The sequence below is a fragment of the Podarcis tiliguerta genome (assembly GCF_965153285.1).
Source record: "Podarcis tiliguerta genome assembly, chromosome: 5".
NCBI lineage: Eukaryota > Metazoa > Chordata > Lepidosauria > Squamata > Lacertidae > Podarcis > Podarcis tiliguerta.
In genome coordinates this window covers 36,863,713-37,007,891 of record NC_139538.1, presented here as the reverse complement: position 1 = coordinate 37,007,891, position 144,179 = coordinate 36,863,713, and the positions used below count along the sequence as shown (strand labels likewise).

Below are 144,179 nucleotides of genomic sequence, written 5' to 3'. Positions count from 1 at the left end.
TAACAGCACTCTAATACCGCCTGGCTGGAACAAGTTTTGGAAGATAACAGCATAACAAATAGCCTTAAGCAAGTTAGAAAACCAAGCAGTAGTATTGCACCTTGCCATAGTGACTAGCTTTTCTGGTAACAGTTCTTTGATTAAGGTGCTCAGGAAAAAAGGAAAACACTTTTAACAGTGTAATGGTTCTAGGGGTTGCTCGTGCGTAAGCTTGTCCCAACCTCTGGCTGGGTTACCTTAGTGAACCTTTCCTGTCCGGGCAGCCACTTGCCCGTGACTGTCTCAATCGCTGGCAGAATCCGTCAGCGGGCGTTTCTTAAACCTTCCAGCAAAGAAGCTCTTTGACGCCAAGTCTCCACCTACTCTCCCTGCGCGGAAGCCTTCTGCGCAAGGAGGGCGTAGGCAGCGGAGGACCCTTCCTCTCCCCACTGGTCCCCAGCAAGGAATCATGGGACCGCCTTGCCGATTCCCCCATCTGCCCCCCTTCTCCACTGGAGCTACATTGATTCTCTTCCCCAGAAGAGTCTACCACTCCTGGGACGCTCTCTGGGAACCCTTTGGAGCTTGCTCTCTCCCTCGGACACTGATGGCAGTTCCCTGACAAACAGTTATGTACAAGAGGAGATGTAGTTGGTCATGCATGACCAACTACAGCAGGTGTAGTTGGTCATGCAAGCTACATCTACTGAAATCCCCTTTTCTACACAACTATTTAGGTGCAGGAGGCAGTGGAAGACAGAAGTGCCTGGCGTGCTCTGGTCGATGGGGTCACGAAGAGTCGGACACGACTAAACAACAACAACATTTAGGTGCAGAAACCATGTCCTTCTTTCTTCATCTGGCCAGTAGCCACCCTACAATCTTGATTGGTCCAACCTCCAGGCTGAAAACTGTGGAATGATTATGGCACCTGGCTGAAAACACAGTAGTAAGGAATCCATCGCTGCTCTTCTTCTGAAACGTGATAACTTGGCAAGGCTATTTCATTTACAAATTTGTTTAAAACCCTTTTTTAAAAGTTGGGAGGATAAACTTAAACTGGGTTGTTTAGCCAATTGCAAATCAGGGCAATGGATCTGAAAGGAGAGAGAGAGAGAGAGAGAGAGAGAGAGAGAGAGAGAGACCTCCCTGCCATCTCACTGCCTCCCAAACTGGTGAGAACTCTGAACATTAAAAGTGATGCAAAGCTCTGTTTAATGGACACTCCCAGTGCTCTCCCCCCTTGCACCACAATTGATTGCAGTGAGATTACGATGCCATTAAAATTCACTTGGCCCATAAACTAATGCTGTGGAAAATGCTGACGTTTATAGCCGCTCCTATAAGAGACATATTTCAGCATGAAAGTGAGCTCTAATGCATGAACTTTATTTAAGTAAAACAACATCTAAGGAAGGGGGGGAGCAGAGGAGGAGAAGTGGGAGCAATTGCTGAGAATTTTATTTCTTTCAACTAATGGGTATATGGATGCTAAATTTAAAAGACATTTTTTAATAAATCTATTGGTCTTTGACAAAATCAATCCAAACCCCATAAACCAAGAAGTCACCCACTTGATATTAATGAGGCTGAATTTGCATTTATTTGTCCCTTACAGTAGACAAACCATTAATTTCATGTTTATGCTTTCTTTGAAGCCTGAATGCTTATAGATAGATGGCCACATCAACTCTCCTGCTGCTACATTAATATTTTGCTATAAATGATAAATTTGACCATTTTCTGCAACACCCCTTCTTTCTTAAGAAAGCTGAGAAAATGGAAGCAATAAGTCTTAAGCCCTTGGATTTTTTTTAATGCTCTGCAGCCATTGATTATTAAAACCATCATAGTTTTAACTGCCAGAGACATTTGATAACATCTAGGAGTTTGTCAATGAAAATTGCAAAATTATCATGAAATGAACAAAATTGCATGAACTCCCCACCCCCGGTGGGTAGGACACTTCAACCCATCAAAGTGGAAATTAGCAAGTAGCTAGACTAGGGTTGGTGTACTGGGATGTTCTCATGCCGTTCTCCATTATGGTGTTTGCATACAGACTCAATTGCTTTAACGTTATGATCTCAATAACCTCACCACCTCTAACTAGGGTTGCCATATAGTATTTCAAAAAATTGAAAATCCTGAAACCCACAAAGTTGTTGAGCTTTTTTTTAGGAAGACCCCAAAATTGTTGAGCTTTTGGAGCTGTTTCCACTGCTTTTTCCATCACGTTGCCTGACATTTACTGATTCCCCCCACCCTGACACCGGTTTTGCACCCGAAAACGAGAACATGTCAAAAATTTTCTGATGTATGGCAAACCTACCTCTAACTTCAGCTGTACCCCAGCATTCTGGCTCTTAACAATGCCTTCCAAAAGCCCCAAGGTCATATGCAAGAGGCTAGCTCCTTGATACACCTACTTACAGCCTCCAGAATATAAGCTACTCTTTCCTTGACCGCCTTTCAAAATACCATACGGGACAAAAACCCAGAATCTTTCTTCTTATGCACCTTTGTCTTATAACAGCAATCATTTCAAACAACAATAAAGTACTGTACTTCTGTGTTCGGTCTTCATTTCTAACCCAGCGGGGAAGAAAACTGAATTGGCAGTACAGAGATAATGCAAAAGTGAAGTACTTTACTGCTGACATTACTGAAGGAATAAACAATTACTGTTTCACAGGATAGATACGAATGAAAAAACAATTGGGGTTTTGAGAGTGGGAAGGAAGGGCCGTAGCCCAGTGGTAGAGGACATGGTTTGGATGTTCATCCTAGAAGTCACTGGAGCTTAATCTGAATACGTGTTCATAGAGAGAACATAGTGAACATACAGCGGTGGCACCAGAAAAAGAAATTTAGGGGAAGAAGCACAGAAAGAACAAATTGATTTGGGGGGAAAGAACCAGAAGGGGGACAGTGGAGATTATGGGGAAGAGCCCCCATCCGCCTCTCACATTTTGTGCTGCTCATTTCACTATGTCATAGTTGAGGCACCTCCTAGGCTGCACACAGTGCAGAGGAACTGGTTGTGCTGCCCTAAATCTGCCTCTGGCTGACTGGCCAAAGACGGACAACATGCCAGCTTCGATTTCTCAGTTTTCCAGTGTTAAATTCGGTTTTCCACATCAGTTTGTGATTTTTTAAAAAGAAAAGTCATTGTGAAAATTAATCAGCATTTTAGCATGCATCTCTCCTAAAATGTACTCTTTAAAAGCAATCTAATGTTCCCAGGAAGACAGGAGTGCCTGGCATGCTCTGGTCCATGGGGTCACAAAGAGTCGGACACGACTAAACGGCTAAACAACAACAACATTCCCAGGTTTAGAACCAAGTTTCCTAAAGAGGTGTATTTTTGTACTTTCCCCCAGAAGTGGGGGACTGGAGGTAGTGGGGGGAAAGGGGCATCACACTAAGTTGCATGCAAACAGGCAGTTGCCAATTGTTTAGAAGCCTCCAGTGTGGGCTGCTGATGTCATAGACTTGTAGACTTTGTAGACTTAAAATGAATGACAGGGATCAAAAGCCTTGATTACCAGCACCTCAAATTCCTCTCCAGGAAACTGAGCAACTGAGAACTCTGGAATCCCATCCCAGGACTTCAGTAAAATACCTTGCCAATTTTGTGGGGCGAAAGAGCAGCGTGTTTTATTGTTAGCAAAGGCATGTGAACAGTACACAGGACACTGCCCTGAACAACAGCTGTGGAAGTGCCTCACTTTGTACCTCACCTTACACTGCTTACCTTTGTGAGCGGCCTAGAGCTGACTTTGACCCCCTGCCTCCACAACCTCTCCTGACAACAGCCCACGGAGCAGTCCATTTCCCTTCACCCTTCGCACATGTCTTCTGTGTCTCCTGTGCCACCAGCGATGGTGTGTCAGAACAGCTAAAAGAGGAGCCAACACGGTAGCAATCAAGGCTGCAGGTTTGTTTGAATCTATTCATTCATATAAAGCTTCTGCCTTTAAAAAAGAGAGAGAGTAGGAACAAAAGTAACTAAAAAGAGAGAAATGTTAACTTGCATGGCTCGGTATGTATACAGCAGACAATGCACAGCTTGTTCTTCAACAATGGTTCTGAAAAGCAGGTGTCATAGCAGCTGTGCAAGGTTAAATCATAGGGACCATTATGTGCAAAATGGGTATTTATCCTGAGTCTGCTTCAGCTCTTAAGGATGTGCTTTCTTTTGTGCCGGTGTTTGCTGGTAGGCCTCCAACTGTACAATAGAGAAATCGCTCATTCACACTTTTCTCCCAACCTCCGTTCCACCATCCAAATCTATCGTTATGGATATAATACAGACCTCTGACATACAAGGTTCTTGTTGCCCTATACTTCTGAAACAAAAGCTATTGTGCGGCATGTTGAAAACCTTCCTGCTGCAGAATAAAGCAGCCCGGCAGCATGAATCCAGAGGAGGTATTTGTGAGCCTCTCTCTAAAGTTAAAAACCTAGGAGAATAATAATAATAATGGTGGGGGGAAACCCTCACCACAACAAAATGCTTCTAATTAAAAATGTCCCTTTGTGTTTTTGTCTTTTGTCCATGCGCGTGTGTGTACCAGAACATTTCTTCCAAATGCATGTTTAAAAAGGCAAGTGACCTGTCCTTGCTTTCAGTCTTAGAAAGGAGTGTGTGGAGGGGAGAGAAAGAAGAGACATAGAGAGAGAGGGGTGGAGGCAGGCGGGTGAGAGAAAGCCTAGGAAGGTTTAGAGAACTGGAGAAAGCAAAATCTCCCTTGTAATAAAAAGCAAGCAAGGGACAATAGTACTTTTTTCTTTTTGGGGGGCGGAATGGGACAAATTACTAGAAGCTCTGGACTGAAAAAAATGGCTGATAGAGAGCATAACCCTTAGTGAGAAGGATTCATGTTTCCGGAACTGTTTTTACCACCAATATTTCAGGTGATTGGTGCAATAGCTTTGGGAAGACTTGTTCTTTTTAAAAAATGCATCCCATCCTCTAAAGAAATGAGGGGCAGGGAATGATCTTGCACTTTGTACACAAGGATGAGGGGCAACTAAATTATTCAGGACTGCATAAAACTGACAAAACCCCCCACAATCCATCTTTTCTGCAATAATTGGAAGGTGCAGCATCTGCATGACCATGTTTCCTGACCGAAAACATCCCCATGAATCAACTGGTAAATGAACATCCAAAATTAATTGGAGAGACATTGTGCTGTAGTAGTTGGAACAAGGGTGGGAAATCATTGGCCCCACTGATGTTGCTCAATTGCGTTCCCCCTCATTTTCAGCCACTGCCCATGCTGGCTGGGACTGATGGGAGTTGTAGTCCAACCGCACCCGGAGGGTCACAGAGCTGGGGAGAACCAGGTTGAAATCCCCACTTGGTGTTTGAAGCTCATTGGATGACCCTCGGACCTGTTACAATCGCTCCACCTAAACTGCAGTAGCACAATATTGTTGTGAGAATAACAAGGTAATTCTGAGGGGGAAACAGCAGCTGTTGATAGGAGGACAGGGCACACTTTGTTTCTTGCGCTGCTTTTACCTACCTTGGGAAGCAGAAAAGCTTGCCCTTGTTACTACTCTCCACCATTATTGTCCATGCCTTGAAAAAGTTTCCAAATAGTAGGTTGTTGATCTTGAACAACTCCAATACAGCAACACAGAGCTCTGGAAACAATGCAGTGAGTGGCTGACAAGGCTTTGAGGGTAGCCTTATAGGACAGAACAGGAAGATATTTCTTTTTCATCTCCCCTTGTACGCAAGAGCAGCAAGCGCATTATGGGACCTGCCCTGGACTCAAAAACAACAATTGTAATAATATTTTATCACAGCTTATCCTACCAGCTGTAAAAGGACTTCGATCTAATTAAGCTTGTGGTGGGAAGGGATTCTTAAATGCCAGATTTCATCACAGATGTCCTCATCAGCCAAAAACGTCTGAAGAATACCTGAGGAAAACTCATAACCCACCTACTCTCAGCAGCCAGAAGCATCATAGCCAGACACTGGAGAGACCTGTCAGGAGTAAGTATGGACCAATGGTACCAAATAGTATGGGAAACAGCCCTACTAATAAACTGAAACTGACACGGGGACAAACAGAAGAAGATGCCTTCACCCCGGTATGGCTCCCCTTTATCACATACACACGAAAACAAAGATCACCACAGCCAATCACAAGCAAAGAATCACACCCTAGGCCAACCCCAACCTCTCTCACCACCAAAGGAACACAAGTGAACAACACAAACAACGCTGACCCCAAATTCTACATACATTAAACATAATAGAAACACCGCCACCTGACCCAACCCCCTTCCATCCTCCATCTTCCCTCTCACCACCCCCCCTTTCTTTTTTCTTTTCTTCTCCCCCTAATGCCTCAACAAATGAAATGGATTTGTAAAAATGTTACATGGAAAAACAACAATGAGGCATTACACTTACTTCTGTAAAACAAGAAAATCCTTAATAAAATATCAAGACAAAAAAAAAAAAGAATACCTGAGGAAGCCAAAAGGGGTTCAAAGACCCTACGTTTTAAAAAATGGGATTGGATTTGTGTAGTTCTGGGGTGGGGGACCTCACAGCAGTGATGTCTGATAACATTTTGGGTCTGCAATTTGGATCTACAATTTAAACCTTGCCCTTTTCATCACAATAGGACAGGAATGTCCAGTCCGTTTCAGGGGCCTAATCCGGCCTGTCAGTCTTTTTAATCTGGCTCCTGTGGCAGTTCATTTCCTGGGGTAAAATCCTAGAAAAACTTCAACAACTTCAATCCAAAAAAATCCCAAGAACCTTGGGGTAAAATCATAAAAAAGCTCAACAACTTACAACTTCTACAATCTTAAAAAAAAGGTTAACAACTTTGGTCGGCCCTCACGGCCCTTCACTTCATTAAATCTGGCCCTCTCTGAAAAAAGTTTGGACACCACTGCAATAGGACTTGTACAGCACTTCTTTAGGAAAGTCTGCCATTACAGATGTGCAGAGTGCCATTGATTGCTCACTACAAACCCAATTATTCTCTGCATATCTATGAACAGGGGGAGAACTTCATTCATTCAGTCATTCATTCATTCATTCAATTTGTATGCCACTTTTCCACACACAAAAATCATGCTCAAAGTCGCTTACACTAGGAAACAAGAAGGCATTTCAAACAAACACGACAAAAACAATTCCATAATAACACAACAGAGCAATAGCATTATAACAATTTCATAATAACACAGCAAAACTATAATATCATAACAATTTCATTATAACACAGCAAAACAATAGCAAACATATTAACATACAAAAAACCACATTTTGGTACTCTAAATATAACAAGATTACTGTACATAAACAACATGGAGCATCCCACTTTGTTCCTAGAAATACCTGTTCCATGATATTGTTCACAGTCCCTCTCCTGTAGCGGATGAGATTAACTCCATACCTGCTACTTAGAAATTAAGTCATATCACATGACTTAAGTTTTTTAATTCACGCATTGATTAGACTTACACATCCATTGCCAAATAAACTAAACAAATACACAACTTTTAAAATGTGAGAAACGCTTGCTTCCTGTTGTATGCAGCTCTCTCAAAAAATCAGTTTAACTTTTCATTATTCAAAACACCTTTTCTCTAAATTGAAAGAACAAAGTATTCTAACCAACAGACAAAAATGATTGCTTAATTTGAGCCAGGGCACATCAGAGCGCAGCAGAACACATTTGCAATGCATGGCTCAGTCCTGAAAAATCTGAACGAATGATTTCTGCTCATGTGCAGAGTGCATCACACCAGTGAGTAATCATAATCAGCCTGTTATGTCTGAGATTAGGAAGAGTATCTTTCAAGTTTGGGGAAGGATGCCGTGTCAGTCAGTGTGACATCCAGACAGGCACAGAGCCCAGACTTATCATTTTAGAAATTCAATGACAAACTCACAAAAAAGCAAGGAAGAAACAATAGCAGCAACATCTCCCTCTTTTCAGCGTTCAAGATATTCTGATTGGAAGCTAGAGGAGGGGTTGGCTGGAAGCAGATCCACACATCTTTTCTGGAGAATACTCTGCTGCACTGGGGCCCTTTGGGAGCAAGAGTGGGGTATAAAAATTAAATAAATAACATAAAGTACAGTACTGCAGAATGGCACATGGCTCAAATCGACCTGCCCTGCCCTACACAGCAGGTATTGCAGCTTTTAATGAGTGACTGCAGGGGCAATGTTAATACAAAATTTATTGCAACACATACACAAGCCACTGTTCACTATATACCCCAATCCACTAAGCAAACCAAAATGGTTACTTTTTTTTTTTTTAAAGATACCTTTATTGCAGAAAGAGGATCACACTTTGTGCATTATTGTGTGCTCTCTCTCTGTCTGTCTGTCTGTCTGTCAGGAAACATATACTAAGCAAACAAAAAATGGCGAAGCTACTCAAAAACTTCCTAGAATAACCTAAAAGTTGTGAGGAGATGTGGGCTTCAAGGAGACAGCTCTGAGCATGCTCAAAACAGTTCATGAGCCTGACTGGCTATCTATCAGAAGTCTGGGGGGCTGCCGCAGGTTGAAGGAATGGGAACTTGCTCAACTGGAGCTAAGTAGCTGGCAGTCCTAGTAACATTCTCAGGTGTTTTTTTTTTCTGTCCAGAGAAATGTAAGTGGGAACACTTTGCCATAGCAATATTTTTGGGTTGGGATTGGCTAGTGGTGCATACAGTAAGGTTACCAGATTTTTTTCAAAGAATCCGGCGACTCTTCTTCTTCTTCTTCTTCTTCTTCTTCTTCTTCTGAAAAAAGGTATTAAAAATCTTTTTTTCAAAAATTAAGAAGTAATATCTTCTCTTCTGTAGTCTCCTCTGTTGCATGGCCTTCCTCTGGGCCCCAGCCTGCTGTCTTGGAGGGCTAGCCACTGTGGAGCAGGCTCGGGTCGGGCCTGGGCTTGGCCATGTGTCCTTGCCCTCCTGGTGCTCTCCTACCTCAGGTCTCTCCTCTTTTTTTCTCCTTCCTCTTTCCCTCTTTCCCTTCTCCTTCTCCTGTCCTCCTTCTCCCTGCGTCAGCTCCAGGGTTTTTCCTGGCCCGAGAGTGCCGCTGGGCAGTCAGCTGGGTGGCGGGGCGCTCTTGCTCCCAGCTCAGTTTGGGTCGCAAGGTGTATGTGTCAGCAGTTCCTCCAGTTGACACGGCAGGCATCCCCAGTTCCCCTTTGGTAGTGGAGGTGGCAGCAGCAGTCTCAGCAGCCCGAAGCCAGTCTGGTAGCTTCAGGATCTGCTCGCTGCTGTGGTGTCCCACATGTTGCCTCCCCGGAAGTCTCCATATGATGTGTCTTATGCTGTTGAACCAATCACACAACATTCATTCCCTACTAATAAATCTACAACACTTAAAATATAAACCCAGGGACATTAAACGAAATCCGGGGACATTCCGGGGACGTATTTTGTCCGGGGACTGTCCCTGGGAAACGGGGACATCTGGTAACCATAGCATACAGATGATTGGCCAGAATACAGGAGATTAATGGAAATGTCTCCAGGAGCATCTCTAAGTTGAAATGGAAGTAGAAAATGTGTGTGAGACAAGAAATACTGTGGGCTTTGGTTTTTTTTTTTTTGGGGGGGGGGACATGTTTTTAAAAATTGCTTGACCTTTTCCTTGGCAGGTCTTTGCCCCAGTAGCCCTAGTACAAGAGCCTCCAATGCTTCACTGGTATGGATAAAAGTGTTTAAAAGAAGGGGGAAATAGTTAATAGTAATCCAAGTAAATCTAAATGAAAGAGTTCAGGCACAACTAAGATCAGGAGAGCCCAGGGCAAAGCATGTGGTGTCGTGTTTTGAATAAAATGAGTCATTTTTTTGCATGAAAGTGCCACTCTCAGCACAAACTGTGCGAATACAAAAGCAAAATAGGCCATCCTTGTAGTGACACAACAGACAAGGCTGTTGTTGCTGCTGCTGGTGAGGCTGATGCATAAATAAGGGCTCTTTGTTGAGTTGCTTAATATCTTTACACAGTAATATTGCTACTACAACACTTTTGTTTACATTACTGTGGAAGCAAATTTCAAAACAGACAAAAGAGCGAGTCAGAAAGGGGAGAGTGTTATCAGTCAAAGATGCTCTGAGATAAACTTCTCAATGCTGAGACAGAAACCTAAGCTTGTTCGTATGGATGCCACAAAGGACCCCTTTTTGTCAAGCTAAAGTGGCATGATGAATATGAGAGATACCTGCATACGGGGACTCAAATGGAAGAAAACACAATTCTGCACGAGGTCGCTTGAACAGCAATTCAATAGATGCACATAGGGTTGGACATTATTTTGGGCTCTTACATTGCAGTTGAGCATTGACCAAGCAAGAGAGGAGGTAGAGAAAAGACGTATGAGAAACTGAAAGATACACCAAAACATTTTGGGGGATGGGGCAAAAACCACTCAAATTTGAATTTATAACTCATAAAATCCTGAAATTCTAAATGTCAAAATTCAAGGCCGCAAATTGAATCTATATCATCAAACTGTGAAGTGTATTTACTCTGATTCAAGTGTTTAATACGACTTATGCTCAGGTATGTGGGGTTTATGCTTTAGAACATACCACAGGGTGTTCTGGCATAGAAACATGTACCGTATTTTTCGCCCTATAGGACGCACCGTCCCATAAGGCGCACCTAGTTTTTTGGGGGGGAAATAAAGGAAAAAAATTATTTCCCCCCCAGGCGCGGAGTTGGGGAAGCCCGAGCTTCCCCCGACCCCAGCCCCCAAACAGGCAGCTCTCTGCAAGCCGTGGGAGCCCAGGGCTGGCTCCCGCTGCTAGCGGAGAGGTCCGCGAAGCCTGGGCGCGCGGAGCTCAGCGCGCGCAGGCTTCCGCATGCAGGCACCTCTCCGCCAGCAGCGGGAGCGTTCCCGCTGCTAGCGGAGAGGTCCGCGAAGCCTGGGCGCGCTGAGCTCAGCGCGCGCAGGCTTCGGCATGCAGGCACCTCTCCGCCAGCAGCGGGAGCGTTCCCGCTGCTAGCGGAGAGGTCCGCGAAGCCTGGGCGCGCTGAGCTCAGCGCGCGCAGGCTTCGGCATGCAGGCACCTCTCCGCCAGCAGCGGGAGCGCTCCCGCTGCTAGCGGAGAGGTCCGCGAAGCCTGGGCGCGCTGAGCTCAGCGCGCGCAGGCTTCGGCATGCAGGCACCTCTCCGCCAGCAGCGGGAGCGCTCCCGCTGCTAGCGGAGAGGTCCGCGAAGCCTGGGCGCGCTGAGCTCAGCGCGCGCAGGCTTCGGCATGCAGGCACCTCTCCGCCAGCAGCGGGAGCGCTCCCGCTGCTAGCGGAGAGGTCCGCGAAGCCTGGGCGCGCTGAGCTCAGCGCGCGCAGGCTTCCGCATGCAGGCACCTCTCCGCCAGCAGCGGGAGCGTTCCCGCTGCTAGCGGAGAGGTCCGCGAAGCCTGGGCACGCTGAGCTCAGCGCGCGCAGGCTTCAGCATGCAGGCACCTCTCCGCCAGCAGCGGGAGCGCTCCCGCTGCTAGCGGAGAGGTCCGCGAAGCCTGCATTCGCCCCATAGGACGCACCCAGATTTCCCCTTCATTTTTGGAGGGGAAAAAGTGCGTCCTATAGGGCGAAAAATACGGTATGCATCGCAGAGCATTATAAGGACCTAGTCTGGAGATTATATTCTGGCCTACAGAAGTAAATCTTGAAACCAACCCATACAGGCATCTCCCCACATGCAGGGGTTATGCTCTTGGATACCATGCGTATACATGAAATCACATGTAGTGGGGAACACCATCTAAGAAGCCTGTAAGCACCCTCTAAACCACTGGGAACCCTCAAAAGTTTTTAGGGAAGTTTTTAATGTTTGATGCTGTATTGTTTTTAATATTTGGTTGGAAGCCGCCCAGAGTGGCTGGGGAAACCCAGCCAGATGGGCGGGGGTATAAATAAATTATTATTATTATTATTATTATTATTATTATTATTATTATATTGAAAATCCCTTTAGAAAACCAGCAGCACTTGCCAGACTCGCATGAATGGTGGCAATAGTGGCTCTCAGTCTTCCTCACTGGAAGATGATGCGGAAACAACAACGAAGGGGGGTAGACTGGTACTTCAAAGTGCTTGGGTTTGCTAGCTGTTTTCCTGCTCTTTTTGTGCCATTTTTGCAGTTTTCCTGCTGTTTTGGGGTCATTTTATTGGCCCCTTTTTGCAGTTTAAAATGATTTAATTATTTCCCAGCACTTTGCATGTACAAGGTTACGCATAAGCCGCATGTCCATAAATGGGGAGACACCTGTATCTTTTCAAGACAAGAGAAAGAGCCTCTTCTTGCCAGACAGTGTAAATATTTCAAATATGTTCCGAAGAATTAGACTCCCAAGCTCATCTTCTCTCAATGAGTCTAAGGCTGGGTTCAAGCCTGCAGTGAGCATAGGTGTGATCTGGCTTCAGACAGAAGCATTAATGAGCCTGGATTGATCTGAGGTGATACAACATTGTCCAAGGTGTGTAATATGTGAAGGCTATGACCTAACCGCCAAATCATCAGCTGTTGCCGTGACTGAATGATGAACATGCTTTTGTGAATTCACACTCATTTATCCTGTGGAAATATGGGAGGGAGCTTGCACTTTTTACATAAAAATTATCAAAGCTAGTTCTTGTCATGCATTAAGAAGGTATTTACAGGTGACTAGCATGACAAAGTGAAAGGGGAAATGCATTTGAATGCGTTGAATGAAATGCACTGTAGACAGAAGGCATCCATGTTTGGGTGTGCGCTTGCCTTTTGAAGGAAGGGCAGGATAGAAATTCAATAATAATGTGCATTTTGTTGCTCATTGATTTAGACCCACTGTGCGTCATCCAGCAAGGGGTATGTGTATGGAAGCTTGCTTCTATATGCGTATCTCATTTGCTGAATTATGTAAAATGTGCCTTCCCATGCTGCCCACGGTCCCACCTGATATGGGTTACTGGCATACCTTTTCCTAAGTACCCAGTTTAAGAGATGTCTTAATTCAGTAATCTGCATTCCTTATTAAGTAACTAGAATTTGCCAGTGTATTACTGGAACATAAGCTAGTAAAATGGAAGCAGTGTTATGCCAAAAGTGAAATGAGGTGATAAGAAGCTTACGAAATAGTTCAATGCTTAGAAGTTAGAACATGTTATGTTAATTTTCTCCCAGTTAAAAAGTGTATGAATAAAGAAACACATTGAAACCATGAAAATCATAGATGCCGTTAGATGTGCAAAGAAGCATGTGACAAAATTGCTTGATATATTGTATTTATTAATTGCAGTGAGCTGCTTTGTGAAGAGTTTATCTTAACAAGGTGGACTATAAATACATTTGTTCATTCATTCAGTCAATCAATCAATCAATCAATCAAAATTAGGTTTTGAGGCTCCTCCCATCACTTTCCCCTCAAGTGACAGAAAAAGCAGAGTGTCCAATGGATTGCAGAAGGTGTGACTTGTTATTTCGGTTGGATCATTATTTTCACTCTGGGGCTACAACCATATTGCCTAGCAGCCTCTGTCTGATTTGAACTGGAAAGCCCTCTGGTGTGCGTTTGCAGACCTGAGCATCTCTGTTCAAATAGCCATGCCATATCTGATTTGGCTCTTAATGGATTTCTTTTCCTACTTCCCTGAGAATCAGACACAAGGGTCAGAAATCAAGGGTCAGGACAACCAAGTCTTTATACTGAAACATTTGCTACTGCCAACCTATCTATTAATTATTGGGCTGTTTGGATTTGGATGGGCATTTGTCAAAGATTCTCACCTCCATCTGCTTCTTTGGCTGGACCCACAGACATGTATATTTACATGACGGAGCAGCTTGGGTGAAATGATGATGTGCTGCAAAATAGTAGTATCCATTTTGGAATTTCAGTTGTGGATAAGATAAACAAAGAAACTCTTCAGGGAAAAGTAGGCATGTAGTTTTCATTCTTTGTGCAAAGAATTCAAAATTTATGTTAATTCCAAAGGCACCATTTACCTTTCATACTAGCCGGAGTATAGCTCATTTATTACTATTTTCTACTTATTTTCTTTCTCTGTACGGACTGCATTGCAATTCTTATCACAGCTACCCTCATCACAATCCAGTTAAGTAAGTGTATACACCCACACACCCACACACCAAGTCCAGGCCACTATCCACTGCAGCGCATTGGCTCGGAGGGAAAGTGATGGAGTATGCCACAAGCTTGGAGCAGAAAATTACATTAACAACATCTACCTAGAATACAGTGCAATGGAGAACATCCACCAAGTGATAAATTCAAATCTCACAGTCTTTAAGAGTCTCACTGGCGTCCTTTGTAGATAAGCTCGGCAGGTAGCTCGTTGATCTTATTTAATCCACAGAACACCAAGTTCATGACACAATGCTCTCCAAAAGGAACAATTTTCTGGGCTTTCTTTGTACAAACTGCAGCAAACAATTAAAATACTTAAAACCTGACTCAAAATACTTAACTTTAAAATGGTTAGTTTAACTGACCCCTTTTTCTTTCTCCAAGTATAGCAATGATCCTTCCACCCACTGAGCCCAATGAAGTGTACACAGATTCTGTTCTTTTGTGCTTGTGCATTTGTCAATTTGCCTGCTTGGTTGATTGGCTTTAGGGTTGGAACTAACGAAAGTTGCTCGGTCCTGCAGAATGCCTTGGAATTCCTTTATGTACAAGCATGTCCGATAGGTAGCAGTCTTCTTAAGAAACTAATATCCTTCCTCAGCCTGGAAGGTAAAAGATTTATTTGGGTTCTAATTCAACACTCCCTTTGTGTGAGTAGAACAGACTCCCATTTCTGCAAGGGGATTTTACCTTTCCCTCATCCTTCTTGCAGTTTCCCTCACACTCTCAAAAACTTCCCCAGATGGTTAGGAGACCCTCTGGGAGAAATTACAGCTCTGGATTCTGGCCTTAAATTCTTCAGTGCCCCTTCAGTTTTTAAATTCTACTTAGTTTGAATTACAGGGAGAAAAGATATGGAAAGAAACAAATCTTGAAACTAATATAATAATAATAAATTTTATTTATATCCCGCCCTCCCCAGCCGAAGCTGGGCTCAGGGCGGCTAACAACAATCAAAATAATCCATAATTCTAAAAACATTTCATTATAAAAATTAATTAAAATCAAATTGGTGGCAACCATTAAGCAAAATTCTGTGCAGATTGCCAGAGGAGGGAGTCAGGCTGCACCCTGACCAAAGGCCTGGTGGAACAGCTCTGTCTTGCAGGCCCTGCGGAAAGATGTCAGGTCCCGCAGGGCCCTAGTCTCTTGTGACAGGGCGTTCCACCAGATTGGAGCTGCGGCCAAGAAAGCCCTGGCTCTAGTTGAGGCCAGCCTAACCTCTCTGTGGCCTGGGATCTTCAGGATGTTTTTATTTGCAGACCGTAAGTTCCTCTGTGGGACATACCAGGAGAGGTGGTCCCGTAGGTACGAGGGTCCTAGGCCATATAGGGCTTTAAAGGTTAAAACCAGCACCTTAAACCTGATCCTGTACTCCATCGGGAGCCAGTGCAGTTGGTATAGTACTGGATGAATGTGATCACGCAGCAAAAACCCCATAAGGAGTCTTGCCGCGGCATTCTGCACCCGCTGGAGTTTCTGGGTCAGTCTCAAGGGCAGCCCCACGTAGAGCGAGTTACAATAATCCAGTCTGGAGGTGACCGTCGTGTGGATCACAGTGGCTAGGTCAGGGCAAGAGAGATAAGGAGCCAACTGCTTAGCTTGGCGGAGATGAAAAAATGCCGCCTTTGTTATAGTTGTAATCTGCTCCTCCATAGAGAGGGAGGTATCGAAGATTACACCCAAACTCTTAACGGACGATGCTGGCACTAATTGCACCCCCGCAAGAGATGGGAGCTGCCCCCTCAATCCCATATCGTCCCATCCCAGCCAGAGGACCTCTGTCTTCGAAGGATTTAACTTCAACTGGCTCCCATCCAGCCACAGCTTCCAGACATCTGGTCAGTGTGTCTGGGGCCGAGTCAGGATGGCCATCCATCAACAGATAGAGTTGGGTGTCATCGGCATACTGATGGCAACCCAGCCCAAAACTCCAGACAAGCTGGGCGAGGGGGCGCATAAAAATGTTAAAAAGCATCGGGGAGAGAATCGCACCCTGAGGCATTCCACACACCAAGGAGTGGCGCGATGACAATTCCCCCCCAAGCGCCACTCTCTGTCCCCGACCAGAGAGAAACGAGCGCAGCCATTGAAGGGCTGTGCCCTGGATCCCCATGTCGGCAAGGCAGTGGTCCAGGAGTTCGTGATCGACCATGTCGAAGGCTGCTGACAGGTCTAGAAGAATCAGCAGCCCCGACCCGCCTTGATCCAGCTGCCTGTGGAGATCATCTGTTAGGGCGACCAGAGCTGTCTCGGTCCCATGACCAGCGCGGAAGCCGGACTGGAATGGATCCAGAGCCGATGTTTCATCCAGAAACCTACCAAGCTGTTCAGCAACCTCTCTCAATCACCATATCCGGTCAAAGTGGTCCAATACTGGACCCGAGGACAGTCGAGGGGCTTCCAGTTCCTTTATTGTATCCAAATTGGCAGGGAGGTCATGGCGGAGCAACAGGACCATCTCCGCAAAAAAGCTTGCAAATGCCTCACATTTGCCGTTAAAGACCTAATTATACTAAATAATTGCGCCGGGCGAGAGCTAGCAGAGGCAATGGAGGCCGAGAAGTAGGACTTCTTAGCAGCTTTCACTGCCATCTCATAGGTTTTCATAAAAACCCTATAAGATATTCTTGAGGCTCCATCATGGGCACCCTGCCATACTCGCTCTAGCCGTCTGAGGTCCCGCTTCATTTTCCGAAGCTCCTTGGTAAACCAGGGAGCCCGGTTTCTGCAGGGTCGCAGAGGGCGCCTAGGTGCGATCTCATCGATGGCTGCTAGGAGCTGGGTATTCCAGCCCTCAACAAGCTCAGACAATGAGTCGCCAGGGGGAGCAAGGTCCCGAAAGGCCTGACGGAATCTATCAGGGTCCATCAGCCTCTGCGGGCGAGCCCAAATTGGCTCACCACCTAAGCAGGGTGGGGGTGGAAAATCAATCCTGGCTTTCAGAGCGAAGTGATCAGACCATGGCACCTTCATCGAAGGAGACATGATCACATCTATACCGATGCCAAAGATCAGATCCAGCGTGTGGCCTGCTTGATGTGTGGGACCCAGAACAAACTGGGAGAGCCCTAGTGTTGCCATGGAAGACACCAGGTCCAGAGCCTGTGAGGAGGGAGTGGCATCAGCATGGACGTTGAAGTCCCCCATAACCAATAGGTTAGGGAACTCCAAGGCCCAGCCGGCCACCGCCTCCAGCAGGCCTGACAGGGTGGCTGCTGGTGCGCTAGGTGGCTGGTACACCAGCCAGACAACCACGCTCACCTCGGAGCCCCACACTAGGCCAACACATTCAATGCCGGGGATCGATGGCGATGGTAGAGCCCTGAAAGAACAATCTTCCCAGATTAATAATGCCACCCCTCCCCCCCGGCCCACAGTCCGCGACTGGTGGAGGACGGAGAAACCCGGGGGCGCCATCTCTCGTAAGGTAACAGTTTCCCCTTCGCGCACCCAGGTCTCCGTCACACAAGCCAGGTCAACCCCCTGTGAGGTGAAGAAATCTCGCAGGGTGGCGGTTTTGTTGCCTATAGACCTGGCATTGCACAACACCAGTGACGGAGGTGAGTAATCCTTGCTCACCCTACCCTCGTCCCTCGGGATGGGGCGCAGATTGGAAGGGGTACGAGCATATCTTTATTTCGATCCCCTTCGCCTATAACATCTGCCCCCACCGCCATACCTCCCTCGCCCCACCACGGTAGCAATCCCAAGCCTCATACCAACCTCCATTTACAAAATAGAAAAATAAACCAAACCAAAAACAATTATACCAAACAAAACCAATCCCCACCCCACTCAATATCCAACCCCAAACCAAAATAAAACGGAACAAAATAAAAATACATCAATAAAAACCACCGTTCACAGTGGTACAACAATGTAAAAAGTAAAAACCCCTTTAAAACACTTTAAAATATATAAAAACATTTATAACAATATAATATAATATAATAATATTTTTTTTATTCTTAACAGTATATAACTTGTTCCAATAAATAATAAATGGCTGCCTTTGTTCCAAACGTGGCAGGTATCAATTTCTTACATTTTTCAATAATATATATATTAAATATGTAGTTTTAGGCATTATTATTAGCTTCTCTTTATCTATTCTTCTTCAGACAGAAGCTTTGTCTTTTTCAAGTATTTTGTAGCGGATATCCATGCAGCTGCTAATGCATTTCTAACTAGCTTTTGATGCCCCCCCCCTTTGCTGTGTTATTAATGTCTTCAGGCCAAAGAAAAGTTTGCTATCTAAAAGAGAGGCCATCACCACATCTTATACCAAATAATTCCAAAAGTTTCCAGGAGCTACACATTCAGTATTGTGGATCCAATTTTATGGAATGCCCTGTTGAGGTCAGCCTCCTCACCTACTGAATACCATTATTATTATTATTATTATTATTATTATTATTATTATTATTATTATTCTAGTAGGCATTTGAACTGAATTTTGCTTTTATTATTTTAACTGGGTTAAAAAAATCATTCCATTGAATTTTTTGTATGCTGTTTAGAGACGATTGCAATTAAGCAGTACATTAATTTACAAAACAAAAAACAAATACGTTAATTGTTTGAAGAAGCTCTTTCTTTTATTTGTCTTCCCTAATCAATTTAATTTGATGTTCCTCAGTTCTAACGTTCAGAGAGAAAGAGAGAGAGAGAGATAGGACTTCTCTTTATTTTCATTCTTTACATCATGCACATTTTTATAAATTCTTTCTTATATCCCTTTAGCTATCTATTTTTTTCCAAACTAAAATGTCCTAATGTTACCATTTCCTGACAGGGAAGGTGCTCCAATTTCCTAATCATTTTGGGTGCCATTTTCTGCATGTGGTCTAGCTTTATGACAGTCTTTTTGAGATGCAGTTACCGGAACTGTACCCAGTAGTCCACATATCGATCACCATAAATTAAATTCATTTCACATTTAAAGTGACTATACCTACTTCACACTTTCTGAAACCATGTGTGAATTGAAGCATAGCCGCCCTCTGAAATTTGAGCTTCCTCTTTTTGCATTGCAAAAGGTGCATTTTAGGCAGAATTACATACAAAGATGTTTATATTAGAAGAAATCTGCACTAAAGTGCTGCTGAATTTTCACCAAGACTTTTGTGTGTGTGTGTGTGTGTGTTTTAAACCGCAAACTGATATAGAAATGTGGAGAACTGAATTTAAGATTGGAAAAAGGAGAAACTGCATAGGGGAAAAAAAGACAGATCTCTAGTTCTTTACAGATTTATATAAAGGACTTGCAATTGCTGTACTGGTTGTCTTATTCCTAATCCCTTTCCTAATAAAATCTAGCATGGAATTTGCCTTTTCTCTGCCACCGCAAACTGCATTGCTGTTTGTATTGATCTATCAACCATACTCTCAAGATCACTTTACTAGTTAATCACCGCCAGTTCAGTATACCTGGAATTTTTGCTCCAATATTCATTTCAATTGCTGTTAGTTCTTATTTGCCATTTTATTACTTATTCATAGTTTGGAGAGATCCTTCTGGAACTCTTAATAGTTCACTTGGGTTTTCATAATCTTAAATAATTTGGTGTCATCTACAAATATCGTGACCTCACTACTCAACCTAGCCTGCCTCTTTGGAAAGCCCCACTTTTGATTTGCCTCCATTGTGAGAACTGTCCACACACTCAATCCCCTTTGCTTTTTGTTGTTTAACTGGTTTCTCATCAGAGGCTTGACAACCATATGTCAGGAGTGCTCTGATGGTGTTTCCTGCTTGGCAGGGGGTTGGACTCGATGGCCCTTGTGGTCTATTCCAACTCTATGATTCTATGATTCATCAATAACATAACCTGCTCCCTTATCCTGATAAGTTTATTCAGGAGCATTTGGCGAAGGTCTCTGGTGTGAGCTTTTATGAAGTCCAAACATATAACATCTACTGGATCCATTTCTGCCTATATGCTTCTTCACAGAAGAGACCATGTGGATCCTCTCTCAGCAATGCTTTTCTTCTATGTGTGAAATGATTCTGCCTTCAATAATGATTTCTACCAAACTACCCAGAGCAATTATTACAGATCAGGTAATCTAACACATATCTGGGGTAAGTTAATGTGAAGCATTACAAAAAATAGAGTGATAAGAGTCCTGGTTCTCCCTTCGATCCCTTAAAAATGGTATTATGTTAACTACTTCCCAGTCTATAGTTGCAGACCTAGTTTGGATCACGTGGTAGGGAATCAGCAATTTTGCATACGAGTTCTTTCACAACTCTGGGTAGATGTCCCCTGGATCCAGTGACATGTTGATTTGTAACTTTGTCATTTAGCTTTAGAACTTGGTTACCTTTATTTGACTCTGTTCTTCAGTTTCCATGCCTAGAAAAAATGGTTTAGGTGTGTGTACCTGTTCTGCTAAGGATACTAATGCAAATAATTAATTCATTCCCCCCCACCCCTGAAATCTTCATATTCTCTTTTAATAATCCATTTGCTTGTTTGACATCTTACCATCCCAGGGCCATTCCAAAACATTCTGCTGCCTGAGGCAGAAAATGAGTAGTTTAGAAAATTCCAGAAGCACTTATGCCTCTGCTATGATAATAAAAGTGTTAATGTTGTTGTTGTTGTTGTTGTTGTTGTTGTTGTTGTTGTTGTTGTTATAGCAATTAACAATGTCTGATCTTTCAAGAAAATCTGTTGCCTGTACAGGCTGCCTAATAGTAGGGCCAGGCCAGCAAACCATCTCTGTGATTGGTTTCCTGCCTCTGATGAGTTTCTAGTAATTTTGTTTATATCCGTCAGTTTCTTTAAAAATGATTTCAGTATGTTTGCATGGTGACCAAAATGCTTTTAAAAATCTGCTTCTGCTTGGTTATACCTCTAACACCCACCTTTTCAGGTTCCTGGGCACATCTGAAAATGAGAGAAACTGTAATGGGCACCACACACTACAACCAAACACACACAACAGAATACCGGTACCTGTTTCAAACCTAATTTCAGTGTGGGGAGGGGCTGAGGAGTGAACCCTCTCTGCAGGTACATGCAGTGTGTGTGTGTGTGTAAACCTGCACAATAGATTATAAACATTATCCTTTGAATTAAAAAATGAAATAATTCTTATAGCACATAGATATACAAGAGACTATTTTTCCTTTGAAAATAAAAATCTATTTCTCATTATTCTTTGTGTTGTTATTTGTAGACTATGACTCTTATGCATCATCTTCTGATAAATAGGAGATATTTGTAGGGTTTTGTATCCCACTCCCCATCACAAAAAGATGTGCCAGTGAGCAGAAGAAATTAGAGAGTTCCGCATCTCTTTGTAACCGGTTCCTAACTCAAGGATAGTGGGGGTGGGGAAATTGCTTTACACTTTTTTTTTTTATCATGCTTGCCTTTGAAAGTAGCAAAACCCTGTGCGGAAGGTCACTTCTATTCTACAAATAGAAAGCAGAGAGGCTTACTCAAGGCCACACAATGAAAAAGCTCAAGAGGATTATTGTAGGGTTCCAATTCAAAACCCATTGGGCGACCTGGATATAAGGATTGGTAGGAATATTTGTAGATTCATAGTCTTTAAGGGCGTGGGGGGAAAGCCCATTGAGACCATCTCATGAAGCACCTGAAAAATCTGTTTGACAAAAGCTAAGATAAATCTCATGGTTGTTGACTTGAGCTATTGTTGCTTCTCTTTTTGTTCACCTGCAACCATCCAGGTGTCAATGTTCTAACTATCGGTCATTCTATCTTTTAAGCGGCAGGGGGGAATGTATTTTTCTTCAAATATACTGTACTGTAGGAATAGTTATAGAATTATGGTTCCATTTGTGAGCCTCACAAAAAGATACTTAGAATGGGTTGATATTTGTAAGGTGTGTAGTGTGTGTGCATTGTTGTGTTTGACGTCGTCTCAGGATCATATCTAGGCTCTGGTGCAGAAAAGAATCCTCTCATTTATTCAGCTGCCTATACAAGTTATAGCTACAGTGTCTCTTTTACATTAATACACAATTCTTCTTCAGTCACATCAACCCAGTGAGGTACCGTATTTTTCGCCCTATAGGACGCACTTTTTCCCCTCCAAAAATGAAGGGGAAATGTGTGTGCGTCCTATGGGGCGAATGCAGGCTTTGCACACCTCTCCGCAAGCAGCGGGAGCGCTCCCGCTGCTGGTGGAGAGTTGCCTGCATGCTGAAGTCTGCGCGCGCTGAGCTCAGCGTGTCCAGGCTTCGCGGACCTCTCCGCAAGCAGCGGGAGTGCTCCCGCTGCTTGCGGAGAGCCGCCTGCATGCTGAAGCCTGTGCGCGCTGAGCTCAGCGCGTCCAGGCTTCGTGGACCTCTCCGCAAGCAGCGGGAGCGCTCCCACTGCTTGCGGAGAGCCGTCTGCATGCTGAAGCCTGCGCGCGCTGAGCTCAGCGCGTCCAGGCTTCGCGGACCTCTCCGCAAGCAGCGGGGGCGCTCCCACTGCTCGCGGAGAGCCGTCTGCATGCTGAAGCCTGCGTGCGCTGAGCTCAGCGCGTCCAGGCTTCGCGGACCTCTCCGCAAGCAGCGGGAGCCAGCACTGGGCTCCCACGGCTTGCAGAGAGCTGCCTGTTTGGGGGCTGGGGTCGAGGGAAGCCCGAGCTTCCCCAACCCCGCGCCTGGGGGGGAAAATAATTTTTTTCCTTTATTTCCCCCCCAAAAAACTAGGTGCGCCTTATGGGACGGTGCGTCCTATAGGGCGAAAAATACGGTACATTGTGGGGGGTGCATCTGTTCCATTGGTGAGCCAAATAACAAGGTCAATTGGGGTTCCCCAGTGGCCTCCCCTCCCCCAATTCAAAATGCAATGTCAATACATGCCGTCCATCAGATCAAGGCCCCCATAAAACCTCATGCCACTCTGCTTCTGGATTTTTCCATACCGATAACACGATATTTCCTATATTATATCTATGTTTATCTAGCTCTGCAAAAAGTGAAATTGTCCATAATGCTACCTGTGGAGCACTGAAGAGCTCTGGATTATTTTTCGTTAAAGCACAGCAGTGAAAGATTTCATTTTTTAAACACTTTATTTAAGTTTTTTTATTTAAAGCCATCTGTTTTAACAAAACAAAAAGCAGAAAACAAAATACAGAGGTCTTCGGCTGTGTTCCAGTCAGCCTCACACTGCAAATCCTGTTAGACACAATTATAACCTGTTTTGATTTGGAGACCTGCAAAATATATCAAAGGACACAAACAGCCACTAGAAACAAAGGCTGGTGTGAAGCTACAATGTTTTTAAAAACAACAACAAAAGTACAAGCAAGAATGCACACCCCTCAGCCATCTCTTAATTATTTTAAGTAAGAAAGAGACAAACCCTCACTATTCCCCTCCAGGGATTAGGGGATCCTTTCTATTTATCCCACAAAAAGCCTCTGGACCCATTTGCTTGCAATTTGGCAGACTTTATCCATTCTGTAGGGACTCCTGTAAATTTCATCTGCTTTAGCCAAAAGAGGATAAAGTTACAGTTGCTTTTTAGAATCTACATTATAGTGTGTGTGTTGGGAAGGGGCAGAGCAGCCCAGAACCTGAATTACAGATTGAAGCCGAGAGTGCAAAAAGCGACTCAGAAACAGTGCAGAAAAATTAAAACACACAGATATAATTCAAGGAAAATCTTGAGGCCTATGCACACCCCTAGAATGTTATGTTCAAAGACAGTGACTGGCTGAAGAACTTCTGGTGCTTCATAGCTGAGTGGGGATCTGAACTTGGGTCCACACACTGCTAACCCAACACTGTAACATAGATGATATGTTGACTCTTAACTGCTGGATTAAACATGAGAAATGGTTAAAGCAGTCAAGATGCAGACCAGGACACTGACAAGTTAAGCCTTGCCATCTGCTGGTGGCAGGCAGCTGATCCATGGGATGTATTCTGCTTGGCCATTATCAACGGGCAGCATCCACTATGTCAATAAATGGGAGGGAATTCAAGGGAGAGCAACAAAACCTATGAAATGGGCTGGAAAGCTTGAATGCCTTAAGTATGTACAGCTTGACTAACCAGAAGCTAAACCAAGCTACATGTTGATGACTCAGCTATATAGATCCAGATGTTAGTTGCTTGCTGCATTAAATGGATGAAATACAACATGGGTGTCTGCCTAGGCCCTTCTAATGTCTCCTCAAGCAGAAATTACAGACAGATTTGGGGGCTGGCTTTCTTTTCCTAAGAAAACTACAGTATATAGCCCTAAAATTGATTCACAGGAAATTGCTAAATCAGCAGTTGGTTCACAGAGTTAATTCTGTGTCATAGGTGGTAGAGCAAGGGCAGGTGTTTCTGGATTGAACTGATTATCTAGATCCTTTATAATCTGGGTTCAAAACAGGCTTCAGCCCTGAACCAGCATGGTTTCAAATCAGGCTTGAGCACTTTTACAAAAGTGGATGAAATTATTAGGTACAGCAGTCCTTCCGGAATAAAGGTAAAGGTAAAGGACCCCTAGACGGTTAAGTCCAGTCAAAGGCGACTATGGTGTATGCCACTCATCTTGCTTTTCAGGCCAAGGGAGCTGGCATTTGTCCACAGACATCTTTCCAGGTCATGTGGCCAGCAGGACTCAACCGCTTCTAGCACAACCGTGACGGAAGCCAGAGTGCACGGAAATGCTGGAGTGGTACCTATTTATATACTTGCACTGGTATGCTTCCATACAGCAGCACCCACAGTAGCCCTTCCAGAATAGATTAAGTCTGCAAAACTGTAGGCAGATACATCTGGGGTGGGGTGTCATGTAGGTACCTTTAAAGTTTTATTTTTATAAACAAAGAAAAAAGTCTACAACTTTTTCATTTTCTCCCAGTAGTGGATGAAATCCTCAGGCATGGTCCTTTCTGTAAGGGGGGAAGGCCTGCCTAATTTCAAAATGATTGCTGCAGTGGTTCTTCCATAAGCACATGCATTGTTGTTTGGGGATGGGTACAATCGGAATCATGGAGTGGGCAATGGTGAACCCCCAGGAAAGATTAGGGTGAGGAAAATGTCACCTGCTCAAGGGTTGTTTACAGAGGTGAGCTACTGCCCTTCACAGTATATTTGGTGATACAATGGAGGTTTTTCCAGTAACTTGCATAGGAGAAGGCATATATTCTCTTTCATTGTTTTAATGGTTTTTTATCTCTTTTGCAAATTTTGTTGTACGCTGCCCTGATATTTTGTATGAGGGGCAGTTCATTTTAAAGAAATAAAAAAATGTGAAAAATTAATCCTTCCTTAAGGTCACTGTGTCTGGAGGGAAAATAATTTACCGTGATTGAAAACTAGACCTGCTCATCTTAATTGTAATTTTCACACCATAACCAATACAGCTGTTCCACATTCTCTGGGTGGCTTCTGGGTCAGCTAGGTTTTGTTTTCTTAGGAAAAAACAAATGGCTATCTGAGATTTTGGACAGCTGAGGTCATAGAGTGACTCAGAAGTTTATGGAGTTCCTCAACCAACTCAAGAAAGAGGTCAAAACCCTGTTCTGACTCGGAAATGTGAGAACTTTCCTCGAATCACCCTGATTCACCTCATTTGGCATACTCACACAGCATACTCCTAGCAGTTAGGCAATTTTAGACCTTGGTTTTAGTAGCCTTTGGATGATAATGTGTAACACCTGCTATTGGCAGGGTTGGATTAGATGGATGACCATTCGAGGTCCCTTCCAACTCTGTGAATGTGGCCTGCTGCATTTGAACCCCCCCCCCACTCATTTTGCTAAGTGGGACCCTGGACTTCTGCCCCCAAAGTCCTGCCCTGATGGCACCACTGGCAAAACACAATTCATCCTTTGTGAGAGGAACTGTAGGCTAGCGGAGCCACAATGGTCTCCTGCCTTGTGCTGCTGTGAACAATCCTGAATAGAGCAAGCTAGATTCATATAATATGCAGCAACCCAATGAACAAGGTGACCCAGCAGTTCTGCCTTTGCCTTCTGTTTCAGTGCTGCTGCTGGGACATTTCAGTCTCAGCTGAGGGTATTCAACACCTTCCATCAATTAACCCTCCGCCCTTTCACACAGAATCCCAGCGCATACTGCTTCCAAATGATAGGAGAGCGGCACACCACTGGGCACAGGGCAGGATGCTACTATTACACTCCTTTATCTGGGCTTTCTCTCCTTGAAATGTAAGAGATGACTGTTATCGTAAGGCCTCTGCACAGAGAGCTGCAGAAAATACTTCCAGACAATGAAATAGCTCAATTTGATGACTATAATAGAGAAAGTCCTCCCTAGCAGAAGCTGCTGGAAAAAAGGAGAAAGGAAGGATGGAGGCAAACATGGTGATATACTTAAGTTGTTGGTGCCATCTAGTGGGTTCAGTATAAGTTACAGTTCTTTAATCAAGCAAAAGATGCGGCGGGGGGGGGGGATCCCTTCACAACACACACACACACACACAAATTTAGTTTAAAGTAAAACAATAAGTACTAACATTTCCATAGAACCTTGATGGTAATGTTAATATGCACATTAAATTCCTTTGTTGCCACTTACCTGCACTATACCCCACCTCAGTGCTTAATCTGTGCCCAGAACTTGTTTTCATGGCCAGGTCACAGCCCTGCAACATATCTTGTGAAGGCACTTCTGACCATGTGCTTCTCATCACCACCACTTATCGTATTGACCGGGGATGGAGAACCTGTGGTCCTCTAGTTGTTGTTGAACTTCAGCTCCCAACAGCTCCAGCTAGTATCGCTAGTATGGTCAGGGATGATGGTCATTGTACTCTTACAAACCACATGCCCAGTCACTGAGCAATGGTACCTTGCTCAGTCATGTTGTTGTTTAATCATTTAGTTGTGTCCGACTCTTCGTGACCCCATGGACCAGAGCACGCCAGGCACTCCTGTCTTCCACTGCCTCCCACAGCTTGGTCAAACTCATGTTCGTAGCTTCGAGAACACTGTCCAGCCATCTCGTCCTCTGTCGTCCCCTTCTCCTTGTGCCCTCAATCTTTCCCAACATCAGGGTCTTTTCCAGGGAGTTTTCTCTTCCCATGAGGTGGCCACAGTATTGGAGCCTCAGCTTCAGGATCTGTCCTTCCAGTGAGCAGTCAGGGCTGATTTCCTTCAGAATGGAGAGGTTTGATCTTCTTGCAGTCCATGGGACTCTCAAGAGTCTCCTCCAGCTCCATGATTCAAAAGCATCAATTCTTTGGCGATCAGCCTTCTTTATGGTCCCGCTCTCACTTCCATACATCACTACTGGGAAAACCATAGCTTTAACTATACAGACCTTTGTTGGCAAGGTTTGCTCAGTCATAGAATAGTATAATTTTATCTCCTCAACTCAATGCATTTCTGCACAGTCAAGCTTTTTTTCTTTTCAAAATGGAAGTCAATAGCTAGGGAGGCTTGTGGCGTTCCTGCCCGGCTTGTGAGCATCTCGAAAGGGTTTGGGTGGCCACAGTGGGAAGCAGAATGTAGGCTAGATGGTTTGGGCTTTTTTTCTTTCAAAAGTAGCAGCTCAAAAAATGTCCCTTTACTTGTTCAACCTGCAGTCTTTCAACCACAATTCTCCAAAGTTTGAATCATTGGCAGGAACTGATGGATTGCTTTGATCAGGTGTTTCTGATACGCCTTGCAAATAACTGATATCAATATCAAAAGGGAATTTTAAGAGATAAGGGAGTGCTGGACAGTTGATGGCCACCAGTGCAAAGGCAATACCAAGACACACTTTCTTTTTCAGAACAGCAGAGGGACCAAAGTAATTGTTCAGTACAAAGGCAACTATTGTAAGATCTCAGGAAAGCTTTGTTATTTGCAAACCCAGTTCCTTGGTGCCAAAGCAATGAGTGGAAAAAAAGTTTGGTGGGGGTTGAGAGTCTTAAGTAAAATTATGTTTGTGGCAACTGCCTTGACATTTTAGACAAGTTTTTGAGAAATCCTTAAATAGACAATGTCCTTTCTGGTTAAACAGTGGAAATGAAAAATAATCCAAGTTAACACTAACCAGAGCGGCACTGCTGTCTTACGGTGGCAATGAATGTGCTTTGACTGAAGCAGTTATGGGAGTGGGAGAAGCTATGGGAAAGGGCCGCAGCTTAGTGGCAGAACATGTGCCTCACATGCAGAAGATCCCAGTTTCAATCCCCAGCATCTCAAGGCAGGGCTGGGAATTCTCCCTGTCTGAAACCTTGGACAACTGCTGTCAGGTCCAAGATGGACCAATGATCTGTCTCTGCACATGACAGTATCCTATGCTCATATGCCCCACCAGCAGCCTCAGGACACAATCTCTGGAAGCTCTCCAGGCTTGGATCTGGAATGGATACAAGCTTTCCAAATGCTTGCCTCCAATTAAGAGGCAAGCATTACAAGGCCCGTTGATTCTTCTTTGGTTCAGTTTAAAAACTGAGCTGGAGAAGAACTTCTGGCTTAACCACTCACTTGCACCCCTAACCCCAAATGACCACTGTCTGCCAAGACTTCCCTTGATTGTAGACAGCATTTGCATGGAGTTTTCAAAGCCCTCACTGTGCTCAGGTATAAATGGTAGCTTCACGTGGATAGGAGACGCTCCTGTGACCACTGCTAGCCTCACAAATCTGTCAAAAACTGGCAGGGAACAAAGGAAGACTGCAGGTTTATGTGATCCCTGGCTACTTCTGATAGGCCTCCTTCTGTATTTTGAGCACTGGGCTACACCTCTCAAACTACCGAAGTCCCAGAACTCAGCTTTGCTCCTTTATTTAGCCCAACATAATGGAAACTCTCTCAAGAGTATGGAGAAGACACAGAGAGGCGAGGTTCTAACACACAGTCCTATGAACATGGAGGGTGGCACAGGTCACAGGACAGAACACATACTCCAATTTCAGTGAAAGCAAAATGATAAGCCTGTATTGCTTAGAAAACTGGCTCAACTGTGTTTCAACATGATGTTTCTCAACAAGGCAAGCCTTAAGCTCCAATTGGGCAGTGAGCCCTAACATCAATTTCCTGGATTTTGAGTCATGGGAAGTGTTCCTCTGCAATGCTTTATTAGCATATTGCTTGCATCTAATTATTTATTTAAGACATGGGAGGGAATCCAACGAAAGGCAACAAATAAGATAAAGGGATTAGGGGGCATGACTCAGAAAGAGAGATTAAGAGATCTTGTCGCATCCAGCCTCAGAGAATAGATAATAAAAGAGTCATATAGAATATTATCCTGTATGGAAACCTTTGAAAGGAAATAGTCCCAAAGTTATCAAGGAATTATATAAAGTGGTACAAGAAAAAATAATGACCTGATAATGGAAAAGGGGAAAGCGAACAGTGGGAGATTAAACATGATGTTCTTACAGGTGGATTAGTTGGAGAGCAGTGAATCACAAGGCCAAATCCATTCTGTGAGGCTGTGGCTCATTGAATGAATCCATGGAGTGATGGGATGACAAGACAAACCTTGGGCTAGTGATGGGACCCAACTCCAAGCCAAGCACAGTGGATTTTTTCCTTTCCTATATGGCTCTGTTGTACCATGCACTGTGCACTGGGGATGGGGTGAAGAAAATGGAACAAGCCTAGCAGGCACTCTTTGTCAAGCCGTCCATGTCTGTCTTGGTCATGATCTCCAGCTGGTACAACAGAACCTCTGGTTTCTTATGATCTTGGGAATAGATGTAGTTCAGTGCTAGGGGAACTGTGGCCTTTCAAACCTTGCTGGGCTCCAGCTTCCATCACTTGCAACCAGCATGGCCAATGGTGATGGGGGATGGGAGTTGCCATCCAGGAACATCTGGAGGTCTACAGGTTTCCCACCCTTGATGTAGTTATCGACTCAGAATGGGGCTCAAGCTCCTCCTCCTATCCCATTCTTTCATGATGCCCTGCCATTTACTCTCCAAGTCTGCCTCTCTTCTTTATTGTCAGTAATGCAATCTAGAGCAACCAGTTTCACCCCCATTGGAGGGAAATATATTATTGCTTTGTCCATTTTACCCATTCTGTATAGGTATCAGATAATTAAGGGGCTCCAATGTCCAAGAAGTGCTTCCGATCTACTTTAGAACCCTCATATTTAATAATTACTATAGAGATGGGACCAGTGGCAGAGCACATGCTCTTCCTGTTGTAGGTCCCATATTCAGTCCTTGACAATCTCCAGTTAAAAGGGCTAAATGGTAGCAGATGATGGGAAAGAGATCCCAGAAAATGGGTCTCTCCCAGAGTTGTGGTTGGCATTCGTCTGTCTCTGACAACAATGGAAGAGTGTGCCTAGAGTTGTAGATAATACTGGGCTAGATGGACAAATACCCCTGTGATGTCACTACTTGTTCTGCGCACTGATGCAGTGAATGGATGCACCGTTGTCCACAACTCATACTTTTTTGAAAATTAGTACAGTGGTGCCTCGCAAGACGAAATTAATTCGTTCTGCGAGTTTTTTCGTTCTGCGAGTTTTTTCGTCTTGCGAAGCACTGCTGTGTATTGACGGTTTCCCATAGGAATGCATTGGCGGTTTTTTAAAAAAAGGCGCAAGACGTTTCGTCTTGCAAAGCAAGCCCATAGGGAAATCTGTCTTGCGAAGCAACTCAGAAAACGGAAAACTCTTTCGTCTTGCAAGTTTTTCGTCTTGCGAGGTACCACTGTATCTCAGTCTACATATGGTTGCTTGATTTATTTGTTCTGCTTCAAAGCAGGTGGTGAACGAGCCATCGCAGAGCAACATGCAGAAGGGAATTGTGGAGCTATGTGGAACTGCTGTCAGGTCGTTCAATTGACATCTCTGATATTTGTATCTCTGAAGTTCTGCTGCACTGCAAGTAATGGAGCCGCTAGTTAATTCCTATCACTGCCTACCATTTCAAGTGAAGCTGAGGAATATAAACAGAAGTACTATTAGCATCCTATTTGGCTCTTAATGGTTAGAGGGGAATCCAGGACTCTTTTGGCAGAGTGGCCCTTTTTTAAAAAGGAGAAAGAAAGAAAAAGAAAGAAGTTTAATTGAAGCCTGCGATGTTGCAAAATAGAATATCTAAGTTTTAATTGAAAAATAATTATAACCACTTAATCATTTTAAATGAGGGCTGTAATTGCAGTCAGTTCATAATAGCCAAATACAGACACTTAGATTCCCGCAATAAAGCAGGGATGGTACAGCTTGATTTGCTAATAGCACTTCCACTTCTCTTTCCTTTTGTCTCAAAGATTAATTCAGGCAAGGGCTATTAGTGCCGTTAATTGGTTCTGCAATTTAGACCTTGTGTCTGTGAATGAGTGACTGATGCAGCCCTATCAGCCAATAATGTGAACACTCTGTCAAAGTGTTCTCCATTGTCCAGTTGGATATTACTCCTCCAGAAGCTCCCCTGTGCCACCCAGCCACACTTGATCCCAGGAGGGATCAGGAAGAAGGCAGTTTCTCTAGGCTAAGCAATTTGCCCAGCTTTAGATAGGTCACCAAGATGTCTTTGAAGTTACAGTTGGTTTGTGAATAATATTGTTACAAAAGCCTGGCGCCTGCCCCTTCTCTCTGCCAAGCAGTGGCCAGAACGCATGGGGTCACAGGCACACATAAAGGGTCTGTGTCCCTTCAGAGAACAGAAGGTACGGCAGAGGCTGCCGTGCTTTAAGAAATAGGGTTTATTCGTCTATTTATACCTTCCATCTGCACGTAGGTAGTCCAAATCTTATAGCATGGCCCAGAGCATTGCAGGCAGTCCTTCCTTCACCCTCACCAAGATGGATATCCCCTTTCTTCCCCTTTCTTCTTCCCAGAATCCACTTGCCCTCCCCCATAGCAGTTACCCTGGCAACCTTCCAAATCTCTAGGCTCTGGTCACACCTGGGACAAGGAGTTGTTGAGGACCCTGAAGGAGCTCTATTGTAATGCTAACAGCCCTGCTCTTCCCTCAGCCAGCCAGGCTGGTTTGCATAAGGCAGCCTAGGAATCCCCTTGCAGCTTATATTCTCCCTTCCTATCACAAATAACCCCAAATCCTAGCATTTATTAATTTCTAGGGTTTAGCGGGATCCCCCCTATTTCTATAACAATACTGTATAGCAAATCATTGAAAGGTATCGTTGGCAACAGAGACAAACCCTCAACACAGGAGATTCCCCCTGCCCCCATTGTCAGGGAAGAAGAAGGAGAGGTCATGAAAACTGTGATGAAGAAAGAAAAGCAAGATCAAGTAGCGCAACAAAACGAAACAAAAATATGGCTATTGAACAGGATCCAGATTCAATTAATTCAGCTTTCCCCACTTGAAATCAATGGGCCTTGCATTATGGCTAACTTTTCCTTTTGATTCCTTTTGATTGTCTGGATCAAACCCAAACCTAGTTCCAACAAAGTTCCAACAAAGTATAACATTTGTGTCATTTGCTTTAGCAAAGTGGAACACAAAGTTTGTGCCTTAATGTTCGAATACAGTGAATTAGATCTAGACTTGCAGCACAATCTTAACCATCTACTCAGTCCTACTGACTTCAGTGAGGTTTCCAGGTAAATGGAGTTAGGGTTGCAGCCTAAATCATGCTTAGGAGTTGGCCTATTGAAGTCAATGGAACTTATGTTAGTCATGACTCAACCCAAGCATCAAACCCAAGGTGCAGTTATCACAGACTGAAAAGGGATGCCTTCAAGAGTTGTGTGTTCTCAGAACCAATCGGCAGAGTCATGTTTGTAGCTATGATTAAGGCAATACCAGAAAACTATTCAGAAAGAACTTTGTCCTGTGTTGACCGATACCAAGAGTGACTTCATCTAGAATACACACGATGCTACAGCTGCTGACTTTAGGCTGAGTTGCACCATGTGATGTAGTTCTGATTTCAGACCTAGCCAAGTCAACATTGAGCTGCCTATTAACATTACTGATTTTTTCCGCCAGCAATTTCCTGTTATCCCCCCCCCCCCAAATCCCTAAGATTCCAGCCAGCCCGACTGATATGTAAGTAAATTCAGAGGCAATTAAAACAAATGTGCACATTTATATTTATATTATCAATACATAAATATGACACTTGGATGACAAGGCCTCTTGTAAGAATACACAACAGAAACACACAATATTGTATTACCTGAAAATCCTCAAATTTTCAACACTAATTGCTCTTTTTATGTTAGTAATAATACAGAAAAGCTTTCTTGCCACTACTGTCTGGCAGATTTCCGTCCATATATACCAGGGGTGGGGAAGGTCAGGCTCTGTTGTCAAATGCAAGTCTCTCTAGGACTTTGCCACACACACATATCATTGGTCCTGCTCTGCACCCTCCTCTAGTGATTTTACCCAGCTGGGATGGGTCAATGAACTGTGGTAAGGCCTCTTGCTTGCAGGGATGAAAGATGGAGAGTAGTGTGGAGAGCTGTAGAGACACACTTCTTTCATATTCCTACAAGCAGTGGCACAAGAAGGTAGGACAACCTCCCCTCCTCCACCAATGAACTGCCTTCCAGATGTTTTGGATAATAATAATAATAATAATAATAATAATAATAATACATTATTATTTATAGCTCACCCATCTCTGGGTGGCTCCCAACTGAATATAAGACATAATAAAACTTCAAACATTAAAAACTTCCCTAAACAGGACTGCCTTCAGACGTCTTCTAAAAGTCAGGTAGTTGTTTATTTGACATTTGATGGGAGGGCATTCCACAGGGTGGGTGCCTCCACTGAGAAGGCCCTCTGCGTGTGTCAGGGAACTGCCATCGGCAGGACAGGAGGTGCCAAGGCTCTCTGAGGTAGAGAGAGACTTGACACCTGAAGAGGGAACCAGTAGGGGGCGAACAGGAACGTCAAGGGAAGGGGAGTCGGAGGAATGGCTCAGAGATGCTTCCAGTGAAAACAGTGGGGAAGTCTCAGGGCCCCCTATAGGAACACCCGTTCCTCGGCGGAAACTGTCACGCAGAGAGTCCAGAAGACGTGTTTCCGTTAAGGAGCTTTTATGTTGGAAACGTTTCCGAAAGCAGCCACTTTCGGATTCTGCTAGCGACTGACGCAGCCATGCTGGAGGGGCTCCGTCACAGGCAGAGGTTTGAGAAGCGGTTCAAACTCTGAGGGATTGCAATTTACACACAAGCAGCTCTTCATCCCATCACAGCAATCCGAAAGTCCTCGACAGCTAGCTTGTGCCAGGGAGAGGCATCATGAGCGAACCAGCAGGAACCGGAGGGGCAGCTGGAGGTCCAAGCCTGGAGGAAAGGTATAGGACGTTGGAAATCCAGCTTGCCTTGCAGACGGCGAGGCTGGAAGAAAGGAGGGCTCAGGATGCAGAGAGGGGGAGGGAGAAAGCCACCCCACTCAACAGAAAGATGCCAGGATTGGTGCAGAAATTTGGGGGGGACCCCAGGAACTACCATGCCTTTAGGACAGAGATGCAATATGCTCTCAATCTGCAATTTGATGACTTCCCTGATGAGGAATCACGAGTGGCTTTTGTAATTAGCCACCTCGAATCAGGGGCGAAGGACTGGGTTAGACCCTTGATGGCAGCAAATAATGAGATCCTAAAGGACGCGATGAAGTTTTTTCGTGCCATGGACCTGATGTTTTCCAGTGACATTGAGCAGGGAGGAGTGCGAAGGCAGTTAATGGCTTGCAAACAGGGAAACCGGACTGTCCGTGAGTACTGGACTGAGTTCACTATGTTGATTCATCGATTGGGGTGGGACTTGGCTTCTGAGCCCATTCAAATGCTTTTTGAAGAGGGTCTGTCTTCGTCCTTGAAAGATGAACTTTCCCGGAACCCCAGAGCAGAGTCTATGGACCAGCTGACTAAAGCCGCGCTAGCCATTGGAGCGCGCCAGGAGGCGAGGGCTTTGGAGAAGCGGGAGGGGAAAGGAGAACGTTGGAGGGAGCTCCGCATTCCAGACATTCCAGAGCAGCCTTTCCCGCCGGCAGAGCCGATGGAAGTGGGAACAGCGCGTGCGCGCACAGTTTCAAACATCGGTGAAGGGCGGAAGAAAGAGGGAAAGGGCGGGAAAAAATGCTATCTCTGCCAACAGCCAGGACACTTTGCCAGAGTCTGTCCACGGAGAAAGGAATGGCAAGGCATGGCAGGAGCTGTTGGGGGAGAGGAGGAGGAAAGCACAGAGCAGGTAAAAGCCAATGCCTGGCTGCCGTCGGGGCACAGCAGCCAGGCTCAAAAGCAGTGAAAGTGCCCGCACCAGAACCTCCCAGGCCTGCTCTAGTGATAGAGGTGTTGCTAGAGCTGCCAAATGGACACCCCCTACAGATCAAAGCCCTGCTGGATTCAGGCAGCTCCTGTAATTTCATGAGTAAGGAGTTCGCAGCTGAGCACCAGATACAAACCCTCCCCTTAAGTAAACCCCTGCAGGTAACCACGATTGACGGCAGAGAGCTGTTGGGAGGAGAAGTGAACCAACAGACTGTTCCCATGATAATGAGGGTGGCAAGACACACCGAGAGGATAGCGTTCAATGTGGCCACATTGGGAGGAGCTCCCATTATTTTGGGGATGAGCTGGCTGGCACTTCACGATCCTCTAGTGGGATGGCACCAGAGGGTGGTCTCCTTTGGGTCGGCGCATTGCCTGGAACACTGCAAGCAGGGGAAGGATCCAGGGGGAGCCAAGATCACCTTAGCTGGGATGGAGGTAATGAAGCAAGGGGAGGTGCCTCCGCAATATGCAGATCTGAGCAACGTATTCAGCGAAAGAGAAGCGGACAAACTGCCGCCGCATAGACCCTTTGACTGTCAAATCAACCTACTCCCGGGGGCTCAACTCCCAGTGGGCAAGCTGTACGCCATGTCAGACAGGGAGATGCAGGAGCTGAGGGAGTTCATTGACAAAAACCTGAAGAGGGGTTTCATCAGAGAGTCCCGAGCGGTGGGGGGCAGCCCAGTGTTTTTTGTGGACAAAAAAAACACAGATAAGCCGAGACTTGTAGTGGATTTCAGGGCCCTGAACGCCGTGTCGGAACCCCTGGCCTTTCCTATGCCCCGAATTGATGACATTCTGACCAGGGTGAGGAAGGGGAAGATTTTTACAAAACTGGACCTGCGGGGGGCGTATAATCTGATACGAATAAGGAAGGGGGATGAATGGAAGACCACCATGTTCACCCCTTTGGGAGCATTTGAATACCTCGTAATGCCCTTCGGTCTCCAAGCCGGCTCCGCATGTTTTCAAGCTTTCATCAACCACGTCCTGGGGCCGTTGCTCTACAAGAATTGTGTGGCCTTTTTGGATGACGTGTTGGTGTATTCGGAAAATGAAGAGCAGCATGTGAGGGACGTGAGAGAAGTGTTGGGCCGGCTGCAAGCCAATCAGCTGTGGGTGAAACTGGAGAAGTGCCAGTTTCATGCCAAGGAGGTGGAATTCCTGGGGTACCGCCTGTCAGACCAAGGATTGGCCATGGATCCAGGCAAGGTCCAGGCGGTGCTGGAATGGAAGACACCGAAAACCAAGAAGGATGTGCAAAGATTCCTGGGGTTTGGGAACTTTTATCGGAAGTTCATCAAGAATTTTGCACACTTGACGGCGCCCATCACCGACTGCCTCAGTAGCAAGAAGAAATTTGTTTGGACGGCGGAGGCGGAGAGAGCTTTTGAAGAACTGAAAAGGGCTTTCGCTTCGGAAGAACAACTTCTGCATGTGGACCTACAGAAGCCCATGAGGGTGGAGACAGACGCGTCAGACAGAGCGGTGGGGGCGGTGCTCCTTCAGCCGGGAAGAAATACGTCAGGGTGGAGACCGTGTGCCTTTTTCTCAAGGAAGCTGAATAAGTCCGAGCGGAACTACACGGTGTATGACAGGGAACTACTTGCCATTCACGAAGCGTTCCGGAGGTGGAGACATTTATTGATTGGGGCACAACACAAGGTGCAAGTGTGCACCGACCACAAGAATTTGGAGTATTGGAGAACAGCTCGAGTACTCAACCAACGGCAAGTGAGATGGGCACAGGAATTTTCCAAATTCCACTTTGAGATTTGTTATGTACCAGGCCCAGAGAACGTCAGGGCGGACGCTCTCTCACGCAAACCAGAGTACTTGGAAGGGGAGGGGGCAAGCGAAGAAAGACATGTCATTCCTGAGGACCGCTGGGTGTGTGGGGCGGCGCTGGTGGGGAGACGAGAGCTGGTAGAAGAAACGGAAACTGACGAATATGCCCAAAATAAGCTCAGAGGCCTCAGGGGAGAGGGTGAGAGCCCGGAGGGTTTTGAAGAAAGAAATGGGGCATTGTATTACAAAGGGGCACTGTATATACCAGAAGGTGAATTGAGAGGGAGGGTACTCAAGCAGTTGCATGATAGTCCCACGGCGGGACATTTTGGACAACACAAGACCATGTGGATGGTCACCAGGGAGTTTTGGTGGCCCAAGGTGAGGGAAGATGTAAAGGAGTATGTAAGAGGGTGTGACCAATGCCAGAGGGCCAAGGGGGAAAGAAGGGCGCCGGCAGGGTTATTGGAACCACTACCCACGCCAGAACGGCCTTGGGAGGCGGTATCAATAGATTTTATGACGGATCTGCCCAAATCCAAAGGGAAGACGGCCATCATGGTAGTAGTGGACCTGTTAACTAAGATGTGCCACTTTGTAGCATGTTCACATGCAGTCACAGCGGAAGAAACAGCGAAGTTGTTTGTAGAACACGTCTTCCGGCTGCATGGCGCCCCTTGAGGGTTGTCTCGGACCGCGGGAAACAATTTACTTCCAGGTTCTGGAGGAAGCTCATGAGCTTGCTGCACGTGGAAGTCAATTTTTCGACGGCCCGGCATCCTGAAACCAATGGGCAGGCGGAAAGAGCAAATGGCATCCTCCAACAATATCTGAGGTGCTATGTCAATGACAGAGGGAATGATTGGGTCGAAAAGCTGGCGCTGGCAGAATTTGCCTACAACAATGCGGAGCATGTGTCCACAGGGATGAGCCCCTTTTTGGCCAATTACGGGTGTCACCCCAGGGCATTCCCGGGGGAGGGGGGCGAGAGATGGAGCGTCCCAGCGGCCGAACAGTTTGTAGAAGAGATGGAAGCGATCCATCGTCAGCTTCAGCTCAACTTAGAAAGGGCCAAGGCTCAATATAAGAAGCAGGCAGACAAGAGCAGGAGGGAAGGTGAAACCATAAGGGTGGGGGATCAGGTGTGGTTGTCCACCCAAGGGTTGCCGTTCAAAGGGGGTTGTAAGAAATTAAGACCCAAGAGATTGGGACCCTTTGAGGTCATTCAGCAGGTCAACCCAGTGGCTTTCAAACTCCGGTTACCCAACCACATGAAATTGCATCCAGTGTTCCACAGGTCATTACTGTCACCGTACAAGGGGGGAGGTGAAGAGGAGCACACCAGGGGACCGGTCTTGGAGGAGAGGGAAAGCAGTAACCATGTAGCGGAAATCCTCGATTCCAGGTGGAAGGGCAATCAGGTGGAGTATTTAGTGGCGTGGGAAGGGGAACCGGAGTCAGAAAACACCTGGGTGACTGCAGAGGAGGTCAATGACGAGGTTTTAACAGAAACGTTCCACCAAAGATTCCCGCGGAAACCACAGCCGGTAGCAAGGTTTAGAAGGGAGTATTTCGGCACCACAGACGAGGAAGAGGAACTGGAAGGATTCGCGGAGTCGGAGTTGGAAGAAGGAACGGACTCAGATGACGAGGAGTACCGAGAGACTAGGAACCACAACGAGTGGAGAAAGGTGTTCGAAACTTCAGACGATGAGGAAGGTTCCTTCCGGGGTTTTACCTCCTCACAACCCGTAGGGGAGGAGACGGGAGGGGGTGAAGGGGGCCCTGGAGGGGAGGTGGATGTCAGGGAACTGCCATCGGCAGGACAGGAGGTGCCAAGGCTCTCTGAGGTAGAGAGAGACTTGACACCTGAAGAGGGAACCAGTAGGGGGCGAACAGGAACGTCAAGGGAAGGGGAGTCGGAGGAATGGCTCAGAGATGCTTCCAGTGAAAACAGTGGGGAAGTCTCAGGGCCCCCTATAGGAACACCCGTTCCTCGGCGGAAACTGTCACGCAGAGAGTCCAGAAGACGTGTTTCCGTTAAGGAGCTTTTATGTTGGAAACGTTTCCGAAAGCAGCCACTTTCGGATTCTGCTAGCGACTGACGCAGCCATGCTGGAGGGGCTCCGTCACAGGCAGAGGTTTGAGAAGCGGTTCAAACTCTGAGGGATTGCAATTTACACACAAGCAGCTCTTCATCCCATCACAGCGTGGTTCCCTGTAACCTCACCTCTCGCAGTGAGGGAACCGCCAGAAGGCCCTCTGCGCTGGATCTCAGAGTCCAGGTTGAACGATGGGGGTGGAAACGCTCCTTCAGGTACACTGGGCCAAGGCTGTTTAGGGCTTTAAAGGTTAGCACCAACACTTTGAATTGTGCTCGGAAATGTTCTGGGAGCCAATGTAGGTCTTTCAGGGCTGGTGTTACTAGCATGGCTGTTGGAGAAGGATAAAGCAGAACATTGAAGGACCAGGAGAAAGAGAAGCCCCAGGTTGTTTAAAAATCAAACAATGATAGAAACGGGTTGGAGGAACACCAAGCCCAAGATGAAAATTGTGATTTTAAACAATGGCAGAGCAGGGAGGGAGGGTCACTGAGGGTTTTAAAATTATTAAACAAATTTTAGCAAGGAGAAATAGTAAAAATGGGTTCAGCACAGAAGCTAACCTCAAAAAGCTAACGCAACAGAACCTTTCTTAACTCCCTCTTCACTGTTCTCAAACCTTATTTTAAATTGTAACTTTATCCTTTCAGTTTTATCTCCTGCTTGCTCTACTCAAACTTCTGCCATTGCTTAAAACTGCCTCTTTCTTCTCCACTCCAGCTTTACTGAAGCTTTTGCTGTTGTTTAAAACAGCTACTTTCCTTTCAGTGTTTCTCCCTTCTTGTTATACTCAAACTTCTCTTTCATTCCTCAGCTGCCTCGCTTGAGAGAGATAAAAGACATGGAGCTGTTGTTTAAGACCACTATTTCCCCTTCTGTCCCCTCCATCCCTACTTTCCCCAACCTTCTGCTGTTGTTTTAATTACCACTTTACCGCTCTCAGTGTCTCTCACTTCTTGCTCCCATGTCATGGCCACAGCTATTGTGCGACCTGCATCATCATCATCACCACCATCATCATCAATTATATTTCCCCAGCCACTCTGGGTGGCTCCCAACAGAATATTATTTTTTCATTTATTTGGTCTGCTTTAGTTTAAATTTTAGTGATGTTTAGGATTATTGTTTTGTTTTATAGTTCTGCAGTTGACTGCCTTGATAGGAATGTCTTAATAAAAGAAGGATATAAATAAATATGCTTTTAATAAATAAATGTACACCCAGAATCCACACGCAGATAGACAGATGCAACATTACTTGCAGAAGAAAGGAGGTAATTGCTGGAATAATGGGTCAAACCCCATATGTATTGGTACATTTCCCTGATTTTCAATAGGTAGTGAGTGTAGTAAATTATATTCGAAACCTAAAGGGGAGGGCATGTCAATGTTTTTATGCTAAATAACAACATTTTAATGACACGGCCAAATTCGCTCCTTGGTGTGTAAGCCCAACATTTCTGTAACAGAAAGGTGCCTGCAAGGCTTAACTAATGCCAACCCTTTTGAATTAGTCATGAAAACTATTCTCGAAAGGTAAATAGAGAGTGAGGCATTTGCAATATGGATAACAAATGGCTCCTGGTACCGACTGAGGCAAATAATCTAACTGAAACAGATAACAGGAGCAGGGCAAGTCTGTATGGCAGAGGCCAAATTTCCCTTCCTGTTAGTGACGTGTGCCGCCTCCTGTCAGTAAAAGCCCCATTTTGCTTGACAGGTACTCAGATGCGATCACAGAACCATCGGTACACCTTGCAGAGTCCTTTTCAAAGCAAGTCGCCATCATGTCTGTGACAATGTGCCAGTCCGTGGGCTTTGTGGTGTCAATGTTGGGGATCGGTGGAGTTATTGCCTCTACTGTCATGGACCAATGGAGCACCCAAGACCTTTACAACAATCCGGTGACGGCCGTCTTTAATTACCAGGGTCTATGGCGCACTTGTGTCAGGGAGAGCTCTGGTTTCACCGAGTGCCGCTCCTATTTCACCATCCTTGGACTACCAGGTAGGGAATATGCTGTACTCTCAATAGTGCGATTGAAAAGAGCTGGTGGGATGAAGCGACTCAAGACTGCTGTAGGCCTCTGAGAGAACTGGATCCTCTCATTTGCTCTTGCTCCCTTCCTCATAATATTATTCTCATTTCCATAGACTTTGAGAAAGGGACGGGGGAAGAAATTTGGTTTGGTGGGCCTTTTAATGCAAGCCTACTTAATTTGCGCTGCCCAAAGCAATATGAACTGGCACACACCTATCCTTCAAAATGTGCCCTTCTCTTAGTTTTGTGATGAAATAATGTTGACATGTATGTGTGTATTGAAATTCATATTTTAGTGAAAGTAATGTACAAAATCGTGTTGTATTGGGGATAATTGCTTGCGTATGTTGGAGGAAATGCATACAAAAATGTGCATATTAGGAGAAATTTGCATAAATACACTGACAAATTGCTGTGAGGACTTTTTTGCTTTAAAAAGTTGCAAACTGATGTGGAACTGTGGAGCACTGAACTTGGGAAAAATGAGAACCAGAGAGAAGCCAAAATTGACAGATCCGTCTATTCCCTACCTAGAGGACAGCATTTTATATAGTGAAATGTTCTGCTGGAGATAGTCATATTTCCCCCCTCACACTGATGCCCATATCATCACCAACATTTGCCAGGCTGGCTGATGTGGGGGCAGAAGTGCAGAAACATGGATGCAGAACTATCCAAAGGGATCAGGAGGTAGAAGGCAAATGACAAAAACCCCATATGACCTCAGTATTATTTCTAATGATGTGGGAAGAGGATGGTGGATTATATACATGTGTGTGTGTGTGTTTGACATTGAGAATTCAAAAGTATACTATTGCTTTTGTTCAAACTTTCCCCCACCATCCCAAGTCCACATGACCAATGTCATGTTGATTTTGGGAAGGAGGTATTGTCCTCCTATCTAAAGATACCTCTAAAGGGAGGATTTTAAAAGTTAAGAATAAAATATATAAGATAGAAGTCATATACAATCAATTAAATAAAAGCTACTTTCAGGAGACTAGATCTTTACCTCATGTTGTGCAAGGCCTTTAGGTTTTTCTTACCCCCACACTTTCTTATTAAATAGTGTAACGTTTAGTCTTCAGATGATTTAACATCAGATTAGAAATTTTTTTTCTTTTCTTTTTGGAAATATAATCTTTGCTTTCTATTTGTTCAGAGAAAAGGGGAAATCAAACCACATTGGGGTTGAAATAAAGTGCTTGACACCTGTCCCAAAGCGACATTATGAAAAGTCTTTTGTGTGTGTGTCTGTATATGAATTTTCTTTTCTTGACTGGAGCCATTGCAAAGGTATCCTCTTTGTTCTTGCTGCTCAGGCAATGCAGAAAACTCTCCACATTTATCATCCTCATGCCCTCCTTATCAACTGCTGAAGAGCAGCCTACAACTTAAGCCGTTGTTCTAAATCTTTAATGCCAGAAACAGATTTTTAATAATAATAGCATACACCTCCTGTAACATAAATATGGCGACTCTTCTAGTATTCTGCTAGAAGTACAAAACTGGTAAACAATTCCACCATTTTCATAATGGGTTTTTAGGATTTATCTGTACTTAATGACTTAGTTCTATTTGTTTTATATTGTGGTTTAGTTCCTCCAGGGGTAAAATGTTTAGTTAAGACTCTTCTGAACTTACCTATATAATGAGGGATGGGGTGTCCATACTGAATAGAAGCATCTGTCAAGTCAGTATACTCCTCTTTTGCTGCTCTTTGTAGATCTCTGGGCTTGGGTGACCACCTCATAGGAACATAGGAAGCAGCCTTATATTGAGACAGACCTATGGTCAGTCTAGCTCAATATTGTCTATAGTGATTGGCAGTGGATCTTCAGGGTTTCAGATCCTTTCCTAGCAGTGCCTAAAGATGGCAGGGATTGAACCTGCATGCTCTTCCACAGAGCTATGGCCTTGCCCTAAGAGTCTTCCTTCCTCTCAGATTCTAGCATGTAGGTATAGGAAAAAGAATGTTGGACAGAGCCTTTCTGGCATCTGCCTTCGATATTAGTGATGGGGAAGATCCAGAAGCGGAAGACTGGCATCTCTGCGTTTATGCTTTGCTGTTATTTTTATTACAATATTTGTAATTCCAACATATGTCTTTTTGCACAAGCAAGTAAACATATCGATATTCGATGGGGAGAGCCGAACAATAAAAAGTGACAAGCAAACCCGACATTCCAATTTCCCTGTATTGAGTTTAGGAAGGGATTCATTTATCAGTGTGTGCAAAGAGCAGTGGCAATGAGTTTTCTGCCAAAAGTGTGCTGTGTGGCGGCAACCTAATCTGTGTGCTTGGGGTGTCAAAGGCACCTATGATACACTTACACATCATGGTCAGCTCATGTTTTCCTCTACAGCAATTATATCCATGGAGGAAAACAGCAATGCCTGAAGTGGCCCAAACAATTTCTTTGAAAACAACTGCCGGCAGTGCCTCCTACAATTTGTTTTGCAGGTAGTGGTGTGCTCACATTGCTATTTTAAAACAGCAACACTACATTGTATTCATTGTACAATATAGTTAGATCTGGCTAAAGAGTAAAGTTTGCTCTTGCTTTCACCGTGTTAAAAACTGCATGTTTTCATCCTACGAGGCAAAGTAGGTAATGTGATGCATTGATAAAATAAATATCGGCAAAGTAAATGTAAGACTAGCTGTTAGCAATAGGAATGAGGGAGCTTCCAAACCTTATAAAGCTTGCTTCCTGTCTTGGCCAAAAACTTATCCAAGGTACCCTTTCCTTCAGTCTCTTTCTCTCTTTCTCAATACTGGGATCAACAAGGAAGAGGAATCCAGAGAATTAGCCCAGGAAAAATTAATCTCACAGGCTCCCAGGTTTTGAGACATATAGAAGTAAGAACCCCCCCCCCCCAATTGTACCTTAAAGCTTTTGGTTTATCATGGTCTCCACAGATCTTTCTGTGCCATGTGGTGCCCTATAGTTGAGGACTTTCTGAACAGAAAATGCCAACAAATGACTTATTTGATTTATTTTTTAATATATGTCTAGACAGCCCTTCACCGCTCAGAAAAAAACTCCACAGCAGATTACAAAGTGTTAAGTTAAAAACATTTACAATAAATCATAATTAGCCTGGAGCTAAACAAGCCAAAAGCAGATCAAAAATGCTAAGATTTGTTTTACACACATATTTTTAAAGCAATCATGAACTCAGTAACTTCATCTCTGGCCAACTCAAGGCATTGGAGCCAACTACTAGGACTGAGGGTTCTTTGTCACCCCAATAAAATATTTGAGCCCCCCCCATATGATGGACATTGCCATTCAAACGGTGTGTGTGTACCATGCTATATGATCAATTATGTGGGGTGGGGTTCTCCTGCCCCCCAAATATTTTATTTCAGTTGCCACCCCTTATAACAAGGATTAATGTTTGACAAAGCATGACTCCTGGTAGCATGACTCCGGTGTTCAAAAGGCAGGGGTGCATTGTGGTGGGTGATGCAAATGGGTGTGTAGTATTCTGCATGTGGTACCGCTAGAAACTACCCTTCATTGCTTAATAATGAAAAACATGGCTGGAAATGTAGGAAGTGAATTATATCTGATGGGGCAGAGTTGGGCAAGTCACACATCTCAGCCTCAGCCATTCCACTTTATAAGCAAAGAAAAACTATGGGTCGTTAAGATGGCAGCTTATGAGTCACCCCCCCCCCAAAGACATAGGTTCATATAAGCTTTGCATGTGCTAATATATAAGTATATATGGGAATTTAGAAATAAATGCTGAAATAGAAATAGAAATGTAATATAGTACATCTCACCTTAGGGGAGAAACTGTGGTCAAGTGACCCACATGTCTGCTCAGTCTGCCTCCCCACATGGTCAAGGGGCAACTGCAAGGCCCCTCCACTTCCTTCTTAGGGTTATTCATCTTTAAAGAAGGCTTGGCCAGGAACAGCCTTCAAACAGAGACCCGGTCCTCTGTAAGGTAAGACGCACATAGGATAAGTGCTGCTGTGAACAAAATGAAATAGCCTTGTACACCACCTTCCACAGCCATGAGCCATTGTCCTTGAATGTGTGTGGGGGGTTGTTTTGTTATTTTGGTAGCTGTTCAGTGGAGGTGGAGGTGGTGTGATTATTATGATTATTATTTTAATGGCTCTGGGCACAATTGATCACTTGTCACACGGCGAGAGAAGAAGTCCATTTTCACCTCATGTGAAAAACAAAGCCGGCTGCAAGGCAAAATATGAAATATTCTACCTCGCTTCCCCAGGCACTCGAAAGTAGAAAAAGAACCACTTGGGAATAGACCTTGTGCTGAGAGACAGAGGAGACAAAGCTATCGCAGCTCTGCTTGGCCAAAATAATATCAATCTGCAAGCGTGGAGTGGTTTTGTGTGTGATTCAGCACTGTGTACATGTTTTTAATTAACTTGTCATCCTAAAGTGCTAACAGACCAAATCAATTAGCATGTAAATTCCTCAGCCGCCGAGGAGGATTCTGACACCCCCCACCAGTATTTATTCTGTGAGTAAATGTAATATAAATGTACATACAAATATGTTTTACTCCAAAGTAGCTGGTAGTTGGTAATCATTATCAGCATAGTCTAATGAAGAAAGAAATGACATACACCCCCCCACCCCCCCAACATAAAACTAAAGCAGCATGTCTTTTGTTAAGAAGAATAAAAGTAGAAACACTTTTCTCACTTATTTTATGATTGTAATTGCTGGGGATATGCATACAAGAAGAGCCTTGCCAGTGAGGCAGGTCCATGTTTTACTGGGGCGTTCTGGGTGTGTGAAAGAGCTGTCTTTACACCATTTGCAATGAGTAATGGAGAACAATGTTTCGGGGAAAACAAGTAAATATAAATAATCAAATTGTAGCAATATGTCTTTCTCTAGGATGGAAAACTACGAGATTGAGGGATGAGTTTACTCTAAGCCCGCCCCACCCATTTTTACATTATAGCCACCTCACCCGCTTGGACATAGTTAATGGGGCTGCCAGTATTTCCATTATAAAGCCCTATTTATTATTCTGACAATAGCAATTTATATTATGAACAATAGTGTCATAGTGAATAAAAACAGTAAGATTGGTGTGGAGCAGCCAGGCTACCCAAATGTATCACTGACATTTTGGTTTCAGTGTTTCTCCCCAACCCCCAACCCCACCCTGCCTTAATGCTCTCAAGTGCACCAAAAACAAAGAGTCCTTGGGATTTATTTTAGTTAAAGTTATTCTGTCCTTAGAAGTTTACTAAAATGGGAGAGTCTAGTACAAGATATTGCAAAAGGGAAGGTGTAATGGCGATTAATTGTGTCAGTCTTCAAGCCATTGGTACTAGAGTAGGCAAAATGTCTTACCTAGCACTACTCCAGAGTAGCATCTGTGGCTGGAGAACTATATCCTCAATTTCTGTTCCAACTGATCTCTTACAAAACTGTAATCAAGGTTTGATATACCATCAACAATTATGCTGGCTAGGTCCTATTCTGTCTTCCATCACCTACCCCATTTTAACATCCTGGTCCAGATAGCATAATTTATCAAATTAGAGATGCCACAAAACCATCATATGACCATTTCCTTCCAGATTTGTGATATTTTCATGACTTCCACAATATTTTCCATGAATATATCTCGTATCCATGCTCATGACAGTCACAACTTTCAAAAGTTCTCTTCCGTAGTCTGATACTTCCCAGCGCTGGTGCTGCTTTGAAAGCTAGCTAAAAAATGGCATGGTAGCTGCTTTATTTGTAAACCAAATGAAATATCATTGTATCTTGAACTCCAGCCTAGTTCATGCCATTTGTATTGATTGTAAGAAGATGCCAACTGGGTGCTGGACAAGAAAGGTGAATCATTTCATTTTTTATGGAGTCAACAGATCACCAACACCTTGAGATCCTTTTCTGCAGTGTGTTGGCTGAATTTTTTTAATTGAATACACCAGTGAAGACAGATAGAGGACCAATGCAGACTGAAGTCCCTGCCTTTATAACTCTGAGGATCAGATGTATTACATGAACATATCTGATATGCAAATTAATCACTGGGTGGGCCCTGAAAAAGGTGGATTGGCACTTGACATGGTAAATGAACAAAGGCGGCCCCAAGGCCTTCAGACTAAGGGTCTTTGTGTTTGGAGAGAAAACTCTAATTCATCCTCCAAAGCCATTCAGAGACTCCGATTACTGAAGTTTCACATTCTGGGTTCAAGTCCACAGCATAAGAAGTATTGTACAGAAAAGGGTGGAGTTGCCTTAATTTCCCCCCAGTTTTTCCAACTGGATGTCATCCTGTGGGAGTATGCTATATTTACCGAAAAAGAAAGTCAACATGAGTTTCGGGTAGTTTTGTAGGAGCAGCAATGATAACATTGAAATGTTCCAGTGGGTGCAGTGATCAAATACACGTTTGTCTGAGGAAAGGGCAGATAAAAGGGGTGGGTGCTGCTGAAACTAGGAGTTAGGGTGTGACTCAGTGGCAAAGAACAAGTTGCATGAATCTGGTTGCCTGTACTATAACACAGAACGAGCCAAACAAGTGCAATACAATTCATGTCTGGGATGAGTAGTCCATAATGGGGACTCCTTGCCCCATCTTCCTGGAATAATCTCTTCACTGGATCATGGGATGAATAGGACCAATAGATTGATGCTCGCTGGACAATCAAGCAGATATTTTAATAGGCTAACCTTGTTATTAGCATGAGAGTAACCTGCAGCCCTCTTCATGTTGCTGGACTCCAGTTCCCCTCAGACACAGACAGAATGGTCAGTGGTCAGGGATGATGTGAGATGTAGTCCTCACATTGGACCTTGGGCCTGTCACACTTCTTTGAAGTCTTTCAGCCCCACTCACCTCACAGAGTGTTTGTTGTGGGGGAGGAAGGGAAAGGAGAATGTTAGCCGCTTTGAGACTCCTTAAAGGGAGTGAAAGGCTGGATATCAAATCAAACTCTTCTTCTTCTTCTTCTAGTCCAGCAGTGGTGGACCTTGGCGTTTCAGATTTCACTGGCACTCTGTGCAATGCCAAAATCCACCCCCCCCATGTCCAACATTTTCTGTCTGCTAGCTTGCACAACAATAACAAAAATCCAATGCTTGTTGTTTAGTCGTTTAGTCGTGTCCGACTCTTCATGACCCCATGGATCAGAGCACACCAGACACTCCTGTCTTCCACTGCCTCCCGCAGTTTGGTCAAGCTCATGCTGGTAGCTTCGAGAACACTGTCCAACCATCTCATCCTCTCTCGTCCCCTTCTCCTTGTGCCCTCCATCTTTCCCAACATCAGGGTCTTTTCTAGGGAGTCTTCTCTTCACATGAGGTGGCCAAACTTTCGCAGCCTCAGCTTCAGGATCTGTCCTTCCAGTGAGCACTCAGGGCTGATTTCCTTAAGAATGGATAGGTTTGATCGTCTTGCAATCCATGGGACTAGTGCACTAGTAGAAGCTAGTTCAGCAACAGCTGGTTCTTGTTGCACAACAGTAGATTCTTAGGCAATCTGCTGCACAACAATCTTTAGTAATGTACTTTGGTAATGTACGTGTGTTTTCACTTGTGAAATAACGTTCCCCAGCACAATAAGTACACTGGATGCAACCCAATGTTTATCTGCTCAGCTAGATGGTATGGTTCTTTATCATGCATATAGTTAAACATCCAGCCTCTTAATTTTTATATATTACCGGGATGCCCGGCCCACCTAGGCAGTTATTACCGACATGTTTATATAATAGCCTATACATACTAAGCTCCCTGTAAATTATCCCTCCTAATGATAGCTTTCATTCAATTTACAATGAGAATATTGTATTGATTGTGTCTGTCGAAAATAAGAGTAGCATGACTGGGTAAAAGCTGGATTTGTTTCTAGGTCAGAGTTGAAGTAAATCAGTTGCAAGAGTGTATTAGATCAGAATTGATGAGCCCGGAGTCCAGAAGGCCTCTGTAACTCACTGCTGTGCATCTGGCAGAGCAGCTTGGCAAATTTATATCGCTCCCCAGAGCCATTTACCACAGTGGAGAAACGAAATTAATTTCCTAATTCTTACAGCCATTCTGCCTTTCTCAACAACCACCTATAAAACGGCTGTTCTCCCTTAGCTTGTATGAGGGCATTTCTAACCGAAGCCACCATTGGTACGTTCATCCACAACTTGATAAACTATGATTCATAAAGCTCTAGACAAGAGCCATGGCCATTCACTCCTTCCTTGTTTCTTCTCTTTTCTTCACTCCTCCCTATACGCACAGACTTTGGCACAGAGATTCCAGCTTACATTATGCCAGTGTTCTTTGTGATGTCTGAACCAGAGAACTCTGGATTGATGTTGGTTAACAAAACAGGATAATAAACCAGGGGGAAGAGAGGGGAGGAGCAATGAAGAAACACATGGCCACAGGACTTATCCATGCTTTATCAGCTATGGCTTTTTGTTCTGTGAACTGCCCTGAAACTTCTGGGTATAGGGTGGTATAATAATAATTAATAATTAATAATAATAATAATAATAATAATAATAATAAAAAAACAACAACAATAATAATAATGGAGCCAAGGGCAAGTGTTCAAACACAGCCACAGTGCGCTTGATTAGGGCTGAGGTTCTGCTGTTACGGTTATCTGGGAAATAATGGAAGCAGAATTATGGATGGGTGACTTTTTGTGTAGGTCACTCTTCCACTTGAACCAATAATTAAGTTGTGCCATCAAGTGTCACTTTATGCTGATTTCTCAGTGAGCATAAGGATGCTAAAGTCTCCTCTTCTGTGTATTTATATGTTCCCTGCCTGTTAAGGTCATCCCTAGACATTTTTCAAACCCCAAACAGCTTTACCACATACTCTGAGAGCAGGTCCTGGGTTCTACTGAAATATTGCGAGGTATCCTGGGACATGCTTTTGGATTGCCATCTGCTTCACAATGGCTTCTAAAAATGTTGCTGTCCAAAACAGTCACTTGGGTTGTTTGTATAGTCAGGCCAGCCTTGTGTCTCCTGTGCACAGAGGTTTATTGTATGTTCAGTTGTAACTTGTAGTAGTACATTTATGGCAAAAGACTTCATGCCCATATTACTTATTTCAAGAAACTTTGTGGCTCTTTGGCAGCACTGTGATTCAGAAATAAACTCACTCAGGTCCAGTTCACATGTGACCCGTGGTTTAAAACAAACCATGGGTTACTGTTGGTGCATGCTGCTCAATCATATCTGCCCATCCCTTCATGGAAACAAACCAGAGCACTGGCATAACCAGAACAAACCTAAGATTCTGTTCATGGTTGTTTAGAGAGAAACAAACCTTGAGTGCTGGTTTGCATGTAACACTAAGCTAGTTTATTTCTTCTTGGCTTGGCACAGGGTAGGGAAGGGTGGTTGTAATCGAGAAGCATGCACTAGCACATTGCTTGTTTGCAGTAAAGCATAGTTTATGGCTTACTATCATGTGCAAATCAGGGCACACACTGAATGAGTCCCAAAATGAACTGGGATGAGAGATAAATGTTTTGTGATTAGATTGCACCAGTCTTAGTTTTACCCTGGATTTTCCAGACACTTTGTAACAATAAATTGTTCCTAGTTAAGTACTGTAGTATCTCAGATTGTTCTGCCATTCTGAAATACAATAGTTATTCCTGGGACTAGACAGGCATAGTGACTAAGCTATTCACCATTTGATACGGTTTAGACTGGAATGGAAATGGCACCAGCCAAACTATTTACTCCGTTTAGGCTATGGTTCAGAGACATTTATGTTCTATCCTTGCTATCGGCATGTTGGTGCTCACACACTGTACATTTGTTTAAATATTTCATATTTTGTTGGTATTCTTTCAGTCCTCCTCCCAACTCTTCTAAACCTGAAAGACTCAAAATCAAACATGGTGTCCAGACCTCTACTGCATTTCCTCTTGTGGCAACACAGTACTAGATAAATGTAACAGATAAAGGGGTTGCACATTGGTAAAGATTAGGTTAAGGAAGCAATTTATTATTCTAGGGGTGCAGCCCGAGACACCTTCCTCATTGTTAATTCAGTAGAATGATTCACGGTATCGGGTTGTGTAACAGCTTTTTGGAAATGTGCAGGGCTTACCACCCCACCCCCAATTAACTTTCAGCGTTAATCAGCACCAGTAGAACCTCATATCTACTAAAATAGAGCAAAAGAACTGTTTTACCTTAGTCCAGCGGCCCTCTCTTCATCCCTGTTTTGTAATGGATGAACTCAACAGCAAGAGTACAAGAACAACACATAAATAATCAAAGACATTTTATTCCAGCCCTACCATTAGGTAGCAGATGATGGGGGAAGAGATCAGAGACAAGGAATTAGAGGACAGATCTGTGTGAGCCATTGAGTTTGCCTTAAACCCTCTCCCCTAGCCTGCTATGTTCAAGCAAAGTAGACGGTCCTTTGAATAGCTTTCCCACAGGGGGAGCGTTATCGCTTCTCCTATTCTGAAAATAGAGCAGTTTTAGAGTGTTTGCAAGGAATGCGTTTTACACCTTTCCTGGTTCAAGAGAGAGATCTAATTCCAAGTAAGCAAGAAGCAAACAGTCACAAAATGCAATGTGATTTTTAAATATATTTTTTTTAAAGTTTTACTTCACATAACAATTGCTAAAAGTTTACAGTGGAGTACACTTTGATGCTGCTGATGAGAGCAGGTCATTTTGGAAAGCACTGAAAATATAGCTGGTGTTGCCCTCAGCTCCTTTCGTCTCATTGGAATCAGCAACATGTCAGGTACATGGAATAAGCAAAGCTGAATAACAGGGGTAAGAATGAGGGGGGCTGATCATGTGCATTATGAACAGATTGTTCAATGCAGCTTGCGGGTTGACCTCCATTAGTCCAACAATGACTCTTTGGCCAACAAGGGCTTCTAAGGGACAAAGGCACCAGTCTTCACTCCCGCCAACCCCAAAGCACACACCAACCAACAGAACTGAAACTGCGCTATCTTGCAAAAACACACTGAGTCAACAAAGCCTGTTAATGGAAACCATCTGATAAGGGCAGCCACTGTTGGCTGGTACAGTGAATGGGACTTCACTGCTTCCTTAAGCTTTGCCAGTGGTGTAGTGGCTTCTGATTGCAAAGGAGGTCTCATGTCCACTACAATTTGCCAAGTGCTGGGCTTTGTGGTCTCAACCCTGGGCGTCGCTGGCTGTATTGCGTCCACGGCGATGGATGCATGGAGTACGCAGGACTTATATGACAACCCGGTGACAGCTGTATTCCAGTACCAAGGCCTCTGGAGGAGCTGCATCAGTCAGAGTTCGGGTCTTACAGAGTGCCGGCCTTATTTCACAATCCTTGGGCTTCCAGGTACGGACCAGGGACTGGCCAAGCGAGGCTACCCCAGAGATGTGACAAAAGCCAATGATTTTTAATAGGCTAGCAAGAAACAACATTTTAAACAGCTTGCTAATGTAAATGGAGACTAATATTGACTGCAGTGATGTAGTTATAAATGTAGAATCAATTGCTGTGAATAAAACTGTCACGCAGAGGATATTAAAGTGCACACATCATTTTAAAAGATCATATTTTATTGTTATGGGGAAAGGTGCCAGAAATCCAGAGTGAAAACTAACTAAACTCCTTTTCGGAGGAGAAGCAGCAGTTTCTACCCGCCAGACCAAGACTAACTCAGTGTGTATTTGTGCACTGTGTATTTATTTGAATGAACTGATTTGATATCATATCTTGGATATCGGTGTGCACACCCACCAACGAAAGAAACAATTTCCCCACATGACAGTAAATAGGTTTAATCCCTCCTTCCACTGCCCGCTGGTAAGTAATATAGATACTTGGCCTGAACATGTTGGGAGGAGAAAATGTTGTTTCTTGTTTTTGTGAAGAACTGTGCAGAAATTCTGGTTTTAGTATGCTGTTCGGACACAATAATAATAAACATTCAGGTATCATTCTGGCCTTGTACTATTTCTGAAGTTTTAGTGGAACTTCCTGTAGTCAAAGCAATGAGTGTATTTGGCAGGGTGTGTGCCTGTTGGAAAGTAGATAGGGGCAAAGTTCTGTTATCAAGAAAGGACGTGATTTTAACATCTGGGTCAGTGCAAATAGGCTGCAAATACAGTAAGTGCAACCATAAAATGACTTTGGAATAGACAGACATTCAAAAATATTAAATGAAACATATCTGGTATGTCATGAATTATATGTATTTCACATTTTGAAAATCACATTTCTAACTTTAGAAATCAAGTTTTCAAGAGAGCAGGCTTTAGATGTCTAGGGTGAAACCATGGTAGTATGATTTTAAGTTGATGTAATTTTATATTTTTAAATTGCTGCAACCTGCCCTGGGGCCTTATGGTGAAGGTGGTCAAGCTATTTATTTAATTATTTATTTAACCACCTAATTATTCACATCACAAAGCAGTGTACATAAAACAAGGGCTAGGATTTCTTTCTATCATAAAGCCAAACACTACCTTTAAACACCTGCTGGAGCAAAAAAGTCTTAGCCATATACTTGAAGTTCCACAAAGAGTGTGCATGTCTAATCTCAGTTGCAAGGGAGTTCCATAGGCTTGGGCCCATGATACTGAATGCACAGCAGCTAATAGCTATGTGCTATACATCTGAGACACAGGGGACCACCAACAGGGACTCCCCCTAATATTGCAGTGATTGGGCTGGGAAATAAGGTGATTTAAGAATACAGAGTGGTCCTAGATATGCGTAGGTGTTTTTGGTTTTTTTTTTAAAAAAAGGAAAATTAAATGTAGTTACGGCCAAAATAATACATTAGAACATCAGTCATTTTATTTTAAAAATAGCATTCAAACTTTCTAAATATGCCAATCTATTCTCATTATGTTTTTGGTTTTCATCTATTGTTCAGATGTGTTTTTAAGTTTCTGATCTTGGTAAAACAGGAGCCACTGAAATGAATTTTGAGGAACTGAAAGTGGAACATAATACACAGCCAGATCATGCATTGCCTTTCTGTTTGCCTCCTTCTGTTCTGTACACAAAATATGCAGTGATAACCCTTTGGTACTGATAGCACTTGCCCAGGAACTCTTGTTTCCCTGTGTGAAGATCCCTAGTGTAGATCAGGCCTGAGCTGATGAATGGGAGTCTGAAAATGCCTGGATTGTTAATATTTGTGTTCATGCATTGACTAATTAGACCACACCTCATGACTCATTTACCAGCTGCAGCAGATAGTATGGCAGTCGGTAACCGTTTGCAAAATGGACTTCTCATAACACAGGGTAATAGGGTCTTTAGATGGTATGGCAAATATCTTGTTAATCGCTTCCTGTTCAGAAACCTTTCGCCATGGAATTACTAAAATAGATTAAACAAAAAAACAAAAACAAAACAAAACAAAAGTAAGTATCAGGTTTAAGGTGCTTGTTTTAATCTTTAAAGCCCTATATGGCCTAGGACCCTCATACCTATGGGACCGCCTCTCCTGGTATGTCCCATGGAGGACCTTATGGTCTTCAAATAAAATCATCTTGGAGATTGCGGGCCTCAGCGAGATTAGGCTGGCCTCAACCAGAGCCAGGGCTTTTTCGGCCGTGGCCTCGATCTGGTGGAACGCTCTGTCACAAGAGACTAGGGCCCTGCGGGACTTGACATCTTTCCGCAGGGCCTGCAAGACAGAGCTGTTCCACCAGGCCTTTGGCCAAGGCACAGCCTTCTGTAATCCTCATAGAACTCTAGCCCAATGATTGCCATTAATTTGACTCTGAATTGATTTTAGAATGAATTGATTTTAGAATGTATTTCAATTAGATGATTGTGATTTTATGTAAACTGTGTTATTTTTACTGTTGTTAGCCGCTCTGAGCCTGGCTTTGGCTGGGGAGGGCGGGATATAAATAAAATATTATTATTATTATTATTATTATCATCATCATCATCATCATCATTATCATTATTATTCTTCATATGCTGCCCATCTGACTGGGTTGCCTCAGCCACTAATGATTAAAACACAGTAAGACATCAAACATTAAAAGTGTCCCTAGATGTGTTCTAGAAGACAGATAGTTATTTATTTCCTTGACATCTGATGGGAGGTTGTTCCATAGGGCTGTCTCGACTACCGAGAAGGCCCTCTGCCTGGTTTCTTGTAACCTCCCTTCTTGCAGTATATATGTTTCTTGGAGGGAAAAGGGTTTGAAAGGTTGACTCGAGTCAGAATAGGCCAGCTTTCTACAAGGCAGGGGAAAAAAGACAAAACACATGAGAGAGTAGATGTCACAGGCACATTATCTAAATGTCAAGGGCCATATCCACAGGGAACAAACTGAAGTCCTGTTCTGCTCAAAAAGAACATGTGTGCTTCTTGATGTTTGCTCAACAGACATTAAGCATGGAGAACAGCTTTGGATGTGGATGTTTCTGAAAGGGACTTTCAATATTTACTTCACAAATCATCAGGCATTTCCCTTCTTACTTTTGAACAGCCTACATTAGCTTGAGCCCAAGAGGTTATGTTTAGTTCTGCATTTAGTAACATGTTTCCCCCCCTGACCTGAACATTTTGCCAATGGTTCCTTTGTACCACAGCCCTTTGATAAGAGTTGATTTTGGTTGCATTAAGAATAGTGAGTTTGCTACTCATTTAAATAATTCCTATTCTCCTTCCATGTGTTTTGCAGCGATGTTCCAGGCTGTGAGAGCTCTGATGATTGTGGGCATCGTGCTGGGTGCTTTTGGCCTCCTGGTGGCTATTTTTTCCTTGAAGTGTTTACGGATCGGAAATATGGAGGACTCTGCCAAAGCAAACATGACTCTGACTGCTGGAATCATGACCATTGTAGCTGGTGAGTGATGGTTCTTACTGGGGCTCCACAGTGCATTCTGTTCTGGAAGAGACAATTGAAATAAAGGGGTTGAAAGCATTTAACAAACTTACAACAAGGGACTAATAAAGTTTATAAGCAGGCATTGGAGTGCATTCAGATGGCACTTCATTCCATTTTCCAGACATTTCCTTACCTGTAATTTTTCACATTTTATGTAATATTTCACACAATGTAAAAGCCACTTCTGGAACTCTAGTGGAATCTAGTGGAAATTAAGCACTCATTTCTATGTTAATTGTTTCCAGAAAAAATATATATACCAATGTGCAAACCTATTAACACAGAAAACCACACAAGTTTTGCATTGTAATTTTCCACAGTTTTCACATGACAATATCTGGGGCTGTATCCCAGCATACAGCTCTTTCCTGCTGTTTAAAATTTAGTCTGATGTGGTATATTAATTAAAAAACCCATATTTCAATAATGAAATGGGAAGTTGGGGAGGGGTAGTACCTCTGGTGGGGGGGGGGCATATCATGTCCCCTTTGGGGTAGCTTGTCCACCTTTAGTCCCACCCTGCACTCAGCTCTATCTGTGGCTCCTAGAAGCTGTCAGGATGTGACAGCAGCCACACCCAAGGAATGGTTTTGACTGGCCAGCTAAACCAGATGAAGGTAGCCAATGGGTCCTAAACCTTCCGTGAGTTAGGGATTTCCCTTGCATGTGGAGACAGGCTCCTGCCAATTGAGCCAATGAGGCCAATAGTGGATCCAGGGAAGTCACTTCACTTCGGAACAGAAGCACTAGCATCACAACCAGAAAAACAAATGTTATGCCTTGGACTCTCGTGAACTATACTAGGGCAATAACCTGGGTGTTCTGTTGCTTAGGTGCAACACCAGCTTAATATTACCACTTTGATTCAAGGACACTGGCACCTGACCCTACTTTTTACATTTCCGGGTAACATAGTTTAAGATATCTAACTTGGTATAAATACACACCTGCAGTGAAAGGTAGCCGCATTCACACACCTGGGCATTGATGATATTATTTTATGGATTCCTGTTTCATAAGTAAAACTAAGTTTAAAAATCTGGCCTTGACCACCTTGAATTCCATTCTGACAGGTCTCTGTGCTATCTGTGGGGTATCTGTTTTTGCCAACATGCTTGTTACAAACTTTTGGATGTCAACAGCTAATATGTATCAACCAGGAATGATGCAGACACTCCAGACAAGGTAATTCTGGGTCATGCACAGCATTCACAGTTGGGTGTGTGTGTGTGTGTGTGTGTGTGTGCAGCCACTTGTGTACTTCGTTCATGACATGCCTAGCCATAATGATGAGACTTAAGGCATACCTACACAAGAGGAATGAACTCTTCACTCCTGGAAATTGTATTCTGTGGGAGGGGCTATTTTCAACACCTTCACCAAGCTGCAATTTTCAGGATTCTATGGTTCAACCCTATTAAACTGATACAAAACTGATGTGCTCTGTAGTCTAGACTGGCTTTATAAGTTAGTGTCATCTTCTTTGCCAAGCATTAACTAGATTCATTGGTAATACCATATATTCAATGTATGCATGCCAAGTCAAGTGTATAAAAGAATGTCATGGATCACACAGTAACAGAGGGAACTACTTTATCCTGGGTCTATAGCCCAGTTTTGTCCATATAGCCCAATATTATACATTCCGATTGGCCACAGTTTTATGAGGTGCTAGACAGAGGTGTTTTTCATCACCTGTTACCTTATCTTTTTTTAAATTTTTTAAATATAATCTGGAGATACCAAAAACCGAAGGCAGATCTGCACCATACATTCAAAGCATACTAAATCCACATTTAAAGCATATGACACACACCCCAATAATAATCATGAGAAGTGTAGTTTTCCCTTTACAGAGCTACAATCCACAGCTTCATCAACAAACAGCATTTCCCAGGATTCTCTGGAGGACATCATGAGCTTTAAATCAGAACTGGATGTGTTTAAAAAGTCTGGTGTGAATATGCACTGAATTAGGGACCTCCACCATGTGCTGTATCACAGAGCGATGGTTCCTCTTCCCAGTAATGTGGGCTAGCTAGGTCCACATCGTGTGGGTGGAAGGCACAGAATGAGTAGGTTGGGATTACAAAACATGGTGCAAAAGAAGTCAGTACATTGGTCGGTTAGATCAGGAAAACAAACAAGGGGGATAGAGGCAGGGTGATGACAGAGACATACTCTACTATAGGCCATGGCTGCAATAATATGCCCCTCCAACTCCTTTTGAACAAATGTCTTTGCCAACCCCCCCACAAAACCCTTGTTTCAATTTAAATACCAGAGGTGATGCATTCCTTAATTGGAGGGATACAGGTTTCCCATACCTGGCTTATCCCTTAACAAAACTTCATTTTAAATATCCTTTCTAAGAAGCAACGTATTGACTTGAGTAAGACATGTGGACTTGAGTAAGCTAAGTACCATCACTCACTTTGTTTTCCAGGTACACATTTGGTGCTGCCCTGTTTGTGGGATGGGTTGCTGGAGGCTTGGCCTTGGTTGGAGGCATTATGATGTGCATCGCCTGCAGAGGACTGGTACCCGAAGAGACCCAGTGAGTGCCTATACATATTCATGAATCTGTTGTAATGTGGAAGGGCAAGACAGATCCTTTTCTTCATTCTCCAACTTAAAAGGTGGCAGAGTGGCCACACTAAATCACAGGGATGGAGGAGAAAATTGAATCGGTTTGCTTTTGAAGTTGAACTTACCAAAATTGAACTTTCCAAAGCAATACATGAACTGGAACACAGTTCTCTAGCCAAGTAATGTATAGAAGAAACATGTGTATATTAGGAAAATGCACATAAATAACATAAAAATGCATTAATTTGGCAAAATTGCATTAAAAAATGTGTATACCAGGAGAACTTTGTACTAAAATGCTGGTAATTTTCCTTTTTTTATATAATAATATTTATTGAATTTTCCACAATACAAAGACAAATTTACAAAAACAAAAAACCAAATACCACAAAATAGAAAAGGGAAAAAGGGAAAAAAGCAAAACCCCAACAACATATAAAAACACCCTCCCTCCACCCCACCAGCACAAAAAACACACACAAACAAACAGAAAAAAGAGCAAAAACATTCAAAAAGAAAAAAATTCCATTTTTCAAATTCCGTCTTTCTATAACTTATATCCTCGGCCTCCTCCCACCTCCCTTTTTGTATTCCAGTTATTAATCAAATCAGCAAATTCTTTCCATCTTTCACTGTTTACTGCTTACTACTTATTCCCTTATATTCCTTAATCCATTTAAACTCTAATCTCCCATCAACATCTAGAAAAGGAAAAAACAAACAAACAAACAAACAAAAATTGTCCCAACTCCAATCTGCTAAATGCTGGTAATTTTTCATGATAACTTTTTATTTTTTCCCCCAAACGAATGTGGACAACTGAACATTAGACTGGAGAAATGAGAGAATAATAGAATAATAGAACTGTAGAATTGGAAGAGACCCCGAGGGTCATCTTGTCCAATCCCCAGCAATACAGGAATTTCAAGCATCCAAGACAGATGGCCATTCAACCTCTGCTTAAAAACTTCCAATGAAGGAGAGCAGACCACCTTCTGAGAGAGTCTGTTCCACAGTTGAACAGCTCTTACCATCATACTTCCTGAGAGAACCTGAGAGAAACCAAAATTGTCAGATTCACCCATCCCTACCTACATGCATGATGAGAAAACCACCAAGCATTTCATAAAATGGTTTCTTTCATAACGATTGAGTCTGTTCTACATGTTACTGTAGTGAAATAGAAAATGGATATTTATGGAGCTTACCTAATTGTATTATATTCTTCACTAAGCAACAAGGAATAGAACAGATGATTCTGAGTAGTCAGTTATCTTAGACAGTTCCACAAAGTGACACCACTTTGTGTTTTATTTGTGTTTCAGTTACAAGGCCGTGTCCTACAAGAGCGCTGGATATAAGTCTGGAACTGGGTATGAAGCCAAGAAGGTCCCAGTAGTTGAAACCAATACTATCAAAAGTGATGACGGGAGACGTTCCTATCCTTCAAAATATGACTATGTATAATCTCTTCCTAAACCTATGGTTTTAGACCAAAGCAACAGCAAATTCCTAACTTGAAGCCTTTCTCAAGTCTGTTTTCTTATTTTCTTTGGTTTGGCTTGCTGTTTATAAATGTTCTTTTAATATGACTGTGTATAGTTCCTGACATTATAAAGACTTCCATAAGAACTGTTCCCTTCCGCTACATTTGTTATAATAGCAGTTAAAGACAGCTGAAGAATTGGCTTACTAATGTACCTTTTGTTGTTTCTTTTAATAGATGTAAGTAGATGTTTAAGACCAGAACATTACTGCAACGTACAGTGTTGAGTTCATGTAAAGTTCATGCATTGAGACTTCATCCAGTGTTTGGTTGCCCTTGATGAAACAAAATGAAATACGAGGCTAAAACAACACCAATACACAGAGGCCAATTAAAAAAATAAAAATGTTAAAAACTTAATTTCATACAGTACGTAAAACTGATCTAATATAAATTTCTGAAATAACCACCACCTGCTTACTGAATTCCAGAGGAAACAAAGTTACAATTTGCTTTCTTCCCCTTTCATTAAATTCATCCTCTCTTGAACAGCCATATGAGCTTATACAGAAAATCCTCATATATAATAGAAATATGTCAAATATTTCTTAGAGCAAACACTTCTTTTATATATTTGAATACACTATCTGCCATAAGAAAACCAGTGATATCCTTCTGACTTTGTGGCAAAGCACAGAATTTACTGCCACTCTTACATTTCAGTCCTGATAATTTGTGCTGGCAAAACTGCCTTGTCACAATGGCACCATACCATATTTTTCATGAGATCACACTGCTACACAATGCCTTAAGATAGTAACCAACAACCAGAGGAATCTGGGCCACATGACCTCAGGCAGAATCATGTCATGTCAGGAGGCTCTTCTCACCCAGAGATGAGGAACCTCTTGCTGTTGTTGGACTCCCAACTCCCATCAGCCTCAGCCAGCATGACCAGTGATCAGGGATGATGGCCCACAGCACAGAGTCTTACTGACTCTGACACATTGCACCCTGCTGTCATTCATTACTGCCAGGGTTAAAGAAAAGAAAATTGGCCTAAGAAATTTTTGTTTTTGCATTCTAATACATATAATACTGTTGCCCAACTCTCATTCTGTCATTCTGTATTTCTAACAACATCCAAAGATGCAAATGACTTATTGGGGCAACTTTATAAGACGGAGACATTCACAGTGCAATCATACAAATGACTGTTCAGAAGGAAGATCCACAGTGTTCCCAGGTAATTCTGCGTAGGATTGCAGCCACACTGATTTCATGCTTTAATAATTGAAGTTATTTTGATAGCTGTTAAGGTTGTTATTTTGCTTTCCGTTACTTGTAAGAGTCACAGGCAACTTTATTCACGCCAGCTTTTCATGTCATCAACTTCCCCCGTTGCAATTTTGAGTTAAATTAAAGCAGATAAATTTGTGAATTGGATCCTTTCACCTGTCTCCTCAATATCTTTCCCTGATATTCCAGTTAGAGCTGAGTGGAAAGTTTTCATTCTATGTTCCTCCTCCCATGAGAAAAATTGATGATTATTTTCTCTCTGTCCTACCCCTACTTTGCAGAATTCTCTACAAAAATTATCCCCTATTTTTTTATGGCAGCCGCTTCCCCCCTGCCCCACAAATGCCCCATAACAACACCATGGTGTTGTAGCAAAATTGTCCTGTTTTGTTTTGTAAAGGTTTTGCAGCTTTCCACATCATCAGCTGCCCCTGCTGTCACTTTCAGTGGAAGGAACGAGAGAGGGAGAAGCTATGCTCCTGCCACTTCTTCACCCAGCTGGAAATGGCTGGAGACTCTTTCCTCCTTTGAAAGAAATTTGGTGAAATCATTTCTTCAGTTTCTCAAAAACAGGGTAGAGAATTCTAAGCAGCCATTTGCTCACTGCTCTAATTCCAATATAATGGTTTCTTAATCCATTGAATAGTCATTACAAGTGATACAGAACCCCAGTAGGATTACTGTGCAGGTGACACTTGCCAGCCAGGTGAGTTTTCACCTTGGCATCCATTTAGCAGGTCAAGGTGCAAGAATTGAGAAAGTTTGATCACCACAGAAGTGGTACATAAATGACAGAATGGCAGCTACTACCAGCATCTGTGTTAAAATGCTCGATTGCATGGAAGAAGCTATCTTTCACCTCTCATGGGTAACCAAAATACAAGTTATGTTATAGCAGAAGTCTCATTAAGCATAGAAACATGTAATGTATACTGATCATCATTTAATATTCTTTTAGCCCAGCAGTGCTAATAAATACTGGAAGGATTTATGTTAGTAACATTTGACATTTAGTTTTTAGGCATTTATGGCTTGTTGCATAGACCTTAGGACCTTTTGCATGTATGTTTTCTTTTTTTAAAAAAACAACAACCCCATACGTGTGTATTTTTAATTTAATTAACTAGCTTTTCACAAAGCCCACCTATTGGTTGTATGCCTGTTTCACTTGTTTATAACACTGATTTATTTCTCATTAAAATAAAATACTTTAAGGTTTGCCATTCTTTTTCTTGTTGCTTGCTTGTCACTTGGGTTTTCAGTAATCTCTAGACTCGGTACAGTGGTGCTACCAAGGCAAGACATTGGGGCAGAGGTCCAGGTCTGTACTCAGCAAAATGAGCCTGAGCTTCTCTCCCCCCCCACCCCAAATGCAGGGCTGGTTTATCACATTTTGAAGTAGAATCAAAGAACAAGAGGGCACCTTTTAAAAGGAAGGGGTCATAGCTGAGTAGTAGAGGCACCTGCTTTGCATGCAGATGCTCACGTTTCCTTGGCATGTCCAAGAAGGGCTGGGAGAGAACCCTGCCTAAAAGTCTGGATAACTACCACCAGTCAGTATGGACAATACTGACATAGATGGACCAGTGGGCTGACTTTCTATAAAGTAAGGCCCACTGTAAGACCATTAAGTCCAGAATCTAAGATTATCCAACTGAGCTGCTGCTGCTGCAGTACTGCATTGTAAGAGTTTCACAGTCGTTTCAGTTTTATTCCAGGACAAAAGAAAGAAAATGGGGTTTTGCTCTTCACGTCGTTTGTGAAAGCACATTATTTTCCTCTTGGGAAAGTTCTTTACAGGTGCAGAGAATGGCACTCCAAATATTGGCACCCACTGCTTATACAAAAAACACCCCTGAAAATATCAATCAACAAACCAAGTGACCTTGATCCTACACAATACTAAGACAAATGTGATGATCCCAGTGAAAATGTAATTTTTGGAGGCCTTTGTTATCCCTTAGTGTATTTGATGAGGCTGGCACATGTTTGGGCTGAGCTTATATTGACATCTAAGAAAATAGAATGAGCTGGTTGGGTCAGACCAGTGGCCCATGTAGACCAGCACACGGGAATGTAGAGGCACATGGGAAGCCTCAAAGCAGGACCTGAGCATACCATGTCATACGTGTGGAGGAAAACCTTAAACATGTAGCAGAGTTCCCCCAAAAGAGACCAGAGGCAATAGTACATCCAGCAGAGCTTTATTTGTGCTGAAGGCAAATGAGTGTAATGGTCACTAATCCAATACATTCAGAATTGGCACAATCTATAAAAATCCAGTTGTAGCACTTGCAATAAAACTTATAAACTTAACTCATAATAAGACTAAACCTTAGCACTAAGCATACTATGTACAGAACACCACACCAGAAGGAAGAGAGATAGAAAGAGAAAGTAAAACCCAGGCTCCTTCTGGCCTATATTTATAGTCAGCAAGACCTTAATTTGAACAGATAAGAGAACCAGTTTAAGCCAGCTTTCCAGAAGGTGTAACCCAAACAATCATGACCTTTCTGTCTGCTTCTCTCACACACAGAAGCTTCTAGTAGCTTCTAGAATCCTCTTGTATTAATCAGAATAAGAAAGATCTGCACACATCAGATCAATACAGTGGTGCCCCGCAAGACGAATGCCTCGCAAGACGGAAAACCCGCTAGACGAAAGGGTTTTCCGTTTTTTGATGCGCTTCGCAGGACGAATTTCCCCATGGGCTTGCTTCGCAAGACGAAAATGTCTTGCGAGTCTTGAGATTTTTTTCCGCTCCCCACCCCCTTTTTCTAAACCGCTAATAGCCTTTTAGCAGCTAATCCGCTAATCCCTTAAGCCTTTAATAGCCGCTAATAGCCGCTAAACCGCTAATAGCGCTAATCCGCTAAGCCGCTAATAGGGTTGCTTCGCAAGACGAAAAAACCGCTAGACGAAGAGACTCGCGGAACGGATTCTTTTCGTCTTGTGAGGCACCACTGTACTTTCTGCGCTAAGAAATACCCCACCCATCTGGCTGGGTTTCTCCAGCCACTCTGGGCGGCTTCCAACAAAAATTTAAAAATACATCAAAATGTCACACATTAAAAACTTTCCTGAACATACCACCACCCTACCTACTTGTGATTCCCAGCAGTGGAGACTGAACATCTAAGTACACCTGCTCTATCTAGACACAGAGTGATATCCTGAACATATAACTATTGCTAGGCTGTTTACACATAACGTGACAATAAGCCCAATAAAAATTTCCTGGCATTGGGAAGCTCCCCATAGGGCAGTTGGTGATAGATTCCTGGCTGTGTATGTGGGGGTGGGGGACAACCATTCAACTGAAGAAGATGCTGGGGTGATCTTTGCCTGCCTGTCTCTCCTCTGCAATCCTTCCCAGAGGGTAGCTGGTGATAGATGGTGGAAGAGGCTCCAAGGAGTCATTTGCCTGTCTGTCTGTCATGGACTTGCTGGACACAGAGGAGTGGTGGGAGGCACCAGTTGGGGAACCCTCAGGGGAACCCCCAGGGGAAGAAGGCTCAGAGCCAGGGGATTGGTGGTGGAATGATGATGCGTGGTCAGAGGGAGAAGAGGGAGTGGATTGGGAGGAGAGGCGTGTCAGAAGCTGTAGAGGCAACAGGGTTTGGTGAGCAGGGAGAGGCTGTGGCAGAGAGCAGTCCAGAATCAGAGGCAGAAGGGGGGGGGGGGCAGGAGACAGAGATGAGGCAGGTTGCTGAAGAATTCAGGGATCCTCTTCCCCCTCCTGCTGCAACTAGTTCTCCTCCCCCTTGGTCTCCCAGGACATGCAGGAGGGCAAAGGAATGAGAGAATAGATGGAGCTTTAGGCTGGTGGGGAAGGAACAGGTGGAGGAGCCTTAGAGTGCAGCTGGAGGGCAGGGACTTTCAGTCCTCACAACTGCCTCATTGGGGCAAGACCTACTGGGAAGAGTTACTGGGGTCACTAAGGTAAAGGTACCCCTGACCATTAGGTCTAGTCACGGACGACTCTGGGGTTCTACGCTCATCTTGCTCTATAGGCCAAGGGAGCCAGCGTACAGCTTCCGGGTCATGTGACCAGCATGACTAAACCGCTTCTGGCAAACCAGAGCAGCGCACGGAAATGCTGGGATCACTAGGCCTGCACTATTTTGGTTTCATTGAAAAGAGAGTTAACTTCTCTGACACTAATGAAGTTAATTTATTGCTGACCTATTCCTGACTCTGGCTCCTAACCAGAGCCGTAGCTAGGTGATCTTGCGCCCCTGGAAGAACCATCCAGATTGCACCACCTAGCCGCAGACAAATTAGCTCTTCTTTCTGCCTCTCCTCCAACCCCCCCCCCCTTCCACTCATTCAATTCACCCTCTATTTAAAACCATTTCTTTTGAGGCAATAATCAATATTTATATTTATGAACATATTTTAGCCGATTTTGCACCCCCCCATCACCTGCGCCCCTGGCGGGGGCCCACATCACCACCCCCTAGCTATGGCCCTGTTCCTAACACTGTCTTTCTCACCTGACCCACTTTTGGTGCCTTTAACTCACAGTGGTTGTGTCAAGGCGAAATATTGGCGTGGAAAGTCCAGGTTCACATTCAGTACCTCCTCATGCAATCAGAATCAGAAAAGGAGGGGGACACCTGAATGGAAAGGCTTTCCTTACATCTATGTCACCACCAAAGTACACCCTGAAAGTTCCAGCAGGAAATGTGGGATGTTTTGGTGGACCTACCCCTCTTATCATGGATATGTGGTGATGCAGCTACTTCAGCAGCACGACCGCAGGGCATCTCTTAGCACCAGGTTCTACAAAGAGAACTTAATGCAGTAGTCCTTTCTGCAGGGGACACAAACTTTTGAAGTATTTATTAAGTACGGGGCACTATAGACTGGCACTGACTTTGAGCAAAGAATTGTATCTGGAGTTACAAATTGGACTATAAGATAAGAGCTTTCCTGTAATCTCAGTGCAATTAAAAGCCTCTATCTCCCTTCCTGTAGTGACAAGGTTATTGCTCTTCTATAGCTGAGCAGAGATGAATGAGACACTGGGTTAATAGCCCTAAGATTTATGACATGGTTCTGGCCCAAATATTATGGGAGCAGAGCTCTCTTGGTGAGATATTCCAGCTGAACAAACTTGATAGCATTTCTCTTTTCCTTTATTTTTCACGGAGTGCATTATTTTGGCGAATTTTGTTCTGTTTCCAAGGGTAGGCGCTGGTGCCATTTGATTATTTAATTTCAGCTATCATTTATATTCTCTGCAAGGTTTTCATTGGTAGACCCAGCCTTTTCAAAAAGAGAGAGGTGCCAAGTGGGAAAACGAAATGCTCACACAAATATTTTTAAACAGTCAGGTGGATTCACACACTGACTGCAAATCAGCACAGCCTAATTAGCGTTGAATATCAACCAATGCCAGTTCACACCAGCAGAAGCCGGGCTCACAATATTTACAAACTGGGTCTGCCTAAATATACAGTGATGATTTAGCAGCGGCCATTTGGGACACTCTGTTGAACAGATTCATAAGCTGCTGCTAGGAGCGGTTCAAAATATTTTGCCAAAGGGGAAAATGGTACTCTCCATTTCACATTCAGAAATTGACCAGGGTGGCATTTGAATCTTATTTCAACAGCGGTGATAGGACAGCCTCCTCCATTACAAACAAGATTAGTGGATGAATGGCAGGCTGCACAGAACACACCGTTCTATCCTCCCAGCTCCTCAACTCTGCTCCCCCCCCCCACCATCTGCTGACTGAGGCAGCTGTCTCACTCTAGCTAATTGTTGGGTTGGCCCTAAGAACATAAGAAGAACTTGCTGGGTTAGGTCAATGGCTCATCTGGTTCAGCATTCTCACAGTGGCCAGCCAGATTCCTGGGACACCCAGAAGCAGGATTTGGGCACAAGAGCACTCTCCTCTCTTGTGGTTTCCAGCAACTGGTATTCAGAAGCATTACTGCAGGCTTCCTCAACCTCGGCCCCCCATATGTTTTTGGCCTACAACTCCCATGATCCCTAGCTAGCAGGACCAGTGGTCAGGGATGATGGGAACTGTAGTTTCAAAACATCTGGAGGGCTGAGGTTGAGGAAGCCTGCATTACTGCCTCCAACTGTAAAAGCATAGCATAGCCACCATGACTAGGCCTTCAGTGGCCTCCTCCTCCTCCAGGAATTTGTTAAATGTTTTTTTTTTAAAAAAGCTATCTACGTTACTATTATTATTTATTGAATTTGTATGCTGCTCTATACCAGCAGGTCTCAGGGCGATTCACAACATAAAATCACAATACAGTGGTACCTCAGGTTAAGAACTTAATTCGTTCTGGAGGTCCGTTCTTAACCTGAAACTGTTCTTAACCTGAGGTACCACTTTAGCTAATGGGTCCTCCTGCTGCTGCCACATGATTTCTGTTCTCATCCTGAAGCAAAGTTCTTAACCTGAAGCACTATTTCTGGGTTAGCGGAGTCTGTAACCTGAAGCGTCTGTACCCTGAAGCGTCTGTAACCGGAGGTACCACTGTATAAAAGCACAAAATGAAAACAGGAACAATCCAATAATCCCCACCTTCCACAACATTGGGTATTGGATGTCAATCAGCCAAAGGCCTGGTTAAAGTTGTAGTCAGTGTTGGAGTTACAGGAGTTTTTTTCATACTGTAATAAGCTGCCTTGAGCACATTTTAAACTGTGGAAAGGTGGCATATAAATAAAATGATGTACGTATGTCTTTCGTGAGGGGCTATGTCAAAAGCTTTTTGAAAATACAAGCAAACAATGTTTACTACATTCCCCATGTCCACAGGGCTCTAGAAGGTGTGTGGGAGGGGACTTACTTTGCAGAGGTTGTGTTGATCCTGTGGCAGTCTTAGTGCATTGCTGAGAGAAACATGACTGCCCCATATCTGAGTTTTCCATCTACCATTTGCATTTAGCATTCCTCCCCCTGCTCCCCTCATCTTCTGGTCAGAAAGAGGAACAATGGACTAGGGGTGTGTGTGTGTTTTACTTTCATCATTTATGATTTTTGGGAGCTCTGCCAGATTACACCAGCTGTGGATCAGACCCAAAGATTTCAAAAGGCAGTTTCCTGCATTCTTGTTTTTGTTTTGGTGTGTTATTGAATGGAGAATATGCTACAAGTCACACCACATATTAACATCTTCAATTTGCATGAAATGCGTTTTCACACCGAGTGCTGGCCTACCCCAGTCCCAGTGGCATGTGCCGGTAATAGGATTTCATTGTCTCGTGGCTGTTTTGGAATCTCATCTTTGCAGAAAGAAGGAAATTCATTTTGGATTAAGCTTTTGTTCCTTTCTATTTCTCTTGTGGGAAAGCTAAATTTGTTTTCTAATGCCATTACAAACAAATCTTTGTGTAAAGGAATTATCAGGGCACCTGTTTCTCCATTTAAACTCGATTAAAAGTAAGTTCCCTCCCTTCAGTGTGCACTTTTTTGACATTGTCTTCTATGGATTTACACATTTCTTTTTCCGTTATTCTCTTGAATTCTGTAATCTCTTTGCTTCCCTTCCTTTTCTCTGATGTGTTATAAATGCAGAGTACATGAAGAACATGGAATAATTGTTCAGTGTATTAATTCTAGCTTTTCATACAAGCAGTGGATCATAGGTAGTGTGCATTGAACTCAAATCCCAATTTTGCAACAAGGCAATTCGACTCATAAGAAGAACCAGATTCGGACACCAGAAGATATATAATACCAGGAGTAATCTTTTTACTGGGTGCTTCCAGACTGTTGTTATTTTCAGGTGAGATTCAATCATATGCTGGGAAATTCAGGTTGTGCAAAGTAGATTCCCCCAAATATTGGACTTTTCGAGATAAGGAAAGTGACAGGATAATACACAGGTAAGTGGAATGAACACTTGCTTGGTGGCCATTGTCTAACTTCCGTGTAAACAAATCTGAATTAATACTCAGTAAGTAGAGAATATCAGCAAACAAGTCAGGATGACTTTTTAATAAACAGGACATTTGAAAGGGATCATAGTCTAGGGCTGCCAGATTGCAACCTGGAGATTCCTAGGATTCCCTGATGCAGTAGGAAATAAGGAACATACATTTCACCCCAGAACTTCCCTTTCCTGTTTCTGTTGCCTTCTCCCTCTCTCACCTTTAATTTTTTATTCTTTATTGAAAGATAAAAAGTACATAATTACAAGTGGACAGAGTAAGATAAGGCACAAAAAAGAAGAAAAGAAATAGTACCCATGTAGAAAACAAAACAGAACAACAAGAATTTTTTTTACAGAAATTGGGATCTAGGCATGCCGCGCCTCAAAAAGGAACAAGGGTAGACAACTGGAATAAGGAAAGTACCAGTGGAAGGAGCCATGGATGCCCTATTTTCCAGTTCATTAGGAAACCTTAAGGTACAACATAGTATTCTGGGTTGCAATGTGGTTATCTTATAGCCACTCTTTCCTCTTGAGCAAAGCCTTCCCTCTTGGTTTGCCAGCCATGGCCATGGCCATCTCTCAAGGTTTGCTAGCACCCCTAAAAGAGGCCCCCTGTGAGGGCAGGGGAGAGTTTGGGGAGCTGTGAGTTTGGAGAGCTGGCTGATGAGAAGCAGCCTTAGGAACCTGCAAGAGTTTCCTGTTGCTTTGGAGCAGGAGCATCTATACCACCTCCCTGCTTCCAGCTGCTCTGCTTCTACATCTGCAAATCAAGAGTATGATATAAAAGAAGCGTCAGTCATCAACCCTCTCCTGTCACAAAGAAACTGATGTTGTCTGTCTTCACCTGGAACTTGGAACTCTGGGAAGTGAGGAGCGACAAACAATACACATCTTTAGGCTTGAGTGGACTCTTGTCTTGCAGACAAGCACATGGTGAAGAGATTTCAGGTAGCTTGCCTGAGCCCTTAGCGCTCTTCAGCATTTGATGAGGTAACGGAGGAATTGACTTCAATCGTCACGAGCTGAAAAGCACTGTGGGGTAAAGGCTTCTCCTTGTGGACCTTTGCAGAGGCAAAGGGTAGGAAGGGAAATAAGGAATGTAGGGTTAGAGCAGCAATCAGCGACGAAACTGGGTCGCAGGGCACTTTACAGAATAGTGCAGTGGCAAGAGATTTAATTGCTTCAGCACTGCTGCGTGTGTGTTTTTTGCCTTGGCCCTCAGCATGTATGCTGCATGAGGGTAAAAGGCTCAGACAGGCATGTTGCTGCCTTTATGTGAGAAAGGGAAGAAGCAGACAGAAAATACATGAGCAATTGGCAGAGGGAAATCCTTTGGATTCCGGGAAGGTTCCCCTCCCTCTTGGAACCTGCTTCAGAAGGCTTGCTTGAGGATAGGTCCAAGAATGACACCATCTGGGTACTGCACATGGGGTGGTGGTGGGAGGTAGGAATTCAGTTTGATTTGGAATTTAAAGCAAATTTACTTAATTCACATTTCCCCAAACAATCTGCGAACCAAAACATAGCTATTCTTCAAAATCTGCACTTGCCTGAATTTTGAGATGCTGTTCTCCAACCAAATGATCTGTTCAAAACCCGCGTATTAGAAGAAAGTATGCATTAAAATGCTTATACAGTCATAACTTGGGATAAATATGCTTCAGGATAAATATGCTTCAGGTTGCGCTCTGCAGCGACCTGGAAGTAACGGAGTGCGTTACTTCCAGGTTTCGCCGCTCGCGCATGTACAGACGGTCAAAATAATGTCATGCGCATGCATGGAAGCGGCAAAACGCGAGCCGCACACGCTCAGGCGCGCTGTTGTGTCTTACATTCTGTTCAGGATGCGAACAGGGCTCCGGAACGGATCCCGTTCACATCCCAAGGTACCACTGTATCAGTGAAAACACCATAAAATAGTGCATTTTATTAGGCTTGCAAAAATGTGTAAGTATCAGACACATTTCCAAACCGGAATGTGTGCATTAGGAGAAACTTTGCACTAAAAGGCCTGCAAATTTCCCCTTTTTAAAAAACAAGATCATAAACTGATGTGAAAATGTTCAGAGTGGGTTAAGACTGGAAAAATGAGGTGACAAGAGAAACTGAAACTGACAGATTCATCAACGGCTAGGAGCTATAATGGCTATGTTCTCCCTCCACTGTCAGAGGCATTGTGCCTCAAATACCAGTTGCTGTGAATCTCTGGTGGACAGTGTGCTTGTCAGGTGTGCATGCAGGAGCCAGGCCCTGTGACCAGTAGGACTTTGCAGGACGGGGGCCTTCCTAAGTTTGTTCTGAAGAGGCAAGGTGCGGCCCCACAGGTGAGGCCGATTGGTAACTCACAACACCTGGTGGCAAGAGCTGGGAAGGGATATAAGGTCAGCATTTCACTTCGGCTCTTTGCCACAGCAACACGCTTCCTGCCTTTGGTTTCTTGCTTCCTGATCTTTGAACCTTGGCTTCTTGATGCCCTGCTTTTTGATCCTCGGACCCTTGACTTTGTGATCCCTTGCTTTCTGATCCTCTGACCCTTGGCTTCTTGACTCCTGGCTCTCTGACCCTCGGACTCTTGGCTTCCTGACTCCTGGCTTCTGGACCCCCGTTCCTGCTACCACCCCGCCATCTTGCCCCCAGTCCTGACATCCCCTGCTGGGACTTCGATCGCCCGTGAACTGGACCGTGACAGTGCTGTTATGCTCATGTCCAGCTTGCAGGTTTCCCACAAGCATCTGGTTGGCCACTGTGAAAACATGATGTTGAACTAGATGGGCCTGATCCAGTAGGCTCCTCTTAGGTTCTTATACGAGTTGGACTGGGTGACATAACAGACTCAAGTGAGTTAAGCGAAAGTTTAGAGGAACATGGCACTTCTCAGGTAAATAGCATAGGAGCCTAGCAAGGAATGCCTGGTGCTGCCTGGGATTTTTTTTTAGAAACCAATAAAGATTGTTAATTATACTGAGACTATAATTTGTGAGTTTGGACCCATTATGTCCAAAATCGGGTGAAGTCATGTTTCAGCCCATCATTTTGATTCAATAGGTTGCCTGGTGTTGAAGACTGCCACTCCCTCCCTTGGGAACCCTCATGCTGAGTTTGGTGATGATCTCTCAAGCCAAATCTATGTCAAAAAATGTGCGAAGTCATGCCAAAGTGACTCTTCGGTCTGCCATATTGATTAAAAATGGCGCCTGGCGTTGACACATCAACATAGACCCACTTCCCCACCTCAGGAATCTTTGTGCCTAGTTTGGTGACAATATCTCAAGAGGCATCTGAACAAACAGAAAAGCAGCCAGACAAACCACTTTCCAATATATATATAGTAGATACAATTATGCAGCCGTATTTTGATGCTGCACTTCAATAAATGTGTCAGTCTGACTATTTGCATTCATGCCTGTATTGTAGCTAACTATGAAACCCAGAAAGATTGACGCTTATTGAGTTGCATTCTTAGTCAAAACATATCTTGTTCATCAGCTGGCAGCAGAGATAGCCAGTGATAATATCTGGCTTTTTGCTCTAATCAACCATAGTGTAGCACGATCTCTTTAACATCTGTTATGTATTGTTTTCTGGCTTGGAAATTAGTGTTCGGAGGTGTCACGCTTATTTGTTTTGAGCTGAAGGGATGGATATTGCAACCCTTAGTGATGCTTAATTAATGCAGTACCACATTCCTTGGGAAATCTATACACCAAAGAGTGGCTTCTGGATGTAAAGGCAGCATCACTAACATTTGGGAGGTACATGCTATTTGTTGTATCAGATTCTCCCATTCGTGCCCTGGAAAATGGGCACATTATGCTTAAATATGGACTTTATTGTCTTCTGCTGTTTATCTAGGAACACAGTAGAAGCTGAGCTAATGGCTAATTAAACTTTATTCTTGATTAGGCCTGGGAGGCTGCACAGAGTAGAAACTATCTCCTCCAACCTGGTCACATCTTTGAGTCAGTTCTCCAAGAGCTAGCTGTTTCTCTGAAAGGGGCAACATGGCAGATATTTAGCTGATAATGCATACATTACAATGATTGTGACCTCTACATTTATTTGTGAATCCCAGGTCAGCCTGGGATAATCTTGTAAGGTACTAAACCTATCTGAAGAGAGATAAGTGATGCATCGAAGCAAAGAACAGAACATAAACAGATTTGTAGAAAAAGAGTGGCTTTGCCAATTCAAGCTTGTGGGCACGTTTAAAATACAGCTAGGTCATTCTTTTTCTCAATTCTGACTGAAGCTGATTTCAGGAAAAAACCATATCAAAATGCAATATCCCATAAGAAATGACAATATAGATACAGGGAGGATATGGCTTGTGCCTGACATTGTATGTGCACTGCTTTCCAAACCAGTGGTGGAAGAGCATTGAATGCAGAGCAAACAGGGGTGTGTACACAGCCTTACTCTGAAACCAGATACAGTGGTACTCAGGTTAAGAACTTAATTCATTCTGGAGGTCCGTTCTTAACCTGAAACTGTTCTTAACCTGAAGCACCACTTTAGCTAATGGGGTCTCCTGCTGTTGCTGTGCCGCTGGAGCAAGATTTCTGTTCTCATCCTGAAGCAAAGTTTTTAACTCGAGGTACTATTTCTGGGTTAGCGGAGTCTGTAACCTGAAGCATCTGTAACCTGAAGTGTCTGGTACCCGAGGTACCACTGTACATCCAAGAAATGAAGTAACTCAAGTAAAGGCAGGATGCAGACTTTGGGCTTTTAAATTTCAGTGGCGCCCTTTGCGATGCCAAAATTTGGCACACCCCCCCCCACACTTCTCTCCTTCTGTCGTTTGTCATTGTTGCAACACCTGCTGTGGTCCCCTGGCAGCTCAGTGCAGGTGGACCGGTCGTGCTCTCCTACATCCGCTTCTGGATTGACGTGAATGCTTCCTAGCCACTGGCTAAGCTACAGAGCTGTTTTGGAACATTAGGGCTTATCCACACTTCCTCTTGTACCACACTGCTTTCCCCTGGAGTGAACCACTCTTTAGCTCTCATTCGGAGCACACAGCAGCTCAGGTTTTCTCTTTAGTTTGCTCCTATTTAGCACTAAAGAGCAGGTTTTCCCTGGGAAAGGTGTGGGGCAAGGGGAAATCCACTCAGACGTGTGTTATCTAGGCACGGGACAAGCAGAAGTGTGAATGAGCCCTTAAAGAATGTTCAACCTGTTCAGAACTGGAAGTTTAAAAATCCTGCTGACACACCAGTCCTTGGTATTGATGAGGCTCTGTTCTGTTGCTGGGAAAAAGATCAGCAGCACTGTTAACTTTTAGCCCATTGTTAGACCGATTCTGACTGTGTATGACAATGGCATGCTTGAGTATTGTTGCTGTGAGTATTGCTCCCCCTCCTTTTTGTAAAAAAGGAGGTGCCAGCACTCATACTTGATTAAGTGCCATGGATGCCAGCACAAAATGGCTGCCATGGAGAGCAAAAAAACAATAACAATAACAATAGTAATAATAATAATTTGAGGTGACACTATTCTGCACCACTGAGTACCACTACAAAAAGCACTGTTTGTAAATAAATGTAAATGGGTGTGTATATATGGAAAGGGAAGTTTGGGAGATAGTGAAGGGGAAATGGACCCATGAGGCAATACACATAAATAAGGTATCCGTGTGCTGTATTTGGGTACAGATTTTTACATTAGGAACATAGGATGCTGCCGTATACTGAGCCAGACCATTTGTCCATCTGGTTCATTGTTGTTCACTCTGATGGGCAGCAGATGCCAGGGACTGAACCTGAGACCTTCTTCATAGAAAGCATATACTATACCACTGAACAATGTGGTCCTTCCTTCCAGATTATTTTCTATTGCTTACTGTGTAGCACCTCCTCCATTGCTTCATCCACAGCTTCTCTTCAAGCCATATCTATCTTATTAACATGCTCCTCTTATTAACTGTGGGTCTTTCTGTTCACTGAAATAGCTATAAGCTCACACACATCCCTGGTGCGAAGGTTCTGCTAGAATGATATTGGAAATGGCCAAATACTTGTTACAGTTTCCTCCTGCATATATAAACTACACAGCCACATGGGCACATTGGACATGTTATATTACATTTTCTGTTGCACATCAAAATAGTTAAAAAGCACCACCATGTGGCTAAAGTTGAAAATGATGCCTTGTTCTTAATCCTGATAATATGTGGCAGTGTCATGAAGCCACCTTAGAAATACATATAGTGTAATACTATATAAAACTGTATAAAAGCCAGTCAGTTTGCATAGATGGATGGTATAAAATAGATCCAATGTTCTATATGGTGGGGTTTTTAGTATTCCTGTAAAGCTTTGTCACAGTTTTGATCTAAAGATGCGACAAATCAGGGATGTGGAACTTCAGGTTTGAGGAATTGTGATAATGCCTCTTCCACGTCTTGGAGGGAGGATTGAAATGGCTGTGTGGGGTGGGTGTCGAAACCTAACCTACTGTATAATGGTTTGGGTTTTTTTCATTTGTTTCATTTGTTCACTTTTATTTATTTTATTTGTATTTACTTCATAAAATTTATAGAACGCTTGATTGTAAAAATACACACACACAATCTGGCTCCACCCACCTCTGACCTGTGGCCTCTGTAAAGTTCTACAGAAGGGGATGTGGCCCTCAGGTTGTTGTTGTTTTAAAAAAGCTTCCAATGCCCAGCCATAAATGTGATTTTCAGCTTTTAAAAAATGATCCTGTGCACAATCTTGACTGCCTCATAAAGGGATCTACTGGACTGCAGAGTCTGAAGTGGACTACTGATCTGATCCAGATCATGATGTCTAGATCAAGTCAGGCGAGTCCACTTTTGACTCTCAACAGGGCGACTCTTCCTCCTTTCCAGAGCAGACCAGTTAAAATGAAGAGACTTTGATTTCTTTGGGAGTACTTTGAGTATGACTTAGTTGGATATCTCTCACAGTTGCACTCTCTTCTAGATAATATTAATTAATATACTATTTGTAATAGTGCTCCATATTCAGATATGATTCCGTATAGGATGGTAATTAAACATGACCTTGGGCTTGATCAGATTTACATTTAATTCATCTTAGTCTTCTCCATGCCACTTCCATAATTAACTGTGTTTTTGGCACAGTACTCTTTCTGCAGTTGTGGCTGTGCTCAGTGTACACCAGAAGGAAGAAAGAGTTTAATACTTACCGTATGTGCATGCTTCCCCTGCCCATAGATTTAGCATCATACTAAAAAGGGCAAACCTTCTTGCAGTAACCAAACCTTCAGAAGGAGTGTACAATTGCAGAGGTTTCTCTATTGTAGGTGATCAGTTATGAGACACACACCTTCCCCACACCTTCTGCATATTTTCCAGTTCTTTGTTTAACCATTTGATAAAAAAATCAAAATAGAGGTGAGCCTTTGTTTTACAAGAAATGAAAACATTAACTGAGTGGGGTCCATTCAGTTCAATATCCATTCATTCTGAAATGAATGGGTATACTTCTCATTGCTCACATACACATTCATTCAGGGACTGACCTTCGTCTTTGCGTGGATTTGCAAAGATAATTTGGAATGTTTTTAAACAGGATTGGACATACATTCTGTAATACAGAAGAAAATAAATAAATATATTCATCCAGAGACTATTTCACCATGAAAACTGTCGAGATCATACCTTACTTTAGGATGCGTTCAGAATAAGAACATACCATACATGCAGTTGACTTCTGATTTTTTTTTTAACTTTGCCATTTCCCTCTACTAAAAATTATTTCAAATTCAAATATTAAGCACACAAACATACAACCAGAGTTTACATAACAAACACACAAATGTTGCATGATAAACTTTTATTTCTGGAGATGCCCCTCCTTTTCTAAAATTAGAAAACCCAACCAATAACATCCGAACTTATAAACATTCATATCTGTACTTTGAAGCTAAACATTTGTTGTTTAGGAGTCACTCACAAATCATGATTATTGTGCTGTTATACTTGTGCAAATATTATAGTTATACATACAGGCGATTCATTCCAGGGATAGAGCCTAAAGCCCAAAACATGTAGAGTCAAATCACTTTGAGTTCTATGGCAGGTGGGACTGCCAAAGTATTTTTCCACGGATACCCACCTCCTTTCCACCCTCTCCCTTTCTTTCTTTTTTCTTTTAAACTGACAAACGCATAAAGCTGAATGCGCACAAGTTAAATGTACGGTATGTAAGTAGCAAGCTACCTCTATCTTAACGGTAAATTATTTTTACGTTTTAAAAAAGTGTGGGGTCCGATGGATCCCACATACCATTTCTGTAGGTTTTGTACTTTACATTGAGGATTATTGCCAACCGTGATTATTTTTATGCAGCTGTATTGTCTTACTAAAAGGGACGCGGGTGGCGTTGTGGGTTAAACCACAGAGCCTAGGACTTGCTGATCAGAAGGTCAGTGGTTTGAATCCCCGTAATGGGGTGAGCTCCTGTTGCTCGGTCCCTGCTCCTGCCAACCTAGCAGTTCAAAAGCACGTCAAAGTGCAAGTAGATAGGTACCGCTCCGGTGGGAAGGTAAACGGCGTTTCCGTGTGCTGCTCTGGTTCGCCAGAAGCAGCTTAGTCATGCTGCCCACATGACCTGGAAGATGTGCGGACAAACGCCGGCTCCCTCGGCCTATAGAGCGAGATGAGCGCCGCAACCCCAGAGTCAGTCACGACTGGACGTAATGGTCAGGGGTCCCTTTACCTTTACCTTATTGCCTTACTGGAAAAAGGAAGATCTCAATAAATATTATCTTCAAGCTTGCAAATGTCATCATGATGCTTAATAACTTTTGCCAGATATTTTATGCGTCTGCAGTGGCGTAGCGTGGGTTGTCAGCACCCGGGGCAAGGCAAGTAATTTGCGCCCCCTAACCCGTGGATTTGCGCCCCCTAACCCTAACCCCCAGATGTTGCGCCCGGAGCGGCCGGCCCCCCCTGCACCCCCCACGCTACGCCACTGTGCGTCTGCCTTCTTGAGATACACGCAGGGTGGTAACTTGCAAAGACAGCACATATGGTCACATATATCCTGAGAAATCTGGGAATGAGCAAATGGGACTTCTATAAAGCAAATGCTTCAAAATTATTTACTAAATTTTATTTGAAAACTATTCAAAAGGGTTTTTTAATATAAAAAGAAAGGGCAGAAGGGGATATGGACCCCTTATGATCACTCCCCAGTTTTGCTCTTGTGTAATTTCTTTTGGGGCAGGTTCATAGCATGCCTTATTTTTACCTACTCCATTTGTTCTCCTGAATACTCTTTTTTTTATAAAAAAAAACATAAATCTACTCTGGTAACAAGTGCCATTTGCAGCATCTCAAAAAACAAAGCAAAAAATGTATGTTTCTTGAGTTGTGGTGCCATCAAGTGGTCAGCTCTATCCAGCAACTTTTTATTTAACTGTGTTTCTAGAACTCAAATATGTTATAACTATGAGCCACACCAGATGAGGTACCTCACATTTCTTTAAATTCATATTAAAAATAGCAATTGGGAAAGGGGGGCAAATGAGATGGGAGGTGGGTTTACTCTTTCTCCAACACTGTCATCCCAATCTAAATTGCCATCCATAACTGTTATTTTCCTGTTGGAGGGGGGGAAACATGTCTTTCCATTGGATCATGTTATATCCGACAACTAGTTTAATCGGAACAAGTTTCTATAGAAAAATACCCCAAATAGAAAAATAGTCTTTAAAATTATGAAATCGTTTTTAGTGTGAAAAGCATTCAATATAGATTTTAAAAAACAACTTATTTACACTCATATATTTTGTGCAAAAACACACGGGGTAAAGAGCAAGGAGAAATGTGGCTATGCATTTAGTAGACGTGTGGCCCTGAATGCCTTAAGTCTAGCTATACTTGAAGCGATAATGATGCTCCTGTGCTGGGGTTATTGCACTTTAGAGACTACAGCTGGGGGCTCATATGACTGAATGCTCCTCCATAGAAAAAAAGAGCAGGGAGCTTCCTCTTGTTGGTTCAGCTTCAAGTGGAGATGTGCTTCCTTCATCAAAAGGTGAACTTCACTGTTACCTGAGACTTCCAGTGAAAGAGTACTTTATCTCTCTCTCTCTCTCTTTTTTTTTACTAAGGAGGAAAACATTCAAGCAAAACAACTTCACACTTGAGTCCAAAGATATGATCCTGAGTATGGTAGTTGTTCACATTCTCTCTCTCTGAAAGTTCAGCATCCTTTTCGTTGACTTGCCCCAGGAACTGTTCCATCTCAAATGGAGCCTGTTGTCTCACACAGCTCGGCTCAATGCAAAAATTACCAGGCGCCAGCTCTTGTGCTGCCAGAACCCCAGAGGCTGGTGCCCCGAGAATCAGCTGAGTCCCCGCTACTCCTTGTGGCTGGTGGCTTCTTCAGCTTGCTGTTGGTCTCCAGGTGTGGGGTGACTTCCTCCAAGGAAGAAATCTCCAAGTCACTGTCCTCCTCCTCAATGAACTGCAGCAAGGGAGAAGAGAAAACAGATAGGAGAGCAAGCAGCAGATGGCAAAGACCAGCCACACTCTCTTATCTCTGCAATGGCTCACATCCTCCTCCTTAAAAATCACCCTAAATCAGTGAAGAAGAAGATACTTCTCGGGGAAGGCACACCCCACCAAGGTTGTAAAATATAGTAATAATAACAATAATAAATTTTATTTATACCCTGCCCTCCCCGGCCAAAGCAGGGCTCAGGGTTGCTAACACCAATAAAATCACAGTAAAAAACATAATGGGGGGGGGCAATTTAAAATACTGGTTAAAATGCAATTTAAAATGCAGCCTCATTTTAAAAGTAGCCTATAAATCAAGACCCTAAGGGGAGCGAAACATAAGGGTCAAAGTGAGTCCAAACCAAAGGCCAGGCGGAACAGCTCTGCCTTGCAGGCCCTGCAGAAAGATGTCAAGTCCCGCAGGGCCCTAGTCTCTTGTGACAGAGCGTTCCACCAAGTTGGGGCCAGTTCTGAAAAGTCCCTGGCCCTAGTTGAGACCAATCTAACCACCTTGCGCCCTGGAACCTCCAAAATGTTGTCATTTGTGGACCTTAAGGTCCTCCGCGGGGCATACCAGGAGAGGCGGTCCCGTAGGTACATGGGTCCTAGGCCATGTAGTGGTTGCAGTGCTGGGAGACCAGGATTCAAGTCTCTGCTTGGCCATGACACTCCCTGGGTGGGCCAAGGCCAATCACAGTCTCTCAGCCTAACCTATTTCATGTACATCACCTTGAGCACATTGGAAGAAAGGTAGGATATAAATACAACGAATAAGTAAATAATTCTTAATTCAGAGCTGTAGATTCAAGTTTCCCATTCTATGCCCAGTACAGGTTTTGCCACCTACTACCCATTAGTCAGTATACAACTGGTGGGTTTTCAAGTGGTTGGGTGCTTTGCATTATCACAGTTAATGGGTGCTGCTCAAGAGCACCTCCTTCCATGTGTCTTGTGCAGGAGAACCACCTGATGGATTGCACCCTGTTAGTTGAATCCCTGACAGCTGCAATCCTAAACACGCTCATGAGCAAGCCTCACAGAACACTGAAGCATTTATGTTTGAATAAATATGCATAGTATAATGTTATTGGGGAAGAACTGATGAATGAAAAGCAAAGGCTGTGTTGGCCCAAAAGGGGGGGGGGGTTGAAATCCAAAATCCACAGTAGGACAATATTTTTATTAGGTCATCAAGCATAAAATCAAGTAAGGGTGAGCAAGCTTTCAAGCTCTCCAGAATTCTTCATCATGCTGAATGAATAGTCCGGAGCAAAAACCGGAATGATGTTTCTTATGGGTTAGAATTCAGCAGGCAGATACCATCTGTCTGATTTCCTAAACTAATGTGTATTGTATAGTACCTGGATTTTTTTAGTAGTTGGGCCAGGTTTAGGAGCTTCTTTGGTAGGGATGGGAAAGAGTTTAACTCCACCAGCAGGCTTTTTCCCAGATGCACTCAGTGTCCTCTCCAGATTTTTAGCCATTGACTGCACCACTGTTTCTACAAGAAGCAAAGAATTGTTGTTATTCATTAAACTTGCTAGTCATTCATTACTCAAGTTGTGCATTACTCAGAGGTCTCCAAGTGACTTGCAACACATCTAAAACATAAAGGGTGGCACTATACTAACAAGTCCCATCACTGCAAGAATTTTCACTTGTGTAATGGGAGTATCCCCCTCTCTTCCCTTGCATGTGTCCTGCACCTTCCCCAAATCTATTCCAGGGGAAACCCTGAAAACAGATTTAGTGGGTGCAAAGAAAGAGAAGGAGATGATGTTCTGATGAGCAAGCAAAACTCCCTGGGATGGTGGAATAGTTACCTTAGTGCTGTGCTGGATTCCACCCAAATACATTACACCATTAACAAATTCAAACAAAACACCTACAATTCATATACGTATTAAGAGTTAGGATCCGAGTCTAGACATCAGATTTAAACAGCAAAGTTGTTCATAATAATAAATGGCTTATTAGGAGCTTATGGCTGACCTAAGAAACCATATAATTCTAATGAAAGCTGTCAGAATGACAAAACTAAGAAATGAGCTGACGTATGTCTGACTGGAGAGCTGGCCAGGAAAACCTATGGTAATAAGTATCTAGCACACGAACCCTTGCCACTGCGTAACAAGAGCATTCGTGCACAGTGATAGCACAGCAGTTGTGCATCCTCTCAGGTCACAGATTGTTGGCATACAAATACTGCCCTTGAATGGGCTGCAGCACATGGGAAACGTTTTTAAATGCTATGCCAGCCATGTGGAACAACTACATAGGTAAGAGCTTTCTAGCCTACCCTGTTGCATTATAACTAGAGAAGCCTGAAGAATTTGAGCCTCACAAATTCTTGTATGAAATGTCCTGATCTGCACTTATCAGATCAAACTGCATATCAAAACGACATAGCCAACACATTTTGCACTTCTTTCAATACTGCAACAAAATCCTGGTAGTTGAAAAGCACCAAATATGGATTCAAATGCACATTTTCAGAGAACATATGCATTTAAATAAGCATTAAAATACACAGTTCAATGCATATTAAGATGTGCATTAATATATATTAAAACATGCACTCACACACACCTGAACGAGTCTCTGTTGTTGTTGCAAGGACCCTTCCCATACTGCCTTTCCCCTCCGACAATTCTATGTCAGATGAATCCCAGTCACTCGCTTCATTCTGCGCTGCTCTGGGAGGGTCTGGTTCTGTCTTGCGGGGTGTAAACTTTGGAGATGTAAAGTTTGATTCCTCTTCAGACTCTTCTTCAGAGCTGAAAGGCGAAGTGCTGGAGAATGGAAACAGAGCAGAGTGGGAAACAGAAACAAAGGATGGAGGAGAATTTCATTTGGTGCATTTTTTAAGCGTACTGATCTCCTTCAGTACACTTCCAGGCTAATATATTTATCAGAATGTAATTCTGGACTTCTCCAAATTTTGGGATGCATTTCTCAGCTCAATGCACGCACGCACGGACACACACACACAACCTCACCAAAATGTGTGTAAGAGTATGTATGTATTCTAGGATGAAATAAGGTTAGAAAAGCACACATTGAGGAAAAATGTGTATTTTGTGATAAAAATACATACTGACGTACATATTTATACATGAATTTAAAATATAAATTTATTTTTTAAAAAAACATCTACACAACAGAATAATGCAGAATCGAGACAGGACAGGACAGATCTATGAACAAACACATGTGAAACTGACATGGGTAAGAAATGAAAATCCCCAACTCTGCCTACAGAGTTTTGTAGCAACATCCAACTGAGTCACTTTTGAGAGATTCCCAGGGTATTTTGCAAATCTTAGCCAATTAACAAGATCTGCTGGAAATAGCTGTTTTAGGGCGGGCAACACTCTCACACACAAAATTAAGATTAAAAGTTAAGCTGCACTTTTCTTCATGAAATTAAAAGCTTGCAAAAATGTTTGTAAAATGCCTAAAACATAATGACAACACTTCAAATTACATCATCAGTTTTCATACACAATAACCAAGACAATGCAGCATAAAAACAGGGAAATGGAAGTTTAACCCAGAATTTTAACTCACCTGGGATGATGGGCAGCAGAGTATTGAAGAGATGGTGTGCTGCTCCTCACTTGCTTTGGAGAAGGCATTCTTGGGGTCTCCACTGAACTGGCCTTGGAGTTCACTTTGCTCCGAGGGGCTGGTTTGGGCATCTCTGAGGCATAAGGCTGGAATTCAACTTGTTGCATTCTGGGCTTAGAAGACACAACCTGGATCGGAGACTGTGGGCTCCTTTGGCTTTTACCTGAAAGAGATGATTGGAAACATCTGAAGGAAAACAAATTGGCCAGTACCTGATCCAGGTAAATAATACACCCCCCCCCAAATAAAATAAAAGCAATGAGCTGAAAATCACTATCCTAAAATAAGAATATCATAGGGAAACTTTAAGCAACGTTGCCTTCCAGATGTTTTGACTATGATTTTGGGTGGATAGGAGTCATAGTCTGGAGGGCTTCAGGTTGACAAAGGCTGTCACAAAGCCTCTTACCTGAGGTTCCCGAGAGTGGCAGCGAGAGATCGCTTTCATCCTTCTGACTCCTTCTGACTTTCCTTTTCACTTCTTGCTCAATTTTGTCTCTTAAGGCGAGGAGCTGTGGAAATTTTTTGGCCTTCTGCTGCTGTTGGGTTTTTATCACGTCTCTCAAATGTTTATAGGTTTGAGCAGGGATACCTTTTGAACCCTGTAAGAAAAACAATTAGGAATAATGCAGATTGCATCACTGCATAATTCTGTTCTTGTGTGGTAGACCACAGCCCTTTTCATTCATAACTGATACATAGAACAAATACTTTTTGAGGGAAGGGGTGGAGAGCCCTCCAGGTGTTGTTGGACTCTAAATCCCATCAGCACTGGCAGGCAACCTGGCCAGTAGTTGGGGTTAATGGGAGCTAGAGTTCAACAACATCTGCAGGATCACAGTTTTTCCATCCTTGGTTTACCAGCTGTCGGTTAGGGATGGACGAGAAATTCCATTAAGTTTGCATTTAAAGGTGACTCTATCAAATTCACACCTTACAAAGTCAAGTGAGAAACATCTTTCGAAAATTGCACTTTCTAAAAAGCTGAAGTATCTTCATGAGAGTTTTTCTTTCTTTATTTTTGTTAGCCGCATTTCTAGTGCAATTTGTAAATTCTCATTTTTTCCGGTCTTAGAGAACTGAAACTCATAGATCCTTCCATCCCTATTGCCAGATAAGCTTGTCAAGATCTGCTAATAGAGAAATGGGCCGACCAGAGGACACAGAGGCCTAGGCCTCCCTCAAACCTGGAGTGAGTCCTGACAGGCAAACACATTGTGGTGCTGTCATAAAAATAGGTGCAGGTGAACTGTGGGAAAGTATTTTTTGGACCCAAGATGAGAAATTTACAGAATTTCCATTAATAAGTTGATTATGAAAAGGAACACAGTGTTAGCTTCCCCTGATATGGTCCCTTCTGCAAGCCATTTTCCTCAGATGAAGATTCCTAGTGTTGAAGAGCAACAGGGTGTCTATTTTCCTAACCAGGTATGAATGTCCACACATGCTGAGGCTGTGTTGCAGGAACTTGTAATGAGACTTGACTCTAAATTCTCAAACATATTAGGCATTGCAATCCTCAGTTGAATATGGAAAAGGAATTCAACGTTGGGCAATTGACTACAAGGGCAAAAGCTCTCTGTATCTACTTTCCCTCTCTCGTGGCACTTACCCGCTTCACTCCCATGCTCTCCAGTTTCTCTTCAAGTGTCTCTTCCAGAATCGGCCGGAACTGTTTCAGCAAGTTTGGATTCCTCCTCAGTGCTTCTAGAACCCTCTTCTTTCTGTCCAGAGTATCTTCCAGTTCTGTAGTGAAACCAATGGCAAGAACCAGAAAATATCTTAAGAAATGGTGGCAAATCACCAACCCGTGGGTTAGCTCTGGTCCCCAAACAATCTTTCTTTGGGAAGGGGAACCATCACGGTGCTTTGCTGAATGGAGAGGAACTTCTCCACACACCTTGACAGAGAGGAAAACTGTTCAGAGTGATCATCAGAACTGCTTAAAAGATTCTGGCACCTTAGTATGCTGCCGTTATTGTCATATCCCAGCATAACGCTGACACTTAAACTTTTGTTTCGGGTGATCAGAAATATGAAATAATTTTTTGAGCGCAGCCAATAACATTGGGACCAGCATTACTCTTTGCAATACTGCCTAAATTATCAACTTCTAATTACAGTCGTACCTCAGATGTCAAACGGAATCCATTCCGGAAGTCCGTTTGACTTCCAGAATATTCGGAAACCAAGGTGTGACTTCTGATTGGTTGCAGGAAGCTCCTGCAGCCAATCGGAAGCTGCGGAAGCCATGTTGGACGTTTGGGTTCCAAAGAATGTTTGCAAATCGGAACACTCACTTCTGGGTTTGCGGCGTTCGGGAGCCAAAACGTTTGACTCGCAAGGCGTTCAGGATCCAAGGTACACCTGTATTCTGCCGCTGAATGAGAGCTTGCAATACTTTATTCTTTTGATATTTGAAGGGGGGGGGGTAGAGTTCTAAATATATAAAATAGGCCTAAAACCCATTTGCATCCTATGGCATCTTGACAGAATCCAATTAATAATTATTATAATCAGTAATATGATGCTTATCTGGAGGTGGCAAACTAAAGTTAAGAAACCGTCCATCAGTGAAGTGAAGTCCTGTGTAATTAGTTGAGGTGGGGTGGGCTACGGGGTGGGGGGAGGTTGTTCCCTTTGCAAAGGGGTGTCTTGGGTTCCAGAGGGAATGGGCCAGCCATTGGTTTCTGGAGACCTATAAAGTTCCTCTGGTCAGGTTGGACTTTGGACAACAATGGTATCTAGCATAAAATTGGAGAAGAGCAACTGAAATTGGTGAAAAATACCTTCTTCAGTAGATTCGTCTGATGTTTCTGCCTTAGGAACAGTTATTTCTGGAAATTAAAAACAGTAACTTAGGAAAAGGCACATTATTCAGATTCTAGTTGGTGGAGCTCACAGTTCTTACACATTAGCATGGAACTTCAGCTGTACAGTTTCATTTATCCCAGAAAAAAATTGATTTGTAGTTTTGTCTGTATGGAACTTGGGAGCAGAACACTCTTCTGGAGCTCTCGAGGATCAGCCAGAATCCCTCAGATTAGTTATTGTGCATGCCTATTTCACATCTCAAGATCACACAAGTGCTTAAATGTACTGTATGCTTGCAGTGCTGAAGTATACAAAACACACTGGGTTTTTTGTACATGTGAATTTGTGTGAGTACATATATGATCTAAATTGTATTTATAGTGTTCAATTGTTATGGAGTGCATTAAACATTTCAAAAAACCTCTAGGCATGAAATCATTGAAAAGTTGCTGGATGAGCATGGAATAGCTTTGATGAAAGCACTGGATTGCATATTTTGGTTAGAGGGTTAGAATTTTGAGAGTAATTTTATTATTTGCAGTAATAAATCAGATTTTCTGCTACGGTTGGACTGCATATTTCAGCACAAAGGAAAACCCTTCAACGCCGAGTTCCAGGCAACTTAATGATCATTCCAGAATCTTCTCATACTTCAGTTAAGTCCCATTAATTTTAACCAATTCAATTATGAACTGGGGTAGGTTTAAATGTGATTATCAATCCTTCCTTCTCCAGGCCTATCAACTGATTTAAAGACCTGATGCAAGTGTACAATACTTGAACACGTTCTCAAGTTCTACAGCAACTACATGTTACCAGTTCTAAGAATGTGTAAATGAAAAAAATGTATTCTTTCTCTGTTAATATCTGTCTCCCCTCCCCTCTCCTCCTCTGTATCAAAGTTTAGACTGGAAGCTCCTCAGGGCATGAACCTGACCTCTTGTACTCTGTCAGATATCATGCACACTGAATCAACAACAATAACTGCAATTATTGTTCACTCTTCCTTTGTGGCTCTACAATTCAATGATTAATTTGACTGCAGTATCTGTCACTCAGTGACAGTATACTGGACTCTTCCAACAAGCAGAAGAAAAGAGAGGTTGCTCTCATTCCAAAAATAAGAATTCTCATTGTCTGCTAAATCGCTAGAGACAAAGACTTTGGTCCCCTTAGCAGCATAATGGGGAAAAATTGACTGTAGTAACTCTCCCTCACAGATGTGCTCTAAGAAAAATTCTTCTTTTAACTCTGCAAGTAGACTGCAACCTTAGAGCCACTATTAATCACTAATCCTTGATGTGCAGTTTGTACTGGGGCTGCAAGAAATCTTAGTTTCCAGAAAGCAATCTGCGGTTGTCACTATCTATAACAGCAAATAACTATGGAATCAATTGGGGCTTCCTTTGCTTCTGGGCCTCAGTTCCAATTTTAATTCCCACAGACACCAAAATCAGAGGTGAAATGTTCAGAATGACCTTAGAAAAAGAGCTGGATAATTAACTTCACTGTGAGCTTTTGAATCAATAGATATGGCTATTACAGAGTTTCCTTATCTGCCTGCCTAAACCTGCCCAGTTTCATGCAGTTTGTCAAAAGAGAAAAAGAAACATCTGGTGTTAACTATGGAAATGCATTCAGTCTAGATTTTGACCATTACCTTTAGGTTTGCTAGAAGACAAGAGCTTAATCTGCAAAACAAAATACGTTATTAAAAGATCAGTTTTATTTACAAGATTTAGGAACTGCTTACTTACTGTGAGTGTCCACATAATCAGGAAAAAAGCAAAACAACAGAAAAAGGAGCCCCAAAGATGCAGTGTATTCTTTAGGCAGGGTAGAGATGGGGAACCATTGGTCATGATGGGCTGGATGGGAGTTAGAGACTTACAGCTTTTGGAGGGGCCCAGCTTCCCCATCCCTGTACCAGGATCTCATTCAAAGTGGTCCTCTGGTATAAGCCATACTATCATATGAAAGGTTCTCTTCATCAAAAGTACTTGAATAGAAGAATCACAGTGTAGAACAAGGGATTTTAATATCGGGGGAACATTCAAACATGCAGATTGCCACCTGTTATTTGGCAAGAGCGGCAGGATGTAATTCTGCTTATTGTGCAGTTTGAGTCTTAGAGCAGAAACAACAATCTGCTTCAAAACAGGACTCAAAACTCTTGTTGAACCTGAGCCCCAAGAGGTGAACAGAGTGCTGAAGGCAGGAGACCATATGCAACTTACTGTTTTCTCCTGTGACTGGATGATCTTGACCTGTTCCCTGAGTTGTGCACTGAGTGATGCTATTTGCTGCTTGCTGTGCTCGGCCATTTTCCATTGGTCAGAAGACAAGGAGGCCCGTAGTCTCTCATTCTCACCCTTCAGCTGAGGAGATAAGAACAAATTGTTTAGAGATTTGGACATGAGGACCCACTGCATGAAGGTAGTGTTATTGTGTGTGCAGGTTCTGCCCTCAGCATCCAGCACAATGTATACACAGAGTCTAGGCATGTAATAGTTTGTCGCATTGTAGATGCATAATCTGTTTGTGTATCATGCTCTACACAGGTGTGGGCAGATTCTGTTCCTATTTGGACACTGACTGTACACCAGTACAGTGTTTGAACTCTTAATGAGAGAGAAACTGTGAGAAAAATATATTCTTCAGCACACTCACCTCTTCCTTCTCCATCTGGTGTTCCTTCTGAAGATCCCTCAGTTTCCACTTCCATTCTGTTTTCTGATAAATTAAAAACAACAACAACCTCAGTCTTAGCCAAACTTATTTGTACTCACCCAGCCCTATTGAAGAGGCTCTTCATGAGGCCAGAGGAACATCACCTGGCTGTGGGGCATGAAGGCCACTCCCCACAAAGACCTTTCTACCTGGCCTAGGGGGCGGGCCCCAGACTCACCCAGCCCTATAAAAGAGACTTCTCATGAGGCCGGAGGACCATCACCCAGCTGTGGGGCGTGAAGGCTGCTCAATGGCCCCATCTTTTTGTGCCTGCCAAACAGCCATGTCATGCTTATGATGATATTTTATTTTCTTCTTAATTATGCTGTTTTAAATGTGCTTTTTATATTTGACTTCACCTACCAATGTCTTCTTTTGAAATGTTTTGCCTCCTATTGCTAAACCATGTTGTACAGTGGTACCTTGGGTTAAGTACTTAATTCGTTCCGGAGGTCCGTACTTAACCTGAAACTGTTCTTAACCTGAAGCACCACTTTAGCTAATGGGGCCTCCTGCTGCGCCGCCAGAGCATGATTTCTGTTCTCATCCTGAAGCAAAGTTCTTAACCTGAAGCACTATTTCTGGGTTAGTGGAGTCTGTAACCTGAAGTGTATGTAACCCGAGGTATCACTGTATTACTGTCAGAGCACAAGGGACATCTTCATAAGTGACTCCACAACAATCTATCTGCTGCCATCATTTCCCACTCCCTACAATAGTTATATAGCTTAGGTTTTATGGTTTGGCTCCTGGGGTGGGGCTTAGAATGTAATGGACTGCAAAAATAAGATTGTACTCTTTAGTGTCTTCCTCCTACCCATGTATATTCTACAAGCAAGAGATGATATATTGCAGAGCTCACAAGCACCACATCTAAGCTCAAGCACCTGTTGCTCAATTTTTGCCTTCATCGCCTGTAGTTCCCTCTGAGTCTTCTTCCATTGCTGCTGGTCAGGTGACTCATCATCCTGCAATGTCCCCAGATTAGAGACCACTGCACTCTTGCCTTGTAGTTCATGCAGCTTCTGGAGGAGGAATAAGTGGTACATGTAAACACTTTGCTGGCAAAGAGCAGCGTCCAGAGCTATTAAGGCATCACTCAGGTACAGTAGGTTAGGTTTCTGTGCCGTATCTGATGGAATATAAAAAGCAGAGTTGTCATGTAAGTTGGGACTTCTCTATGTAGGTATGAATACCTGTTGGGAGGAACACCAGCTTCTTGCTTTGTGTTTTACTATCTTGATTGGGCAAGGACGACTAGCTAGAGTGTGGATATTCCCCACAAACAGGATCATAACCAATCGCATGGCTCTCCACTTTCTGCACTTGTCAATGGTGATGGAAATTCAGCTAAGTGAACAAGACCTTGCAAAATTATCCAGGCTATTTATAACCAGAAAAGCGCATTCTACTGAACAATCTCCAGAGAAGGATGGAAATTTTGGCGACACACAGCGCACCATATTACCAAGGTCCATCCATGCTCAAACAAAGTGATTCATCCTTCTCTAACATAGGGAATTTTATCATTCCTTGAAGAAAAGGCCCTGCTGTTCTTTTGTGGTAATATTTAAAAGCAGCATGCCTGTTTATTGAAGGCTGTGACTGCCCTGAATTTTCAAGGAAAAGAGAAAGTTGTGCCTTCGCCTTACCCCCTCCAAGGCGGAATTCTTGTTGGCAATGTCCTTGAATTCGGTGAGGAACAGGTGCCGGAGTTCCTCCATCTCCCTTTGAAACTTTACCCTCTCCTCCTCTTTCCATCTCTCAAATTTTCTTCTGCTTTCCTCTTCTCTTTGCCTCATGTGCTCTGCTTCCTATCAACGAAACAACAAGATCCAAAGCTGGAAATAAGCTGCTTAGAAAAGACAAAAAGTTGTGGCTATGGAATGATTTGACAGCAGTTTCCAGAAATCCCAGTCATTCAAACGGAAGTGGAAATACTCCAAGCAAAGGACAGGACGGTCCAATTCTTGCCCAGCTAGTTTAAGCTGGATATTCAACATGGCAACAACCAATAGCTTGCAACAGTGGGAGGGGGATAAGTGGAGTGGCAATGACCTGCACAGACAAGTTGCCCTATCAAATATATTAAAAGTACAATCTTATTATGTCTAGTCAAAGCTAAGTCCACTGAGTTCAAGGTGTATGACTGTCACACACAGGAACATAGGAAGCTATCTTATACTGAGGCAGATGGTCCATCTAGCTCAATAGACTCTGACTGGTCATGGTTTCAGGTAGATTTCCCTACCTGGAGACACTAGGGATTGGACACTAGGGATTGGGGTCTTCTGTTTGCAAGGCAGATGCTCTGCCATTGAGCTACAGCCATTACGTGATATACGTGAGGCTCACAAGGAATTCCTTTCCACTGGTTTATTGGCCACACCGCTGAACAGCAGATACCCAGGCCAAGAGATTATCTGAGATGACTGGCATTGTTCTGAAGGACTTCCATGTGCCTGCAAATGTTTGCCCTTCAGGGTCCCCTCACACCTTCATAGCGTGCATGTCTCTGCAATGGAGGCAACTCACCTTTGGATTTATTTTTACTGGAGCAGAAGATATATTGTCAGATGGGTATTTTTTTAAAAAAAGTTTTTGTTCATTGCCGTTTTTAATCTGATTTGAATGTCTTTGTTATTTTACTTTTTACTATGTAAATCACTTTGAGTCACTACTTTCAAAATGCAAAAATGGAACTCAAATATAACCAACCAACCAACCAACCAACCAACAACAAGCCTCTTTCCTTCCAGCTGCCGTGGTGCAAAAGTGCATTATCAAGAGTTTCGCATGCACTGTTTTCACTTTGGCTACAAAAAGATTGTTGTAATTCAGCAAGCTATGAGGGCTTTGGCTTTTGTGAGTTCATACCTGAGCCCTGCTTTGGCTCTCAGCCTCCAGTTGGGCATGGGTCTCCTTCAGTTTGACCTTCAGTTCTTCAATCTCACTTTCCATTTGTACCACTTGTTTCTTCTTCTCCTGCTCTATAAAGTTCATTCAGAAAAAGGCACAGTTAGTTATGGTGTCAATTGCAAACATTTTGAATTGTGTATAGGAATGTACCCAGGAATGTAAGATGATGATGATGATCAGTGCTTTTTTTAAAAAAAAAATGTTTAGGGGTGCTCTCATTTTCCTACTCATATTGAAATACTGCCCCTCAATGAGGCCAAACTTAGATTCACATACTCCCGCATTCCCCCAGAAAAAAGCACTTATGATGATAATGATAATAATAGTAGTATTAGTATTAGTATTAGTAATAATAATAATCATGGTGCTGGAGGAGACTCTTGAGAGTCCCATGGACTGCAAGAAGATCAAACCTCTCCATTCTTAAGGAAATCAGCCCTGAGTGCTCACTGGAAGGACAGATCGTGAAGCTGAGGCTCCAGTACTTTGGCCACCTGATGAGAAGAGAAGACTCCCTGGAAAAGACCCTGATGTTGGGAAAGATGGAGGGCACAAGGAGAAGGGGACGACAGAGGATGAGATGGTTGGATGGTGTTCTTGAAGCTACCAGCATGAGTTTGATCAAACTGCGGGAGGCAGTGGAGGACAGAAGTGCCTGGCGTGCTCTGGTCCATGGGGTCATGAAGAGTCGGACACGACTAAACGACTAAACAACAACAACAACAACAACAACAACTAATAATAATAATAATAATAATAATAATAATAATAATACTTCGCCCATCTGGCTTGGTTTTCCCAGTCTGAAACACTATTTTTCATTTATTTTTGACTTAAAACATTGCTTTGTATGTCAGGAAAATAATATTTGATACAAGTGAATTAACATGGACCACATTTCAATCCAGTAGTAAATGTGTTTAGGTCTGTTGATTTCAAAGCACACCAGACAGCTAGCTCTATAATGGATTGTCATCATAAATTATAACAGAACCACTGCCCTCTGCTGGACAAAACCATGCCCAGAGCTGAATTTCCTCTAGGTTTGTGGATTTTGTTTTCCTCTCATTTTGTGAACTTCCTTTGCCACCTCAATAGTATGTGTGTGGTATATTTTGCAGTTTTCTTAGGCTTCCTAGAAGAATTTTGTTCCCAGTCATAAATCCAAAGCTATACCTCAGAGAATCTCATGCATATTATTTGGTGAGGTAAATCAATTTGAACAAAATGTATTTGTCATGTTTTAATCTATATGCTTTATGGCTAACCTTATAATTATGTGAGTTTGAAGTATACCCTTCTGAGGTGGGGCAGTTATAGTTGCATGATTGTATCCAGATTTGCAGAATGACATCTTAACATTTTCCAAAATGCTGGATGTAAGTACATTAATTTCTGATGTTGCCAGTATGGCTCAGAATCAGTTTATATGTGAAATCATTCAGAAAAAAAATGATAGCTACTGAGCCCCTTATTTGTAGATAATGGGCAAGCTAAACAGTTTGTTTCATTATAATGATCTTTTAATGTAAAAGGAAATCTCTCCAGATTTTCTACCCATGAGTTAAGGGAAAGAAAATGCCTGAATGCTTAATTAGTAACAAACTACTGGGTATCAACCTGTTTATGGAGAGTGGCACTCAAAAATGAAATGTTTTTACAGTTTGATTGATCCAATGGGCCCCTGATGGTCTCAAATAACACTTCAGATCAGGGGCAGTAACTGTGCTTTCCTGCAGATGAACTGTAACATCCATCACCCTTGACTACTGGCCATGCTAAATGGAGCTGATGTGTGTTTGAGCCCAGCAAAATGAATTTGGGCAGGGGCACTGCATTCACTACCCCTGCTCTAGGCAATCTGGAAAACAAAGGGTCTCTATGTGTTAGTTAGTTAATTAGTTATTAAATTTAACAAGGACAAGGAAAAGAGAATGGGGGAAAAATATGAAGTAAAATGCACTTGTTTAATCAGTGCGAAGATTTCTGTTTGTGCAACACAACTTTCCCCCCTTCTCTGTCAGTTTGCATTTCTTAGTACAGAAACTATTGATCTGATGTGTAGAGATCTTTCCTATTCTAATTAATTCAAGTGGTCTCTGGAAGCTTCTCTGTGTGAAAGAAACAAGCAGAAGGTTCATGATGTTTCGGTTATTCCTTCAGACAGTGCTTTTTTCTGGGGGAGGGGGCAGGGGTACGGATACCCCTAAACATTTTGTGAATCTAAGTTTGGCCTCATTGAGAAGAAGTATTTCAATATGAGTAGGAAAATGAGAGTACCCCTAAACATTTAAAGAAAAAAAGCGCTGCCTTCAGAGAAACTGAGAACAGCTGGCTTAAATTGGTTCTGTTATCTCTTCTAACAAGGTCACGATGACTATAAAAATAAGGCCAGAAGGAGCCTGGGTTTCACTTTCTCTTTCTATCTCTCTTTCTTCTGGTGTGGTGTTCTGTATATAGTATTAAGGTTTAGACTTATTACAGTGGTACCTCTAGTTGTGGACACGATCTGTTCTGGGGTGCCATTCACACCCCAAAAAAGTCAGCAACTAGAGCGGCGCTTCTGTGCAAGCGCGGAGCATGATTGAGCGCTTCTGTGCATGTGTGAAGCACGCAAAACGCTTCTGCGCACACATGCACGGTGAAACCTGGAAGTATACACTTCCGGGTTTGCTGTGTTCGCAAGCCGAAAAGATGCAACATGAACCTAACGCAACATGAGGTATGACTGTAGAAGTTATTGTAAGTTTAAGTTAAGTCTGCTGCAACCATTATGCTCATTTGTCTTCAGTAGCAGTAAAGCTCTGCTGCATGAACTATTAATTGCCTCTGGTTTATTTTTGGAGAATCCTGCAATGTGTTTAAGTTTTCACTCTGCTAACTATATGTTGGAATTCTGCTATGGATCAATATTGTGTAGATTTTCTATGACATTCTCTTCATGTGTGTGCTCTGGAGCATTGGGGAACTCCCAGAACAGATTTAGAGGGCACACAGGGCGTCCTGTGAGGAGGGGAAGGGGGAAGTTCCATTGCACAGCTAAATGTCCTTGTGCTGAAGGAACAAGCACACCGAATAACAATGCCCTCTGTATTTCGGATCGGCTATTAGTTATTATGGTCCCCATATGTTCATGCTTGTTTATACTGATGTTTTAAGACATATATAATTCTTTTCTTCTGTGCTGCTAAAAAGGGGGGTATTGCTGGTTTCTTTTTGTATTTGTGATATTTTTAAGACACTGTAAACCAATTAGCAATTATTATTAGTCTTGAAATATGAAGCAGTACATAATGAAATAACCCTCTATGCTCACCTGCTGCAGTGACTTCTGGGTGTCTGCGCAGCATGTGGGCTTGAAGAAAGGAGTAGTTCATGAAGGTCTTGTCACAGAATTGGCACTGGAGAAAGACAAAGAAAAGGATAGATAGGACACACGCTGGCCTGGTTGACACCTCAAGGTAAGCCAGAAGGTGGCTCATCATGTCCGCATGAATGTGTTGGCTCCCAGCTAGGAACTCACACTGCTCTCTCTCTCCCCCGGGCTTTTGCTTAGCCTGTCACTCAGACCAGGGATCAGGGTGAAGATGCCTCCTTCATGACCTGCAACTGCAGGACAAACTTTGGCAATAGGTCAAGGAGAAGAAAGCTGAATCACGATTCTGGATTTAGACCACATGCTAAGCCAAACAAACCAGGACCACATTCATACCACACATTGAAAGCACTATGACACCACTTTAAACATTCATTGCTTCCCCCAAAGAATTCAAGATGCTGTGGTTTACTAGGGGTGCTGAGAGTTGTTAGGAGATCCCTATTCCCCACACAATTCCCAGAGAGCCGTGGGAAGAGGGATTGACTGTAAAATCACCCTGAGAAACAGAAAACCATGGAGGTGAAATAGGGGTTCCCCAATAACTCTCAGCAATTTAGCAAGCGACAGCTCTCAGAATTCTTCGGGGCAAGCCATGACTGTTTAAAGTCGTATCTTGGTGCTTTAAAAGCATGGTGTGAGTTTGGCCTATGTGTCCATGAGTCTCCCTCTTTACAACCTTGACAGCTATCACATAGACGAGGTTAGTCAACCTAAGACCTGGGGGCCAGATGTGGCCCAATCGCCTTCTCAAACCGGCCCGCGGACGGTTCAGGAATGAGCGTGTTTTTACATGAGTAGAATGTGTGATTTTATTTAAAATGCATCTCTGGGTTATTTGTGGGACATAGGAATTGGTTCATTTTTTTCCTTCAAAATATAGTCCGCCCCCCCCCCCCAAGGTCTGAGGGACGGTGGACCAGCCCACGGCTGAAAAAGGTTGCTGACCCCTGACATAGACCTAAAAATCCAGAGGAGGAGCAAAGCATTCCACTAGGCCAACTCCAAGCTTAATGCAGGACCAGATGCTCAAACTAAATCTGAATCATGGGCTGTTTGTGAATGGCTGCTGAAGTACTAACACCCAGACAGCTGTAACCTCCCCCCCACCCAATGTTTGCTAATCTATCTTTGCTTCTGCAACCACAATCAGGCAGATGAGCTGGAAGAAAAACAAAGATCATTCACATTTCCTTGACAGGCTGCTGACTGAAAATCCACAGTGCATAATGCAGCTCCGTATGCTCCAGCTGTCCCTATTTACCAAGGACAGTCCTCAGAAAACAGAAGGCATTTAAGCAGAAACTGTCAGGGAAGCTGTAGTTGCATCCTGCATTGTAAATCCTGCACTGAACAGAGGGGTTGGATGAGATGACCTGTGGTACAACAGTGCTCAGGCGATCTCTCCAAATCCTCCACTGTGTTTGCGGGCAGAGAAACTTGCAGGCTCATTTCACCAAATTTCTCCAGTATCTCCAGTACCTTATCTCCACCCACCACCTACAAAGTTTCCCTTTCTCTTTTTGCTGCCACTGCAAATGTTAGCAGCAGCAGCAGCATTGGCAGAATGGGCACCATTTTACATCCTCATCAGTCCCCTGGATCTAACATCATCTTGGAGCATTGTGGGGCTAAGGGTGGGCGCCAGAACAAAATGGAGGAGAATATCTGGAGAAAATTCTGCTGGGGAAAAAAATTAATTAAAACTAAATCAGGCTGAGGGGATGGCAAAAAGAAAGATCTCAGGCATTTTTTTCTCAGGGAAATGCCATCTGAGAAGTTTGGGCTCAGCTCCACCTTCAAGGTCCTTTCCTACTTTCCACTCAATGCACCCACCCAAACAGCAAATAGGTGGAAGCTACCACCGGCAGTATCCCTGCTGGGAGTAGTCTGCGCATCCTCATGTAGGAGCACATTCTGGGAGAGAGGAGGGGGTAGAGGTGGCCCTGTTGCTGTCAACTGATGGGAATTGGCCCAGTCTGGGCCCATTTGCTGCCCTAGTCTGGTAGCTGGTATAGCAAAAGTGCATTTCTACCCCACCACCTACCCTTGCTGGCATGAGCAGCAGGGTTGCTGATGCAGTGGTGGCTGTGCCACTGTTATAATCAGCCACTGCTGGTGTGACACATGGCATCTTCTGCCCATGTGCATATATATGCACACAGAAACGTCTACTAGCTTCCCTTCCATCCCACCAATAGCTGTCTATCCCAATAATACACATATGCTCAAATACTTCCTACAGCATGGCATTATAGTTAGGATGTGGTGGGAGGCAATGGATCCTTACTGTGAGAGCAAGGCTGTCCTAAGTACCCATGTGTGTCCCTATTTAAACTAGGGCTGGTGATATACTGGTAAATTGTATGAAACTGGTATGGCATTCTGATTGCAATACCGGTTTCAGACATTTTGAGCAGGTGATACATTGTGCTGGCCAGGGAGCCATGATGTATTCCCAGCTCAATTTGCCTGCAGACAGCAAAGGCACAGACAGACAGGCAGACAGAGCCCAAAAGGATTCTGGGCGAGCACTTTTTCCACCTCCATCTGCCTGTGCCTTTGAGGAAGCCCGCTTCTCCGGCTCACATGAGCCAGAGCAGTATGGGGGCTAGTTCAGCTGGAGGCAGGAGGCTTCCTGCCCCCAGCTGAACAGTTTAATGAAGCCCCTGCCCTTCTGGCTAACATAAGCCACAGAGGTATTGGGGCTTGCTCATATTGTTCAGCCAGTACACTGAGGTCCAGCTCCGAGGGCCTTCTGGAGGTTCCCTCACTAAGAGAAGTGAAGCTACAGGGAACCAGGCAGAGGGCCTTCTCGGTAGTGGTGCCCGCCCTGTGGAACAGCCTCCCATTGGATGCCAAGGAAATAAACAACTATCTGACTTTTAGAAGACACCTGAAGGTCTCCCTGTTTAGGGAAGTTTTTAATATTTGATGTTTTATCATGTTTTTAATATTCCGTTGGGAGCTGCCCAGAGTGGCTGGGGAAACCCAGCCAGATGGGCGGGGTATAAATAAATTGTTGATGTTGTTGTTATTGTTGTTGTTGTTAGGACTGGGTGACGGGAGGAAGAAGCATCCGAGTTACATTCCAGACATCATGATATATCAACATATCATGGTATTTAGCTGCTGATATACCACAATGTTGAATACTAGATATCAGCTAGCCCTGCATACAATTATGAAAGCTGCACAGAAAGCATGCAGCCATATCACTCACCTTGTGGTAGTTATTGGCCCCAGCTTGCAAGAGTAATTGCTGCGTGGCAATCATCTTTTTACGCCTCCTGCTCTCTTCCTTGACACCCTTCAGCTCTTCTGCTTGCTTATCCCAGTCCTGCTTGACGCGTTTGAGGTCTTCCAGGGTCGCTTGGTGTTGCTCTTCCTGAAGGGCCAGGCTCATGCTCAAGTACTCCTGAGAGTGCAGCAGGTACTCGATGGTCAGCTGGGCCATCTTGAAGACTTTCAAGAGCACAGGGTCAACTGGCTGCTGACAGTAGGGGCACTTTTCTGCATCGAGGTTGCAAAAGGTGATGCTGTTGATGTTCTCCTGCAGAGTGGCAAGGTCCAGCTCGCGAGCCACCCGCTCCACATCGATGGCACTGAACCGCCTCCAGTCGATCGTGTCTCGCCGCAACTGGAATTTAAAGGCGGGGACCATGCTCGGGCCGGCGAGCATGCTGCCCAAGAGATGGCTGCTGCTTGGGAAGTTCACAGGAAATGTGGAGCCTGGCATACCTGTCCAATAATGACGGTGTGCAGACAGTTGTGGTGGGTAGTAAATATTAGCAGCGAAAGGCTGGGCAATGAAAAGGATACAAGATGAATTAAGGCTGGAACAAAATGGGAGCTGTACTTGTGTACTTGAAGCAGACCCAAAACATATAAGAATGTAAGAAGAGCCTGCTGAATCCGGCTAATGGCCCATCTAGTTCACATCCTATTCTCAGTGGCCAAACAGATCCCCATGGGAATGAACACAAGAACCCTCTTCACTCCTGTGGTTCCCAGCAATAGCTATCCAGAAGCATTACTGCTTCTGACCCTGGAGGCAGAGCACAGCCATCATGGCTGATAGCAACTGGTAGTCTATGTCTAATGCTCTTTTAAAGCCATTCTGGTTGGTCGCCATCACTGCCTCCTGATGGAGGGACTTCCATAGTTTAACTATGTTCCACATAAATAAGTTATTCCTTTTATCCATCCCGAATTATCCAACATTCTGATTCATTAGATGTTTGTGAGTTCTAGCGTTATGATAGAAGGGGAAACGAGCTTTTCTCTATCCACTTTCTCCATGCCATTGATTTCTATCATGTCACCTCTTCCCTGCCCTTCATCTAGACCAGTGATTCTCAACCTGTGGGTCCCCAGATGTTGTTGGACTACAACTCCCTAGGGATGATGGGAGTTGTAGTCCAACAATATCTGGGGACCCACCAGTTGAGAATTGGTGGTCTAGACTAAAAAGTCCCAAAATGGGGCAACCTTTCCTGATAGGAAAGTTGCTCCATCCTCTTGATCATTTTGGCTGCCCTTTTCTGCGTAGCCTGCAAAACTGATTTCCTTTTATATTATTCTACTCAGTCCTCGGGCACATGGGAGAACTCAGTCGGTGGGGCAGGAGACCCTGAATCTCAAGGTCATGGATTCAAGCTCCATGTTGGACAAAAGATTCCTGCATTGGGGGTTGAACTAGATGATCCTCATGGTGCCCTCCAACTCTACAATTCTATGTTTCTATATCACTTTCCTTATTACCATACTAGATAGTTAAACAACCACAGATTAGAAACAACTACTAAGATTTCAAATAAGTGAAGAAAATAGCAAGATGAATAGGTGAGCAAATCAAGGTGACTGCTGTTTATAGCTGAAATGTTTGATTCATTCGCTATTAAATTCAAAGTTGGCTCTCAATATAGGCTTATCAAGAATACAGGCGAGGGTTCCAGCTTCCATATAAAAAACATTCCTGTACTCATGTACTCAAACAACTATAATTTGAGTTGTGTTGATTCCTACTCAAATAGAAAATGCACGAGAGTCACTGAGCTTTCAGCTCTGAGGACTGAAAAAATGAGGACATCTGATATGGTACTCTTATTATAACAATTTGCTTTCAACATTTAATTGCCACAATTACAAAACCGCTTACAATGTAATCCTAGACATGCTTATTCAAAAGAAAGTTCTATTATGCTCAATGGGATTTACTTCCAGGAACGTGTGCATAGGATAGTAGCCTCTAGGGGAAAGTGCTGTAAAATAATACATACCATTTTTTCCAGTATAGAAATGCTGTTCTGATAGATCTGGACCCCTTGCTTATTCACAACAGACAGTTGTGTTGTGCAACGGTGTGTTACTAGGTGTGTCCTGGCATGATGGTAACAGGACTCCAAAGTTTCCCTCACAGTAGCACAAATATACCATAGCTAAGCAGCACGCTCCAAGTGGTTAAATATTCATTCTTGGCTTTGTATGTATTTGTTTGCAGCTCCAGTATGAGCAAACAAGGATCACAATGAACAACTAGGTGATAACATGTGTTCTCATCTGCCAGCAAAACTGCTCTGCATTCTACACAGGACAAACAGGCCAGTCTATATATGAAAGACTAAATGGACACCAGTCTGACATTTGAAGTGGCAATATTCAAAAACCAGTGGTGGGGCAGTTCAACCTACCAGAATACTCTGTAAATTACCTTAAAGTAGCCATCCTGCAGCAAGGGAAATTCAAAGGGAGACTGCAATATGAAACCACTGAATTGAATGAAAGGGTTCAATGCTATCACTTGTGGGCTGAACCGAGACAAAGGATTTTAGCATATTAGAGATGTTAACTGCTTTACAAAGCATGGTGCCTGTGCCCTCAATAACTATTTGTGAAGTCCCACTATTAAATATGGAATTATTACTCTCTGTACTTTTCCGCTTTTCATTTCCCTCTGACTTCACTTTTAACAAGTTCCTTCTACCTGCCCCACCCCCCCCATACCAAAACCTCAGGATAACACTTCATGTATCTGATGAAGTGGACTGTAGTTCACAAAAAGGAAGTGGCATAATAAATGTGTTGGTCTTTTAGGTGCCATAGGACTCCTGGGGCGTGTACAGCCTGCATAATAATGTGCATTCAGTGCCGGATGCATGTGCCTTTTAGGGGTGCTGTACACACAATGTCCTCCCCATGCTGTCCCAGTGTCCCACACTATTTGCCCACCTGAAGCACATTCTGTTGCAATGGTTATAATCTGCTTTGTGCTGGGAGTGCACTTCTCAAGCACTTGCTGTTTACCTGCGCACACAGGAGCGCTTTCTCAGGTCACCTCCTGTTGGGGCAGAGCTACTGATGTTGCAGGGCTGTTATCATTCCCCTTACCATGTTTAACTTGCCTATGAATGAAAGGGGCAAAATGTACAGGTTAATGTAATCTTCAACCAGGCTCTTGGCTGATTAACACTCTAAAGCCTTTTAAATGTGCGTGTGGGAGGAGGGGGTTGTTGTTTTGTTGTTTCTGTTTTAACTATTTATTTGTGCTTTTATCTTGTATTTCTATGTTGTGAACAACCCTGGGATCTTTTGAGTGGTATATAAATCTAATAAATATGAATAGACAAATAAATTTGCTTCCCAGGGGCCCTGTCAGAAGCAAGGCGGCGAGCCACATTGTAAAGCATCATTGGTGGTAATTAAACGGAATTACAGGAAGCTGCTTAAACAGAATTACAGGAAGCTGCCTTATGCTGTCAGACTATCAGTCCATCTCACTCAGTATTGTCCACATGAGTGTTTCTCAATCTTCAGTTCCCCATAAATTGTGGGGTTACGGCTCCCATCGTCCCTGATTAAGAGGGCTGAGGGTCTCCAGTTGTTTATGGACTACAACTCCCATCTTCCCTAACTAGCAGGACCCGTGGTCAGGGATGATGGGGGTTGTCGTTCAAAAACAGCTGGAGATCCAAGTTTGGGAAACACTGGTCTACACAGATTGGCGTGGGTTTCAGACAAGGGTCTTTTTTAGCCCTTCCTGGAGATGGCAAAGACTGAAGCTTTGGCTTTCTGCATGCGGTGCAGATGCCCTAACACTGAGTTTCTGCCCTCCCCCTACCTTTTCTCTCACACCATAGAAGAGAATGGCCGTAGTAACATGCCTCTCTTGACAACCCACGACAACCTCTCTGGATAATTGCCCCTGGATTTCCAAGTGCTAAGAAGCCCGGATACCTCCGAAGAGAAGGATGCACAGGGCCCTGCTGGCTGCGGAACTCCCTCCCCCCCCCCGCAAATTTTGGCTAGCAATTTCTACTCAGGCAGTTTCAAAACTGAACAAGGAGCAATGCCTTTTCTCCTCCCCTCCTCTTCCTTCCCTCCTTTTTTTTTTTGTGACAGGCTACTTTATAACCAGCATGCCCCAACTCAGCGCCCCTGCTTCCCTTCCCAGTAAACCAACTCCCCTTCCTGTCACGCAGCCCCCAAGTCCTCCCCTTAGCCGCTTCAGATTCTCCAGTAAAGTTTGCAAGGAATCGACTTTTGGAGAAAAGTTTCCTAGGCGGGCTGCAGGCAGGAGTAGCTTGGTGGACAGCGAGGGAGGAGCTGCTATGTAGATTTAGTTCGCTTGTTCAGCTCAGCTCCTTAAGTTTCCAGTCTGGAGGTTCCTGCGAGTGTTTGCAATATAACAAGCCACTTCATCCGCTGATGTTTTCCTGAGCGGTGGGAACACGCAAGAGGGAAAGAAGGCGAGCACTGGCTTGAACAAAGCAGAGCTGCTTAGTCCCACCTCTCTGCATTCCTCCTCCTCCCCCTCTTCCCTCCCTCCTTCCCTCCTCCAACTCTCTTGCCACAGAGCTTCACGGTGCAACGTTTCACTTCTTTAGAGTACCAAACAAAGCAAATCCTTACCTGTCCCCAGGGCGCATGTTTTGTGGCGTGGGGTTGGGAACTGGGCGCGTGCGAGAAAGAAAGAGAGAGATCTAAAGCAGTCTGGATTTGGAGGCGCAACTCTCTCCGAGCTGGAATCTTCTTCTCTCCTCCCACCCAGGAAATTCAACACCATCCAGCAAAGCGCTGGTTCCCCACAGCGACGAATCGCCTCGGCCTAAATGCACAACATCAGGCTGAAGCGGGAGAAAGCAGCTCCAGGGCTTTGAGCGCAGAGAGCTGCTCCCTCGAGGATGGGGGAAAAAAATCGCTGCGAGGCCGTCCCCAAAGCCAAGCCGTTGCTGTAGTAACTTCTAATAACACCCTACCTGATTTCCCTTTCCCTTCTTGTTTGGCTTTGCTAACGCGGAAAGAGGGAGGTTCAGGTAATAAAAGTGCATTAGAGCATCGATGCTCAGGGGGTTATTAAGCTGCTGTATGTTTGATAACAAAGCTGCCTCCCCGTGGCTATAATTGTACCCGAACATGTAACTGCAGGTGAGGAGGCTGGGCTCACGGTTGCAATTAAGGACGGGCAAATCTGTCAACATGGGTTTCTCTTAGTTACTCGTTTTTCCAGTTCAATTTGCCACTTTCCCACATCAGTTTGAAATGATTATGATTTTTAAAAGTCCTCAAGGTAATTGATCAGCATTTGGTCATGGATTTCTCCTGATAAGACACACTTTTGTATATGATTTTGCCTAATACAGTGGTACCTCGGGTTACATACGCTTCAGGTTACATACGCTTCAGGTTGCAGACTCCGCTAACCCAGAAATAGTACCTCGGGTTAAGAACTTTGCTTCAGGGTGAGAACAGAAATCATGCTCCGGTGGCACGGCAGTAGTGGGAGGCCCCATTATCTAAAGTGGTGCCTCAGGTTAAGAACAGTTTCAGGTTAAGAACGGATCTCCGGAACAATTTAAGTACGTAACCAGAGGTACCACTGTATATACATTTTTGCAAGCTGGTTTCCTCTAATGTAAAGCATTTTTCTATGTTATTTTCACTAATATGTGCATAAAAATGCAAGACTACAGCTGCAGTTCTCTCTCTGGGAGTAAGCCCCATTGATCTCAGCCATGGGACTGACCTTGGAGCAGATATGTATTGGATTGTGCTGTAAGTTCTCTTTCAATAAGAGTTTTGGTGACATGAAATCAACCAACTTACTTACATATGTAATACATTTTATCTGGGTTTCCTTTGCTTGGTTCCTCTGGCCATGTCATTTACCCTTGCCCAAACTGCAGTTTGCAAAACCAAACAGAACTTTGCATCTGATCCTTGATGGATTGGGGGCATTCTAGTCTGCTCAGTTACCATAAATTGTCTCAAGATGCAGCAGCTTAAATAGCAACTTGTTTTGCAGTAGGTAAAGCACAATCATATGCCTGACAAGCAATGGCTTATCCACCTCCCCATCCTTGTCCTTAAATGAGGCCAGCACAGGGTTGCATGATTCTCCATGAATCTTATGGACAAAACGAAATGTCTTTGTCCTTGTCCTTTCAGTGCCCCTTAATAAGTGGTGTATTGAGTGCCTGTCATAGCAAGGAAAGGCCTCTCCCCCCCCCCCACAAAAAGTTACTGGGAAAGTTGAAGAGGATAATATATGTAGTTAAGTTCAGAAGTTAGTAGACACCTATTTCTGCATGCAATCAAATTGTCATATAAATATGGTATATAAATAAGCTACACCATTACCAGACAGTTGACTGTAGCTTATCTATTAAAAAGGAGGCAGGAGGGTCAAATGAAGAACAATACATATAAGAATAGCAGGACAAAGACCATCATTCATTACTGTCTGGTAATGGTGTAGCTTATTTATTCATTGTGTCAAGACCCAATAATCCTGCATACATACCGAAGGTTGAAATCCTGTATTATTTGGACATAAGCTCCATTGAATTCAACGGAGCTTACTTCTAAATTAGATATGTACAGGATTGCCCTGGAAAACAGTCTTCTTTATTTGTTACAGCTTTATTTATTATATCAACCACAGAATAATGAAAAGCAGATGCAAACAGATGCACAACATAGTATCCATCACCAAGACAAACACATAGCATTTTAGCACGATGTGTATCAACAGGGCTATAGACGTTGTTTTTAACAAAAATCTGCCTGACTTCAGTGGCAGTAGCAAAAGATAGAATTATGTAGGAAATGGCAATTATTATTCCATCTATAGCCATTTATTTTATTATTTATTCAGCTATTATGGAGTTTCCCCCAGGTGGCATTGCTGCCAAACCATGACATTCTAATCTCTCTCAAGTTATTTTCCCATTATGAGGAATGGATGAAGGAGTTGGGTATGCTTTGCTTGAATAAGAGGAGACTGAGAGGAAATATGATAGCCTTCTTCAAACATCGTAAGGCCTATGACATGGAAGATGGAGCAAGTCCCCCCTCCCACCCGCTTTGGAGGGTAGGATTCAAACCAATGGATTCAAGTTACAAGAAAGAAGATTCTACCTCAACTTCAAAAAAAAAACTTGTTGATGGTAAGAACTGTTCAACAGTGGAATGGACTCCCTCAGAGCAGTGGCAGAAAAACCCACTCCGGCACCTGGGGCGGGACGCCGAGGAGCGGGGCGAACTGCCTGGTGACGCACGCACGATGTCCGTACAGAGTATGCATGTGCGGCATCCCGTACGGAGTACGCACGTGCGGTGACCGTATGGGTTGCCGCACATGTGCACTCCGTATGGGCTGCCATGTGCGTGCGGTGGCTGTACGGAGTGCCACGCGAGTGGCATCCTGTACTGAGTGTGCATGTGTGGCATTCTGTACAGAGTGCACATGCACAGCAGCCTGTACGGTCACCATGGGAGAGGCAGCCCGTACGGACGCCGCACAAGCAGAGTCCATACTGACTGCGCGCCCCCTCGGCCACTCTACAGCTGGGGGGAGGCAGGGGCCATCTTGTCACCCCCTCCAGAGTGGCACCCGGGGTGGCCCGCCCCCTCCACCCCCTACTTCATACCCCCCTGCCTCAGAGAGTGGTGAACGCTACTTCTTTGGAGGTTTTTAAGCAGAGGTTGGATGGCCATTTGTCAGGGATGCTTTAGATGAAATTCTTTGAGATGCTTTTCATTCAGGGCCCTTTACAAGTCTGCAATTCTCTGATTTCCATCCCCCCTGAGAATATTAAAAATCATCTTGCAGTGGAAGGTGATCTGCTTGGGAGTCCGAGGTTCCTAAATTATACGCCTAATAGGATAAGTATTGCATATGGTAACATATCCTCCTTTTGCTTTACCACAATGGGCTAGTTTTATTTTGAGATATCTGTTTGCTTCTTTGTGCAGCTTGAATAAGACTCTGGTAAGTAGTAGGGCAATGTGTTCTGAACAGGTTTTCCACCAGGAAATTGCTCCCAATGGTCACATTTCTCTTCTCTTTCCTGTTCATGAAGTTCCACAGGTGCAAAGCGTAGGACTCATTGAAGTCTGGCTTTGAATCCCACACTTCATAGTACTTATGCCACAGTGTGTAGGGGATGGGATAGAAGCGCTGGGGGTGCAAGAAGGAAATGTTGTGACATGTCTGATCCTCCACATTATTGAAATCTGTGAGGTTGCACAGCTTCTTTAGCATCCTTGTGATTAAATAAGGTCCCTGATGTCCCCAGATGGCTCCATTGTAGTGCTGAACAAAATCTATCATGCAGTCCCAGAGGAACCAGTGATGACGCTGAAAACCAAGGATCCCATTGCTGGAGAACTGGGAAGACTGGGCTGCCAAGAAGTTGGCCACTGGGATGGGTCGGATGGAAATGACATCTGTGTCCATATAAGTCCCACCGTATTTCCACACCATTGCAAGCCTGATTGCATCAGAGATAATATAGACCCAGTTCTTCTCCTGTGTTGCATTCACCTGCAGGGTTAAAAATGGACATAGAATCAAGGGACAGCCCCTAGCTCCTAAGACATACTCCTTACTTCCTTTCAATGTCTGCAATATTACCACTACTGGAACAGCTCAGGTGTCACATGTATGTGAGCCTAGGTTCAAATTCTGGATGTGACTTCCCACTAGAAAAGACCTCACCTCTATGCAGGCATACCTGAGAAAGTGTAGGGCCTGAACGTATCAGTGGGTTCACTGCATCAATCAGTATCTCAGCTCCTGCAGAAGCCACTTAACCTGTGGGTGGGAGCAGAGCCCAGCAGTAGACCACAGACATCATGTTTTGCCTGTTGAACACCCCAGGTTTAATTCCCACTATCTCCAGTTCAAATGAGCAAAACTTCTGCCTGAGACCCTGGAGAAATGCTGCCAGTCAAACAATACTGAGCTGCATTGGCATATATTTAGTGTAAAAGGAAAACATCAATTTTTAACATGCTGAATAGTACTACAGTGGTACCTCTGGTTATGAACTTAATTTGTTCCAGAGGTTCGTTCTTAACCTGAAACTGTTCTTAACCCAAAGCACCACTTTTGCTAATGGGGCCTCCTGCCACTGGAGCACAATTTCTGTTCTCATCCTGAAGCAAAGTTCTTAACCCGAGGTACTATTTCTGGGCTAGCGGAGTCTGTAACCTGAAGCGTCTGTAATCAGGTACCACTGTAGCCAGTTTATTCAGAATTTCTGGAAAACAGAAATTGTGAATTTGAAACTCTGAAGCCCAGTGCAAGTGTAATACAGTGGTACCTTGGGTTACAGATGCTTTAGGTTACAGACGCTTCAGGTTACAGACTCCGCTAACCCAGAAATAGTACCTTGGGTTAAGAACTTTGCTTCAGGATGAGAACAGAAATCATGCAGCAGCGGCACGGCAGCAGAGGGAGGCCCCATTAGCTAAAGTGGTGCTTAAGGTTAAGAACAGTTTCAGGTTAAGAACAGACCTCCAGAATGAATTAAGTTCTTAACCTGAGGTACCACTGTATATGATGGTTTGTTCTTTTTCATCATATTGACTCTTTCTCCCGAATTCTCCTCACTACCTGGGCTGATTGCCATGCATGGTGATTACTAATACTGTGCTGTATACGGTAAAATGAACCAAAGGATATAATAAAACATGCTTTGAAGTTGCATCTTCACCAAACATTACTAAATTTAAGCATACAAGTACATTTCAGTGTCTTGGAAGGAAAAGGCAGTTAACAATTTCTTTTCCTTTGCACTGATAAAGTCACCAGTAAACAGTTTGCATTTTTAAAAGGGGGATTGATATTTGTCACCAAAAATATTTTACAACTAACTTTGCAATTAATGCATCCCACCAGAAAACGATACCTCTTTCTCTCTCACCTGATGGTACCACTGGAACAGAGGTGTGTCTTGGAACAAAATGTCCATCTCCAGGGGGGAAAGGAAAACATTCTTCATAGCCGATAAGAAAGACAGCGAAGGGGAAGTCAACTTGAAATCTGTCATTGTGCTATTGTTCAGCCCTTGCATAAAAAAAAAGATGGGTCTGTCTGAATAGATTCTAGCAGCAGATTCGACAGAGCATAAAACCAGTGGTGGAGGCTGTAGATGGTCAGTTGTCTCCAGAAAGATGATACTTCTCCCCTGAGAGAGGACATCTTGGGGCATCACAAGTTGTTTAGCAACAGGTTTGCAGGAAAAGAAGCAACCAGGTTCTAGGGAGAACTCATACAATATCCCAAATGCAAGCAAAAAGAAGATACATAGGTACATCTGGCTCTCCTTCAGCATGTTGACTGATTCTCCAACTTTTGATCTTAATAAAAAACATAATAAATATTAGTCGTACCTTTACTCTTCTTCACACACACATACACATGTTGCACTCTTGCTTTTCAAAACCTTAACAATAGGTGATTGCCATCCTTCTTAGCAGAAGGTTGTGCCATATTAACAGATTCTGTAGGGTTGCAATGGAGATGTGGGATGAGGAGCCTTGTTTACAGCATGAATGAATTATTTCAGTCTCCTGGAAAAATATATGGTTAAAAAGAATGGTTCAAGCAGGGGTGTGAAAGCTGTGGCCCTCCAAATGTTGTTGGACTCTTGCCAGCCTCAGTCAAACATGGCCAATGGCCAGGAATGTTGGATGTTGTAATCCAGCAGCATCTGAAGGCTTCATCAACCTTGGGTTAGTGGTTGACAATACAATCCTATATGTCTCATTATTTTCAGTGGAGCTTACTCCCAAGTAAGTGTATATAAGATTGCAGCTTGCATTTGGTTGGGTTTTCCTTTCCTTTCCCATCCCATCCCATCCAATTCCTAAGGGTGCAAAGCTACTCACTATACATGCAAACTATGGCAAAAGATCTGAAATCCAGCAAAAATCCTGGAAAGACCTGCAAATTCTAGGGAGATAATTAGCAGACACTCCAGGATGCAGCAGCGTTATTCATGGTAAAATTCAAAAAATAAATATAGATGCCCTCTTACCACTATTTCCTAGATTCCCTTGCCCGCCTAAGGGGATTCTTTTCCTGGGCCACTTAAAGAACCCTCCTCATGTTGCTGAGTAGACTCCATTGTTACTGCTGAATTCAGTGTTCCCAGTGGGGCTGCATTCAGAAAATGAACCAAAGTCTGAATTGATTCCCCTCCCAAGCACCAGGCTTTCTCTTCTGTTGCAGACAGGATGCTGATGGGATAAAATTATTTATGGGAGCTCTTTCTTCTTTATCGGTGATTAGTGTCTCTGTCATAATATGGAAGCAGAAATGAGGTGAATAGGAAGCCCATGTCAGGTCTCTGCTGCAGCAATATCAGAGATGGATGGCAGATGAATAAAATTAGTTAGTAATTGTTCAAAGTTAGAAAGAAAAACAAAATGCCGTCCTCCAATTTTGGGAGGGTAATACAGTTTTCAGGAGAAAATGAATGTCCCTTCTTCCCAAACTCTGATGTGCTGAGATTGTGTCAGCCAGCTTGCTTGTGCGGCTATTTTGAGAACGCCCTGAACGAGCCATAGATCATCGTGAGCCCAATGTCTTCAACAGATGCCCTACAGTACTTTAGCCCAGCTGTGTCTGCAGGAGACTTCAGGAGAGGCAGCAGCTAGAATTCATATACCATAGGTTAGCATCTTGGGTGTTGCTCCATGTCTTCAGCCTCAGCTCCTCAGAAACTGGAGACTTTACTGAATTCAGTTGCAATCTCTCCAAACATGTCTGACTGATTAAAAAATAAAATCAAAAGGTAGCACCCTCTCTATGTTGGTACCTTGGAACACCCTCTAGTTTGCAAAAGACAAGGAATGACTCTTCTGTCTTTCCCACAACATCCATTTTTTCCATCCAGAAGATCATTTTTGCCGTCAAAGGGGTTGGAACTGATTAAGCACTGCTCCTTCTGCAGAGAAGATCTATTTATCATTGCAAGACAAGTGGCTGAGTGGAGTTTGCAAAGCTCTCCTCAGCCAAGATGCTGATCTCAGTGCTGGCTGCTTAATAAATGTTATCCACTCCTTCTCGGCTTTGCCTATCACAGTAGAAACTTTCAGCTGCAATGCTTCAGCCAACAGCAGTGGTGTCGTTTCAAGCGATGAGCTGTCGGAAGAAGGCTGCAGACTCTAAACAGCATGAATAATTTAATATTCTCGGAAGCATCTGATTGTCATTAAAGCATCATTTTGGGGAAGGAAAGGCCTGTTCAAAAGGCGTGTCAGGGTAATTTTGCAGATTAATCCCTTTTCAGTGAATATTCACTACTCTGCTATACTCAAAATCAGGATGCTAAAAAGAAGTGAGATAAATTATCATTTTCTTCCAGTGCATATTTGCATGTGCTTCTTTTGCTCCCTTTTAGGGAGTGTGGAATGTTGTCTTCAGGAAAACATGCTTGGAACCATCATTGCCAGCTTTTAGGTGCCTGGCTTTTTGCCCAGACTTTGGGTCATTCACTTGGAATGTAGTGCCGTAAGACTTTTGACCTGTTTCGTGGAGTTCATTATTATTATAATTATTGTTGATGGAGAAATCTTGTTCTGTTGTATTTCTTCTGTAGGCATGGTTTTTAAATGATTGCCAAACTGTGTGGTATTTTATGAATTCGTAAATCACTTTGAGACATTTTCTTGTGGAATGTGATGCAGAAATGTAATATCAGGGATGTGAAACCTATGGTTTTCCAGATGTTGCTGGACTCAGACATTTACATTGACTATAAACATCAAGTGCTGGCATGGATCTGACAGAAAAGGAACTTATTTCCATTTATGGTGGAAGTGCTCACACTTATAAGCATTTTGGATAGTGAGACATACAGAAATGGGTGAAGAATACTGCAAAAATCAATTCATTGTGCTCCAGAACTTTTGCTGGGTGGGGGTGGGGTGGGAATCAAGGATTAAACAAGCATATTCTATCTGTTGACATTTTTATTAATTGCCACTAGTCCTTCTAATTGGAAGGAATTAGAAAATCTGTCTATACAATCTTCGTATAAGAACGACTTGTTTATTGAAATCTCTGCAAAGATAACATTCAACTTAAAGCTGCAACAGGGTATCCCTTTATCATAGACCAAAATATGTGCATCTCTCTGTCAGAAACAGCCAAATTTATATGGACTTCATAATCATGCACACATGGTGATTGTCCAACTTCCTTTTTGTTATCGGTGCAGTCGAGTCATAACCATACCATTCTTAAAATAATAATAAATAATAATTGAGAGGACATTTATAATAATACTGCATTACGTGCTCACCTACACCAATGTTTCAGTCAATAACCTTGGTTATATGTTTACTTTTTTCTTTATATTTGTATTCTTATCTTGAAAATCAATGTGTGTGTGTGTGTAATTCAAGCCAATTACTTTTTTCTTCAGTTTGCTTTCTGAAAGCCAGATATGGAAGTACATGTTGCAACATCCTGCCAAACTCTCAAATTTCTCTGTGTTCTGTGAAAAGGGATTTCCATTTTTCTTCCTCATTTTTGGGGCATTTCAGAATTTCTTTAGTGGGGGTGGGGTCTTGATCTTCCCTTATCACTGCTAGGTGGCCAAGGGTTCTCTTTCTTATAAGCATGACTCTAACACTCTGCAGTCTGCAGGGTTCTTTCATCGTACTCAAAGCCATGCTTCCTCACACTCACATGCAGCCTTCTAAGATTATACAATGATATTACCATTTTACAACAACAACAACAATTAGGACTGCATTGCAACAATTAATGCAGACCTCCATGTGTTGCCTTTGAATTAGATAATTTCTGAGAACATGCATGGACACATGATTTGGAGTGCTCAACTACCTTCTTTTGAGCTGTCTTGTGTTTTCCACGATGTTCCATTGTACACAACTGAACTTGCACACCATTCTCTTGAAACTGAAGCACATTGTAGAAGAATAGAAGCATAACCACTCAGACCCACCCTACTTACCATTTCCCCCCTCTTTCCCCCTCTTTTATTCCTAACCAAATAATAATAATAACAAAGATAGGAAGCTTTAAACAGAGCTGAGTAGTTCTATCCTGTTTCCATTTGCTGTTTTTATTTAATCCATCCAATCCACTTGGTTTATTTAAACCAAGGACTTGCACATTGATCACTAATAATGAATCCTATGTTGTAGATATTATTGCAAATTTATTATGCTGTTTTTGCAATGTACAGATGACATTAGAAGACTTGGTCTTTTTAATTATACCATTTATTATTCCTATGACCCCTGTTTATAAAATCTAATAAAAACAAAAAACAAAACACTGAAGCACATTGTGTTTTCAGTGTCTCTAAATGCTTAGTTTTGGAGCATACCGTGACTGAAAAGCTTCTCTTTGGTGCTGATTGGGCAGATTTAGGATCACGAAAGTTGTGACGATTGCTAAGAGGTAGGTGAAAAAACCAAAAGGCCTAATGCCAAATGGAAAAATTCCTACCAGGCCCCTCGGACAACCAGGGCGACCAACCTAAGGTCCATAGCAAGGCCAAGGAAAAGCTTAGACCCTGAGCTAAAAGGGAGTGGAGGGTGGGTGACTCTCGACGGTACGATGGAGAATGAGGCTGAGGGGAGGGCTGGCGCCGCAGCATATAGGCTGCAGAACACGCCCCCTCGGTGGCACCTGGTTGGGTGCCCGCTGATGGGCGTGGGCGCCAGCCAGTTGAATGGGAGAGGCAGGGGGCTAACGCCCCCTGCTAGGGGCGGTGCTCGGGCTCCCGCCCACAACCACTCCCCTCTCTTCCAGGGAGGAGAGTCTTTGTCATTGTCCCATACAGAACAATGAAATTGAAAAAATCTACGTCAGACATTCAAAAGCCAACAAGCCTGCTATCCCAACTATCCCAGCCTGGTTAACCCCCTAAAAACTCTGATACCCCATAATTAAATACAATATACTCCTACAGAGACTACCTTACACTGCATTTTAAACCAAAATCGCATTTGGATAAAAACTGTTTCTCAGGCGGCTAGTTCTAGTCTTTATAACCCTGTACCTTCTTCCAGAAGGCAGAAGCTGAAAGAGATCATTTCCGGGGTGTGTGCTATCCTGCACTATCTCTGCAGCTTTCTTATGACACCTGGAAGCATAGACTAGCTTACAGCTCCAAAATCTGAACACCTTCTTCTTGGAACATGGCACATAATAACTATAGACCTTGTAGTGCTTAACACCCCTTTGTGGTAGGCATATTTCACGTCTTTGATTATACTGTCTTTTTATGCAACATCAATGTATTACACTAAAGCTGCAATCTGATGCACACTTTCTCATTGGGAGTGAGTCTCAATGAGCTCAGTGGGACTTCTCTGTAAGCATAAATAGGATGTTGCTATTTATATATTTGTTTATTCCTACAAGTATTATTTAAGAAAATAAAATGGTTCCTTCCATTTTCTGGTGAAAGAGATGAAAACATTTCTGCTTTTGTCACAGCATGCTCAGACCTTTATGCACCCTCTTGAAATGGCCACATTCATTATCAGAGAATAATGCACTGCCCTGACTCAAACCACTCAACAGAAAGACCATATTTCTCTCTCTAAAAAATTAAAAAATATTATGTGATGGGTAATCAAAATCCATCTTTTTCCATATTAATAAATATAAACCAAAGTAATTAATCTCCCATCTATATTTCTCATTGTTCTTGTTGTCTAATTTTCATATGATGCATTTCAAAATAAACGAGAACTTACCAGCAAAACATGGAAAAGCAGAAGATTCTTCAGCAAGCAATGGTTAGACCTGGGTGCACATATATGGTGAAGAAGTTGCAGGAGAACCTTTCATATCCAGGACATGCACCACTGTTTCTGACTTCTAATGCAGCAACCCTAGAGGTGATATTTGCACATTACTTGCCCTGAGATAGGCAAAGGAAACAAATGCTTTTTTTAAAGACGGAAAAAATCGTACAGGTAGGGAAGAAATAAAACTGCCAAGACATGTACAGTGTAGTAATAAGAGCTTGCCAGCAGAAAGCAGCAGACAAACACTTTGGAATGATAATAAGAACATAATAAAGTAGCAATGTATTGGGAATAGCATAAAGGCTCAGGTGGAACAACACACTCTGCATGATTAACATATAACAGATAGCTCATTTTCTTCAGTGTTCTGGAGTGGTGCTTAGATACAGTAGGTTGAATCCAGACCAAGCAAGTGGTGTTTTGTTACCACTAAAATCAATGGGACTTAAGTTGTTCATGAATAACTCTTTATATTGATTTCAATGGGACTTGTGTACTTTACAGTGCAATCTAACAATATTTGCTCAGGTCCTATTGAATCCAATGGGTCTAATTTCCAGGTAAGTGGGGTTAGGATTGCAGCCTTAGTGTGGATCCAACCCAGTATACACATGTTATCTCATCACCAATCCTCTGCTGAACGCATTGTGAAGGAGAGATTCTTTAATGTAACTTATTTCTCAGCCTCCTTGGAGGATGATGCTGCGGTGCTCAGAAAAGGATACAGTGGTACCTCTGGTTACGTACTTAATTCGTTCCGGAGGTCCGTTCTTAACCTGAAACTGTTCTTAACCTGAAGCACCACTTTAGCTAATGGGGCCTCCTGCTGCCGCCGTGCCGCCAGAGCACAATTTCTGTTCTCATCCTGAAGCAAAGTTCTTAACCCTAGGTACTATTTCTGGGTTAGTGGAGTCTGTAACCTGAAGCGTCTGTAACCCGAGGTACCACTGTATATTATATACTGAACTTGCCATTTCTTTCACTGGATGCTGTCAATGAGGGGACGGACGGACAAGAGGAAAATGTTTCATGGGGGGCGGGGGGGGGGGCGGGCGGGACATAACCCAACTGCACTAGAAACAATAGGTATCTGTGGCATGTCTCTTGGAATGATTCCACCAGGTGCCTCCATGTCAAGAGATCTCACAATGATATATATAGCTTTCTTATAGACCATCTTTTGAACTAAAGTTAAACTGCTGGATAGTTGCTGGTCACAGGGATGATCTACTAACAAGATTTATGGAGTGGTCGACCCATTCTTCTGAAACATATTCACTGTGGATGTCTATGTGCAACACACATGGGTACTGGGGACATAACTTATGAAGAGGGCTAGAGTGTATCAATGATCTTGTGGGTTTCCCTAGTTAGATTGCTGGAATGAGAGGCCTAGTTTCAAATCCCTCGTCAGGCATGAACTCCTTGGGTGATATGGGGCAAGTCACTGCCTTAATTGCTTTGATAATTTTCAAAAGCAATTTCTTTCCTCATTAATTGTTGGAGAACACTTTACAAAAAGGTGGGAGGATTTTTTTTTTTGACACAGAACTAATTATATCAAATAATGGCAAGCTTGTTGTGGTGTCAAGCAAGCCAAATGCAGCATAATACAACCCTCATCTTCTTGTGTGTAAGAAAGGCTCAGATACCAATTTACGTGGCCTGTTGAGACATCATTACCAGCCCACAAGCTTGCCATGTGATAAGATTTCTTCCATTCACAGTTAATCCATTCATATTGCAACAAAGCTCTTTCCATTAAATGTTATCTTTGCTTTGATAACCAATTAAATAACCAAGCAAGCACACTTAACGTGTAATGGTTATGTTATTTACAAGCATTATATGGCAAACATAACAGTAAGAATTGGTGCCTAGCCTTCTAAGAAGTGAGACCCGTAACCTAATTTTGCCTTACGGACTCTGCATGTTCAGGAGCCAGGCAGCTCCTACTTCCCACTTCTCCCTTCATCCTCATTTTCTCTCTGTCCTCACTGGGTTGTTTTGGCTCCCCCGAGCTTTCTGATACCTCTGTCTTGTGCACAGATGGTGGCATTTTGGCTACATAAGAATTGGCACTTGGAGAATGAGTTATTTGTACATAGTGGTTGTTATTGCTCTTTAGGACTCACAGGGCAGAAGGCAGGTAGACCAATAGTATGTGAAGCCAGAGCCAATGAGATATCAGCATCGCCCTTGAGCCAGTGTCACGGACTGGACTCATCCACTTCAGCCCCGACTGGGCTAGGCGAGCTGGGTAGCACTTCCAGAGACCACCTTCTGCACAGGAACAGGTCAAAGTGCTGTGGACTCACAGCTTAGAGTTGTGAGCACCGGATTCACTTCCACAAGAAGACAGTCGTCGCACAGCAGAGTATAGCAGAGCATAAACGACTCGGAGAGCAGCTCTGTAGAATATCTTCTTTATTCTAGCAGCAACTATAATACACAACTATATACAGAGCTAAATGAGGTCTAAACATAAAATGAATGCTGAACTGCACTGAGTGTCTGCACTGAGGGGTGAAATCTCCTCATGAGAGACAGAGTCCACACTCCATCTTACTTGTTCCTCTTCTTCTGCAAGAGCAAAACTGAGGCTGAAGAGGAGGAAGGTGACATGTAGTGCCACTCCCTGAACTGGTGGTAAGAAGGAAAGGAGGTACGAGGCAACCCTGTGCTAGAATAGGTAGTGGTGGTTTTCTAGGCATGAGCAGGCTCTCACATCCTGATAATTCAGCCTGTATACCCCACATTCTTCCACCCTGATACCCACAAAGCTCTATTTTAAAGCATATTTTGGTAAAAACTTCACAGTAGTAAGAAGGTATCAGTGGCGTGTGGTCAGTGGCCTAGGGGGACTAGGCTAGTTCCCAAAATGTTCCTGGTAAATTAGAGTATTCAAGTATGGGGCACCTCCTTCCCAAAGCCAAGGAAGCTTCTGTCCAGCTTAGGGAGGGAGGTGCAACACATGCAACGTCAACAGACTGCCCCAACTGCCTTCACAAGTTGGTGCCTCTGGCCCTAACTGTTCCTCTATTTAAAAATATCACTGCACACCACTGAGGAGCAGAGACATTTTAGGAGCAGAGCCAAGATGAATGGGGTGGATCGGGGCTAGAGCCAGAGCAAATCTTGGTGACATGACTTATGGGTTAAATCTGATAGAAATTGCTGGCTGCCTGTCAGAAATTGGGTTAAATCTGATAGAAATTGCTGGCTGCCTGATAGAAATGTGTGCTGCCTGTCAGAATCTGAAGTTTACTGGCTTCTCAGAACCCAATGCTGTTTATCTGACAGAACAGTTTACTGGCCAGACTGGTAAAGTTGGCAACCTTGCATTATCCAGGATGCTCCAATATTGGGACCTGACTGAAGCTAAATAAATCTGGTTTCAGCTCAGATGTTGGCCACTGTATAGGTTGGTAGTGGGTCTTTTCTGGAAGAGAGCTGGCTGAAACATCATGTGTTGTAGAATATTTCCATGTTTGCTTTCAACATGAGACAGATCCTGTTGCAAAAAAACACCTAACGGATGTAGGACTTCTTAATGCAGCCAGGCATAACAGGGCAAACAAATACTATGATATGATATCTAGAAGTTTTACTCCTAATGGATAAATAATAATGGCACAGGGATTATGCAACAATAGTTCAGTTAATAATATATTTTACAAATATTGTATTAAGAGGTGCGGCATAGATGGGGCACCATTATTCCCCATAACATGTTTATAATGTGAACCTCTCTACATAATCAAGAAAAGAAGCAGATTGATGGCACATTGTCCTATAAGGTAAAGGTAAAGGTACCCCTGCCCGTACGGGCCAGTCTTGCCAGACTCTGGGGTTGTGCACTCATCTCACTCTATAGGCCGGGAGCCAGCGCTGTCCGCAGACACTTCCGGGTCACGTGGCCAGCATGACGAAGCTGCTCTGGCGAGCCAGAGCCACACACGGAAACGCTGTTTACCTTCCCGCTAGTAAGCGGTACCTATTTATCTACTTGCACCCGGGGGTGCTTTTGAACTGCAAGTTGGCGGGCGCTGGGACCGAGCAATGGGAGCGCACCCCGCCGTGGGGATTTGAACCGCCGACCATGCGAGCGGCAAGTCCTAGGCACTGAGGTTTAACCCACAGCGCCACCCGCGTCCCTACACACAGAGATAAATAGAAGGGCAGGAGGAAACATGGGACAGCACATTGGCACAATGCATGCTAAGATCTCCTGTGAAGATCGTATGTAGTTTATTAATGCATACCTATACAATTTATAACATTGCATGTGCTGTGCTTAATCTGCCTCTGTTTTTATACTCCAGACAGGAAGTAAAACCAGGATGTTTATAGTGCCCAGGACAGCCTGCCCATACATGGGTATTGTGCTGTATTTGGCTTGGCATATCACAAACTGAGCAGGCCTCCAGTGATGGGTAAGGTACAGTGTGTGTGTGTGTGTGTGGAAAATTACACTCCCAAATCATTACACACCAGAAAACCTTGATAGGTTATGAGCTTTATCCACACTCTGAGATACATTATAATGACAGGCTCTCTCTAGTCGGCAGCTTCTTCCAATCCTGAGATCACTTTGGTAAGATGCCGGTGCTGTAGAGTTGCATATATGGTTGGACGTAATAGTCCAGGAACTGCCACACAGGCCGCTGATATGCCTCTGTCACTGTGTGATTGGAAAGGCAGGCAGTGAGGATGAAGACAGTGACTAGCAGGACGGTCAAGACAATCACCAGCAGGACACCAGCAAAGTGCCACAAGCCTATCAAGACCCAGGTGATCTTTGTCCTGTGAAATAAGAAAAGAGAGGCCTGCAGTTTATAAAGACAAGGCAGGGTGACATTGTCCTCTCTTGGTCCCAAATGAAAATCTGTTGATGGGGCAAAATGAGCACATAAGCAGGTTCCGAAAGGTTGTCACTCAAACCAGAGAGAACTTTGGGCTTTTAAAGAAGGAGAATTGACTCCAAGGGTTTTTAGCAAGTGACACTAAAAGCACCACTGTGGGGCCCTTTCGTATTATCTAAGCACATTATGATTGTTGGTTTTGTAATGCGTTTAACTGGAAAAAAATCCATTTTGGCTGAAAATGAAGATACATTCAAGCCAATCAAGGCTGACATTGCATTCCAATTACAGATGAGGAAAATGTAACACCATTATTTAAACATCTAATACCACAATAGCCTAAGATGAACATGGCAATGGACCATTCGATTCCTTCCTATCTGTATGGTTCCATGGCTAGTATGTTTGATTTGAATGTGGCAGAATCATGTTCAAATCCCTGCAATAATAAAGTTCTTTGAAATAATAATAATAATAATAATAATAATAATAATAATAATAAATTTTATTTATATCCCGCCCTCCCCAGCCGAAGCCGGGCTCAGAGCGGCTAACATCAAATGTATTAACACATTAACATAAAATCAGACAATCAATTAAAATACATCCTCAAATCACATCAGGATCAGAATAAAATCCAATCACATGGCAACCTGCAGATTAGGGTTGGGGACCTTAAATGCTCACCAGGCCCAACTGTTTGTGCTGAACTTAATTGGGCCTGTGAGAAAAATTGGGAGGCCACTTTAGAGCAAGTCAGTATTCCTCACCCTAGCCTTCTTCACTGGAAGTTGGAGATGATAATTGTTAAGTACTTCAGAACATGCTTCAGAGATTATGAACAATATGCTTTGCTGCTTCACCCATCCCTGTACCCTCCATGCCCAGTTACATGCTTGCTTGTACACATCTCCTAGTTTGACAGTGTCTTTCTTTTTACCTTGAATGGGCCTGATTTGTAGAAGATGCTAAGTAGCATGCCTGGGAATACCGGGTGGACAGGGCTGGTCACACCTAATAATACCTTCCATGTACCTTGCTCATTTGTTATACCTATTAATTGTCAGGAGCTCATCCTACACTTGAGTAGGACCCTGGTAGAGACACATGCCCAACTGGCATGTTCTCTCCCTCCTGGTCGTTCGTTTGGGAGCTTCAAAAGCTTTCTTCAGCCCGAACATCACAGCAACCGATGCCAACAGACACCGGCACACTTAGGGAACTGCAGAGTCTTTGCAGCTTGCGTAACAGACCTCAGCAACTCAGCATTTTGGCTAATCTACTTTATTTACATATAAACACACACGGAGCACTGCAACATGGCTCCCTCTCTCTCAAGCATCAGACAGCAAAGAGAAAAAGCACAAAGGAGAATAGTCCCACTTCACGGAACACAGTAACACAAACATTCTGTCTCCGTCACTTCCCACTCTGTGGAGTCAAAACGTACACCATCATGTGATAGACAACAATCCCATGACTGCAATCATGGAGCAGGAATTCTAACATTAATTACTCCACATCAGAAAATGAACAGTTTCAATATTAGACAACCATTGGAAAAAACACACATCAGTACTTCTTCCACATATCTTGATGGGTGGAAGGAAATCATTGTTATTTATTTGCATTGTCTGCATTCATATGTACTTTTCAATGCCCTCTGTTTAGCATCTGGAGTTTCTTCTTTTCTTATTCCCTTTTGCCAGTGGTACTTTCACAGTTTTGTGGTTAATGAAGGTTTCCAAACCTGTAACAGAATCTTGCTGGGTTTGTTAAGTCCCAGCATTGTTTGGAACAGGCAGTACTGCCATGGATGAAAGGTAAAACCCACCTCTGGATTCTGGTTATTTTATGGAATTTGGTACCATAACCAGTTAATCCTAGAGTTATGAAAATCCAAGCAGAAGTCTCACACAGTCTCACCATAAATAATGGGGACAAACTCCCATTTCCCAAAGTAATATGACTATATGAAATACAAGCCAGAGGCTATTGCTGCAAATGTCTGCATTGTTATACATTTATGGGTGAGTGTTTTTAAAAAGTGAGAAGGTGCTGACAAATAGTAAACATTTTCTTCACTAACCTACCACCACAAAGCTGTTTCTTCACAAATTTCTCTTCTCTTCGCATTTTTTCTTCCTGTAGTTAAAAAGATAGTTGGAAAAAGTTACCCCTCCATCACACAGACGCATGTAGTAGTAAATGAACAAGGAACTCAAAGCAGTTCATTACTGGGAGTTTTAAGGTTCTAAATTGTGTGACTCTCCAAAGTGAAGTGAGGAAAATGGAACTGGCTAGCCATGCAATTTATCAGTTGCCGGAATAGCCATGCCGCCAAATTAAAACCACAAACTTCTCCCACCATGCCAGCTGTTGTGAGGCAAGCCCAAGTTTGCACTACAGCAGTTAGAACAGCACCTATGGCTATTTTAACCGCTTGTGATGAGCAATATATAATAAGAATAGCCCTTTCTGAATCAACCTAAAGGCCTATTTAGTTCAGCACTGTGTTTCCTAAAGTGACCAGCCAGTGAGATTCCTTACCACTGTTATTTCTCAGCCACTAGCATTCAGAGGCATGCTGCCTCAAATGCTGAAGGTATATAACCAGTATGCTAGTAAAACAGCAAAAGTGCCACACCTACGTTTGGGAGGGGGGTTATTGAAACACAGCACAGAGGCTGAAATTGAGTCACAAACCAACAGCAAAATGACAAAACATTCCCTTGGAGTAGTGCTAAGCTCTTGTACCAGATTCAGCACTTTGCTGCCACTACAGAGATCGTAAGATCAGGCTGATAAGCCAGAACTTGTAGGACAGTGCATTCCTCTTGGCTTTCTAAGAAGAGAACTACTACAAAGCATCAGTGATGTAGAATGTGAGCTTATGATGCATTCATTGGCCACATAGCATGCAACACACGTTTCCTTCCTTTCAGAAGCTGTTAAATAGCATTCCCTCTACCTTCACATCCAAACACCAGGGGCAACCAAGCCGCCAACGCTGCTGGCCTGACCCTGCAGGGTTCAGCTGCAATAACTATGTCAACTTTATGTATAGCATAAAATCAAAACCTTCCTGTTTATTGACCGATGGACTAAAATTCATGCTCACAAGACTGACCAGATAGCTTTCTCTTTATTGGGTAAATCAAGATTACTGACCAGTTCAGCCCTGGCCAATTCATACATCAAGCTCTTTGGGTGAAGGTTCAAAAACTTGCCTGGCAACTTGCTCTGATGTCTGAAATAATTGAAAAAAAGGTTGGATCATTAGCAGATTTTGTAGCAGCTATTCTGTCTCTCTGAATTACAGGAATGTCCTCTTTGCAGTCCCAAACAGGGTAATGCACAATTTCCTCTGGTTCCTTGAAGAAGAAAATGTTGTAAGGCATGTGGATAAGCCAGATTCTGGCTCTCCCCAAAGGAGCTGGCAGCCTTCTAACCAACATTTCATGATAGAACCATGTAATATATGACATATGGATGTAGGAGATTTTCAATTCATCCACAATTTTAAGTGAAGTGACCTCCTTTGCTCCTCGGGGACTAATGCAGAGATCAGAACATAATTATATTTCAGATTTCACCCAATTTTACTATACAGTTATTCACTCCAATAATGTACCAATATGTATATTTTAGGATAAAATAGGTTTGGAAATACATATTTTACATTGAAATAAAATACTGTACGTGCTTGTTTTGTGATAAAATATGAATTTATGTACACTTCTGTATTTGCATTCAGTATGGCTTTTATTTTGAAAAGAATTAGGAGATTAATGTGGAAAACATTGATGGAATGGCTTTATGAATAAACACGTGTGAAACTGACTAGAAATGGATTGATCCTGAAGTTATTTTGACATAGCATACTACACATGATACATGCAGAGCCAGGATGTACCAAAACCCAAGAATGACTGAAGATCACATTGTAAGCATAACACATCCACATTAAGAGAATGGTTTGGTTATAATGGTTAAAATGTGGCAAAGGATAGATTGGCCCACCTTTTTTTACATATGTACATGATGATAAAACTCCCTTTAATGACTATGAATTAGAACTAAAAGATAGTTCCCCTCCTCCCAATTATTTGACAAGGCAGACAAATATATGGTGTTTGTGGTATTGGAGTTCAAGCTCAATATCTGGCCCAACATCAAATCACTGAAGGAAAAAGATTTAAAAAGTTTCTCTTGCAATGCTAGCGGCTAAGTGCATGCATAATAGTTTAGGATGCAAAGTAAAACACTTTCAATTTAACTCCTAATAAGTTAATGCTCTTTCAGATACAATGTAGATTCTCTGTGGGTTCTTTATGAAGCAGTTCCCTTTGACTATGAGGACCAGTGTGGAAGTGCATAATAAATGCTTCTGAAAATGAGGAATCCCTTTAATTTATGAATTTCTTTCCCAGATCATGGTTGACAGTGAATCAAGCTTTCAAGCAGCCATTTCATCATACATAAAATCAATTACTGACTGTTCTGAACTGAACTGAACTCTGAAGAGCCAGATGGCTAAAAGGTAGCCAGGATGTCTGGAGAATAAGAAAGAGGAAATTGGGAATAGCTTTGAGAGCACTTGTATTACCACAAAGATGGCCCATAAGCAGTCTGTCTGTGGAGCCATATAGTTTCCTTTTACAAAAGGAGGAGCATTCTCTTCTAATTAGTTCTATGATTTCATTCTGTTTCATCAGCACAAAGCAAACTGCTGGCATTTTCCTGAGAGGTATAGCGGTACCTCGAGTTACAAACGCCTCAGGTTACAAACGCTTCAGGTTACAAACTCTGCTAACCTGGAAGAGTTACCTCGAGTTGAGAACTTTGCCCCAGGATGAGAACGGAAACCGTGTGCTGGGGGCACAGCGGCAGCAAGAGCCCCATTAGTGAAAGCACTCCTCTAGTGAAGAACAATTTCAGGTTAAGAACGGACCTTCGGAACAAATTAAGTTTGTAACTAGAGGTACCACTGTAACTAGAGGTACCACACCATTGCAAGTGGAAAAATTAGTGTGATAGAGGGACAGTCTTGAGTGTTGGTTAAAGCAGAGTTCCGTGCCCAGCGGAAGGATGAGGAGTACGTGCTGCATACTCTTGGTTGCTTTATTTACAGTTCAAAGCAGTTATATTACAGAAAGACATCTTGCCTCTGCCGGAGCAGAAGAGCATCCTCTCTCATCGACAGCTTGGAGAGAAACAACACAGTGAAAAACAGGAAACCAGTGTACGTCACATCCAGTCTCCCTTTCCCGTGAGAAACTCCAACAGTACAGTACAGACTGTGGAATGTAAACACCTGTCTCGTGACAAGCCCTTTCGCTGCACAGTGAAGGAAAACAGAAACCAACATCCTCCCCCTTTCTGTGAACATCACTGGGCAGCGTGTTCGTACAATATCAGTACAAACCCAACTTCTGCACATAGGTACAGTGTTGATCCCTTGATACAATCTTGGATAATACATCAGCAGGAATTTTATTACCTGGCATATAGGACACCGTTACGAGTCCCTTCTGAATACATTCCCTAGCATGCTGCAATTTTAATTGCAAGTGCTTCGTGCTTTGCTTACAACCTTCAGACTTCAGCAAAGCCAAACATGCTTTGTTGTCCTGGTAAACCTGGATTGGACATTTGACAGGAATTTTCATATCTTTGCACAATTGTATCAACCATTCACAATCTTTAAGTGAATAAGACAGTGCATTCAGTTCAGCTTCACAAGTACTTAAGCTAACTGTTGTTTGCTTCTTGCATGACCAATCAAACAGACCCTGATTGTACATGTAGCAAACTCCAGACGTACTTTTCCTGTCTTCAGTGTCACTTCCAAAACTTGCATCTGCAAATATCTCAAGACCACCAGACTTCTGATTGTTAAATCTCAGTCTGTAATGCATAGTGCCTTTCAAATACCGCGCTATGCGTTTCAGAGCTTTCCAATCCTTGACACTAGGATTGTTGACTTGTCTGCTTAGCAAATTACAGCTAACAGCAATGTCTGGTCTTGAACATCTGGCAATGAAGTTTAGCTTGCCTAGCACACTTCTGTACAGTGTAGAGTCAGAAAATGCTTCTCCAGTGTCATCTACCTGATAACCTGTTGTCATCGGTGTGTCTACAGGGTTAGCATCCATCAGGTTTAGTTTGCTTAACACATCAGCAATTTTCCGTGACTGGTGTACTAGAATGTTACCATCTTGATCTCTTTCTATTTCCAGAGATAGGTAGTTGTTTACCTCACCAAGATCTTTCATGTCAAAGTGCTCTTTCAGTTGAGCTAGGGCGTTATTGTACATTGCGACATCTTTCCAAAAGAATAATAAATCATCAACATAAAACAAACAGTACAGTTTCTTTTGCCCCTCCTCTTTGACAAATACACATGGATCAGCTTTCCCTTGCTGAAAACCTAGAGAAAACAATACTTCAGTGAGTTTTGTGTGCCAACACCGTGCACTTTGTTTGAGACCATAAAGGGATTTCTTCAGAGCACAAACAAATCCCTGTTTTACCTGTACGCCATCAGGTGGAAGCATATAAAGTGATTCATCCAGAGATCCGTACAGAAAAGCTGTATTAATATCATGGTGACTAATGTGTAGATTTTCCTCTGCAGCTAGCTTGAGCATAAGCCTAATGCTTTCATACCTCACTGTGGGTGAGTAGGTCTCGTGATAGTCTTCACCTGGTACTTGTGCAAAACCTCTGGCTACCAATCTGGCTTTGTGTCTGACTATCTTGCCATTTTGATCAGTCTTCGCTTTGAAGACCCATTTGCTTCCAAGCAGTTTCATTCCTGGAACTACTGGAACTAGCTCCCATGTTTTGTTCCTTTCCAAGGAATCAAGCTCAGCCTTCATGGCATTTAACCATGGTTCAGCTTCCTTTGAATCCAAACCCTGGATTTCTTGGAAACTTGAAGGTTCAAATACCTTCTTGGAGCTTTTAACAGCTGTTACTGCTATCGTAGCAAATTCATCAGCAAATCTCTTTGGAGGTTTGCCTTTTGTGGCTCTCTGTGACCTACGAATTAGCCTTAAGTCTTCAACACTCTCCTCTTCCTTCTTAGGAGAAAAGCGACCTATTGTGAACAATGGTTCTTCCAATTCTTGATCAGAGCTTTCAGAGGGTCGCATAGAGGCTTTCGCACTCTTGAAATCCTCTGAATCACCCGATTCAGTTTCAGATTCAGACTCAGAACCTTCATCAGTGGGTGTGGGTTGTTGTGGTTGCTTCTGACTATCCTCAGTCTCATCACTGTCATCAGGATAACATTGGAAAATTCCCACATTCTCCCCCCACTTTGCATTGTATTCAACACTTCTCGTGAGCTTAATTGTCTTAGAGTCAGTCATCATTATTCTGTAAGACCCTTTCTGATAACCTAGAAAGATACCATGCAATCCACGCTTGTCTAACTTTGAATTTTGTGGTGAATGAACCCACATGTCAGAACCAAAAATTTTCATGTGTTTGATGTATGGCTTCTTGCCAAACATCTTCTCATAGGGGGTACAACCAATCGCTGAAGATAACCTGCGATTGTAACTGTAAACAAAACACGAGAGAGATTCGGCCCAATAACTCTCTGGAAGATTGGCATCATGCAGCAAGGTTTTTAACCCTTGAAGCAATGTCTGATTTGCCCGTTCCGCAAGTCCATTCTGCCATGGCGAGCGAGGACTAGACAAATCGTGTTGAATTCCTTTCTCAGTCAGAAAAGCTTCAAACTGCTGAGAAGTGAATTCTCCCCCGCGATCACTGAAAAGAGTCTTTATCTTCTTACCATGCACATTTTCCAACCAAGCACAGAATTCCTTGAACCTAGGAAAAGCCTCTGATTTCTGCTTGAGATTGTACACAAAAATATATCTAGAAAATGCGTCAATGAGAACCATGAAGTACCTATTTCCACCCAAAGAGGGCGCTAGTGGTCCAACCAAATCAGCATGAATAATCTGGTATGGTTCCGTAGCTTGCCTACTAGACACCTTACCTTTCGCAGCCATTTTTCACCTTGTTTGCTGCGCATGCTTTGCACTTCATGTGGTACCTGCAGGGTCTAATAGTCATACCTTCAACCAAGGCAGGCATTTTAGATACTGCCTCAAAATGCAAATGACCAAATTTTCGATGAAAATCATGAATACATCCTGCATGCAAACTTTTGTTAGAACCTGCAATGCAACAAGTGTCATCCTGCACAACATCATCATAATACAAAACAAACAAACGATCAACATATTCAGCATGCAATTCATAGTCATTTTTCTTTGTGATGATGCACTTCTTGTTCTTGAAGGAAACGTCAATGTTCCGCTCATTCAGTTGTCCAACGCTGAGCAGATTATGTTTGGCGTCTGGCACGTAAAGGACATTCTGTATCGATAAGTCCAAACTGTGAAGAACAACAGTTCCGTAGCCTTTACTGGGAATAGTGTGGTCATCCGCCTGGTGAATCGCACCTTCCTGCGGTGTAAAAGACACAAAAAGTCTCTTATCGTTGCACATGTGGTGGGTCGCCGCCGAATCAACAACGAAGAAAGATCTAGACGTCTTCTGGACCTCTGCAACCTTTGGAGTGAAGCGTGAAACCATAGCCTTGTGCTGCGTTGACCTAGACACCGGACCTTTGCCTTTGCCTCGGCCTTTTCCACGCGATGAGCTTTCGCTGCGCTGCTCTGTCTTGGCCCTGGGATATCTGCATTCCCTCTTCATATGGCCTAGACGTCCACACGAGTAGCATTTCACTGCCTTCAAAGCTTTGGCGCCATCTGGTGGTTCCACTGCACTATGGGATGACGTCTGTGAAGACTCCCCCTTGCCCATGCAGCTAGCACCCCGGCGATCTGCTTCATTTAACACCACGGCAGTAACAAAGTCCACTGTTAGCTGAGCTGTTGGCTGCACAGCAATCTGGGTTGCAACAGACTCCCAACCTGAACCCAAAGATTGTAGTATCATGAAAGAATACACAGCCTCTGGAAAGTTGAGTCCTCTCTGTTGCAGCTCATGTCTCAGATTTTGCATCTCCATCAGATGTAAACGCACATCTCCACCTTCAGCAAGAGCCATATTATGCAGCTTGTTAAAGTAAAACATAGTAGATCCAGCTTCTGTCCTTAAGTGAGCCTCTCTCAAAGAATCCCAAATTTCTCTGGCTGAGGTCTTATCACGCAATAGACAGAGCTCTTCTGGGGATACTATCAATGTAAGTGTTCCCCGTGCTTTGGAATCCTTAACTTTCCATGCATCTGTAACTGGAGCTGGGGGGGTTTCTGTAATGACCTCAAACAAACCCTCTTTCCGCAGAATTGCCTCTGCATACAAAACCCAGTCGGCATAATTTTTCTTGTTGAGCTTAGGAATCCCACAAGCATCCTGAAGGGCCATCATGACTCTGGCATTAGCCTTCAGCGTCATATATGCTGCTTTAAATCTTGCTGCGTCACTGCTGCACCTGCTTTATTCCAAAAGCGCACTTAAAAGTTACTTTCGATTTCCCCAGCATAGTAACTTGAGCCTGGGAGCCATTTTCCTATTCCCGGCAAAACGGCTTTAAAAGTTCAAAGTCCAGCCATAAAGCCATTAACTAGAAGCTGGCAGGCTGCCCGGAGCAGTAGCAACATACCTCATCAATCATGTTTATGTGCAGAGCGGATTCCGATCCGATCTGTCCCTCTGCATTCCGATCCTTTGCCGGCACTCCGATTCGACTTCTGGGCCCATAACCACGTGTTGGTTAAAGCAGAGTTCCGTGCCCAGCGGAAGGATGAGGAGTACGTGCTGCATACTCTTGGTTGCTTTATTTACAGTTCAAAGCAGTTATATTACAGAAAGACATCTTGCCTCTGCCGGAGCAGAAGAGCATCCTCTCTCATCGACAGCTTGGAGAGAAACAACACAGTGAAAAACAGGAAACCAGTGTACGTCACATCCAGTCTCCCTTTCCCGTGAGAAACTCCAACAGTACAGTACAGACTGTGGAATGTAAACACCTGTCTCGTGACAAGCCCTTTCGCTGCACAGTGAAGGAAAACAGAAACCAACATTGAGGAGCGCTTGTGGTAATTCTGTTGTCTTCAGGGACATTAGAGATACATAAAATAAACGAGTCCATAGCCTGGGAAAAGCAGGGTTACAGAAAAACAGAGTGCCTGGCCAGAGATAATGACATTGAGGTCATGGCCTAGCCCAATGCACTTTAAGTCCAGACCATGTGATGTGTATGTGTGACATTACATAGGTGACATAAGCAATTCATGAATGAGCAGGCCAACCAGAGTGATTAAAACTTGAAAGGTTGGGTTTGAAACATATCTGGTGAAGAATGAACTATGGATCCAGATAAAAACAGAGTGATGAGTTTACTGGCCTTTGGTCCAGTAAATTGGTTTTGCATTTTGCAAAGGTTCACTTCCATCAGCATATATACCTTGGATAGTAGACTGCACCTTCTGGGTCAACCCCTGGCACAGCCTCATCAAATATAGCTCAGGAAAATGATATGAATCTGCTGTTTCCTTGACTGCGTGCAGTCATAAAATAACCTCAGCTATTCCTTGCTGTCTCTTTGGCTCAGTAGTATTACATATGTTGCAGCTGAAAGCTGTGCTCTTCACTAGAAGAATTACCATGACTTTGATTCATCTGACATGCTTCAAGGACTGACACTGGTTGCAGAAAGGATTGGACTCATAGAGGAGTCTTACCGAACCTTGTCTTTCGCAACAGCTGACAGCTCATCCTGCAGGCTTTTCTCTCTGTCCTGAAGAACCTGAAAACAAAATAATCAGCAAGTCCCCTTCAAGTTTCTGTTTCTTCTTCCTCCCCCCAGAGATCTCTGGTAATCCCCACAGATCAAGACCTAGAGCAATTTTGTATACATTCCACGGGTAGCTGGTGTGCTGCCCTCCAGATGTTATGCATCTGCTTTGTTATGCACTCCTTGCTTTGACATTTTATGGCCTCTCCTCCCCAACAACCAATGGGGAAATACCAAATCCAAATATTCAGAATTATCAAACAAAGCAGTACTTTCCGATGCATGTTTACTCATAAGTAGGGGTAGATGTGTCCATTTCAGTTCTCTCAGTTGCTCATTTTTCAACTATAAAATTCAGTTCTCCACAATTTACAGTAATTATAATTTTTTTAAGTAAAGAAAATTCTCATGAAAAATTATCAGCATTTTAGTGTGCATTTCTCCTAACAACACATTGTTCCATGTAGCTTTCATCAGTGTACACATTATTGCACGCAATATTCCTGAATATGATGCATTTTTGTATGCTACTTTCACTAATATATTTTATCCACACTTCCCCTAAATATATGCATTTTTGTAAACATTGGCTGGAGAATTGCATTGCAAAATTTGAATAAGTGTAAATTTCAAAAGATAATTGTGTTTTGGTTTGCGTGTTGTTTTGGAAAGTGTGAGTGTGATAGATTCAGCTTTAAATACACACTCAATCAACCCCCCCCCCCGCATTCCTACTCAAAAGTAAGTCCCACCATGCTCAGTTGTGGTTACTCCCTGGTAAGTGTGTTTAGTGCTGCAACCTAAATTAGGCAGCTGTTGCTTTCCTTATTCAGTTCATCAATGGTTAAGCATTTCACACAGATACCTGTATTTTCACTTTGTATTCTTGTATATACTCTTCCAGTTCCCAGATTTGGTGTTTCATCTGGAAAAGAAGAACATGCCTTTTTTCTTTTGCCCCATCCTTGTAACCCTTCTTGCCTTGGGTTTTTAGTCAGAACACTTACGATTTTTGCCTAGTAGGATCATACCAATTCCAGGTGTTTCATCAATATTCAAGGGATAGATCAGACACCACTAGGCACGGCCAAGCAGCCTGGTGCTCACCTTGAAAATCAATCTGGCCCTCTTATCTTTTAGTTTGAAAGCCTTGGGATTTGGGATTGAGCACTGAACAAGAAAGAGGGCCTGATTAATGTCAACCTTCCATTGCCTACTACGCTCCCCCCCCCCACTCCAGGAAGCTCCCAACAGAATATTGAAAGCAAAATAAAACATCAAACGTTGAAAACTTCCCTAAACAGGGCTGCCTTCAGATGTCTTCTAAAAGTCAAATAGTTTTTTATCAGCTGAAGATAGGAGAAGGAAGTGATGGGTATTTCTTCTTTGGGATGATGCGTCTTCAGCCAGTTTAGTGCAGTGGTTAGAGAGTGCTGGACTAGGACCTGAGAGATGAGGGGTCAAATCGCAATCCAGCCATTAAGCTTACTGGGTATAATTGGGACACTCGCTGTCTCTCAACTTAACCTACATCACAGGATTGTTATCACTAAAGATAAGTTTAATTTGCATAAAAAGTAATGTTGGTATGCACTGAAGTTTGAAAAACTAATTTAAAATTTGCATTTGCAAAGTCTGCATTAGGGAGAAGGTTTCACTCTGGCAAATGTGCCAGAAACGGTTGGATGTTTTCCGTTCAGCCTTTATGCTAACTGATGACTCATCACTGGAAAGCCAAGCAGAGAGATCTCACAGCAGGAAGATGGAACATAAGAACTCAGTGCCTTAGTCCGTTGATGGAGACAGCAGCCACAGCAGTGGCTAAGCGCTGCAGTGATGAAGAAGCAAGTTGCTGTGGATCTCTCTCTGGGACCAGATAGAGGAAAGTATATCAAACAGTATTAAGGACTAAAAAGAAGACGGGATTGCATTGCTCACTGTTAAACAGCAACATTTTACTTATTTTATTATTTACTTATTTAATTTGTTTACCGCCCCTCATCCAAAGATCTCAGGGTGGTTCACAACACAAAAATACAAAATGAGAGCACAAAATACATAATAAAAACAAAAACACACACCAAATAACTCCCCTCCCATAAACACATTTAAAAGGACATAGAATGATAATCAGATGATAATCACAGGGTTCAGGTCAGTTCATATGGGGAAAAGCGGTCCTTGAGGTATTATTTTGAATCTTTTATTGTTTATCTGTAATCATTTTAAAACTGTTTCCAGTGAAGCTTTGAAACATTTTTCTACTTTGCACATAGGTTCAGGTCAGGGATTCCATTTGTAGCAACTGTAACACTTAAGCAGATAATATGGGGAGGGGGAAACCCACCTTGGACTCCTTGGAGGAGAGGTGGAATGCAGGAAAATAAATAATAAATAAACCCACGGGCAAAATTGTGTATGTTACAGCCTAATTGATTTCAACGGGAGGGTTAGCCCAAAGCAACAGAACCCAGAACTGCTTAACTTTGGCTCGGCCTGTCTCCTATGTATATGATAATTAAGTTTACCTTTGTAAAAACTTCATCCTCCTCACCGCAGGTCAGTTTGCATTCCTGGAGCTCTCTCTAATTAAAAATAAATATATAAATTTTCAGTTGGCAACATCTCTGAAGCAAACACATGTAAGACTTTTATTTTCCACTCTGGCCAGGAGATTCAATCCTCAGTGAAAGGAAATGGTCGCCTTCCAAGAGAACAAGTCAATGTTGCTTGTACTGGAGACCTTCTCAACAGATTGTGCCTCTCATCAGAAATCCATGTGAGTGCCAATATATAGCAAACTATACACATTTATATATATATCTTTACTTTAGATGAAGTCATTTTAAAGTATTCACGTTGAACTAAAAAGCTGATGGACACTAACAGAGCAATCCAAACCCTCTTTATGTCCTACTGAGGTTGGACAGGGTAGAGGTGTCTCCATGCCCAGCTCTGCAGGCTAAGCTGGACTTCCACCAGCCGATGACGATGGAGTGATCCAAGAGTCACACCACTGGTGTAGCACTTCCACCTGCTAGATAGCAGTGAGGTCAGTGGAATTCTCATTAGTAGTAACCAGCAAAAGCCCCAAAGTGGGGTGGAGAGGGGCTGGGCAGGCATGGGATCTTTTGGATTCGAAGACAGTCTCTCTACCATCACACAATGGCATCGGACCCAATCTGGGCCTCATTTTTGTGACAGCTCTAGGCTGGCCCACTGATCTTCTACACATACACACCACCTTCCAACTTGGCCACCATGAACCACAGAGGTGCATATGTGGCTGTGGTCTCACAGCCCTGTGGTCGAGGGGAGAGATTTGGATTGCATCCTCAAAATCTTCCAAATCCCCAATGGCACAAAATGAAAATGACCTGACAATATTTTGGACTGCCATCTTTTTCAACTGGCCCCCCTGTATCTGTCATACCCAGTGTGCAGAGCCAGAAGACTTTAGCATAGTGCATCAAATGAACTTCATCGATTTGGAGTTCCACATAAACAGGAAATGCGGAGGTGACCAAAACAGGGATGTGTGAAATCTTCTCGTTTCCCCCGTATATATGCTACCTTCACAAAACTGCTATCTCCTTTTCTCAATTGCCCATGTATTGTCCCCCATGTATGTTGTATTAATTCCAGTGGGCACTTCTTTTAACCTTCCTCCTCCAACCTTACTTTACTGTTGTGGTTCTATAATCTTACTCACTTTTAGCTTGTTGACATGGCAGCAGAGCTGCAGGTAACTCTGCTGGTTGATCTTCATCGATGCAGTCAATGCTGAGCTCTGGTTTGGAGCACAAAACACACAAATATTCAGATTCAGTCTCACCAATATGCACTGGCCAGCCCAAACCTTCTTTGCTATTCTGTTACAACCTCAGTGTTTAGAGGGCAAATCAGAGATGACCCTGGTGATCCTAATAAAGGACCTTCCTTCCTTCCTTCCTTTCACTAATTAGTGGTCTTTTCTCTCAGTTGAGTTAAGAGGAGCTTCAAGGTGGGGAGGAAGGAGTTTCAATGGGGCAATGTCATGGGAGGAACAGGTAAAACCCCCTCACTTAGGCCACATCTATCAACTTCCAGGAAGTCAGGTAAGGGCAGTTGCTCAATGGTGGAGTCTGGTTTGCTTGTGGAATGGCCCATGTTCAGTCCTTGGCATCACCAGGTAAGGCTGGGAGAGGCCTCTGCCTGGAATCCTGGAGAGCTGTGGACATCACTGAAGGCAATACTAAGTTAGGTTGGCCAAAGATCTGATTTGGTGCAAGGCAGTGTCCTGTGTCCCTGTGTCCCTAAGTCCCAGTGGGGGTGCTTGTAAGCAAAACAAAAGCAATGGGAAATCACCATCATGGATCTGCTTTGTCATTTTTGGCTTTGCTTTAGACATTCGTTTCAGAACGACTGAGTGGAACAATGTCTATCAAATAACACTAATATTTATTCCAGTAGAAATTAAAGAGTAACTGCAAAGCTATGCAGGGAAAAGGACTGCGGTCTGTCAAAGCCTAGAGCTTCAAGCATAACATTGACTTCTACAACAAGTGAGCATACAATGGAGATATTCAGATATGCATGCTGTTTCATGCCTACTTTAAAAAGGCTTTGGTGCTGCCAACACAGTCATACAACAAAGAAAGATGAGCACCAGGGAGATAATAGATGTATTACATTATTTTTAAAAAAAACGGGATTCTTTTGACATGACTGAACGAACACTAATGCAACAGTGTCAATTTCCATTTCCATTTCATTTCAGAGTGGAAATCTGATGCAGTTATTCAGGAGCAGCACAACACCAAGACTGGTTGATGCACCCAAACTGGTATGTTGAGAATGTGGGTTGGGTGGGCTCATGCAGAGCTGACAATAGCAATTGTGCAAATCAGTAGTGGTCAGTGGGGAGAAGCAGCATCATTTAACTGACTTCCTGCGACCAATTTCACTGTGCTTACCAGGCTAGCGCAGGGCAGAAAGGCAGCATGGTGTAAACACACCAGCATGGCACAATCACATCCAGTGTTCCTTCTGGTGCATTTGCACCATGCCAGCCTCAGCACTGCCTTGCCCATCTCCCTCCCAGGAAGCTCAGCAATGCTAGTGATAGATCAGGTGAGCATCACCGCTGCCACCCAACCACTACAGGTGTGAATACTTCTTCAGAAATCCAGCCCACTACTCAACCAGTGTTTATTTTTTCCATCTCTTGACTCACTTTCAGTGGCTTGACGTTGATGAGGTGATTGTGAATTATACACTTGCAGCACATTCACAAACATGGGGAAAGATAGGACATGGTGCACATATGGAATTCAGAGGAAACCTATCTGATTATTGGTGTACCTTCTCAGAAAGCATGAAGATCCTCAAGTGTAAATTTTCATTATCCTTCTCCTGTGAGGGGAAGAAATTGCCACAGTTATTTGCAAAGATTGATATATACCTGACTCTTTGGGCTGCAGCTGAAGGGATGCAACAATTCATTACAAATTAAAGAAAACCCTCAGGAAAGTGTCACACACAACTCAAAGTCCTAACTCTCCAATTCTAAGTTCCAGTGCTGCTGAATTTGATTGGGCTGATGCAGAATGGTTTCCTGTGCTGTGCTAGCCCAGGCAGATGCCATAACACAGCAAGTGCCGTCTGCTGCAGTCCTCCCTCTTTCCTGTTTTGTAGTGGTGTGGGGGAAACACCAGAGGATCCACATGATAAATAGCTGTTCACAGATGGCAATATGGAAAGCCTCCAGGCGATTGCTTTTGCAATCTCCTTATTTGTAGGGAATGAGCCTCCCATTCACAAGGCTCTCCCTCAGATTTGTGTAAGTTATTCTTTGCACAGCAGATGAAACATGATGAATACAAATAGAATCATAGAATCATAGAATCATAGAGTTGGAAGAGACCACAAAGGCCATCGAGTCCAACCCCCTGCCAAGCAGGAAACACCACCAGAGCACTCCTGACATATGGTTGTCAAGCCTCTGCTTAAAGACCTCCAAAGAAGGAGACTCCACCACACTCCTTGGCAGCAAATTCCACTGTCGAACAGCTCTTACTGTCAGGAAGTTCTTCCTAATGTTTAGGTGGAATCTTCTTTCTTGTAGTTTGGATCCATTGCTCCGTGTCCGCTTCTCTGGAGCAGCAGAAAACAACCTTTCTCCCTCCTCTATGTGACATCCTTTTATATATTTGAACATGGCTATCATATCCCCCCTTAACCTCCTCTTCTCCAGGCTAAACATGCCCAGCTCCCTTAGCCGTTCCTCATAAGGCATCGTTTCCAGGCCTTTGACCATTTTGGTTGCCCTCCTCTGGACATGTTCCAGTTTGTCAGTGTCCTTCTTGAACTGTGGTGCCCAGAACTGGACACAGTACTCCAGGTGAGGTCTGACCAGAGCAGAATACAGTGGCACTATAACTTCCCTTGATCTAGATGCTATACTCCTATTGATGCAGCCCAGAATTGCATTGGCTTTTTTAGCTGCCGCGTCACACTGTTGGCTCATGTCAAGTTTGTGGTCAACCAAGACTCCTAGATCCTTTTCACATGTACTGCTCTCAAGCCAGGTGTCACCCATCTTGTATTTGTGCCTCTCATTTTTTTTGCCCAAGTGCAATACTTTACATTTCTCCCTGTTAAAATTCATCTTGTTTGTTTTGGCCCAGTTCTCTAATCTGTCAAGGTCGTTTCGAAGTGTTATCCTGTCCTCTGGGGTGTTAGCCACCCCTCCCAGTTTGGTGTCATCTGCAAATTTGATCAGGATGCCCTTGAGTCCATCATCCAAGTCGTTGATAAAGATGTTGAATAAGACCGGGCCCAAGACAGAACCCTGTGGCACCCCACTAGTCACTCTTCTCCAGGATGAAGAGGAACCATTGATGAGCACCCTTTGCGTCCGGTCAGTCAGCCAGTTACAAATCCACTGAGTGGTAGCATAGTCAAGACCGCATTTTACCAGCTTCTTTACAAGAATATCATGGGGCACCTTGTCAAATGCCTTGCTGAAATCAAGGTAGGCTACATCCACGGCGTTCCCTTCATCTACCAGGCTTGTAATTCTGTCAAAAAATGAGATCAGGTACGTCTGACATGACTTATTTTTCAGAAATCCATGCTGACTATTGGTGATCACAGCATTCCTTTCTAGGTACTCACAGATTGTTTGCTTAATGATCTGCTCCAGAATCTTCCCTGGTATTGATGTCAGACTGACTGGGCGGTAATTATTTGGGTCCTCTCTTTTCCCCTTTTTGAAAATAGGGACAACATTTGCCCTCCTCCAGTCTGCTGGGACTTCGCCTGTTCTCCAGGAATTCTCAAAGATGATTGCCAGTGGTTCTGAGATCACATCTGCCAGTTCTTTTAATACTCTTGGATGCAGTTCATCTGGCCCTGCAGACTTGAATACATCTAAACTAGCCAAGTATTCTTGTACTATCTCCTTAGTTATTCTGGGCTGTGTTTCCTCTGCTGAATCATTTGCTCCAAATTCTTCAGGTCGGGCATTGTTTCCTTTATCGGAGAAGACTGAGGCAAAGAAGGCATTGAGCAGTTCAGCCCTTTCTGTGTCCCCTGTTTGCATTTCACCATCTTCTCCTCTGAGTGACCCCAGGTCTATACCTGGCGAGGCCTACAGAATGGAATCTATATTAACTGAAGTATTCATGCTATAGAAATACACAAGCTTTTGGTTTGCCACCTACATGGTAGGACAGCCTTGACCAAGGTGGTGCCTTACAGATGTTTTGGACTACAACACCCCAAAGCCACACGGAAGTATGAGTTGTAGTCTATAACATCTGAAAGTCATCAGCTTGGTGAAGGCTGTTGATGGAGGCTATTGACTCCACAGAAAATACCATACTAGTAAATGTCCAAAACCAATACAGTTTTTCTTTCTAAAAAATGATTATGGAATAATATCACCAGACAGTGTTCACCTAGCCAACAAATCTTTGGGTTTTGTTGTTTTAATGATGACATGCAGTGTGTTTGTGTATGTGTGTGTGTGTGCACGCACATACACACACTCTTTAAACTCTGAACAGGAAGATTTATTTTGCCTACCAGCTTTTTAAGATACTGCTCCTCTAAAGATGCTGTTACAGTCTCTTCTTCCTGATTTTTCTTTGTGGCTTCAATCTCAGTTTCTAAATAGGTTATTTTCTCTTCAGCTCGCTTTATCCTGTATATGGTTGAGGTAATGATGATGATAGTGTTGATAATAATAATAATAATAATAATAATTCAAAGACTTGTACCCCCCCTTGTACCCTTGTTCTGCCACAAATAAGACCATCAAGGCAGCTAACTATCACAGTAAACCACTGATGAATAAAGAAGTATACAAATTACTTAAATAAGAATAACATTTAAAATAGCAACAATGTTACACCATCCAAAAATATTTAAGTGCAGGGGAAATGAAGAGTTAAGCTTATTCTAGAGAGTGCTTTAATCAGTTGCTCATCTGAGCAACAGCACCAGTTTTGCTTCTCCAGGAAAGGCAGAAATGGGGAGGGACATCATCCAACTCTCCCAGGTCAGGGGGCTCCAAAGCCCAGGTGCCACCACTGAGAAGGCCCTCTCTCACCTGCCATATTGCCATCAGCTCAGGGTAGGGCATAGAGCAGCTCTTCACTAGACAGTCAGAACATGAAGGTTGGGTCACATGGGGGAAAGCCATGGGGGGGGGGAATTATTATCCTTCAGATAATGCTAGTGCAAAAGCCCACCTCACATTCCTGTAATTTGTTTGAAATGGATTTTCATATTGTATTTTTAAATTAATATAATCCACCGTAGGACCTTACAGTGAAAAGTAGGTAAGGCATCAAATAAATAGCAAGAACAACAAGAACATTTAGGGCTTTTATGGTCAAAGCCAACCTTTTGAATTGTCCCTGGAAACAAATCCAGAGCCAATGAAGTGGTATAGGGCAAATAAGAACATAATATCAGGCCGATGACCCACCTAGTCCAGCATCCAGTGGCCAACCAGATGCCTGTGGGAAACCTGCAAGTAGGACATGGGCACAAGAGCCCTTTCCCCTCCCACAGTTTCCAGCAATTGGTATTCAGAAGGCTAACTACCTCCAACCATCAACATGAACTGAGAACTAGAATCATGTCAACATTCTAGCTCCTGCAGCTGTATTTGCACCAAATGAAGCTCCCAGACACTTTTCAAAGGAAGGCAGTGTTGGGCGAGAACCAAAATGCTTGCCCTCCAAAGCATGTGTCCCCCTTGAGTGTTTAGTACCTGCTATCTCATTCCCCTCCTCCAAGGAAAATAAAAGACTTAAACCGGGAAAGGGGGAGTACATACATAGCAGCCACCAGAGGAGGGTTGCTCCTGCAACCTGCATCAAGAAATGATGCAAGAGCATCTTTTCCCAATGGGGATGATGGGGCAAGATGCTCAAGTGTGACATTTCCCACTGGAGTGGACCATTGGGCTCTCTCACCATCACTACGATGATATCAGTGTTGGGAGGGCAGCTCTTTCCCACCCCAGAGGCCCCAGCTGGATGCAATCTAGATGTGTGTGACAGGATCTGACTTTTCCAGAGGAGGGTCCACCACCTGGTTAACCAGGAGAAAACACCAACAACCATCAGAATTGCCTTCATCACATCACTGTGGTTTTATAGCATGCAACTGATTTTTGTGAAGTTTTCAGGGAAAACTTGGTAAGGTTCAAACCTTCTGAAAAGTAATTGTTCCCAAGCTGGAATCAGACATTTGCTCAACACCCCATTGATTATTGACACGTGCCTTTTGAGCTCAGCTTTCATGTTCTTCATAGCTCCTTGCAAATCCAAAATATTTGCCTTGATGTTGTTCCCTTCCGTAATGAGGCAGTTAATTTGTTCTCTCAACCATATATTTGTATGCCTGGACTGGAAGATGGAGGCTCCTTTTGCTGCTATCCAACTGTCCCTAGTTGGGATATTAAAAGATAATATGCAGTACCTTAGTTATTGCAAACTTGGGATCTAAGAAGAAAATGTTTTCAAGTTAAAGTGGAAGACCTAAAGAAGGCTTTCCATTTGTGCAACAGGGCTTCTTGCACACCCTTGAAATTGGCTCAGCATGGGTCAGTGTGTCTGGAGAATCTCCAGATGTTGAATTCTACACATGCAGATGTATACAAATACTCCTCTTTTTTGGGTGATGTGTAAGTTGCCACCCTGTTTCATGCTCCCCTCCCGGTTGACCCCACTTCCCTTAACTTAAGAACACTTACCTGGCATTTTTAGTTCCTATGTTGACAGCTGTAAAGGCTTCAGAAATCTGCTGGCAGAAATGACATTCTTTTAGAATTTTTGTTTAACTTCCAGAAGCAAAATATTTGCACATAATGCTTAGGGCAGACAGTTTTTCTTGTAGCATTGTTGTCCAGAGTTCACTGTTGATATTTTTCAGTTCAATCTTTTTTCAGATGACCTCAGTAGTTTGTTACCATGAGCCTCCAAAAGAGCCACAATATGCCTTGCACATTATTTTTGTCATTAACAGAATGATAATGTCAGTTACAGAGTCTTGTTTTTCTCATTTTCTTTACAGTGGTACCTCGTGTTTTGTACCGTCCCCCTTACGAATGCTGCGGGTTACGCGCTCTGCTAACCTGGAAGTAGATGCCCCTTGCTGTGACCTTTGCCCCTAGATGCGAACCGAAATCACTCTCTGGTGGCACGACAGCAGTGGGAGGTGCCATTAGAGAAAGTGCGCCTCATGTTACGAGTGGTTTCCTGTTACTAATGGACCTCCGGAATGGATTAAGTATGTAACATGAGGTACCACTGTATGTTGTAACGAGTTATGTAAATCTGAAATTCAGTTGTTTTTATTTAGAGGCTCCTTTTAATCTGAGGCCCTAAATGGTAGTTTACTTAGCTTAGAGGTCTACCTACAGGGACTGCTATCATAGCTTCAACATAAGCTTTAAGGAGAACGCATGTCTCTTTTCTCAGCCAGGTGGGTTTTCCTGTCACTCAGTGGCGTAGCGTGGGTTGTCAGCACCCGGGGCAAGGCAAGTAATTTGCGCCCCCTAACCCGGGGCAAGGCAAGTAATTTGTGCCCCCCCCGCTGCACTGTCCCTCCCCCAGATAGTCCCTCGCTCTCTCTCCGCACCGCACCGCACGCCTGGCACCCTCCCCTCCACAGTGGGCGGCGACCCGGGGGCTCGGATCGGATTCGCACAGCCAGCACTGCAGTGAGAGAGAGTGAGTGAGCCAGGTAGGGGCAGAGAGCTGCGAGTGTGAGCGCGCCCCCCCAGATGTTGCGCCCGGTGTGGCTGGCCCCCCCCTGCACCCCCCACTCTACGCCACTGCTGTCACTTTACACAAAGAGTGGCACACAGCAGCAGTTGAAGAAGCAGAAACTTCCCTGATCACAACAACCATCACCACCACCCAGTTCTTGGAGGGCTCCTGCTTAGCCTACTTTGAGAAAGGAAAGCAGAGTTTCCTCTCTCACAATCCACCAATGTAGAACCTTCTGCATGCAAATCAGAAGTCCACCACTGAACTGCGATGATTCCCCCAAAGGGCTCACTTTCAACAATGCCTGTGGGTTACACACAGTGCCATGCTCCATCACAACTACAGTTATTATAGAGCTTCAGAACTATAAGCAGCCATGCAGAGACCCACCCTTGCTCATTAGCATCAACATTACCTTTGCTTCACTCATGTCATTCTCTGCCAAGAAATATATTCAGATATGTCTAATTTGATTTGCCCTGTAGCCTAGCCGAGTCCATGCATAGCCTATCTGTGTTGTGTGCTCTGTGTGTCTGTGTGACTCTCTCTAGTTAGTGTCCCTGCAGCCTCTGATGTCACAAAGGGCTTAGCAGTCTCCTAAGAGAAAGCACTCTGTGCTGGATGCAGACTTACATGCAAGGAATTGTTTGGTGAATTAATATTTATGTTCACATCCTAACTTTGTTGCAGTTTCACTGGACAAATGACTTTTTCTTAGCTTCAGGGTCAATCGATATGCAATGGATTATTTCATAGGATTGCTCTGAGAAGTAACTGATAATTTGGATTCACATATAGAATAATTTCAAAACCATATAAAAGGGGAAACTGCCCAAGTACAGCTTCTCCCTCTTTTTTTGCCGTGCTTTGATGGTCAAAATTGCACGAGGTTAAATGCCGCAGTGTTTACAATTTTTGAAAGTACAGGAGCTCTCTGAGGTCCTGGGCCCAGCTAATTCACAAGGTGAAATTACATTTCAGAGGGTCCCATTGTGACTTTTTAAACCACTAGATGGCAACACAGTTCCACTTCAGTTTGTATAAATACATTCTTAATTTTGCATAAAAGAGCTTCATTTTTCTCTTTGCTCCAATACAGCGGAATTTCCAGAAAATTATTTTTTCCCTGAGGTTCATTGTTGCATTGGAAACATTCTGGATGTCCGGCCTCAAGAATTTCTGGAGAAACTGAGGTGGGGTAGAGGGGAAATCGGCAATAGCTAAGAAAGTGAATGAGAAAATCTGCGGTGTATTTTAGGAATAAATAATGTAACAGTTATTTTGAACACAGTATAGCCCAGTTCAGATAAGGCTTGTACCACTTCAGCTTGAAGATGGGGTCTTATTTAATTGAATTGGGGCTGCGCTGATTGTCTGACCAAGATGAACTTTGGAGTTTGGAGAGCAAAGGTGACTATTAAAGTGGTGTGGTGGAACATTTGAGTAAGGGTATTACCTAATATTTGTAGCAGGTGTGGGAAACAGCGTGTCCTACATACTTATAGCTCTTGGCCTAATTTCTTGTGGATGGCAAGGATGGGGAAAATGGGAATAGGAGAGAGAGAGAGAGAAAGAGAGAGAGAGAGAGAGAGAGAGAGAGAGGGAGAGAGAGAGAGAGATGCACTGCTCACTTTTGACTGTGGTCCCCACTGCATCATTCATATGGAGCCTCTGAGAAATTAACCTGAGGGAATATGGACCTCACCAGAAAAAGGGCTGCCTACTTCTGACTTCACAGTTTACAACATATCCAAGGGTTGGGTTTTTCTAATCCCCTTTCCTTAAAAAAACCCATTGTGTGTGCTGTCTCAAGTAATTATAAAGTGCACCTGGTAGCCTCACTGCCACTGAGACATGCTTTGGAAATTTGGCCCAGCAATGTCTCTGGGAAAGATGCTACCAAGACATTTCCAGTTCCCATTTTCAAATAATGCCTCTGCAGTAGGGGGACTGCTAAGAGGACAGGGGGGAAAAAATCAATCCTCAGCCAGCTTGTAAACTATAGGTATTAGTTAACACCCCATCTGACAGTCTCCAGGATTCTCCTCCCATTCTTCTTAGTGGTGGGTGGAGAGGTCTAACAAAGGTGGAGGTAGACTTTGGCCCAGCGCTACACTGAATGCTCCTTAATACAAAATAGTCCCTCTGCACTAGGAAGCAAATATCAGGGAGAAAGGGCAGGGAGATCAGGTCACATGGGGTTTCTGATCACAGAGGAGTCTTGTCAACCTGTCAAAGTGAACCTGCTTGCAAGCCCCCCTCAGACCCTGCTGGTCAATGTGGCACAGTCTGTTGCTAATTCTTTGTGGCGCTTTAGCAGAAATGCTCAGAGTTCCAGGTTCTTCAGTGCAGTATATTTATTGTGAGCTATATATACAAATATCTACAGGCTATAATACACGAGCAGTTCATACAGTCAAACAGAGTACCTGGCTGCACCTTAAGGCAAATAGGAAGACCTTTCTATTTCTCTCTCTCTGCCCACACTCCTCTACACCACCACCCTTACTGCTGGACAGATTTCCCTTTTAAACCAATGACAGCCAATCAACTGACAGCACATTACTGCTGAGTCATTCTGACCCAGCACTTCCAGAGAAAGTATTGTAGGCTGATTGCATCAGCCAGTTGCATGAGCTAGCAAACTCAAGCCTGCAGACTTACTGTCTCACACAGCATTCTGTGAATCCCGACACAGTCATGGATAGAGGAGTCTTGTGGTGTCACACATGACCCTGCACCTTCCAACATGGTTATGCTTCCATGATGGCCAGAGATGGTTTGTAGCTTCAGGGTTATGATGGCTACAAATTATGATGGGGTGAAGGATGTGCGCCCTGGTCTAAGCTCCT

At 43.3% G+C, this 144,179-nt stretch overlaps 4 protein-coding genes across 12 annotated transcripts; 1 reads left to right on the top strand and 3 right to left on the bottom strand.

Annotated features, from left to right (window-relative positions):
* The first annotated feature begins 40,864 nt into the window (after nt 1-40,864).
* CLDN18 (claudin 18) lies at nt 40,865-62,650 on the top strand. 2 transcript variants are annotated; one of them, XM_083443398.1, is made up of 6 exons: nt 40,865-41,161; nt 55,854-56,018; nt 57,134-57,245; nt 58,507-58,617; nt 59,975-61,290; nt 62,039-62,650. In XM_083443398.1, exons 1-5 carry the CDS (start codon nt 40,942-40,944, stop codon nt 60,114-60,116), a joined length of 750 nt encoding a protein of 249 aa, XP_083299524.1. In that variant the 5' UTR covers nt 40,865-40,941; the 3' UTR covers nt 60,117-61,290; nt 62,039-62,650. The 2 variants fall into 2 exon arrangements, with proteins under 2 accessions (XP_083299524.1, XP_083299525.1); XM_083443399.1 differs by lacking the exon at nt 40,865-41,161 and adding an exon at nt 52,230-52,530.
* Nucleotides 62,651-77,155: 14,505 nt separating this feature from the next.
* Nucleotides 77,156-103,650, bottom strand: DZIP1L (DAZ interacting zinc finger protein 1 like). Of its 3 annotated transcripts, none has more exons than XM_083443232.1 (17): nt 103,573-103,650; nt 98,538-99,116; nt 95,255-95,339; nt 91,897-92,009; nt 90,672-90,833; nt 89,907-90,044; nt 88,960-89,022; nt 88,527-88,667; nt 87,950-87,980; nt 86,265-86,312; nt 85,088-85,221; nt 83,885-84,077; nt 83,416-83,638; nt 82,435-82,637; nt 81,207-81,346; nt 78,312-79,810; nt 77,156-78,163 (listed from the first exon to the last, which is right to left on the bottom strand). In XM_083443232.1, exons 1-16 carry the CDS (start codon nt 103,642-103,644, stop codon nt 79,634-79,636), a joined length of 2,502 nt encoding a protein of 833 aa, XP_083299358.1. In that variant the 5' UTR covers nt 103,645-103,650; the 3' UTR covers nt 77,156-78,163; nt 78,312-79,633. The 3 variants fall into 3 exon arrangements, with proteins under 3 accessions (XP_083299358.1, XP_083299360.1, XP_083299359.1); XM_083443234.1 differs by lacking the exon at nt 103,573-103,650 and adding an exon at nt 103,226-103,494; XM_083443233.1 differs by lacking the exon at nt 103,573-103,650 and adding an exon at nt 100,597-101,251.
* A 2,860-nt stretch (nt 103,651-106,510) lies between these two features.
* On the bottom strand, nt 106,511-114,446 carry A4GNT (alpha-1,4-N-acetylglucosaminyltransferase). Of its 2 annotated transcripts, none has more exons than XM_083443366.1 (3): nt 114,350-114,446; nt 108,526-108,961; nt 106,511-107,141 (listed from the first exon to the last, which is right to left on the bottom strand). In XM_083443366.1, the coding sequence occupies exons 2-3, from the start codon at nt 108,934-108,936 to the stop codon at nt 106,518-106,520; spliced, it is 1,035 nt and encodes a 344-aa protein (XP_083299492.1). In that variant the 5' UTR covers nt 108,937-108,961; nt 114,350-114,446; the 3' UTR covers nt 106,511-106,517. The 2 variants fall into 2 exon arrangements, with proteins under 2 accessions (XP_083299492.1, XP_083299493.1); XM_083443367.1 differs by lacking the exon at nt 114,350-114,446 and adding an exon at nt 109,642-109,699.
* A 4,460-nt stretch (nt 114,447-118,906) lies between these two features.
* On the bottom strand, nt 118,907-141,888 carry LOC310678861 (uncharacterized protein). 5 transcript variants are annotated; one of them, XM_083443357.1, is made up of 12 exons: nt 141,743-141,888; nt 140,310-140,356; nt 139,766-140,002; nt 138,128-138,245; nt 135,401-135,451; nt 133,770-133,847; nt 132,586-132,642; nt 130,923-130,982; nt 130,005-130,069; nt 122,440-122,518; nt 121,358-121,413; nt 118,907-119,209 (listed from the first exon to the last, which is right to left on the bottom strand). In XM_083443357.1, the coding sequence occupies exons 1-12, from the start codon at nt 141,755-141,757 to the stop codon at nt 118,993-118,995; spliced, it is 1,080 nt and encodes a 359-aa protein (XP_083299483.1). In that variant the 5' UTR covers nt 141,758-141,888; the 3' UTR covers nt 118,907-118,992. The 5 variants fall into 5 exon arrangements, with proteins under 5 accessions (XP_083299483.1, XP_083299486.1, XP_083299484.1 ...); XM_083443360.1 differs by having other exon boundaries at nt 121,362-121,413; XM_083443358.1 differs by having other exon boundaries at nt 121,362-121,409; nt 122,495-122,518.
* Between the last annotated feature and the right edge of the window lie 2,291 nt (nt 141,889-144,179).

Bases quoted from the DNA above. Each gene is read 5' to 3' on its own strand.
- CLDN18 (XM_083443398.1), top strand. From the start codon at position 40,942: ATGTCTGTGACAATGTGCCAGTCCGTGGGCTTTGTGGTGTCAATGTTG. The intron at 41,162-55,853 runs GTAGGGAATATG...TGTGTTTTGCAG, and splicing joins CACCATCCTTGGACTACCAG to CGATGTTCCAGGCTGTGAGA. The intron at 56,019-57,133 runs GTGAGTGATGGT...CCATTCTGACAG, and splicing joins AATCATGACCATTGTAGCTG to GTCTCTGTGCTATCTGTGGG.
- DZIP1L (XM_083443232.1), bottom strand. From the start codon at position 103,644: ATGCACTTTTATTACCTGAACCTCCCTCTTTCCGCGTTAGCAAAGCCA. The intron at 84,078-85,087 runs GTAAGTGCCACG...TTTTTCTTACAG, and splicing joins AGAGCATGGGAGTGAAGCGG to GGTTCAAAAGGTATCCCTGC. The intron at 81,347-82,434 runs GTGTGTGTGAGT...TGCTTCTTGTAG, and splicing joins AACAACAGAGACTCGTTCAG to AAACAGTGGTGCAGTCAATG.
- A4GNT (XM_083443366.1), bottom strand. From the start codon at position 108,936: ATGCTGAAGGAGAGCCAGATGTACCTATGTATCTTCTTTTTGCTTGCA. The intron at 107,142-108,525 runs GTGAGAGAGAAA...TTAACCCTGCAG, and splicing joins TGTTCCAGTGGTACCATCAG to GTGAATGCAACACAGGAGAA.
- LOC310678861 (XM_083443357.1), bottom strand. The intron at 140,003-140,309 runs GTAAGTGTTCTT...TATCCCAACTAG, and splicing joins ATAGGAACTAAAAATGCCAG to GGACAGTTGGATAGCAGCAA. The intron at 135,452-138,127 runs GTAGGCAAAATA...TTCCCCTCACAG, and splicing joins AGCAGTATCTTAAAAAGCTG to GAGAAGGATAATGAAAATTT.